Source organism: Zosterops lateralis (genome assembly GCF_965231275.1).
Source record: "Zosterops lateralis genome assembly, chromosome: Z".
Classification (NCBI taxonomy): domain Eukaryota; kingdom Metazoa; phylum Chordata; class Aves; order Passeriformes; family Zosteropidae; genus Zosterops; species Zosterops lateralis.
The window spans coordinates 81,742,883-81,864,778 of NC_139800.1; the positions used below are offsets into that span (position 1 = coordinate 81,742,883).

General features: G+C 43.7%; 2 protein-coding genes across 7 annotated transcripts; one reads left to right on the forward strand and one right to left on the reverse strand.

The window, feature by feature from the left end:
- Positions 1-23,073: 23,073 nt before the first annotated feature.
- LOC310923043 (uncharacterized protein) lies at positions 23,074-109,663 on the reverse strand. 6 transcript variants are annotated; one of them, XR_014592534.1, is made up of 9 exons: positions 108,888-109,655; positions 83,952-84,060; positions 59,166-59,269; positions 57,477-57,566; positions 32,532-32,633; positions 30,723-31,034; positions 29,888-30,617; positions 24,243-24,306; positions 23,074-23,940 (listed from the first exon to the last, which is right to left on the reverse strand). XR_014592534.1 is itself a non-coding variant. In XM_083884103.1 (5 exons), exons 2-5 carry the CDS (start codon positions 84,026-84,028, stop codon positions 33,003-33,005), a joined length of 324 nt encoding a protein of 107 aa, XP_083740229.1. In that variant the 5' UTR covers positions 84,029-84,060; positions 108,888-109,657; the 3' UTR covers positions 32,805-33,002. The 6 variants fall into 6 exon arrangements, 2 of the variants coding, with proteins under 2 accessions (XP_083740229.1, XP_083740228.1); XR_014592535.1 differs by having other exon boundaries at positions 59,156-59,269; positions 108,888-109,653; XR_014592536.1 differs by lacking the exons at positions 23,074-23,940; positions 24,243-24,306 and having other exon boundaries at positions 29,103-30,617; positions 32,532-33,045; positions 57,477-57,562; positions 108,888-109,663.
- A 405-nt stretch (positions 109,664-110,068) lies between these two features.
- On the forward strand, positions 110,069-113,687 carry LOC310923097 (POU domain, class 3, transcription factor 4-like). Its single transcript, XM_083884188.1, has one exon. The coding sequence runs from the start codon at positions 110,134-110,136 to the stop codon at positions 111,256-111,258; it is 1,125 nt and encodes a 374-aa protein (XP_083740314.1). The 5' UTR covers positions 110,069-110,133; the 3' UTR covers positions 111,259-113,687.
- Positions 113,688-121,896: the final 8,209 nt, after the last annotated feature.

Below are 121,896 nucleotides of genomic sequence, written 5' to 3' on the forward strand. Positions count from 1 at the left end.
AAATTAAATGCCATCAAGTTTAGCCACAGAGTTCTGAATTTCATCAAAGCATTTCTAACCAAGTCACCCAGAAATATTTGGGGAGTTCCAAACCTGTCCTATTCCATGTGCCCCACCTTTAACAGGTGCCCAATACTCAGGTGAGTAACTGCTTGAAACATCATTTTTATAACAATTTTCCAAAAGTATTTTCCTTATTGAAATAAACAGAGACTTCAGTGGCTCCTTTCTGCCTTTCTTCCCAGCCTCCACACCTCCCAAAGCCCAGGGAGTGGGAAGGAAACATTTCTTTCAGCGAGATGCTTATTTCCCCTCGCTCGCCTTTGAATTCTTAAAAGGAGAATATTGTTTCATACTCTTCCAAATCTGCTCTGCCTCCCCCGACTCTCACCTTACCTTCTCTTCCTCCCTCTTCTTGATGACTATTTTCTTTCTTCCTCACTGTTTTTCTTTCCTCTCGTCCTCTCCTGCCTCTGCTGCTCTGGTTTCACCATCTGGTTCTGTTCTCCTTATCGCTCTCCTTCCCTCTGCCACAACCCGCGTCTTCCCCATCCTTGTTTCTCCTCTCCTTTCCACTCAACTCCTTTCCTGTCTTATTTCCCCCAAGGTTTTCAAAGGGAAGCCCAGCCAGGGCCAGCTTTCCCTTTCCTGCCTGCTGCTAATTGAGCAGTTCATGAATTCCCACTTCTGGTGACGGCTTTGCAACTTTCCAGTTCGCCATTCAACGAGACGGGGACGGCACCAGGCAAATCCCAACCAGAAAATTATCCTGGAGGCTGAAAGTCACAGTTCCCACTTGGGTTTTATTTTATTTAATCTTACCACTTACTTTTAAAAATTTCTTTAGCATTTTCTCTGTTTCTTAAACAGGCAAGCTGGACTTTAATATACAGTTAAAGAATTCTTATCAAGAACCTTTATACGTTTTCAATGGTGAAGCAACAAGTAACTAAATTGGGAGCCTTTTTGTTTCCTTATCGAGCAAATCTATTCCTGAATGCTAACAAGCAGCTCTTTATATACTTTGTCCACTTGATAATAGACTAATAATCTTATCATGATGTTTTCTTGAACTTGAACTAGGTGTACAAAGTTAAGGCTGGAAATATGGGAAATTACTAAATTATATAACGTGGCAGAGATATTACGAGGAATTTCTTATATTGCGCAGTGAAATATTGCCAATTATTGTAGCTGTCAATTTAACAATAGGCTTATTCACTATGGTGTTTGATTAATGTGAAATTATTCAGTTGGCTACCTTGTAGTTGGCCTATTTTTGTGTCCAATTAGTATGCTAATAATGGTAATTATGTTCTATACTGCATGTCTCATCACCTAGAGGGTTTTTAAAATGATAAAATAATGAGAATAAACAAGCTGATGCTGACATTCACTGGGCCATTCTAATTACTTACTGAGAGCACACTGGGGAATCAACACTCAACCAAAGAAAATGATTCTTGCTTACTTTGTTAAAACTACTCTTTTCAAAGAGCATCAATAGTTTGCTGCTGTTTTCTTTATTACAAGGGACTGCACTATTTTCCCTTTTATTTGCCCTGTTAATATACAGTACCAGGAAAAAGGAAAAAAAAAAGATAATTTGATTATGTTTGACTGAAGCGATAACTGTTTGCAGGGGGGTGTCAGAAAAAACAAATAACTGTAATTGCTGAATTATACACCTTTGTAATGGCTCCCATTTATTTCTTGGCTGTGTGATAAACATACCATCACCTTTCTCACCACAGGAACGGGGCGTTTTTCCAGGGCTGGGCTTGCTGTAGGATGGAGAGCTGCCACGGATGTACCCCAGGGTGGGATTCCCGCGGCAGCCGGACCCGCCGGCTCCACTTCCCCTCCATCCTCTTCCCCACACTTACAGACCTCTCAGGGTCTGGGGGTTTTGGCTGTTTGTAAAGATCATACCCTACAATTTTTTATTTTTTTCTGATAAAAGCTTTCATGTCGTATGAGGGACGTTATCAATATAAAATAAATAATAGCGCATATTCTTGATTATAGGCTCAGCTTTAAAAAAAAGCCTGGCACCTCGTGGACAAATACCCTGACATTTCTTAGTCCTCCCTTATCCTGCAGTATTAACATCCTTACTCACTGGCAGCTCCAGAAACCCCGGCCGAGGATGGGACCCAGACATCTGTTGCACTGACACCGGAATAAAGAGTCAGGATTTTCCAGCTTCAGCACAAAAGAAAACAGAGCCAGGCACAGAGGGTAAAGCTGGGCAGAGCGTGTGGGAATTCTGAATCCTTTATAGAGCAATTTGGGATTCATGCACAGCTCTATTTGTTATTTGTTTTTTGTTGTTTTCTTTTTTTTTTTTTTTTTTTTAATGGAATTCAGGTGATAAATGATATAAAAGAAACAAATATGATAAAAAGAAAAATATTATTTGAAGATTCACTGTACCAGGTACAAGGGAAGCTGTACAAAAACTTAGGATACTGGGCAAAATTAAAGGAAGCTGCAAACCTGAGGCAGACAGCTGGTCAGGTATGCCTTAACCCTCAGATTAATTGATTGTGCAGAAGGGAGATGCTGAAATACCTCCAAGCTTTGCAATCCTGGCTGCCTTGGGAAGCCTATTTAAAACTATGAGCTGTGATTAAAAAGACTGTTTGAATGGAAATCCCTACAAAGACAATATAAAGGAAAAGACTCTCCATTACAACAACCTTGTGTGTTTATATGGATGCTAATATTTTACTCCACACACAACCAAGCTGCAGGACAATCCATCATAAAGCTGTGCTGGGGGATGGCTGGAAATGCTGTTTGCCAACACGGAGCAGGGGCTGGTTTTAATAAAGGATGTAATACGTGACATGTTAACAGGGAGTCATTTGTGCACCGTGTATTGGTTACTCCTGTCCTGTCATTTTGAATTATGTCTCAATATATCTCACTGGCTAAAGGAGCCGACTACCAGCAAACAAAAAAGTTACTATAATCCGGGAAAAACAACCACAAAAAAAATTGAGAATTCCAAAAGACTTTTTCTTTGCACTGTAACATATATCCAGCTTAGAAATAGAGTTGTAGTGCTAAACAGAAAATCCCTGGATGTGCCTGTTCCCCTTTCCCACCTTATCCCAGCCCAGCAGCAAAATCTCACCCTTGTCTCGTGGACTATGATTTTAATTTTTTGTTTGGTGAATAATCCCCGAATTTATATTCCACCCCACTGTAGAGGTGTTTGTGCAGTCAGGGAGGGTTTGAAGAGGCTCAGAAACATTTGGAAAATTGCAGTTTGAATTCCGCAGCGTCCCTGCTTCTGCAGGAAATCTCCCTGACACCTCCTAATTATTTTGGACATGATTTTTTTTTTTTTTTAATTTCACAATGGCAAGCTACTGTAGAAAGGGAGAATTCTAAGAATTTGTCTGAGTTCAGCAGTTATTTGTGCCTTTTGTCTTCCAGGGAGATCATCAGTATCTGTGCTGCAAACTCCTAAAAAAATGATCCCTTTAATAATTCTGGAGACAAATTCCGAGCAACAGCTTCACTCCGAGGTGTGTTGAGAGAGCTCAGTGTGGAGTTTGAGTCACCAGTGCCCAAGATAAATTCAGCAGCCTCGTGGCAAATATAATTTTCAACTGTTTTTAGAAGCAAGAGTGAAGGAGCAAGGAGGTAATTTAGAAGTGAAAGCTGGTAGTGCAGGAGCTAATAATTAACTGCTGTACAAAGGTGATCTGGATCAACTCGTCTGTAAATCCTGGAACTTTTAGTAAGAGTTGTTATAACTAATAAATTATGCCAAACTGCAGATACCTTCTACTTGATAACCTCAGCAATTACCACCTCACAGTAAATTCTAGGCTGATATCTTTGATTTAGCATGGAATTTAGCATTATATACATCATTAGCTTTGTAAGTTTTCCCCAAATTAATTAGTCATTAGCAAGAACAAATAAGTACAGCCAACTAATAATAAACATGTGTGCATTTGTATATAATGCTTATATAGACATTATTTATTTAAACATTCTTACAGTATTTTCATCTTTGAGGAACAGGAGGAAGATCAGAAGTAAGGAAAAATCTTGCTCCAAAATCTTCAGGTTTCAAATCAAATATGAGCCATTAATGATTTGTAGGTACCCTGGATTATGTTGTTCAATAGGCACAGTGTCAGAAAGCTGGGGACTTTTACAGATGGGTTGGAGTCTGATAAAGAAAAATACAGAAAATGTGAACTTGGTAGTTCTGATACTTCAGATCTCAGCAGCTACAGGAGATTGATCTGTAAAATCCAGATTGCTATCTTGGCATCGGCTGCTGCTATAAATTAGAGATTTTCAAATACTGGCTAGCAAGAGCAGCTGATATTTCTCACAACTGCTTTACTGATCACTATTTGCTAAAAATTCATAGATAGAAGAGGAAAACTTCCTGATTTTTTTCTTCTACCCTGAAAGAATTGGAGAGGGGGGGAAAGTGTTTTTCTCTTTGTGTTTGCTGAGCACTGCCTGATGAATTATCTCAGAGCCATATTTTCTTTTGTTACCCAAGGGTGAAGTTCGGAGGGTTTTTATTACTTATTTAAATTTGCATTGCTGTTATCAGTTGAACTTCTGAGTACTTTTACAACTAAGATAAGCCCCTCCATATCTTCCTTCGAGTCTGCTCCTTGTTAACAATTTCCCTAAAGTAAAAATATGGGGGATTTCAAAGGGGAAGGGGAAGAAGGGAAAAAATACTTAGAAAAAGTACAGAAGTATCTGACAGTGAATGCAGCAAACCTTGAGAGGAGAATTTACCTACAGACCATCACTGCCTGCCATGACTGCATTAAACTAGGACATGATTTAACTAATTCTTCTCAAAACAAGGTATCCACATGTCTTTTAAATCCCTCATTCTCTTCAGGAGGCATAATTTGGGTTGAATTGACCTTTTGTGTCGGTAGTAAACATCTCTATTGGAGATACAGGGAAAACACCTGAATTTAACACCCTCTCAGCTTTTCCAAATTGAATAGGGATGTTAAAGCAGAGAAAGTAGGAGACAGGGTTTCCTCTTGGGCTTCTCTGCTCCCCTTCTGCACTAAAAATCAAAGGAGAGATAAACCAGATTTTTTTCTATTCTCATCAGAAATCGAATGGAGCAGGAGAATGAAGCAGAAAAGAAGGGAGGTGATCCCCATCCCCAAAAACCACCACTAGGACCCTGCAGCCAGTCACAGATACATTTATATTTTATGCCATTTTAAGCCTGGCCTCTCATGTATTTTTGCACTCTAACATCTGATTTCCCAGCACATGACATCAGCAAGAAGTGGAATAGATAAGTATCTTCCACCAAAACATAGTTCAGTGACCTAAATTACATATTCAGCAATGGGAACGCTGCGAGTCCTAAATCTCACAACCATCTCTCTGGGATCAAAGGCTGTTTCTGCTGCAGCAGCACTTTTGGGATGAGGAGTGATCCCTTCCTGAGCTCAGTCTCCTCTTTCTGCTTCCCAAGATCAGCCATAGCAGCATAATGGGAAAGGCAGTGCAGATACAAACAAATTACGCAGGATCCATTAATTAACAGGCAAACTTTGGATGTTTTCTTGTGCAAGAGTAATGCAAACATCAGGGCATTATGTTCCTTCTCTGGGTTGGTTCCTTTAGAACTGTAATTAAATCATAAAACACACTTTTGAATATGTATTAACGTATAAATTCACTCCTGATTCATCTGAACCTATACTGCTCACTTCAAAATGTGCAGCATATTATTAGAGTTAATCACTTAATTATTAGCTAGTGTTGGGCTTTTCTCCTTTCAAGTCTGAAGATGTAATGCACTAAAAATAACATTTTCAGTGGACGTGACAGACAAGCTCCTGGCCTCCACTGACACTTCTGATATTAAGATACTGAATTTATCCACCAGGATTTTGGAAACCTTTAGTGCTGTCCCAGCCAAGTCAGGTGGCTTCTCATCTCTGCAACGTGTCAGAGGTACAGGGCGGGTTTGGGGTGGTGTTGGTTAATTCCTGCTGCCCTAGTGATGGGCTTGATGGATGCCCCAGGACAAAAAGCTCCAGACTGACCAAGATGGGCTTTTCCAGCTCAGCTCTGTAGTTTTTGGGCCACCAGGTCCATAAAACAGACCAAGAAATCTTGGTGATTCCCAGCTTTAATCACAGACTGACACCAGCCCATGCTTTACCTGCAGACTCAGGGCAAAAGCCGTTGCAAGGAAACTGGATGGAGCAAATTTGGGTTTATTTTAAAATGTTAGAACATATTTGTTTTTAAGATCTTTCCATCTCTTGGCCTCATTGGTTTCATCTTACAGGAAATACTTGGTCAATTGGACAGTCTCCCATATTTTCACTCAGCCCTGAAGCCCAAATTCTCCCTCCTCTCCCCATCCAAATCTGTGGTAATTAATTACACAGTTAAAACCTCAACTGCTCTTCATTTGCTGGAGCCAGGCAGTGATTCCCACTTCTCAGTGCTGCTCCTAGACACCACTTCAGTGCCAGCAGCTCCAACCTATCCTTGGCTGGGAATTGCTTGGCCAGGGGAAGCTCTGCAGCATCCCATCCTCCCTGCCAAAGTAATTGGGGCCAGGCAGGGAGTACCCAGCACTCAGAAACCTGGGACTGCACATGCCACTGCAAAGAGAGAAAATAAAGTGTTGCAGCCATTAGTGAGTTGTCATTAATTGTTCTCCTGGCAAATGAATGAGGAATCTTGGAGGGAAGAAGAATTCCCATCTTCTCCCAGTAATAATTATTTCTGCCAGCCTGACAAGACATCTCGAACCAGGAAATCCACACAGAAGGGAACAAATCCCTGTTTTATTTTGAGTGCTGTTTAGGCTTGGATGGCACTTCAAGCATGTGCCGTGGGTTCAGTGGGAACTGCCAGGAGTTTTATTCCCTAGCAATTACTTCTCATGCACAGCCTTTCTGACACAGGATAAACAATTGAATAGAGACTCTTCTGCATTATAAAAAAGCCCAATTCTCAGCTATGACAGCTCTCAGATCCCTGCAAACTCCCTGTCCAGTTCAAAACAGTCTCAAACTGAACAAGATACAGCAAAATAAGCAGAAAAACACAGCAGTTTAACTTTTATAACCAACCACAATTCCCTCCCTCCAGTTTAACACAGAAGGATTTATAACCTTCACTTTAGGGACAAGATAAAGAGCCTTTTTTGGGGGTTTGGGAGAACCCTTCTCCCAAAGATTTGCAATTATTGTGGCTTATTGAGAGGAATGGTCCAACTTTTGATAAATTTTCTTGGAAGATGCTAATTGACAGATCAATGCTGTGGCCCCAGCTGATCTCCACAGGAGTTTTCCAAGGGCTTTCCCCATCAGCAAAGCACAAAGGTCTACATATGACATTTCATCTGTTTTTTGCTCCAACAGGAAACACCAACTGCTAATAAATGCCAGCAGTGAAAAAAACCTGTAAAATACTGGGAAAATACCTCTCCACACCTGAATATTTCACACTAAACAAAAAAAAAAATCAAATAGGAGGTGGAACCAATGGGTCAAAAGTGTAAAAAGCTCACCTCTGAGCATCTGCTTGAGCAAACCCTGGGACCAGGCAAGCAGAGAGATGATGTTTTATTATTTGTGGCTTGCTGTAAGTGGTGTTTCAGGGAGCTGCAGGCCCAAGGAAGGGCATCCAGCATCCGTGTGAAGGACGTGTGTTTACAGCTATATTGAATATTGATCTATGCATACTCCACTGGCAATAAACTTCTTAATATGTACTTGAAAATCCCAACTCATACATCCTTCCCCTGAAGGCTCAAGGGCAGGAGGAGGTCTGATTGCTCTGTAGAAGTGAAATTTCTTCGTGTGCCTGTTGAAGGAGTTAAATAGGGCGTGTTACATGATCTGCCCTGAGGAGGGGAAAGCCAAGAGCAATTCTGCAGGTTGGTAAAACCTACAGTAGGAGCCATTGTGCTAAATTTAAAATGGATGCACATTTTTTTTGTTTTTATTTTAATTAAAATTATTTTGCAAACATTTTAACAATTACTGTGAGAATTTTTTTTAAAGTCATGAAACTACCAAACATAAAATCAAAAAAACTCCCCAAAAAACCACAAACAAAAACCAACCAATCAACCAAAGAACCCACCAAAAATAAAAAAGACAAAAGAAAAAAAAGAAAAAAAAAAATCAAGTGTTTTGACTCGCAAGTGCATGAACAGCCCACCACAGCTTTATATTATATTGAGGTACAGGAAGCCTAAAGCAAATCCAAGAGTCTTTAATACCAGCTCTGCCACTCCAGTTCAGAAGTTACTGTATAACCAACTCTCCCTGCCATTCCTTGGCCCTGGGAACCAGCACTAATAAATGTCAATAACAGGACTGACCAGCTTCCATCTCTTATCAAAGGGCAATGGATGTGGGGCCTCAGGTGTCACTTTAGTGTAGTTTTTCATCAAAAATAGTGAATTAGGTAAAATCCTGTGCACGTGCGTTTTACTGCAGGGGGTTTTACACCTGAAAAGGTTGAAGATATCAGGGACTTGCAAGTAAATTCAGACATTTGTTTCCATGCTGACAAGCTCCAATCACATTTTGCACTCTTATCCAGTAAAAGAAAAGGGAAAACAACTTGTTCTCTTTCCAGTTCCCACTGCAGCATCCCTTGTAATTTAATAGCAATTGCATACCTACAAAGAAAAATATCACCCCAGGTATGAGACTAACTGGAAAAAAAGCAATTTGTTGAATTGCTTCTTTTTTCATGTGGATCTTCCAGGAGACAATATAGAACATACCCAAATTGCACACACACAGAGACAATTGCTGATCACCATCTCAAATTGGACATTACCCTCTTAACCACCACTTTATCACTAAGTTGTCACAAAATTCGTTCACATTTGTTTCCTAAAATTACTGTAGGAGTTGGGTCTGGGTGGAGACAAGTCTCTGCAGCCAGAGCCTCCCCTCTGGCAGTGCCCTGTCCTGTCCTCTTCCCAACTAAACCCAGCTCTTACTCCCTGTGCTGCCCCTTTCCTCTCCCCCAAACCAGGCCCCTGCAGCACAGACCAGGAGCTGCACAACCTCCCCAAGCCAGATTTAGCATGAGAGGTGCAACCTCCAAGGCAGTTTCCAAACTTCTGAACAAGAAATGGAAATAGGGAGAAGCCAACACGAACTCTGACGCATCCAGACTGAATCCCACAGACTGAGTAAGCATTTTGATTAAACAAATTTCCTCTGCCACCTCTCCCAAACTCTGCAGGTAGTCATTATTGGGAGTTTGTTTCATCTTTCTTAATCACTTCCTAGAGCATCTCCCCTTGACAAGAGCTGAATCCATGCTCCAAGAAGCAGGATTTGGATGCCTTGGTCCATCATTTGTGGTCAGCATCCCACAAGTCATGGAAATAGGACAGGAAGGGGAGCTGGGACATCCCCAGGAACCACAGGGGCCACTCTGATATCCATGGACATTAACTTTTACAGAGTTAATATTCCCAGTCTTTCCCAATTTTTATGCTTTCACAGTTTTTTCCTGCTTTTGACACCATCCCAGATAGATTTGTTGGTGTTTTGGCTCGTGGGCAGTCACACCTGACACAGCTTGGCACAGTCACAGCAAAGATTGAAGTTTTTGAAGCACAGTGTCAAAAATATGACTTTAGAGGGAACAGAACTCATTCCTGGGAGTTCACACCCTCCTGCCTTTTCTGAGAAACTACGACAACAGGAGAAAACAAATGCTGGGAAAAGCATGGAGAAAAACAGGATGCCTAATTCCTGCCTTAAAGCACTGTGTTTAGGTTGAGGTCAGCTCCAATGGCAGAACACGATGATGAAACAAGTTGACCTTCTCTGGCATAGACATGATTTCTCAAGCAAATTAACCTTTTTCTCACCTACAGACAGAACAACAAAAACAAAACAAACAACCCATAAATCAACCGGTAAACCTGTTATTTTAGAAAAGACAGAGTAGTGAAGTAAAATTCTTCCAAAATGCCCTTACATCATTCATAGAGACAGAAAAACAATTACAAAGCAAATCAGATCCTTTCTTTAATTGATTGCACTCAAGTTCTTTCCTCAAGTAGAAATGTTGCCAAAAAAAATGAAGTAAAAATCAACGAGTATTTCAAATCCAGGCATCAGTGAAAACATAACTGCCTCTGGATTGCTGGATTGCTTTCCAGCAGTTTATACAGTACAGAAAAGATTAAAACAGTCCCTGTTAATCCCCTCCAAAAATGAAGCTTCGAAATGTTGCCTTGGATTATTACACAAACATAAGAGATCATTAAAAATGCAACATGGAGTTTTGGAGAGGGTGTTGTGGGTGTTTGGGGGGGAGTTTAAAACTTCTCTTTTAGCAATGAGAGGAATAGAAGAGTTAGAGGAAAGGTTAAAAAAAAAAAAAAAAAAAAGAAAACCCAACCAAAACCCTCTTGTCACATCTGCCATCAACCCTGGCCATGCCCTACTGACAGAGCTTCAGCAGGAGCTGGAATGGTCCTGTTCCACAATGGTGACAACTCAAACTCAGGTAGACCCAGGTTGAATGAAGCAAAACCAAATTAAAGCCCTGGGAAGCCTGCTTTTTCCACATTTAACACTAAAAGCAAGGTCAATCCATACTGATGCGGAGTGCTGCACTTGTTCAGTTATTAATGATGTATCAGTTCAAAGTTTTTGCCATAAATCTTTAGTTTGGTGACTCCAGGTCCAGCTTTCTGCTGTCACTGTCCCAGCACATCAACCCAAACACCACTGAAAATATTTTTACACACTCCATGAAAAAAAGGTCATACTTGGACCTATACACTGCTCCTCTGATCCTGCTGCAGATATTCCTGCGAAAAACCTTCACTCCTTGATGCAAACAGCACCTGTCACAGCACCTGCCCTGTGCCAGAGAGGCATGAAGATGAATTGCCCTGATTTTGGAGCTTATAACATTGCAGAGCCAACCTTGTCACCTTCTAGGAGTGCCAGAGCTCAGCAATGGGGGAGAAAGAAAATGGATTGAAGTCAGGACTCTTCATTGTTTGAGATTCTAGGAGTGTAAAAAGTTACAGCAACTTGCATCCCTAATTAAGATCCCAAATTAAGCATCCCTAATGCTTCTCTGGGAGGGCTGACATTCCCATCCCTCTGGCTGGGGAATACAGCTCTGGTGCCCAGAACAGCAACTCCTGAGAAAAACCAGAAAAGTCTTCCCCTCATGGCCCTTCACTGCAAGTCAAAATTCTTGTCATGATTTGTCCAGTCTCTTCCCATAACTTCCTCAAAAACTTGTTTTCATTTGCTATTCCCTTTTTTTCTCCCAGGTACAGCTCCTGGCCCCTTGTCTCATATGAAACTTTTCCAACTCTCTTGGCCTCTGCCTTGGATTTCTTGCCCTTATTTTCCAATTAAAACAAGGCAGGGATCTGGATTGAAATCCTATTGACACAAAGTGGTCTAATGCAAAGCACAGCCAAGCCCAGAAATACTTTCATTGTGTCAAGTCTCCAAGTGCAGCTCTCAGGGCACTTTGGCCAAGCTGGGTGTTGAACTAATGACTGAACAAACCCCCCAAGCAAAAGCCACCAGAAAGTGCTAATCCTTCTCCTGGAGAAAGTTTATCATGCTGGGGTTAGGTTACAGCCATGGCAGAGAGACCAGATAAATCCTTTTAAATTATATTCCACTAAATGATTATCCATTAAGTGGAAGAGGTATCTTCTGCACTAAAAGCTTTGCTACTCAATAGAACTAATGACAAATTAAAGCTGACCGTGTAAATAAGCAAGATGGGAGCTGATCTGATTTTGCACTTTACTGAAAAAAGTGACAGATTAATCAATTCAAATTCACTACAGAAATATTTATTGTGAGACCCAACAGTTACAATTAGAGCTTTCTCCCCCCCCAAACAAACACTTATTTGTGAAGAATATTTTCCAGTTTGATCAGAAAGCACAGGTTCTGATTGCAAGTTTCCACTTGAGATTAAATACCAAATAAATAAAAAGATATTTAAGTTGTTTGCATTTAACACAAGAAATATTCCTTATTTTTTTGTCAGCTGCCTTTCTGGGAAAAAAAAAAGGCAGTAGGTGGAAGACAGAAAAAGCAATGAAGGTAAAGACATGTTTTCATGTTGCATTTTATAAAAAATTAACTATATCCAGGTATCTCTTCTACTGTGCTGAAAGAATTTCTGAAAGGCACTTGGCATTTCAGTTTTATTTTCCAAAATACATGCATTCAACTTATGATAAACAAATGTGTGTGATCATTCAATAGAGAGGGAAAAAAAGAACATTACATGATAAAATACTTAATAAGCCATGACATTTATGAGGTCAATTAAAGTCAGCATTAAATGTGTTAATTACATATAATATAAGAACTAGATAAAGATATGGAAGAACAAGACAAACACACTCAGGAAGTTTCCATCCTGATAGAATTTTATATGCATTGGGAATTTATGTGGGTATAAAGAAGCACTTCTAATGGGAATAATCTTCAGGAGTTTTCTGAAAACAGTTTTACAGGTCTAGAAATGTCCAGGGCTCACCCAGAGTGTTTCAGGTCTTCTGCTGATTAACATGAAGACTTTCTGCTTAGCAATCCAAGTTGCTTCTTTCCTAGGGAAATTTGTGGAAGTATCAGAACTGCAGCACTTGAGACCCACCTCCCAGTTGCTCAAAATCAGGCAGATGCTGAAGTTTCAACTGAGACCTTGACAAGGGGAAAGACAAATCTGGAGATGGGGAGAGGATGTGAGCTACACCTGAGGGTCTGGGGGAAAATGATGTCTTTACTGTGCAAGGGGTCTCATCACATATTTTTTCAGTCATCTGAAGTATGTCTGGAAGGAAGATGGCTTTTTGTACGGATTGATTCCTGAGCAAGGCTCCTGCACCAGCAGTTGTGAGTGCAAGCGAGTGTGGGGGAGACTCTGGGCTCAGCCCTTAAGGATTTCACCAGGATTAATGTTCAACCAGAAGTTAGAAAACAAGTAGATTAGATTTTAGCAGAGCAAAGTTGGGAGAGTAAGTGCAGGGTGAAATTCAACATGATAAAGCTGGGGAGAGAAAGGACACAGAGGAAATAGAAAGTGTTCAAAGATAAATTAATGTATGCCCGAGGGTTGTGTGTGCCACCTCCCAGTAATTGCACAGGGAATGTTCAAGTTGTTTTTTCTGTATTTTTTTTCCTGTAAAGCCAGTGTGAAGGAACATCAAAATGTAAAAGTAATCAACAGTGGAAGAAAAGGCAGACACGAGTTATAAAACATCAAATACAGAGCAGGGTTGGAACAATTGCATAATGAAGTTGAGAGCATAAAAAGCGATAAGAAAAGCAAAGGCATCGAATGAAAAGAAACTTTACAGGGAGGTAAAATAAAATTAGAACACTTTTCAGGTCCAGGGAGGAAACAAGAGGTTGGAAAAGCACACCAGGTATCTGCCAGAGTCAGGACAAGGTGTTGTTACCCACAGAAGTGCTAAAAGCCTAAAATATTGCTCTGTGATTTGGAGCACAACTAAAATTTAAACCAACTCACAGAAGTTGGCATGGAGGAGATAAATCCCAGAGTTTTCTGCCCTTAGGAACCTCCCAGGCAGCCTGAGGAGGGCTCCTGGGCAAACACCAGGACAAGCTGAGCTGGTTCTGAGGATCAGGGAACAGGAAAACACAACCCTTGGACAAGGTCTCCCACCCTGGGTGAGCCCAGGCAGCCACCACCATCCCTCAGAGTCCTGCCAGACTTCCTGTGCCATGTCCTCTCCCCAGATACTCCTAACATGGAACAGCTCCCAGAGAAACAGCCCTCAGGAAGGACACAAGAGATATCACTAACTTTTGAAGGAAGAAGCTGGAATTTGGCTGCCTTGACAGTTCTCAATCCCAGCTGAAGGAATAGAGTTTGCTCTTTACTCTCAAGTCACCAAGTCCCTCCCTTCTGTAGGACTTTCCAGTTGCTGAACTAATTCATGTGACCTCCCAGGTCAGGTAGACCTTTCCTACATCCCAAGGATGTAATAATGTCACTACAGATTCTGGCCATATTTTCCTCCTCTGGCCTTCCCAAGGCAGAGCTCTTCACTCCCAGAGCCAAGTGGAGCTTCCCAAGGACACAGGGGACAAGTTTGCACAAGTTCTACCCCCAAATCAGCCAAGGGCACCTCTTCTGCAGCCCCACATCAAAGGGGACCTCAGGCTCACCCCGATCGCATGGGATGAGAGTGTCTTGTGTTTTCTGTTGATAGCAGAAAACATCCTTTGGCTCAACACTATTTTTCAGCACCAGAGCCTGAAGGACACATTCTCCCTGAATTTAAGATGCTGTTTCCACCTTTCCTTCATGTAATCTGTTAAAGTGAGAGTTTACACTGAAATCCTCACCAGAAGCAGGGACTGAGTCATGGGGGCTAAAACACCAGTGACAGACTCAGAAGCCAGCCAGGAACAAATGTTTCCCCCAGGCTCCCCTCATAGATGAGCCTTTCTGCCCATCTAAATCAAGTATTAGTGGTTTTGTGCTCTTCTTGAATAGTTAAAGCACCATCAGGAGATGGAAAGCAGAAATAGGACAGGAGAGGTAGGCTTTATAGAATCCCAGGATGGTTTGGATGGGAAGGGAAAGCTGAAAGCTCATCCCACCCCCTGCCATGTGCAGGGACACTTCCACTATCCCAGGTTTCTCCAAGCCCCATCCAACCTGGCCTTGGACACTTCCAGGGATCCAGGGGCAGCTTCTCTGTGTTCACTGTGCTTATTATTTAACTTACAGGTGATGTTCAGCCTCTCCTGCGTATAGATACAAATGTGTTTTCCTACAGGGGCACAAGGGCAGTCCTTGAGAGCACGTGGGGTTTACATTTTATGTGTCAAATAAACACAGTAGCCCCAGATATGATTCAAACAGTCCCCAAGGCAGTTTTCTGAATACCCTCATCCCCCCCTCTCTGCAGGCTGTCCAGTGCCAGGCATTGCAGGGAGGGATTCTGAACTAATCCCAGAACTTATTCCCAAGTGTCTGCTCCATGGTTCTGCCACCAGGAATTAGCAGGACACCAAACTAACCAGAATTTCTGTTTCTCAAGTTCTGTCTCTTGCACTTTGAGCCTTAAGGTCCTCTTAAAAATTAGAAAAGCACAATTCTGTGTGTCGGTTTTAAAGTATTTCAGTGACTAAAAGAGAACCAGCTGCAGAAATTTTGTGCCATATTCATATTTCTTTGAAGCTGTAAATAAACACCAGCTCGTTCAGCTCATATGATTTCCCAAAGGAGGAAAAGAAAAAAAGGGAAACTACCTGGTCTAAGAGTTCTGCATCTCTCTTTCTGCTGCCACTAGAGGGAGAAGCCTATTCCTGGTATCCGATGGCTTCCAGGCTGTTTTTTGGAACAGAATCGGAATTATTTCCGTTACAGGGAAAGACGTTTGTCCCTCTGTGATAAGCAGGGATGAGGCAAAGGGAGAGCCTCTAAAATGAAGTGGGATAAACATTTCCCCCCCCCACTCCCAAATAAACTCCAATTACGATCCTCAAACCTTGTGAATTTGAACACTGCTGCAATTGTTCTTCTTTGTTGGAACACAAATCCTTGCACTGTGTTTACTCCCGTTGCATCCAGGGCAGAGGAGGCCAAACAGGAAGAAAGGGAATACTGCGTTCCTATCAATATAGGAACAAAGGATGTTTTCTAGTGGCTTGAACTAATTCTGATTGAGAAACCATAAAATTTTCAATTAGCTGTCAGGAACAGTGGAAATTCATTGTGGGCAGGAAAAGATCCTTAAAAGAGCATTTAAATAAACCAGAAATTCTAGAGTTATGTATTTGCACTCCTTTGTCCTGTTCTAATTCAATTGAAAGAATCATACTGGTGAATATTTCTTATGCCACTATATTTTAAACATTTGAACTAATAATGATTGCTTTGGATAAGTGTTTATAGCAGTGGCACAGTTATTTCACTGCTATGGAAGATACTGCAAAACAGCTTCAAATGTGAGTGAAAAAACATTAGCACCTTCCCTAAATATGAAATGTCTCTGACATGCAGAGTAACCCCCAAAATGTGCTTTCAAACACAGGCTGCTGGTGGCCAACAACGTGCAACCAGACCTGGCTTTGTGACACAGAACCTGATGAACACGATAGACTTAGAGGGTAAAAAAGCCATTTTTCCAGATAATGAGGCACTTTGAAGACTCAGGGCTTGACCACATCTCTTCTGGAGTACTCGCTGTCCTTGCTCTATCCAAAAAAGACCAGCAACACTGGTCCCTAAGGTCATCAAAGATGAAACTTTACCAATCTTAGACTTAAACTGCAGGTGCAAACATCACTGTATTCCTAGGATAATCCCAAAGGATTGCCTCTTGTCCTTTAAAGGGCCTGAAAAGTGGCTAAACCCACCTATATATGAAAGCCTTCTCATGGTTCAGCTGTCCCAGTCTCCTGCTGCAGTGGCCAAGTTGTCCCTCCTACAACCCCTGTGTTTTATCCCAAATATATAAAAGCATCCTGCCTATGGTTTTGACTGCAAGAATATCAGTCCCCACCTGCTCTTTTGTTACTGTCCTACAGCCTCAGCACAATTATCTTGGATATTTCTCCTCACCATCACACTCAGCCTAAATTCTGCCTTGTCTCATCGTGCACTAAGCAGGAAAACTAGTTTTTCCAAATGTAATCCACTTCTCTGACAATTAATAATAACATTTTTAAAAAGCAAGATGAAGAAAGCAACAGAAGGCTCCCAGGCTCAGTGCAGGGGCTGCCACATCCTCTCTCATCAGCCGAAAACCTGGGGAGCCAAAGCATCAACTACAACAAGCTTTTCTTTTCCTGGTGCTTTACTTGATGTTTTTTCAGACCAGCTGCAGTACTTTCCTGACTGAATGGGAGGTCACTTCAGCACTGTTCCTGTAAAAGAGGCTGGAATCTCAAATTGGTGTTAAAAGTTCAAACTCATGACCCATCACATCTACAGTATTTTGTTGTCATTGTTGTGAGAGTGACAGGGTTTGGGATTTAAAAACTGCAGCTATATTTGTATGATCCAAGTGATTTTCTTCTTCTGTGATGATTTCATAGCAGAAAGCTTAAGAAAACATTCCAGATTTTCCACCCTTTGGTGTGCATGTGTCTATGTACATGCACACATATATAGAAAATAGAAAACATTCCCCAGTAAGTTTTCCTTTCTGAAAGGATTTTCACCAGCCTTGCAGAGTAACAGCATATGCAATATGTGTGTCACTCAAACATTTCCCTTAACTGCAAAGTTTGTGTCAAAATCTGTTCTGAAACAACTCCACAACGTGCACTTCACATAACCCTGAGCTACAGGTTAGGCTCCACTTTAAGTATGAAATATTAAGTGAGCTCATAATAGCTAAATCACTCCATTGTCATTCCAGCACTAACCCAGGTTGGCAGAGCTCACGCTCCATGATGTCACCATTTATACCTTGCTGCAGTTGCCAGCAGAGCCCAGTTTGCATAAATTAGCTTTGATTGATGAAAAGTGTTAACATCTTTTATTTTTACCTTGGAGCACACTTGGAGTGATCCTTTTCACTGTTTTAAAAAAATGCATACAGGTGGCTTAAGCGCCAGGTTAAAAATCTATTGCAGTGCCAGCCATAGGAGAATGGTCAGTGCACTGGAAGTTGGAGGGACTGGGGACAACAAACACCCCTGGGCATCAGCAACACCTTGATAACATCCAAAAAGCCACCTTCCAATTTGCAGGTTGGAAAGACTTTCGAAGCCAGCCCTGAAATAGCAAGGACAGCTGTAGGATGGATTTCACCATCCCTCCACACATTAAACCCCATCCCACTTTGCATCAACTCCCACTGAAATAAATAACTCAAGAACCACGCAACATAAATAACAGCAGAATGGTTTTGGGGGGGGGAGAAAAAAAATCATCTCTCCATCTTCTAAAAATAGCTTCCTTTTGGCTACGCTGCTCCTTTATGCCTTTCCTTGAGAAAGCAGGGATGAACAGAATACTGATTGGGATTCACTGGCAGAGGCAGCCTCAGGAGCAGCATTAGAGGCACATTTCCCCCCCAGCCTGCTAGTTTTCAGAAGGAGAGAGTATTTTCCACCTCCTTTTTCCCAAGGTTGGCTCTGTGGCTGCCCATTCCCTGCTCCTCTTCATCCATGTGGCTCTCAAGGCTGTCTCTGCCAAAGATGTGCTGTGAGGTGGCTGAGGTTCTGAGCTCCCACACCAAATCCAGCACAGCCCCAAAACTCCCTCTGGGCTTGCATGGAACTCTCAGAAGGACCGACAGACACACATGGAAGTGCAGATTTATCCACCCAGCCTTCCACAGCCTTTCCCTGGCCAGCTCTTATCATCAATTCCTACATTCACAAATGTGGTTGTTAAACCCTGACCCAGGTTAAGCTGAGGACTCCCGTCCTTACCCTCTCCCATTTCCAAATCCTGATGGATCAAGTGAAATCTCCTTCAAATCAGCAAGTTTAAGCTTTGTCACATTGAGTTCACACAAATCATGGAATCACAGAATGGTTTGGGTTGGAAGGGATCTCAAATACCAACTAATCCACCCCCTGCCATGGGCAGGGACACCTTCCACTATCCCAGGGTGTTCCAAGCCCTGTCCAACCTGGCTTTGGACAATTCCAGGGTGGGGCAGCCACAGCTTCTCTGGGCACCCTGTGCCAGGCCTCACACTCCTAAAATAAGCTCTATTCCACTGCTCAAAGAGCTTTGCCCCAAAGCAGAAGACATTGTAAAGAAAATTTTCATTTTTCCATTTTTGTACCTGATTCCAGAGGTAGTTTGAAGGAGAAATCCTCTCTCTCCCTGGGCTGAAGCCATGGAGACCTGGGATTCTGTTAGGACTTCACCCAGAGGCTGTGAGCAGATGGAAAGTTTGTTTTCCATCCAACCCTTTGAGCTCCAATCCTTTGAGCTTTTCCATCCAACTCTTTGAGCTCCTTGCCCAAACAAGAGCTCAGGCACCCAAAATTCTTTATTTTCCCACATTTCCATGTTTTTGAAATTCCGTGAAACACATTGAAAGGAAAATACCTGTGCTGGTGGTGTCTGAGCTTTACAGGCCGAGGGGAGCCACGGGAGTCAAACACACAGAGCCAAATAAATGGAGAAGAGGTCAAATCAAAGACTATCCCCATCCAAGGTTTATTTCGGGACCCCTTCTCCAGCACTAGAGGGGAGCCCCAGCCCTTTCAGAAACAAGCTGTTCCTGCTATTGCTGGCTTGGGACAAAAAGCACACTGCTGCTAACCTCTTACATAAAGTGAGCAGGCAAACAGCTGAATTGCTGACCCCGCGTGGCCTTTTCCCCAGGATTTGTGGGTTTGCACAAAGAAGCCAACATTTTACATGCAGCCCTTGATGGAGTTTGGAATTGTGCAGAAACCCTGTTTGGAGTGCACACTCTTAACCCAATTGTTTGTGTACAATGTTCCTCCGCTCTCATGCCAAACACTGGAGGTCTCTGGGTTATTTTTTTCTATTTTTATTTTTTTTTTTTAAAAAAAAAGCTGTTTGGTCATACACAACTTGAGTGCCTGGATATACCTCCACTGCTGTTAGTATTGCAATGTAATACAAGCCTGCTGTCAGGCACGATTTTTTTTCCTAAAATCCATCCTTTCTTTCAGCTGAGCACTCAGAGCTCGCTAGATATGAGCTCCAAAATTATTAAACACTTCTTGGCTCAGAATTTTCTGTGCAGGCAGAGATATATATCAGGTTTATTTCATGAGTGGGAGATGCTTAGCAAGAGCAGTTGACTCAGTCTGCGTTTTGAGTAAACAATTCTCTTCGTCTTTACATGCAAATTGATTGATTTAAGATTTTTGGAGTCTTTTGTCAATTGCTAACAGATATAAAACATTCATAAGGAAATGCCACTTCCCTTTGAGTGGGGGGAAAAACCTCAGGCACGAGGTGCCAGCAGCTCCTTTCATTAAGCCAGAGGCTGCACCGACATTCCCTGCCCAGCAAATACCAGTACCTCCTGCTCTGCTCCCATTAGATCCATGAAAACCACTCGAGAGCCTGTGGTGCAGCAGGAGAGCTCAAGGACCACACACTCCCCTTTCCCTCTGCCCTGGGTGTTTAAATCATGCCCAAGGAATCAGGTCTCACACCTCGGAGGAGGAGAAAGCACGAGTGATCCGAGAGCCCCACTGGTGGATTACACAAGGCACGAAACACCACAATGCCTGAATTCAACAGCAACAAAACAGCATTGAGGCATCACAGCACAAAAATCCCCATTGTACGTTTGATTTCCAGCCATCCCAGCCCTGAGCTGCTGAAAACTACAGGATATACCATTCCCTCCTCCCCAGCTATCCCAAATCCAACCTTGGCGTTTTTGTTTTAACTCAAAGACGCATTAATTGTTGTGAAGGCACAAAGTATTACCTGGAATAACACTTCAAATGCAAATTAAGGGCTGTGTAAAATTATTGTAGTGCAAGAGTACCATGGTTTATTAACAGCAGATTTGCAAGGTTAATTTTCAATTATGTATTTCTTATTAGTTTTCTAGCTGTCTTGCTATTATTAAATTTAAAGAGGAAGATACTTTCAATGTGTCCAGCTTCTGTGGCGTTATTACTGATAATTATTCCTATTTTCCAATTTGTGTTACTCTCATGTCTTGCAAAATTCGTAATTAATGAGCAAATAATTACAGCAGCACTTACTAGAGCTGCTTTAGTTAAAGCTGTGTCAGCTTTTGTATTAGGATCCCCATTTTTCAAGGGTTTATAACTCAAGCATAAAAATTCACTCTGGGCAGAGCCTTGTCATAAGAGCTGTCTGCTGAGCATGACTTTTTGTTTTTAAATATTTCTAAGCAGCATTATTTTGTTCTTTTTCCTTAAAGTTATGGGCATTTCAATATAGCTTAAAACTTCCAAGGGCATAGAGTTTACAGCACTGTTTTTCTATGCTCCAACATCTTGAAAGTAAAGACATTTTATTTTAAGGTGAAGGCATTCACCTTTACAAATAGGAAACAAGATGCCTCAGCATCTCCAAAGCCCAGGACGGGGTTTGTAGTGCCTGGTGGTCATTAGCTTTAGAAAACAGACACAGAAGAGAGCTTGACATTCAAGGATGTTTGCACTGATCCCATCCAGCTGAAGCACTCAGGCACTGCCTCAATAAAGGCACACGAGTGGTCCTTAGGAGTCAACAGGGCTGGCCAGGCTCTCTGGGATGCCCAAACCATTCACTGCCCAATTCAGCAGAACAAAGCTAAGCTTTTGAGGGGAGTTTTCAGCTGTCCCCATTCACTCTGTCCCATGCATGCCTGGGAGCACCGCAGGGATCTCTCCTTCAGGATGCTGAGAGCCCTTGAGCAGCTCAGCACCTTCCCAACGAGGTGCTCAGAATCACACAGGGGCCTGGCTGGTGCCAGGTCAAAATTTAGCACAAAATCCGTGGTTCTTTTGTTGTGGGGGAGAGGAAACCAAAAGGGAAAAGCAGCAGACCCCAAACCCACAAGTTTCCTGTGCCACAAAATAAAATTGGAAAGTGACAGCACCACAACAAACATTCTGCAAAATTTAGGCTCTACAGGAGAGCGTGTCACAGCTACTTCCTCCAAGAATTCCATGTGGTCAGTCAGCCAGAAACACTGGACACATCCCTTCATCACCCTTTGTCCTGCAGAGGGCCTTGGAGCAGCCCCCCAGCTCCTGGAGAGCCACTCTTAGAAATCTGGAATCGTCAGGATTGGAAGAGACTTCCAAAATCAAGTGACTCTTGGAGTGTTTGACCTTAATACTGAGCTTAATTAAAGCAAGGCCACCATAACTCAGCAAACAGGTCAGCAGTGCTGTGAAAACCAGATTTAGTGCATTTCACTCAAGCTTTGAAGAGCCTGGTGGGTTTAGACGTTTCCAGAAGCAAACAAACAGAAAAAAAAATCCCAGTTTTACTAGGAGACATAGTCAGATATGAGATGAAACCAGAGAATGATGAGATCTACCTGCATCAGGCTCAGAAAGTCAGACAATTCAAGGTTTGCCTTTTTTAAAAAAAAGTACTTTTAGTACAGGTAACTTATTCCTTAAGCCTCTTCATCAAAAGAAGAGGCTGGGCCTTCTCTGCACCTTTTATTTACCCTTCTATGACTGCCATCAGCTAAGGTTTTTCATGCCCTCATTTGGGATAATTATCTCCTCATGCCTGAGTTAATTGCTGATGAGGGAGACCCAGTTTTTAATCTGTTGGTTAATCCAGATCTGTGGCATTTGGAGCCTTTTACTGACTAAGGATCCCAACATCCCTCCTCCCTGGTGCCATCCTCATAGCTAAACCATATTTTGTAAGTCTGTACATCACTGGCAAACATCCCAATCATTTGCAAACTCCCCTGTGTTACCAGAATTCTGGTATCTTTATTTTGCATACATGCAGAGCCTGGTCCAAATATGGTTGATAAATATATTGTATAAATAATATAATAAATATATAAAAAAGAAACAAACCTGCCATCTAAACCAACTGTTCCTCCTCATTTTAGGGGCCTGTTTATCTTGAAGGTAAATATTTTCCCTTACCAACCTGTGTCATTAGTTTTCCCCAATTCAGATTAGCCTGCAAAATAAAAAGAATCTCTATGTGCTGATATTCCCTGGTTTCTGATGGCCTCCTATTTTGGCTGTAACCATGGTGCTGCTGGATTTATCATGGCTGCATGGCACAGTGTGTATCCCATTATTCTCTCCTGGCAGCTTTGTATGGCTTTTTTTTAGCTGTAAATATAATTTACATTTTTTGAGCATCTGAATTAAAGATAGAGTAGAACTATGACATCAAGAGCTGGAGATTTTATACAAATTTATTTATAAATATAAATCACATTTAGAACACAAAATTACACAAATGTCTTCTACAGATTACCCATTTCCTAAAGAAATTATTTCTTTACTTTTTTAAGGACAATGCCTAAACATGTTATCCATATATTTGCAACAGGAATGGAAAGTGAGGGAATGGAATGAATCTCCCAAGTGAAATTTGGGAACCCAGTGGGATCAGTTGTGTGACAAGGAATCTCTCCAGTTCTGCATCAGTGGAAACTGGATCAGTGACTTGACATCACTCTACATCACCAGCCTGTGTCACACTGGGAGGGAATTCCAGCCCTGTTGAAGTCACCAGCAGATTCCTGGCTGGATTTATCTAGGCCACGATGCTCCAATGTGCCAAGGGATGGCCAGGAAGAGCAGTGCCATCACCAGCCCCTCTCACAGTGCTGCTGTACCCACATCACACCCCCCAGCACCTGTGCCAGGACTTGTGTTACTCAAATATTCCGGAGTAAAATTCCTGGGGAAACCCAGCTACTGGCATCTAAGTCTGATACTCTCAAGCATCATAAATCCAGGTGTTTTCTGTCATTTGGGATTTCAGAATGGAATAGACTGTACCTTTGAAAGTGATGAGGATTTTCTGACTACAGAGCCTCTCCAAGCAAATAATTTGACAGTAGTTCCTTGGACTTAAAAACAACTACTGATTTCATAACAATTATGGATTTTGAGTACAATTAGGACTTCATCAAATTTCTTTTACACATTTTGATACTTTCTCTCTGCTCTGATCTCAGGTTTTCCCTTTTCCCCTCTTTTGGGGCCTGCTTGTTCTCTTCTCCTCTAACACAAAATCTCTGCCCTGGGGAAAAAAAATAGTGGTTGTTTTCTTGACTTTCCAAGAAAATAATCCATGAAGCCTCAGTTTTGATGAACAGTTTCAGCATAACATTCCTTCTACTTGATGGAAGTGACATCCAGACCATCTCAGAGATCTCCACGCTGCCCATCCTTCTGCCACAAGGAATTCTCCACTGAGCACTCCTATTCCCGTTGCACTTCATCTCCTCAAAAACAGGAGAATTGCTTCCTAAGGAAAAAAAAGGCATAAAAATATTAACTGCCAATGCCCTGTTCTTTCCTCAGCTTTGCTTCTACACTGAGGTCAAATACAACTCTGGAATCAAAACTAACATAGAAGATTACTTTTCCCTAAGTCAGAGCAGCTCCATAAGATGTTTACTACCCTGAGCCTCTGTAATTCACATGACAGAATCACAAAATCATTAAGTTTGGAAAAGACCTCCAAGATCATCCATTCCTTCAACCCAATTCCACCATATCCACTAAACCAAATCACCCACATTTCTGAGCCTCTTCTCGTTATTTTACCTATAAAAGCAGCCAGCTGCATCTTCCTGTCATGTGGGTTTGTTTAAATCCACCTTTTGAAAAACTGCAAAGGGAAGAAACTCCAGGATTACAATTGAAAAACTCATAAAATAATCCTCTGAAATTTACCACATTGGAAATTTCCTATCAGTGGTTTTAACCATGCCACAAAACTCCTCAGGAGACACATAAATTTTAGTTCAGTATCATGAAAAACTTTTAACATGAATAAAGTGGATATTCTGCTGGGTGAACACTGAGGATACATTTCTGATTTTATACATTTAGGGTGACAGAAGGAAAATACCTTTTTCTGGCGAATTATTGCTTCATCAACGTACTCAGAATTTGCCAGGGTGTTGTGGGCAGAATAAAGTCCTATTCCTCAAAATCACATTAATCTGGATATTTGGAAGACATCAGCATCTACTGTGAAGAGCAGGAGAGTGATGGCTGTGGATGCTCAGTTTTGCTTCCTGGCTGGTAAAGGACCAAACACATCCAGCAGGGCATCAGACCACTGGAGAAGAGACGAAGAAATTAACAAGGAAAAAAAGAAGGTGTAAGAATGAGAAAAGTTGTAACTAAGAAGAGCCGAGGTAACTGGAGACTGGTTTAACAAATGTAGAAGAGTTTTACACCTCAGGAGGGAATTGTGCTGGTACAACCTCAGGAGCAGCTGATGTGCTCCAGTCCCAACTCAGACAATTGGATCTAAGCACGAGTTTAAGGACAAAGCTGAGCTGGGATAGTTAGCAACATCACTACAAAAGCACAACCTTCCATTCTCCCAAACCATATGGGTTTGACTTCCCATATGGAGTGACAAAATAAAAATGTGGTCTAAAAATAGCTCTCAAAAAACGCACTGGCTGAAGGCTGCTTCCTGTGCCACAATTTGATTAGCCTTGTGGAAGGATTTCCATTTCGATTTCCGTTTATCCCTGATTTGGAGCATGAAAAGCTGCTTTTATAGTTGTAAGCAGAGGAGAAAGAGGCATCCAGGGGGAAAAAAGAAAAAAAAAAAAAAGGAAAGCATAGGGAGAGCTTTTCTGGCTTTACAGGAGCTGCAGGAACAAGGGAAACGATTTTAGGGCAGCACAGAACAAAGTGATGCAGGGGGAGAGGATCTCTCCTGGCAATCTGCAATCCGAAGTTCCCTGTCAGCCCGGCGCAGGGCATTACAAATTCCGTGCAGCTCCGGAGGAACCTAAAGGAGCCAAAAGTTGTCAGAGCAGCAGCAATCCCCGGTGCGGAGGGAGCGGTGCCAGCGCGGCTCTCCCCGCCCGCCCGGCGCGCCGGCCCTGACAGCTCCTTCTGCACACCGGCACAGCCCCGGAGCGCTCCCGCCGTGATGGACGAGAGCACGGAACGCCAACATCCCCTCCCGGGCTCTGATGGAAGGCGCCTTTTCAAAATCAGAAATTTATTTCAGTGGGTTTTTTTTATTATTTATTTATTTTAAATATATTTTTAATTTTTTTTTAATTGGTTGGTTGGTTTGGTTTTTGTTTGGGTTTTGTTTTGGTTTAGTTTGTTTTGTTTTGTTTTTTGGGGGAGGGGTGTTTTGTTTTGTTTTTTTCCAGGGGAAAAAATGTACCGTTCCCTCCTGGGATGCTGTGTTAGGTGTTGGGGCGCTCGCTGCAAGAGAGAACTTGAGGGGCTGGAGCGAGTCTAGAGATGGAGATGGAACTGGGAAGGGTCTGGAGCCCCAGGAAAGGCTGAGGGAGCTGGGAAAGGGGCTCAGCCTGGAGAAAAGGAGGCTCAGGGGGGACCTTGTGGCTCTGCACAACTCCCTGACAGGAGGGGACAGCCTAGAGAGATCAGAGTCTGCTCCCAAGGAAAAGAGACAGGATGGACTGGGAACGGCCTCAAGTTGCACCAGGGGAGGCTTAGATTGGGTTTTAGAGAATCTTTCTTCATGGAAAGGGTGTAAAGCCTTGGAATGGGCTGCCCAACGCAATGATGGAGTCACCGTCCCTGCAAGGGCTCGAAAAACCTGTGGATGTGGCACTTGGGGACATGGTTTAGTGGTGAACGTGGGGGTGGTACTGGGTTGACAACTGGGCTCGATGACTCTAAAGTTTTTCCCCAACCTTAATTATTCCATGATTCTAAATTTTAGATTCCTTCCTGTTTCAGCTGGGGCAGGGAGCAGACCATCATCCAAGCACCTGGAGATCTGTGGGTGGTATCCAGGACCTGAAACCCCTGGCTTTGGAGGAGGAGGAGGGAACATCAGCCTTCGTGGGAGCCTCCTAACATCAAGGAGGACCTGAGTCACCACTTGAAGACAAGAAGAACATGTCCCAGCTGGGCTCCTCAGGGATTGCTTCCCCCATGCTGGACAACCCTGGCTCCAGTGAGGTATTTCTCATTATTTGTGTCTTTTGCCAAAGTAAGTAAAGAAATAAATAGCAGATAACTAAAAGAATTCACATACAACTTTCCAGGATGCTGTAGAAAATAATGTCTTGCTTTTCCATCATGTCAGTTTTCCCACATCCCTGGGTTGGCCTGGGTTTATGCAGGTTTAAGGGTTTCCTGCAGGCTCTGCACACTGTGCACACTCTGGGACAATTTCTGTCCTGTTTCTGCATTAATACTTGTTAACATGGATGCAAAAGTGAAATAAAACGGAGAAAAAAATTGAGTTTGTAAGAAAAAGATGCCCCTCTCCTCAGCACAGAAGGGAGAGAGCAATGGCAGGGTGGGACTGGGGAGGGAGGAGCAAATCCCAGCTCTGGTTCAGCCCAGAAGGAATGAAAGGTCCAAACCCTTCACTCCCCAGGAATCTGGAGTGAGAAAAAGCCAGACTGAAGTCCAGGAGCCTGAACTGGACACTGGGCAGGCTCTGGACCAACATCACACCACAGCCCAATATCTGCCACAGTGCACAATAAAGTTCTTCTATTTGATTTTTTTTCCTCTCTCTCCAGTTTCTTAAAGCTCTAGGAATGATTTTCCCAATCTGAGCAAAAGCTCTGCGCTCCCCCTTGAAAGAGACTACTGTAATATCTAAGAAATACTAAAATCTAAAGAAGGGAAAGGAAATAAATCTAGAGTGGGAAAAGGCTGTGAAAGCATTGGCAGAGAAAGGATTAGAAACCAGCTTTTCTCTAAAGAGTTTACGGAGAGAAAAAAAAAACCCCATCCAACACTTGGGAAACAATTATTCACAAAGTTCAAAGTGCTCGTTACCCTTTGCTTGGGTGAGATAAGGGGCAACAAATAGCACCCACAGCCACGAGGAGTTTTAACCCAATTACTCCTGTCAGCAAAACTAATTCTTACAAAGCACATTTCTGCCAGGAAGAATACCTTCCTTGCTTCCAACTCCTTTTTACATTGCTAATAAGTCTCTTAGCAGTCGATTAGAAGTGCCTCTTCAGCCAGGAGCAGCAGATCGCCCTGAGCGCAGCCAGCGGTCCCTGCTCCGGAAAAATCCTGATTGGAGCCGAGGGGAATTTCGCCTGAGGAGCTTCCCTGCAGGTGTTTGGTGCCGTGGCTGTAACCTGTGTCATTACAGAGGCTGCTGATGGGTATTACACACTGACAGCCTTCAGGAGCGGGGTCTGGGCTTGCTCTGACCCTTTCCCCTCACTGACAGCCAGAAATCAGAGGGTGTTTTTAGGGATACATGACCCGCCTTGCCTGATGACTGGATAAGGCTCACAAACCTTAAAAACTTGTCCCAAATGGCGCAAAATCCATCTGAAACATCCCAAATCCTGTCACCTGCTGAGCCAGGTAAACCCTTGAAGGCAATGTAAGTTCAGAAGAATCTAATTTCAGTAAAAAAATTTAAAAATGGATGGATGAGAGACAAGGATGATCAAGGACAGCCCTCTCCGGGTGGGTACCACTTTCCCCAGCTCCACAGATGGGGAATATTTCCCGAGGAGATGCTGAAAAGCCCCTGGCTGTGCTCTCTGGAAGTGAACAGCAGCAGGAAGATGAGCAGTGGATATGGGAGGCAGAGAATTTTAACTTTTCGACTCAACCCCAGAACAATCTGAAAAAAGATTCAGTCTCTTTGTGGATAAATACAATTTTATCAACTCTGCTGAAGGCAGTGAGAAGCCCCAGGCTGCCCTTGGCACCTCACCTGCACCTGGAAAATTAATGCAGTGACTTAATTCATCCAGAGAAATGCTCACTTATGTAAAGAAATATTTAGGTGATGGAGAAGAGGATCAGCTTTCAGCTTTGGATATTCTGGGCAACTCTGTGATCCCTGTGTAGGAGCCTCACTGAAGAGCAGGGATTGGAGGTGTCCATGTCCATCCCAAGCATTATAAGAAATCATCTGACATCTAAATCCAGCACACAGAAAAGAGGCTAAACTCATTAAGTCAAGTTATTCCATTTTAATTCTCACTTTTCAGTTTTTGTGCCAAAGGTTTTGTGGCAATTCGTGTCAAAGAGCCAAGTAAATATTTTCTTGTGCTATGTGGAAGATGATGTCAGGCAGTGATGGGAGTTAAACACTGACTTTGTTAAACTGTTTGTACCTCTGATAGGATTGACTCATTTTGTGAGATTACAGAAAATGCATTCCATGATTATATACACCCCTAGAGGCCCCGTGGAGGTGAGATTCTGCATCTCACAATGTTATTTAACCAGGAAAAAGTGGACTCGGTAAATAAAAAATCTGCAGGATGTGACTTCATCATGCACTGTTGACACCTGCTTCTATGATTTAAAGGATGTTACTAAGAATATCAGGGTTGCTAATGTAAATGATGAAGAAATCAGAGGTCAATCATATAATAATAAATATTAACATAGGTTTACCCAAGGCCAGAAGTGCCTGCAATGGTAATTGGAAGCATGATTTTACTCTTGAATTATGTGATACTGAAAACACTTTGTTCTCTGCTGCTTTCCTGGAACTGCTCCATTAAAGCCAAGGAGACAAACTCTCTAATTTTATTTCATTCAGGAATTAATGTTCCTTTTTCATGAGGATGCTTTTCCTTTCATGTAGGCACCTCTCTCACCCTGTACATGAAGTTGTTGTGTTAGAGGGATGTCCCTTGTGTTCCTGCTGCTGATCTATGGGTGCAGCACCCTAACCCTGCCATCCCTGTTGGATATTCAGGATAAGTTGGAAAAAGGGGAGAACCCCTTCAAACAGCACTGCAGCCCAAAGGAAACATCAAATCCTTCCTCAGCCACAAGCAACTTCCCTATGGAACACCAGCTTAAAATGCTCTCAAAGTGCATTAATGCAACAGCCAATACATTAAACTTGATGAAAGACTGGTCCCAACAATATGGTTTAAATTGACAGAATACCTGAAGCTCATGGCACTATTTATAACCTCTCGGAATTACTCTGGACACACAGAAAATACACACAAAAAAATATGGCTGCAGCTTCAGAATAATTAATTTTGGAGTTATCCAGCAACACCTTGTGCAGCAAAAAATCAGCTCAGCAGCCCTGCTGGTGATGGGAGGAAATTCCAGAGGGTGAGGGGCTGGCAATGGCTTTAAAGCACTGAGTGTCATCCTTCCCTTCCTCCAGACACCCCTCCCTGCACTGCAGGCTGCTGTCCCAGAGCAGTCTGAAAGTCAGAAGCAGCTGCATGAAAATATTTTCAGTGATGGGAGTGGCTGGGTGCTGCCTGTCTTACCTGGGGAATCCTGCCAGCACCGCAGACAGCTTTGGAAATGCTGCTAAATCTTTTATTTTTGCAGGGCAAAACCCCCTCTAAACTAATCTTCTAATGCTGCCTGAACATTTCTGGGATGTTTTCCTTTCATGCCTGTAACTCCTGGCTGACGGGCAGCTCACAGAAGCCGTGTTGGAGCTGGTGTCAAATGCTGGAACTCTCCGTGTGAAGAAATCGGGATACGCCACGAGTGTTCCAACGCGGTTACACAAAAGTCTAAAATCAGGTCATAAATTATATAATCTTGCAAGGAAACAACAAATTTAATGACTGTGCCAAACCAGAGATAAAAGCTGAGGAAGGGAATAGCATCTTGCTCATTAAATATTAAGGATCAAATCCTTCAAACATTCTCCAGTGATGAACTCTGTGGGAGCCTGGCATCAGTATTTGTGTGTGTTCTATAGAATGTGCTTATACATCATATACAAGTGCTGGGTGTGATTTATGGAGCACACACACATCGTCAGTATATTTATAATGCATAAATACACTCCATCAAGAGCAGAGAAGGTGATTAGTGAGAGTTTCCTAAGAGGTTTAATCAGATATTTTGATGGCTTATTTCCAGTGTTGCTCCAAAAGCATTTTTCATTTCAGGGCACTGGGAGAGAGCAGGTAGAGGCATCTCCTTTTCCCACTTACAGCAGCAGCAGCTTTCACATCACATCCTCTGTGGGGCTGAGGAACCCTGTAAAGGAGGAAAGATTACCAAGATGTAACAATGAATTTGAAAATTCCCTGCAACCTTTGAATCCCTCCCCTAATGCTGCTGTGCCCCAGCCTTTCTTCTCACCTTACAGGAGACAAATCTGGCTTGATCTGTCTGAAACAACGCAGGGGCGAGGTCTTGTGCATATTCCCTTAAAAGTTGGAAGCAATTCCCTCGGGCCCGATGGCTGTGCTGATGTCCTGAGTATGTTAATGAGAGGGAATGGGGATCTCTGATGGAAAAAGGCAGATAGCACTCCCGTCCTTGCTGTTGTCAAAGCCTCTCTGATAACCATGTCCTTTTCTTCAAAGATTTGAGTCATTTGTGGATTGACTACATAATCCTTGTGCTGGAGCCTGGGAAAACTGCTGTTGATGCCCTTGGCAAATTCTTAGCCTAAAAAAGCATGAAAAAGAGGACCAAGTAATTTCAATTCCATAAAATACATTAAATGCAGCACACAGGTATGTAAATGGGGAAACTCCATAACTGTAATTTGCCCATTTAGAGCCTGATCTAAAGGCTATAAAAGTTAATTTGAAATCTTTTCATTGATTTTAATGGCCTTTAGATCAGGGCCATATTATTCACTGCATATCATGTTTGTTTCAGTGCAATAGTGTATTTATGTAAATTGTGAGTTATGTGTATTATAACATGTGTAGATCCACTGCTTATTGTGCCAGGGCAAAGCTTGTGAAATTTACTGGCTTTAGCAACACACATAAAATACAAAAACCAAAATAAAGTCCCAAATAATGATTAGAGTTTTTAAAAGTGAGATTAAAAAAAAATGAGGAGGCTTTATTTCATTATATACTAATACAACCTAAACATATTTTAAGGATCATGAAATCCAAATGGAAATTTGCACAATTCCTCATTTCTGACTGCAGCAGTTCAACAAAAAAAATTACACGTAAATGATTCAAAACCTCTCAAAAGAAAGCACCTTTTTTTTTTCTAATTTGGGAGGAAGAAAAAAAAAAAGGGTTTCAACCCAAGCTCAGCAAGGGATAACAGCATTACAGGCACTGCATGGAGAATTTAGCCACTCATAATTCCAAATCCTTCTCAAATGCTTAATTACTATAAGGTGGCTCAGAGCAGCCTCTACACAACAGGACTCCCATAGCATTAACCATGAGAGATAGGCTTCCAGAAAGAAACTATAGCAAAGTAATTGTAAATCTCTAATGATGCATAAAACCGAGCTGAATTGGTCCTGAATTCTCAGCATAAAAGAAATGAACCATCAGAAGAACCAATTCTGGTGGCAGTATAACACACCCCAGTGTGGAAAGTGTTTATGGTGTTTGCTGCAGTGGAAATATTCCCACTAATATGCAAGGGATAGGAATTCATTAAAAAGGCCTGAATGCTGCAGCTCCTTGGGATGCCACGTGTGACACTAAAAACAAATCGTTAGCCAAAATGAAAACCTCTTCTGGGCCAAACCAGGTCATTGGCTCAGCCAGAGCCAGTTTGCTGTACAATAAATTCAGTGGGATCTGCAGGGTTTTAAACCCACCTTGCAAGACCTCCAGGGAGGTTTTGTGCATCTTGGGGGGTGTTGCAGCACCAGGCTGGGCTTTATTAGAACTTGTGGCCACCAAGATGTCCCCTGGACTGCTTGGACAGACCAGACTGAAAACTTGTCCCTCTCCAAAACATCCCAACAGGATATTTGTGCCCAACCTGACACCTGACCAGTGATGGCCTTCAAGGGGACATGGCTCAGAGAGCTGTCTGTGTTAAAACCCAAACTCACCCTTTTCCTTAGAAAGTTTAGCCAATTCCCACTGGGTAAGCACCCAATAAAATATTTGAAACCATAATTAACGATGCCATTTAATTAATTAACAGTGCAATCCACAAACTCTACCAACATACCCAGCTCATTCCAGAAACATCCATGCACAAGCCTGGACCCTCACCAGTTAATCCATCACTGTCCAGAGGTACCTTGCTCCAGGAACGGATCAGGTGGATTATCTGGGAGAGCAGGAATGCAAGAAAAAGAGGCTGCAGGCATTTACTCACACAGGCTCACCCAGGAGCTCCAGCGTGGCCACAAACATAATTTTTTTTTTTTTTTTTTTTTTTTTTTTTTTTTTTTTTTGAGGTGAGAAACCGTCATGCTTTCGCGTCCAGTAGATCTCTGGCTTTTTTTTTTTTTTTTTTTTTTTTTTTTTTTTTTTTTTTTTTGGCACTGCCAAGAGGTGTGGGATCACGGGATGGAGCTTTTCTGGCACCAGGGCATCTGTCCACTGAGAAGTAGATTGGCAGGGCTGGAATGGTTGGGTTTGTTTGTTTTCTCATTTCGCAAGTCGGAAGAGCCAGACATCTGAGAGCTCGGATGCTTCAGTGCGCAGTGTCAAAACCGGCGGCGGCACAGATTTGAGATCTGCATACGTGGACAAAAAGAGGGCATATTTGAAATTAATTGCAATTTCTAGGCACTACCCAGAGAACAATATTTACCCATAATAAGCGTGCACCAAGGAATGGCACATTTACTGCACGGTTTTTAGTGAAGCTGCAGATTTCCACATTTGCATGTAGGACTCCAAAGCTTTATCAGGAGTTTTCATTTTATAAAAGCATTTTAAAGAATTCTCTTATTAAAAAAAAAAAAATCATTGATTTAAAGTCAAGCTAAAATGTAATGAAATGCAAGTGACCCACTGGGACTTCCTTTGCTTGCAGTTGCATTTATCTGCATCACACACAACACAACAGTTATAAAACATCCCATAACTCTGTATAGGTGTCACAACCTTGCCTATAATCCTCATGGAAATTCTGGGAAAAAAAGGTAAACAATTTTAAAAGACAAAAATATAAAATACAATAATAATAATAAAAACATTGGTCTCACTCTGTTTCAACTGTAAATAAAGAAATAGGTGGAGAAATGAAATTTTCCTAATAAATATCCTTTTTGTACTTAAATATAACAATAAAAGAATGGGAAAAGTGAGAAAAGAAGGTTGACCCAAAGCAGGTGTAATTTAAAAATGTATTCATTCATGCTGCTACAAACTTCCTTCTTATTGGTGAGGTGCTTGGCATTGTGACCATCCTTTTATTTACCTCTGATTTAGGGGTCTTATATATAAGCAACTTATGGGTGCTCATTTTGGAAATAAAAATCCAAACTAGTTCGACCCCTTTCCCTGAGGATCCCACAGCAGGAAGTGCTGCCCAAGATGTTCCACCTGACACCTCTCTACTCCAAGGTACCTCCATTTTTCCCAATCAAATCAGAACAACTCTAATTAAAGGTAAACAAGAAGCTAAAGTGAGATGAATGGTTTATAGGTGCTTCATGCTCCCCTACATTGATTAATAGATAAAGAATTCATCCCTCCACCAAATTAGTTGACAAACCCTGCTGTAATTTCTCCCTCTACACGATGATCTGTAGGCACAGGCAACTCCAGCAGGGGCTGAGCTCCAGCTCCCTCCAAAGATATTTTGTGCTGGTTGGCTGCATCCACCAGGTATTTATGTGCCACAAATCTTGTCTTTATATTCCGAGTTTCTCAATATGGTTTTCATTTGAAATTAAAGCAGGGGTGGTCACTCATTCATGGAAAGCCATTACTTGTGAATCAGGTTTGCAGCATGGGCAGTTGCCTTGGACTCTGTGATTCCTTGGCTTTGGGAGTTTAATTTTTCCCTTTGTTTTCCCTGTTGTCCTGCACATTACCCTGCTCTGTGAGCAGCAAACACAATTTTCTTTCACTTGTGGGTGAAATTTTGTGAAAGTAGAGCATTTGCCACCTCAAAATCAACCCCAAAATTGATCCAGAAGACACATGACCACTCCTAAAGCAGAGCACTGCAAGAGAAAAGGGATGCACCAAATATTGCCTGGCCACCACAGTCCAGGCTGGAGGCATCCAGAGGTTGGGTCCAACTTTTGGAGAATGCATTGATTGAGTTATTTTTAAGAAGTTTGCAATTAAAAGAATTAGTGGTCATTAGGGTAGGAAGCAGGAGCTGGGAAGGAGTGGGTACAGGGATTAGTCTTGTTCTTTGGTTACTTTCCAGTTCAAGTTTTGCAAGGGGGATTCAGCCCTTGAGATGTGGATTCCTGTGCTGGAAAAATGGGAATCAATAAATCTATATGGAAAAACATAATTTCATTTCCCTTCTTAACCAGAAATTGAGATACACATATTTCTCCCTCCCTGCTTTTCCCTGACTTAAATATATCCTGCGTTATGTAAGTAATTGTTTTGAACCCACTCTAGGACACAGCCAGAGACATGACTCCAATAACACATTATCAGTAAAACAAAGCAAAACAGTTTCATGTCCCTGCTGGGTTTGTATATCCACTCTTAAATGAGCAGATTGTCTCATTATTCACCCTGATCTGGTCATTGTATGCTTAGTCACAGCTGTCACAACAGGTGCCCGAGCAGCCTCCCCCTCCGTGGCACTGCCTTTGCTTTCTGGAGTTTGTTGCCACATTCCTCTGGTGGCTTTGCTGTTCCCTCTCCAGCTCCCTCCAGGCTCACATGTATCATTCCTCCTGGGATCACCCAGGGCTGGCTAACTCAGGGTAGGACAAACCCCCATCCTGGCCATCAGTCCTTCACAAGGTGATGCTCCTCATCCCACCACACGAAGCCAATTTATCTATCAACTTTGGCCATGGTTGTCTCACCTGGACTTCCCTTATGTCTCTCAATATCTCCAGTGACCACTTCTCATGGGATTAGATATTCCAGGACAAGGCAGGGCTAGAGGCTGATTCCTCCACTAGACCAGATCATGCCAAGTGACAGCAGGAGTCTCCAGTGAGTTGAGAATTTCCGTGGGCTCTTTTCCAACATCATATTTAACAAGAAAATTCTTTGGAAACAGCTTTTATGCCCCAAGATATCATCTCTTCTCTTTTATTTCTCTTTAACATCCTTTGGTGGTGGTTTGGGGTTCCCAGGGTTGAGTGGAGAGCTGCTCCCCTCCTGTTCCTCTGCTCTCACTGCAGATTTATACATCACATTTCCCCACTGAGCTTAGCACTCACTGGGGATCTTTTACTGCTGAAAATCCTGAGAGTTCTTCAATTATCAGTGCTGTGCCACTGTGCACTAACAAACTTTATCTGATACAGCAGCATATCAAACATTTTTAGTTCTGTAACAAATGTTTTCTTAGCTGGAAGCAAATCTCCTCTGATATTGAAGTACCACCAAATAGAGACAATTTAATATGAATTTTTTTTTCTATTGTCTTTAAGGAATATATTGAAGGTTGAGGGCAAAATATACACAATTCAAGCTCTTTTATATTTTGTAGACATCAGAATTTAGGGCCCAATTTCTGAAATGATGTAATCCATCAGTCCCACTGAATTCCAACTGCTGGTGAGGGAGAAACCAGACTGAAAGCCAGGAATGTAACCTGTATCAATCCCCTGAAGCACTGAAAAGATTTTTATAATTTTCCTTCAATAAAATTACAAAGGAGAAAGGAAAATATCCAGCTCTTTATTTACAGAAAAAATAAATTTAGTGCACTACGACTGCTTCTACTACTACTACCACCATTTGTTTTCTCTCTAAAAATCCAGAGTTAGGGGCTAAAACAGGCATTTCTATCTGAAGTTTCATATATTTGAGATTGAAATCTTCTTTTTCTCTCTAATTTACCCTTCCTGCTCTGCCTTCCCTGTCCTGCAGCTGAGGATATCTCTACAGAAACACATCTCCTTACAGCTGAGAACAAAGTTCTACCAAAATCTTTAATACATTGCCACCATTTTAAATGCAATTTATTGCCTGAAAACCAAAACTAGAGACAATATCATGTTCATCCGGATTTCTCTTGGTCATCTCCACTTTAAATGATTCATCCTCTCTGTTGCTACATTTTACAGCTCTTTTGGAGTATTAATTAACACAGGGAGCTAAATTGACTTGAATTTTTGCTACCTAAAAACTGAGTAGGGAATTCATTCCTCTCTTTTTCTCCCTCTTTCCCCCTGCTACTTAAAAAGCAAAATAATTATTTCTGGTGTTTGTGGCTTGACCTTTTCCAGGATGGGGAGTGCCCCAGGCTGGCACTGGGTCACTGCTAAGCTAAATGGGAGCAGCAGCACCTGAATGCACCTGATTGCAGGTACAGATTGGTAGTCAAGAAAACATAAATCTGGAAAAAAAATGTAAACAAATTTAGGGGGAAGAACAAATCTGAGGGGTGATTTGGTGGGGAACAGAAAGTTGATATCCTACAAAACCAGCAGTGCAAAGGATCTGAAGGAAATGAGCTTGGCCACAGCTTTTTTTATGTTGTTTTTATTGGGGTTTTTTGGTGGTGGTGGTGGTTTGGGGGTGTTTTTCTTTAGCTTGTTTTGGATTCTTCATTTCAAGGCTTGGCTTAACATACATTCTCCAAAAATAAGTGAGCAGGATAAAAGAAATCTCGATTGCTCCAGACATTCTTTCACCAAAGTGAGCAGGACACAGCTCCTCCCACGGGGCAGGAGCTTTGAACCCACCCTCATATTCAGCATTTCTATCCTTATAAAACCTTCATCTTCCATATTATTAAGCTCTTCCTATTCAAAGATCCCCAAAAGGTGGCTGTGTCAACTACCCAGCCTGGAGTTCAAGGCCTTTCTGGGTGAGGAGACATTTCAGAGCGTAATAACAACACAAAACCTTCATCAAAGATTGTTGGAGAGTTGGAATTACCAGTGGCTACCAGTCAATAATTGTTGGAGTAAGTGATGGATAAAGGATAACCCTTCCCAAGCAATTCTGCTGTGGGAATGAGAAAAGCAGCTGGAAGGAATTAATAACTAGAACCTCACAGAGCTCAGAGAAATGTGATGTATAAACAGATTATTATTTCCTGTGGATATTGATGATAAATGAACTGGATTTGGTATGTCTGGGAAATATCACCACCCTCCAAGCCACCTCAGCTCCCTGTGGCTGGAGGCAAAAAAAACTCTCCTGTAACTTATAAGAACTAGGGAAAGAAAAAAAAAAAGGAAAGCACTGAATATCTGGGTTGTTAGAAATACAAAAGTTGCACATTCCTCTTGCACATTTTTCATTTAATTAGTATTTCCTGCGGGCTTTCAGTGTAATGAGTCATTGATTATTGCAAGGAGTGCTTTGTAGGGTAAATTAATTCATTTAAGAGAAACAGTAAGAAGTGTTAAGTAGCTGGATAAATAAATAAAAGGCAAAGTGTTTTGGTCATTTGCTTGCAAGTCAGGCCCAGGGGACCCCCATTTCTCTAAATCAGCTACTCAGTGAGCACACCAGTAGCTTCCCTTAGCTTCCCTCCTCTTTCCTGATCTTTACCTGTACCTACAGCTTTTATAAAATATGAAAAAATTATCCCTATAGATAAAGCAAAAATAAAGAAAACTCTGTTCCTCTGCTGAAAATCAGATTCCCTTTCCTAATCTGATAGCTAATTACATGAGAAAATAGATGCAAAAAAATGGAGTTTCAACCCAATTTAGAGAAGACTTCTATTTGCTGCATGTTCATTTCAAGTAATGAACAGAATTTCTGAAAAAAAAAAAAAAAAAAAGCAGAAAGAGTACATTAACATTTAAGGTCAAAAAGAGAAAAAGGTGACATTTGGAAGAACTGGTTGTACCTGTGAAATTAATCTTAAAATACAGATATGGGACAGGACTAAGGATAGGTAAGGATATATTACCTGGCTTTTCACAGGGCTTCCAAAAAGATATTCTAAGGAAAAAGTCATTGAAACATGAAACCTCTTCAATGCAAACAAGGATGGAAAAAGAGTAATTTTCCTCCTTGGGACATCTCTGATTCTTCTTAGCTGAAGATACATTGGTATTTATCAATATATTTATACAGGATGTGATTTACCAACCTAGTCAGCAACTGGCTTTTGAGAATTCCACACAGGGGAAATAAAGAAACAATATAATTCCTCATGACCTTTTCTTGAGCCCATTCCCACCACAAACGAGCCGGGATCACAAAAGATTTGGCACCACTAAAATGTGGGTTATAGTTTGTGAGGATCCCAAACTCCCTGCAGTTAAACTCCATAAATCCAGGGGAAATGTTGCCTCTTATTTGGAATGAACACAAAGCTACAACATCCACACACATCGTGGTTCCTTTGGTGGTTTTTATTGTTGAGGTTTCCAGTGTGCTGGGAGGAAATTTCTCTCCTTTGGTGTCATTTTGTCTTTACAAAACTTGTCTTTTTCTGCCTTCAGCCTTGGAAACTGAATTTGAGGTGTTGGCCAGAAACACTCCATGAACACTCAAGCACAGAAAGGTAACAATCACCTCAGTTTCCAAATACTTCTTCAATTCACACCACGAAGAAAGAGAGAAAAAAAACCCCTTTACACAGGAAATTATTCACAGAAATCACAATCTAAGCAGGGGAAATGCCAAATTCAAAAAGTAAATTAGTCATTTATAATATGCACTCAGATCTAGCCTGAGATGTGCTATTAACTCATTTTAAGCTGCAAAACTCTGGGGACAGGAGCCACATTTTCCATGTTGGGACTTGCAGAGTCAAATTTAAACCCATTAGTGGAACTCACCGAGCACCAGAGCTCTGAGGTGGCCTCACTGAGCAAGGCAGAGCCCTGACAGAGCAAATTCCATTTATCCAAGGTTCTTCTTCCAGTAAGGAGCAGTCATCAGGCTACATAAAAGCTGAACTAAAACCCCTCAATTTAAAATAGGGTGTGTAAAAAGTAGCAAAGAGTCCTTCCCTCCCTGGAGGTCCCTGATTTCCCAACAAACAGGCGGTTTGTAAGGAGCCATTGTGTATTATTTTCTGCTGGTAAATGACTTAGTTGCCGTGTCTGCAACACTGCAGGGGACACTCCAGCCTGGAGACAGATCTCCAGCTGGACCAAGCCAGCCCTGCTCTCCCTATCCAGGCACGGAGCCTCTCCCAGGGAACACAGGGAGCTCGGGGAGTTTCACTCCTTGGCATGAAAAAGATGGGAAAGAAAAGCACCTTTCCAGCATCAGCAGATGGGTGAGTAGGGATGTATTTACAGACATGGATTTTGGAGTGACCACAGTGACAAAAATTTACTTACTGGGAATTCACAGAGTTGGAGATGTCTCTGAGAAGAATGTAGAGGTGGGGAGGCCCTGGCACAGGTTGCCCGGAGAAATTGTGGCTGCCCCATCCCTGGAATTGTTCATTTGGATGGGGTTTGGAACAACCTGATCTGTTGGAAGGTCCCTGTCCACAGCAGGAGTGAGGTGATCTTTGAGGTCCCTTTTAACCCAAACCATTTTGTGATTCTATGATTTAGATTTTTGACCTGGTACTGATGACGCTGATGTTGAAATGGATGTTAATATCAGGCTTTTTTTTCCCCCAGATCTGTTTGATTACTAAAAATAACATAGAATTGTTCAATAGTTTGGGTTGGAGGGGACCTTAAGGATCACCTAATACCAGTATGCAGTGAGAATGTTCATAAAAAGAGCTGAGTTCTGCCCTATTATTATCTACGTAAAATATTTTTTATTTTCTAGAAATTGCATATGTTGATCCTTGCAATGCCTTACAAATAATGCATTTATCCATCATTTAAACCGTACATTATAATTTATAGGTTAGTTATTTTATTTTGGTGTCAATCAAAGTGGGAAGCTGTATGAAAGAGCTTAGATTAGGAGAAAGAGATTTTTCATGGTAAGCTTTAATAAACTAATGATGACATTATAAGAGCTACCAAATAAAACCTTCCATCTAATAATAAGCTTGTTCCTGTTTATTTAAATGTTCCACTTTGTGTTTGTTTGTAAAAAGATAATCATTACAGCAAAGTTCAACCTGTGGAAGTAGGTGAGTCTGCTCTGGCTAAAACCTGCAGCACTGAGCAGTGAAAAGAGGGTTGGAGATTTCAGCCCTTTTTATTGCAGAATAAAACCTCCTTCTGGAGATGAATTTGCCCAAATAACTCCTGTATGAGGCAGAGTGAGGCTTATCCCTGTCCTAGCACAGCCCTGTGCAACCTGACCTTGAATGTTTCCAGGGACAGGGGATCCACAACCTCCCTGGGCAGCCTGTGCCAGTGTTTTGTAAAGGAATTTCCTCCTAAATCTGTCTTGCCCTTACTCCATCAGGCTGGAAGCTCCACTGGCTCCTAGGGATGGTCCTGCTGGGCAGCCACCTGCTCCCTTGCATTCCACAGACTAAAATGCATTCAAAATTTATTCATCAAAGTTATTCTTGAGGAAGCAGCTCTCCCAAGATCCTGAACCCCAAAATATACCCACATTCTCTTATCCCAGGGGAGCACATTCATCCTGACTGCTCCTCTCCAAAGCTTCCCAGCAGGGACAAAGCAGGATGCCCTGACTCCTGGGGGTTGCTCAAACACTCTGCCATGGAGGTTAAACCCTGACACTCCTGAGTGCATGGCAGAGCTCTGCCAGCTGCTGACAAATGAGATTTCAGAATGGGCCATGTTTAATCACGGATATTTGGACTTGCTACACCCTCTCCTGCTGTGACCCAGCCAACCATGGTCATATGGAGTGGTGGGAGCACCGCTGGACACACGTGCTGGTGGCCTGGGGTCAGCTTGGGCAGCAGCCCTGCCCAGAGCCCCTCCATAAATCACCCACTAAACTCGTGTCTCTGGCCATCTGGAAGGCTCCCAGCAGGACCACGAGCATGGATCTTAAACCTCTTGGAAGTGCAGTGATGGGCAGTGATAGCAGCACGGGATGCTGAATGTTCTCTGTAGGAATGGGATGTTTTCCCTAGGAATGGGATTGGGATGTTCTCCATTGGAATAGGATGTTCTCCATGGGAATGGGATGTTCTCCATGGGAATGGGATGACCTCCATCACAAAGGGATGCTCTCAGAGCAATGCAGGGCACCAGCCCCAATCACTCCAAGGCCTAAACAAACCCTGGTCTTTCCCCCACCCTGCAGAGGAACGAGTCCACCTCACCTGACATCAGCATTCCAGCATGCAGGTGCCTGGAAAGCAACATTTCCTATCTTGATGGAGAAAACCCCTTTTAGCCCCACCTCTTCCACCATTTTTCCTGTCAGGAGCAAGCTGTTGTTGCTGGTGGTGTTGTTTTCCTGCAGAAAGGAGCAGGTTAACCTGTGTCATTTAGAAATACCATTTGCCTTCTTGCCTCCAGATGGAAACTCTTTGGTTTCTGCTATCACTAAACACACAACTAAATCAAGATATGATCTGCTAACATATTCAAAATGATGTTTGGCCTGAATAATTTCTTTTAGCGTCAAACATCAATTTCATTTCATAATGAATACATGCTTCATCTCATAACATTTCATTTTTCATACATTTAGCAAAATTGCTTAACTGATACATTTTTTTCCCAAACAGCTTCATTCCTACACTAAAGACATGCAAATCAAAGACTGGCACTCTTATATAATGCACAGAATTCCCTACTGTTTGTTGGTTCAATTGCTAATTTCTTAAATATTCATAATAACTATATTTTTTTTACAATATTAATTTGGTATCCTGGTTCTTTTATTAAGGAAAAGCACATAAAGATACGCAAACAGAATTTTACAGGAATGATGAAATGATTTTCATTTTTATTTGTTCCCTCTCCAGAGGGGAACCTCCCCAGCACCCAGCACGTGCTCCACATCCCAGGAGCATTATCAGGAATGCCGGCGAGGCACATCCAGCCTCCCTTCCTAAGCCTAATGCCCTTTGCAATTCTTGTCTGAGCAGTTGTTAGCTGAAGACAAGACGACTTATTTCCATTCATTCCCCGCATAATCCACCTTATGAATTTCCACTTCACCTACCCGCGCTGCCGAGGAGCCAGAAATACAAAATATTTCCCACTGTGTTTTAAACCCACATCCTCCTGGATACACGATAAGAGCTTAATAGCTTTGACACTGCACTGTTTTCGTATTCATGCCTAAGTTATGGATACGGCAACAGATCAGCACTTCTTTGTGCTTGGCATTGGCTCTGCTTCGCTGCCTTAAACTGTCTGAGTCAAGGCCACGTTTTAATGCCATAGAGCTCTATTCAAATACCAGTATGACCACATTTTAAAAGCCACCCTGTACCACTTCATTGCCGCAGATGTCCTTTACATCTGGCAAGGGCCGTTTCTCTGCGTGTCAACAGTAATTCAGTTTAACAGCTGTCTCTTTTGACAAGCTTAGTGTCAGACTCTAAAATGACAGGGTGACAGTTTTCCTTTTCTTTAACAGAACATAGTGAAAATTAACTGTTTGAATGCAGGAGCACCAAACGCCTCCCGAATACAGTTTGGAGTCAAGGGAATAGGGTTGGGGATTGTTGGTATTAACAACCCCAACTGGAAGCATGTAAGGTCTGACAAATCCTGGCACTGCCCCGGGAACTGAGGTTTTTTTACCTGAAATCAAAATGTTCAGCATCCCGAAAACCTTAAATTGAGTTGAAGTAGATGTCGGAGGGAAACTCTGGGAATTTTCACACTGGCGTGATGAGTGATTTTCCTGAACTGCATAAAGACACAGGACAATATTCCATGTATTTAGTTAAAGTGCTTCTTAACACAGCAGCTAAAGGTACCCCATGTCTCAGCTGTCCAACATCACTCCACACAGAGAGATTTTCTATGAATTTCAGGCCTCCAAAAACACTTCAGCATAATTTCAGTAGGCCTACAACTGTGCCTGGAATAATACTGTACATCTTCATAATTGAAACCTTTAACAGCAAAACCAGCTTGTGGACAGTAACAAAGTGCCACCATGATTTATGAACCACCAATAAATGCTACCAAGACACCCCTTTAATCTGGTGCAAGAGCGAACTTTATGAGGCTGCTTGTATTTGGCTCACATAAAAGCAAATTAAAAATATATAAACCTTGCACTATGTGTATTTAAACAATGTACTCATGGCAGCTGTACACTGGGTCACCTCCTTGGCAGTGAAGATGGAAAATGCCTCCCCAATTCAGTTCTTGGCCAGCCTTGAAGTTGACTGCAGTGACACTTGATTCCATCTCACACAATTTGTTTTAAATGATTGCAAAAGATTTTCTGTTGTTTGTTCCTGGGAAAGCAGGTACAGCCAAAGCGTAACAGAATAAGCAGTAAAAACCCAACAGGTTGAAAGGATGGAAAAACAAGCATAATATTGAACTCCTTTAGTAATTGCTTTTGTTTGCTTAATGTTGTCATTAAGAGGAATTTTTTTTTACCAAGGTGACAGAACGCTGGCACAGGATGCTCAGAGACGTGGAAGGTGCCCCATCCCTGGAAACATTCAAGATTATTTTGGACAGGGCTCTAAGTAACCTGGTCTAGCTGAAGATGTCCCTTCTCATGTCAGGGGGTTTGTGCTGGTTGGCATTTAGGGGTGCCTTCCGCCCCAAACCGTTTTCTGATTCAACGATAAATATTTGTATGTAATACCCATGATTACAACACGTGGCCACCTCATGATGTTTAGAACAATTCACACCCAAATGCCTACAAATACCTCCAAAAGCCATGCTTTTTTCTCATTTTTATCAGCAGGAAGGGAGATTTCCCATTTCTCAGTCTCATAACATAGCCCAGCTCTTTCTCTTTTATTCAACCCTTTTAAACACAATTGGTCACGACCTGCAGAAGTCACTGATTGTCCTAGCACTCTGTATCCAGGTCTCTCCTACAGGAAAACCTTGTCCCTGTGCTGCAGGGGCTGGGACAGAGATGCTGACAGTGCCACCTCCCTCCCCACTCCTTCCTCACCCACACACCCCGTGTGCTCATTTCCATATCCCAGGAATTCATACTTTCATAGCCAGAGGTGAGTCTCTGCAAAGGGAACACATTGCTGGGGTTTTATTAATATATCATGAAGCTCAGTTAGCTGCAAACACATATTTTTAGCACAACATCAGCCCCATGGGACGTGCAGGTCGCTGCCTTTGGAAGGGTGGGTTGCTATTAGTATTGCACTCAGAGCTCATCTACACAAAACACAGAGAATCACTTTAAATACTTCATCTCCCTAAAACCTCTCACATGCCTGGAACACTAATAATTCTATAACTTAAGCTGAACAGAGTACTATTCAGCTGTAAATTTTATGGCTACCCTCTCCACCTCTTATGAAGTGTGAAAAGAGGCTTCATATCTGTCAGTCTTTGCTCAGAAATGACTTTCGCTGATTACTTAAACTTTCGTTAAATAAGCTTTCCACAAGCTGTAAAAACAGAACACAGTAGGGAAAAAATTGGCTCTCTTTTAAAAGTGCTGTAAAGTCTCTTTTTGAATGAGTAATTAGAAATGTGTAAACTCATTTATGGATATGTGAGAAGCACACACAAAAAATTTGACATTCCATGCAAGCATTTCTGTGTGCTATCAAATTTCATTGTATTTCACAGAGACCCAAACTATACAGACCCAAAATACACATACATTAGTGGACATGGGTTATTTGCCAAGGAGGGATTTACATACAGTACAAGTAAAACATCCTAATTTAAATCTATGACAATGGATACTCACATTCTTAAAGAGAAATCACAGCTGTTTGTCTTTCCTCTCATATTTATACAGATTGCAAAGCTGTTGACAGAGCACGATTTGAGCTGGGCCTTTCCAACTGCTCACTGTTATTTTTATTGCCATTGTCAGCTATCTTTTCCATATCAAGATTAAGCTTAGATGAAGAGGTTCTGATATCCCAAACCCACACAGGAACACCCAGGTGGTCAGGCAGGGAGTGGCAGTGACAGATCCCAAATCCCACTGCTGGTCCTCCTCCCCTTGTATTTCCCAAACTCTTTTAGCTAAGCCAAGTTTCCCCTTCATTTTCCACACACACACACCAGCTGCCCATCCCCAAACCAGACTCTGCAGATGCTCTGCAGCCTCCTTATACCTTCATTTTTTGGGGGGCCCTTTCCCCAAATTATTTGTGTTGAAAACTTTCTCTGCCTTCGAGCCTCACGCTCGGCTCCGCAGCAGGGGGTGAGCATCTCATCTCAAAAGAGGAGAGAGAAAGGCAGAGATGAGGGGAGATGGGTGGTGCCCCTGTGTGATTTCCCACCTCCCTGGGAGAGGGGACAGGGCATCTGGGGGGCACGGAGCTGGAAAGCATCCCACCTCCAAACTGGTAGGATGTTTGCTCGGGGATGTCCCGCTGGGCACACGTACTGTGCACTATAAATAGTAATGTCTTCCACGATCCTCTCAACGGAGAAATCTGCAGGAGGGGAAATAGTCTCAAATCTGTGTCATTTTCAAGGCAAACAGAGCCAGCCTCATTCCCTCCTCGGCAGGGGAGCAGGAGGTAGGGGGTACTCAGCCCCAACCCTGCGGAGCTGGGGAAAAGCGGGGCCCAGCTGATGACTCTGGGAGTGAAGAGCTGCCCCACCAGCCACTGCCAGCCTTTTCATCCCAGTGAGTCCCACAGGTATTTTCCTTCTCCTCCATGAGCAAACCCAGCCCCTCTCCCAGGAAGATGATGGCCAGTGTGAAAGGTTTAGGGGGTGACATGAGGAGGTGGCATGAACTGCTTCCCAAAGCATCCCTGCTGGAGGGGACTGCCAGATGCTGCTCCCCCCCTCAGAATCCCATGGATTTCCAGCATGGAAATGGTGCTGAGGAGAGCAAAGAGCACTGCAGTGCTGTCTCACCAGAAGATATTAGTAAAATACCTCTCCCAGTAAAAGTATTAGGTTTGTTATTATTATTTTAATCCCCCAGAGAGTGATCTGTACCCCACCTGCAAAGTCCAATAATGCTGTTGGTAGCAGAGCAGTGCCCCTGCTCCTGCTTCCCACAACTGCTCCGAGCCAGTTCCCTGGCAAACATCCCCAGGCCCAGTTTCGTGCCAAGTCTGTTATAAAACCAACCACAGTGCAAGTGTTTTCAAGGAGGAGAACAAAAGTATGAGAAAGGAAAAGGCTTCACACATCTTTAGTGTGGAAAATGTATTTAGTGCTCCCAGAACCTATTAGATGGGGCGATCCAGGCAATTTATTGTTTTGTCAATACCTTTTATTTTGATTTAATAACTTACAAACCCCACGGTCTATCTGTAGCGCAGCCTCAACTTTCTTTACACAACCCCACTTAACTTCCAAACACTTTAACTTTCAGGTCAAATCTCTGTCATATTGATAAATGGGTCTATTTAAATTTTTATCACTGAAGAATTCTCCCTGGTGTGTTTTTCACTATCAGATTTCACGCCCAAAATAACAGGATACTTATTATTTTTTGTTATCCACCACACACATGAGAAGAGTCACTACAGAAAGCCCAGATGTGGTGGGGGAACAGCTGTAATTTGTCTGCAATAATCTCGTTCCTACAGACATTTCATACAGAGGGGGGTACAATTTTTGCAAGAGTACTGTGTAAAAAAATGGGAGTAAAGCCCAATATGGAATATATACACTAAATTAGTCTGCCCTGTGCTAACACATAAACAGCTCGGAGTATTTTACCCTCCCAAGGCATTTCTGTGCATGATGTAGAGGCCCTGGGCAAAGTTTAATCTGATTTGGCCATTGCTTCATTAAGCAAATGAAATAAAACTGCTACAAAGTCAACAAGTTTTTAGATATTATTAGAAATAATCACCTGGTTTTCCTGCCAATAATCAGAACCAAAACTACAATCCTTATAGTCTTAAGTAGGCTACAGACGTGTTTAACCTCTCCTTTAAATGGTATTAAAAGCTGAATTCTGTGGCTACTGTAAAGATAATAAAAACAGATACCGCAGGAATAGAGAAGTGTTTAATGACAAGTCACAAAGAGTTCTACTGAAAGGAAAGCAAGAGCAAGAAAGGTTAAATAAACAGAAACCACAGTGCCTCCCATCTTTCTAACATTACCTTTCAAGAACTCTAAGGGAAAATTTCCACTATCCGTGATTTGATTTCCCAGATCTATGCATTAAATATTTACTTCTAACTATAAACTTATAGGAGATGCAAACAAAAACTAATTTGCATTATTAATGATGCAAGAAATGTGATGCTTAGTCCCTTAAGATTCATAATAAAGCAGAAAATGTTAGAGATTTACTTTCTTTTTCATTTTAAAAGGCAAGTTAAAACGATAAAACTTATTTAATTAACAGAGAGTCTATTTATGAATTAGTTGTTTCTGCCAGCAAGAATGTTTTTTTAAAAAAAAACTGTCTGAAATGAGGCTGAGACTACAAAGAGTCCATTTTCAGCTTGGGAGTCTCAAGGGAAAAATCAAAGGGTTTCTTTCTTTCAACAGTTTGGGTGAGATGATATTTTGAGATGTTGACAGCTGCCAAACTGCAGAACCAGTGAAGAACTACCAAATTGAAGCCGTTTTTATCTTTTTGAATTTTCCTCAATATTCAGCTCAACTTCCTTTAACAGCTCACTACTGAAATTCCTGCTTGGTTAAAGGGTTTTTTCTCTTCCTTCAGTGCTCGTGTCAACTGCTCTGGGATAAACATGAACTTTCTCTCTTCTAAAATCAACCATAAATAATAGAGAACCATTATTATTACTTCTAGAAGTGTTTCTCTTTTAGTAATGGATTAATTGGCATCCTCTTCTCCCTTATGTGCCCAGTGTGGAACCAAATTTCAGTGGTTCATCACCTTTATCATCTCTATCTCACTGAATTTTCTCATTCTGTTTACCTACAAGATATTAGCAAAACAGATCTAACAGTCTTTAATAAACAGAGTAGAAGTAAAACTCAATATTTAGAATGTTTTCCCCTCTCTGACAGAGGGTCTTTGTAAGATTCAAGTCAGCTTTTAGTTAATAGAGTAATATTAATAATTATAATAACAGTAATTAATAACAATAAAGAATGCTTTCCATGTGGCTCAGAGTGGTTTTAATTTTCCATTTTCTTGCTAATTTCTGTTTCCATTGCTAAAGCCACCCCTCCTTTTTGAGCCCTTTCATCTCTGTCAGTCCCATGACCAACGTTGTGGTAGTTTCTCCTCTGCCACAGACATGTTTCCTCTGAAAACCTTTTCCCCCTAGATAATCAATCTGTACTTGCTTGTCTTCACCATATATTCATTGACCAAATCAAAGTGGAACAAACCCATTCCTCTCATTGTTCAAGGTTTCAGCCTCAGCTGCAGCCTCTGCTTTGGTTTCTTGAGTGCTTCTGCATTCTTCCCTCTCACTGTCACATCTGTGTCCTGGAGAAAAGCACTTTCATCTTCCTCCAAGCCACCATTTCTTTCTCAACTTGTCCTTTAAGGTCTGTCCCAGGCAGACCTTAAAGGAAAATTTTGTGAGCTTAAAAACATCTGTCCCCTGTCACCTCCTGGTCATCCTTCCTTGACAAGGCTTGGGTGGGTGGCCCCACCTCATTTTGGTTTGTTCCCACCAAAACCAGCTCAGGCAACTCCAGGCTGAGCCAGGAGCAGGACCAGAGTCGTGTTCAAGGAGGTGAAGGGCAGAGCCTCTGGCACTGCTTTAGCACATCCAATTTCTGATGTCTTTTGTCTTTACAGCACCGAGCAGGGATGAGCATCTGCTGAGCCTGATCCCCACTCAGATACAGAGGAATTTCTGGAATCCTGCAGCCAACCAAAGCCCTGCTCTGCCTCCTAAGATCTGAGACAAATGTTATTTGAAACATCAAGAGTGACTTTTGCTGGCACGAACACCTCAGAATAATTTGGCATAACTGCACTTTGGGTCTCTTTCTTATAAGAAAAAAAGCCCTGCACCTTTATATTTAATTTTAAAATGTTTCAAGAATAGAGGTTCAAGTATTGATCACTGCAGGCATCAGATAGCTTTAAAAAGGGAGGGTTTATGAATTATCATAAGAGCTTAATGTCCAGCAAAAGTAGTGGTGTGAGAGAGAATAATATCCCCCAGCTGTACCACAGACCTGTTCCCATCAGTGACCTAAGGACTCATTTACAACTATATGAGGAATTACAATTGATTTATATATATATATATTTTTCACATTTTTTAGTGCAAAAAACAGCACATAACTCATTTGGGACAGCTTCTGTCAACACCAGAGAAAAACATTCTCCCCCTTCCAGGCAACCTTCCCACACCATTGTGCTCCTGAATTGGTAAGACCCAATACACAAAGTCTTCCTTAACTCTGCAAATTAGGAAAGTCATAAATACAAAGATTATTAGTTCAGTGCTTTTAGGATTAATAAACCACATGAAGACTCCCCAAATGATGCCCTAACTCAGCAAACACAGATCCAGCTGGGCAGCCCACACCAGCCAGGTGGGTGTCCAGGGGAGAAGCCAGCCTTGCCCTCTGCACTCATTAATCAATTTTGTTAATATCCTCAGAGGATGACCCTTCTTCAGCACAGATTTGAAGCAGAGCAGTCCTGCATCTCCCCAGGGCCAGGAGAAGCTCCCCATAGCCAGCAGCAGGACAGATCACCACTGGATCCCAACATTCCACACCCACAGTAGTCAAAGTTTTGTTCGCCGCCCCTTCATCCCCCACCCTGCTCTGGACATTTCCATTTGAAATCAGCATCTGTCACTTCCCCAAACCAGGTATTTTTCTTTTCTGTCTGAACCTGAATGAAAAAACCCTGAATCCCCGGGTGTCTGACTTCAAAGTGGCAGAGAAGGGAGCTACTGGGATGGTGTTGTGGCATTAATGCTGCACTAGAAAGGAAGAGCAGATGGGCACCGAGGAAGCAAATCCTGTTGAAATATGATTAAGTGACACTGAAGATAAGGAAAACCATGAAAACTAAAGGGCAGGTAAGGAGATTTTAAGTGCAATATAAAAGGGGATTTGTGGCACATGTAATTCTTCTTTTAAATGTTTATTAAACATAGACTTTTTTTTTTTTTTTTTTTGCCTCTCAATTATAGCTACAGATCATTTTGTTTCTCTCTGTGCTGTCTACAGGGATTAGCCAAAGCTGAAGGTTCTTGATGCTTTCATACCTATTCGATGTTTGTTTTATTCTCTCCCACAAAATACATTTCCAATTACAGATGACAACAGGAGGCAGAAAGGGAAGAACATACCATAAAGTATCTCCAGCATTCCCAGAAAAAAAGTCCATAACTTCTTGGAAGACTATGAAATCTTGATACATCCATCTCCATCTTTGACCAGGGAAATCTGGTTTCTGATTAACTTGTTTCTTACCTGTTGTTTCCCAAATTAGAAAGTATTATGGGATGGAGAACACTGATTTTTTTTTTTTTTTTTTTTTAAATTTAAGTCTATTTTTTAATTATTTGTGCTGATGCAACCAGTCACACCTTTCAATAAATTACTAATTGTGGGCAAATCCTCGTTCTCACCACCAACAGAAATAGGTTTTGTTCTCACATCCCTGTGAATGCCACAGCCACCAAACCCAGCCCTCGCTGTGCCATTTTTCCTGGGAGCTCATTCACAGCCCTAAGTGGCACAGCCTCCAGCTTCCCAATGGGACAACCTGCTCCAGAGGTGGCCTTTCATCACGTGGTGTTTCTTCACCTCAGCATTTCTAAGTTTTCTGCTGCCTCCGAGACAAAGATTTAATTGAGCCTTTAATTCAATAGGATCCCTGGTGGAGGGGGAAGACAGGGAAGGAGCAAGCACAGGAGGGATGGAGGGATGGAAAAAACCCCTCATGCCTTTTTTTTTGGCCAATCCTATATATTTTCCCGTACTTTTCCACAATCATAAATCCAATGGGGTCTTTGAATGCCCTCTCTGAACTGTGCTCTCTCTCTCTGCTCCAACACAAATCTGGGATGAGGAGGGACAGGGAAAGCCAGGTGAGTGCAGACCCAGCACTTGGGAAGAGGAGACCTCCTCACCAACCCTGCCAAACCAGCACTACACTGAGATTAATATGCACCATTCCCTGAATATAAAATCGGCATTTCCTTTTTATTTGCACTGGAAATCCTGGCTCAGGCCTGTGGCTGGCATTGGGGTGGTGTGTGCTCATCTCGTATTGCTTGCGGCCAGTTAGAAAAATCACACAATCCACCACAGGTTTAAAACATAATTTAAACCTGCCAAGTCTCATAACTTCCAAGAAGGCAAATTTACCATAAAAAAAATGGTTTCCACTTACTTGATTTTATATTCAGATCTCTGGCACACGGGCCTGCCACCAAAGAAGCCTTTTATGCAAGCACATAATCAACGGAAGCCCTCATTTTCACTGTGGCTGGATTTAATGTGATAATGAATATTCCAGTGTCAGCTCTGGGTAAAGGGATGGGGTTTCACCTCAGATTCCCTCCTTTGAATATCTCAAGCAGGCACACATGCTGGCTGAGTGGTAAATAATTTAGCAGCACCAGCAGAAGGACACCTGAGATGTGTTCCCAAGGCGGGCGGATCCGCCTGGCTCGTGTCCTGCCCCGTGTTCCTGCTCTTGTAAACAGCAGCCATGGAAAAGCTTTATTACCTATTTATATCTGGCCCTTGCAGAGGAGAGCTCTTGGAAAAAATGCATGGCTTCAGCCAGCTGCCTGTGGAAAAATGTCCCTTGGGTGGCCCATGGGTATCCAGGAGGGTCCAGCACACACTCCTGGGCAGGGAAGTTTGGTGGTGCATCCCAGAGCAGTGCCAGAACCGTGAGGAATGCACATTCCCCAATTAGCAACATCTATTTTTATTGTCATTTGCAGAGCTACAGCTGATATTCCACATTCATTTGAGAGTCTCTCTGCAGTTTGCAAACATTTACCCACCCCATACGAGGAAAAATCTTTCAGGCTCATTTTCCAGACACGGAATGTGGTGAAATTAACGCTACTGTGAAATCCTTCCCTTCCAAATTCTCCTATTTGTCCCCAGATTTAACCGTTATTACCCAACCAGGCCTGCCTGGGGGAGCAGTTTTCCAACATGATTGTTAGGGATCTGCTCTTTCTTTGGGCTTCTCACCTATTTCCCAGTCACTGGCTGATGTTTTTCCTCTCCTTTTTGCCAGTTTCAAGTTTCCATTCCGACACCAAATGTTTCCCTCTTTTCCTACCACTGTTAACATGAGGCAGATCAAACAAACACAAAAGTGTTTTCTCAAAAAATAATCATTAAGCGTATCGTGGAGTTTGGTTCCAGTGACAGCTGAATATTTGTTTCATTAATAAGTCATTTGCAATTAATTCCTGGAGTCATTTCTAAAAGAACATTGTGATGTTTCCACGGTTTTAAAGTGGCAAAACACCAGTCATTCTTTGACAAAATTTCAGTGCAAAGTGCTCAAAGGCATCCGCTGGAAAAATCCAGCCTCCAATGAGGAGTGATGTGGGAATGTGGCTCCCATTAGTGGTGAGGCTTCTCTCACGACATGAAAATACCTGCAGGATTTCAGGTTTGAATTTCAGGTGCATGGGTGCTCCTGCTGCTCCATTCAAATGACTAGTAATGAAATTACTATTGATTACTGTTATATAGTAACTATATAACTATTACAACTATAAGTATTGTTATAGTTAAGGAGGTTTTTTCCATTTAAGGCTCCAAAACAATTTCCCTGTGCTGGAAACACAACAAAAATCTCCAATACAAATGGTTCAATGTCTCTCTTTTCAATCAAAAGCTGGATGAACAAATGATTTTTTTATCTTGCCTTCTGAAACTGAAGATGCTCCAGCTCACAAAGGTTCCTGAAGCTCTAAAATCATACCAGGATGAGCACCTCTCCTTCGAGATCCAGGGGGATCCATCCTCAACCTACCAAAGTCACTTTCTGCTGGGGGTGGAATAGGCACCATTTGCATTGATATTTCATTAAGATTTAAATAACAATTTACCACCCTTCACAGTGTTCTTTCTAACCTTATGAACTGGCACAATTTGGGAATAAATAACATGAGAAAGTGCCTCTAATCCTGGGCATCAGCTCCACTTTCTGTCTAAATCCCAAGTCCTGACATGTGACCAGCAGAGATGAAGGACATTTCTAAGCCATGGAAACAATTACAATTGTTGTCATCTCACCTTGTCAATAACCTTCCCCCAAAATTACAGGTTAGAGAGGTGTCTGTAATCATTAACAGCCTGGAGCAGAAGCACATTACCAAAGCAACAAACCTCTAATCAACAGAGTGGGAGCAGTGCAGAAGAGAAAAATAACTCCTTAACAAGCCAGTTGCAATATTTTTTTTTAAAAAAATAAAGATCTTACTTGGTACATATAGTTACCACCCTACAGTGAACATCATAAATTTCTGCCTACTTGGGAATGTAATTTGCTGGAATTACACTTTTAGAGGGAAGTGCTTGCAGGTTTTCATATTCAGCAGCAAGAGGACTAAATCTGTCCATGAACTGACACAGCTCTGAAGTGGCACACAGAGCTGGAAGAAAAAATCGCCAAATATTCAGTTTGAAATCAAAAATTAAGAAAAAGTATTTTTAAAACATAAAAACACCCGTTCTCAGGCCTCCTAATGGAAATGAACAGATGAACTTGGGGTCTGGAAAGCAAAGTCCTAGACCCACTCACAAAAATCTTCAAGTGGAGAGGTTTTTACTTTGTCATGAAAATCAGGTTAAAATTAATCTTTCAAATGTTATTGCAATGCCATAACTTGTGGGCTAAAAATTTAATAAATTTGGATAAGAGAATCTATAAAATACCCCATAAGAAAAAATAGAAACAATCAATTTTGCACTTTCTATCAATACCCCAGGAGTTGCTACACAACTATTTCTATGATAAGATGTGACTCTGCCTTGAATGCAATTTGCAATCTATTAACTTGATCCAGTTTTCACTGAAGGAAATGAAAAGATTACCATTGACTCCAGTGAAAGCTGGATTAGACTCTGTTCACATTCACAGTGGGGAGGAAAAAGAAAACCCTAATGATTATTTATGTCAGAAATTCCAGTGTAAAAAGCAAAACTGGCGCAAATGTGTTGAAGAATTTGAAGAGAAAAGTGAGCACAGTTGATATAAAATATAATTCCACTAAAAAGTAGAAGATTACTAATTACTCTGAATGCCCTTACAGAGAAGCTAGATGTAATTAAATGGCACAAATATACTTTGAAATCCAATTATAGCAATGGAGCAATGATTGCACAGTTGCATGAAGAGTTAAAATAAAATATGATAGCAGATAAATGGGTATATTAGAAAGGCATTATTAGATTTTCTTGCATTTATCCAGCACTGAGTGCCACCAACCCTTCAAGCCAGGGACAAATAAGAGAAAACAGATAGAGGGGAGAGATTGAGTTTTCCTGCTAAATATAGACAGCAACAACAGAGATATTTCTACTAAAAAAGATAAAGGGAGAGATACCAGCTACCAATACATGGCATACAACAAACCAGAATCCTGAGTGTTATTCACAGCCCTGCAGTTCCACCAGATATATCAACTTTTGTAAACACCAAACTATAAAAGGAGCAAAACTCAAAAAGGATTTACTGCAGGAAGTAGAAAAATCTCCAAGAAAACACAATATACCAATAAAGAGCCAATTATTGCACCATCAATATTCAGCAGTGGACTATCAGGGCAAAGCTATGCAGATTCCATTAGGAAAAAATACAGCCATGCCTATCCTTTGGCAGGAGAACATTACTTAGAGATGGGAAAAGGGACCTGCACTTTATTTGTGGGTTTAAATAATAATTTGATACTTTACCCATTATGTTGAGGAATTAACATTTAGAGGAAAAAAAAGCATGTCCCTTTCTGATTTAAAACTAAGTCAGTTCTTGCTCTGCTTTCTCTTGTCCTTGAAATTCATATTGCCTTAAAATATATGGATATTTATGATATGAAAAAGGTATTTATAGTACATTCAAGGTTTGCCAACTTTTGAAATCCAAGGGAAATATTCACCAATTGCCAGTAACTTGCTCATCTCTCTTAAAACCTTACCTGGTTTTAAAACTGAAACATAAACCAGGCACAACTTGCAAGGAGTTTTTGTGAGAATTTCTCTCTGGTGAATTGGTAAATGTTTCTTTGTGAGTTTCCCCATTAATAAACACCTGCAATCAGACCTATTTCCCAATTTACCCCCATTTTGCAGTCACAGGGAGGGCTCATAAGGGGTTTTATTTTGTGAGGTCACACAGACTGTGTCTGCCCCTCCTCAGGTACAAGTTGGGCTATTAACCAAAGAGGGAGGAAAAGGTGAAAATAACTCCTAAAAATAGCCTCTTATTCTGCTTTTGCTGCAACACTACGAACAGAAACATCCACACGCTCAGCTCTGCCTTGGCTAAGCAAATCTCATAAATGTCTGAATTTCCCATTATGGCCATGATTTCTAGAGGGAGATGAAATCTTTACCTCTCTCTAAATTGATGGGAGTCTCCCTCCTCCCTTCAGATGCCAGAATATGGAAGTAGAAGACTCTCCCTCTGAAGGCTGTATTTTATAATGCTCTGATGAGATGCCTTTTGATTTAGGGTTGGCATGAAGGAAGAAAAAAACCCCGTGGAGTCTGCCAGCTCATCTAACCCAACTTTAATCACTTACTGTGTAGACAGCTATATCTGAGCCACTCATCTAAAATCCCTTTAAAGTCAATGGTGAGAAATAGATGTTTTTAGGATGCAATTAATTGATTGGAAGGAAGAGGGATCTATCACATATGGAAAAGAATTATGGCCCAAAGGGTTCTGCTTTTCCTCATTTGCTTTAGAGGAGTTCACACATCTGCATTTGAACAGTCACCCAGGACAGGTGAGAAGAATATCTCCAACCACTATTAACAAATCTTTCGGTGTTTTATTAATCTGTTTTCCTGTTCTGTTCTCTTCTCTTCTGTTACCACACCCAGTCTCTCCTGAGATATCAGTTCAATTTTTTTGCATTACAAGCCCAAAGAAATGGGTTCATACATCTGATGCTAATGAAAACTTTTGGATCACACACTGGGGCCAGAAGATCCATCAGGTTTAAAAAAGACACTAATGGATATTTTCACGTCAATTGTCACAGAAATATTCAGAATGAAACAAACAACAAAAAACTTCCTACAGCTGTGCCAGTCCCCCCACGGCCCTTCAGCTCCCAGGACCATGGGTGGCCACCTCCAAAATGTGCTAAAAAAATTATGTTGGATACAGGGAGTTTAAGGATCTGGGGCAAGGATTTTCATGGAGACAAAGAAAGATATTCCCTCTCAAGAAGTGGGAATATACATAGCAAACTTCTGGAGGAAGTAAAATTAATAATAATGTATTTCCCTTCATCAAGCAGGACCCAATGGAGCTTGATGAAGGGAAAACAAGTTTTGCCAGAAAAAAAGGAAAACTAGTTTTGATTAAAACAAGTTTTGATTAAAACAAGTTTTGCCAGTCTGAAATATTGTGGAACCCCCCCCCAAACCTTCCTTTTGCTGCTCTACCACCCAAAGCACAGCCCTGCTCTGCAATCCTGCCCTTGCTCTGACAAGCTGGCGAGCCACAGCCCATTTCCTCTCACCCACCAAGGAGCACCATTGTGCTGCAGGTCTTTGAGGAATGTGCTGCTCACCCTGACATAAGGGAGTGAGTTTTGTTTCATGTTCCCCTCGTTCTGGGCATTCATCTTCAAAGCGCCTGGCACGCAACCGGGGAGCCTCAGAAGCCTATCAGGGGCAATTCAAAGAGCTTTGCACAGAGCAGGAGGGGGCTCCTGTTCAAAGCTTCAGCTTTGCATCCGCCAGAGAGGAGCAGATTCAAACCCAAAGAGGTCACTTCACCTACCTGTAGTGGGATCTCATATTCAGAAGCCTCTGACTAAAAATAAGGGGCATTTAGCCAGTGTGATAACTGAAACCCTCGAGGCGATGCTCTTTCTCTCTGCCTCACACTCAGAGAAATGTCTCCTTTAGAGAAAAAACCTCAAAATTCTGGGAGACATAATGGCCTCCAGAAAACTTACTCACGGATCGGCTCCAGCTGTAGCATCCTCCTGGTTTCATCACAAAAGTTTCCAATGAGCTGGACCACCACAGACTTCTGTTCAAACTGCCTGAAACAAGGGAACCACATTAAACATTTGTTCAATACAGCATGGAGTAGCAAAAAACACTGATTTCTTTCAATTACCCAATTTAATGAAATAGAGAGGAAATATTTTTTCTTGGTTCAGAAATTACCACGTTCAGAGCTGGAAGCCCCTGGATGACATAAGGGCTCTGCTTGGATGGGCAGTGTCTAAACACAGAGTAATTTAGAGCTGCTTGCCCCAGAATTTATCATTTTCACAGGAAAGACAGAAAACCACAGGAGAAAACATGGTTGTCTGAAATTTATACATGGAGAGCTGAGACAAGAGGAGATGCAAGTTCAGGTAGAGATGTTTAATATTATTGACAAGGGTAAGAAAAATCTGAATAGGATTAAGAGAAAGAGAAACATAATAGTTTTATGGATTATCTACAGTCTTTGTATCAGGGACTCAATATTTTAAAAAGCAATTTAGATTAAATCATTGTAACACCTGATTTTATGAGATATAGTAAGGGTATCTCCTATTTGCTACTGGGAGAGGACAGTGCCATCTTTGGGATTTAACCGCACTGTCCTGAGGGGTCTCTCTCCCTGCTCCCACTGCCATCACACATCTGATGTGGCCACATCCCTCCTCTTCCAACATCCACACCACAGCCACAAATCCCACTTCTGCACAGTTTCTCCCACCTGTAACAGCTCCTCAGTTTTTGTTGTCTGCAAGGACTTTTTTTCTCTTTTTTAAAAATACTAGATTAACATGCACGGCTTTCTCAGCCTCCTCTGATTCACGCTGTATTTTTATTAAAAGCTGTAAAGCCTTTGGGACAGCCAGTGCCTGAATGGCATTTCACAGATACACTTGCATTACTCCCCATATCAAGTTTTTCTTTTTATTAGAAGTCCCTGGGTTTGTTTTTCTTTTAACCTGTATTTCAACATCCCCTCTATTGCCATGCTTCATTTTGCTGCAGAGCTGACTGTGGTGTTTCAGGTTCAGTGTGCTCCCTCCACGTTTGGGTTATAACAGCAAGACAAGATGGATCATAAACTTTATGCCTGATTCTGCTTCTTACATAACATTTTCAGGGTTTTTTTTCACATTTTTTACTTAGAAAATGCATTATTCCTTTAAAGCATCTGATCAGGTAAACTGGGATCTGTGAGATAAGGCTAAAATTTAATTTAATTGCCAAGTTATTCTTGTGCTGCACATACCCTGGTACAGCCCAGTTTGGACAAGGCATCTGTCCAGAAGAGCTGAGCATTTTGAGGCCCTTTCACACCATAAGGAACACACTCTGTGCTCAAACCTGCTCTCAGAGGGGTTCCTACCTAAGCTTTTGCACCCTGTTCCCTTTTGTCCATGTTTTATCCTCACTCCCATTGCTCTTGCACTGACCTCACCTGGAGCAAGGAGGCTGCAAGTCTTTTGTGGCTCTTTGCTGAAAGAGCAATTGATTTATGCCCCAAATGTTTCCCAGGTTGTAATAAATAAATAAATAAATAAATAAATGGTACAAATGAAGAGCCTGACACTATTTTTCTTCCTGCTGTGTGCAATCGAGCCAGAAAATCTCCCTCAGTCCCAAAGAACCTGCAAATTACCTCAGCATACCTGAGCCACCAGCTGCCACACAGCATTGGGAATATTTTCCCCTACTTGTTCTCCTCCTGCTGAGCTCCTCCACTGGTCTGGGATGCTGCCTGCTTCCACAATGCCTGGTTGGAAACAAAAATCCTGCATGTGAATGAAACACTAAACCTTTGCCACTAATATATGTGAATATTTTTTAAAGAACTTCACATCCCTTCAGATATTGAGGAGTTGACCCCCATCTACCTGTGGAGTCAGAAAGGGAAATAGATTTAACACAGCCAAGAAATAATCACGGGAAAGCATTTTTGGATTCAGCCAAGGATAAAGTAAGGCAGTCTATTTTCTTCAAAGTATGCTGAGGCCACTGCTCACCACATTCAAATACATCAATTACAGAGCTTTAATGGAAAAGGATTAAAAAGTACAAAGGTAAAACAAACAGCATCACTGCAGTGTCCAGGAGGATGAAACAGCTTCCTTCTGTGGTGGGTATGATTACAGAATTGCTAAAAAAAGAGAGGGAGGAGAAATGGGAAGAACATTTTGTGTACCTTGACCAGAAATGCTGTGACAGTGACAGGCTCAGGACAATGCAGCACGTGCATTGTGGAATTCAGTCCCTATGTCCCCAATGTCACTGCCAGTGCTCAGATCTGAACTCCAGTTCTGTATTTCCTCTTTCCTTCTAGCCAGGGAAATACATTATCTCATCAATGCAAAGCTTTAGATAAGGTTGTTTTCCCTTAAGTCTCTTCAAATTGTGTCTGTGCTGTCCCAGGTCATTGCAAACTGTTTCCTCCAGTCCACTTCCACCCACATTCTCATTTCCAAGGTCTGTGCCATTCATCTCCATCTTCCTTAAAAGTTTGGTATTGAGTTTTTCATATGCCTAATTTGGGCTTAATTCGAGCCTGGGGTAAATCGTTACAACCCAGATGAAGTCAATAGGAGCACAGTGACTTACATCAGCTTTGTGTCAGTAAATACTGACAAGATTGATCTCAAACTTTTTCAGAACAAAAGATTTCTGGAGATGGATTAAACAACATAAATGCTGAGCTGTTTTGCCAGACTGCAAATGACATAACACAAGCTTTGTGTGACATCTCTGAATTATCCCTTCGTGGTAATGTTGACATTACATGGTATTGACTCGCGGAAGAAGCTTAAATACCCTTTTAAGTTTTCAAGACTCTTTGACAAAGCACTATTTCATTAACAAAATGTTAATGGAATCCAGGAAGCCTCAGTCTCCAGAAGATCCTGCTGCCTGGCCAGGGGATGGATGTGGCAGCACAGAGCAAAGCAATCCCGATTCTTAGACAACGGTAAAGAAAGCATTTCATGCAAGGCACTCACTGGCTGAGGAAGGAGGACCCGAGGGCACTTCCACAGCCCTTCACTGAAGGACTACCACACCTTCTGCTGGAGAAGGTCAAAATAGCACAAATTGGGAAATGCATCACACAAAGTGAACTGGCAGAGACAGCAGAGTTGGCATCAGCTTGGATGAAAAGCTTCTTGCTTGGGAAAAAGGGAAAAGCCTGGAGAGAATTGCCATGAGGATCACCTGCTCTGGGGTCACCTTTGGGAACAGGGAAGTTAGGTGCCTACAGCTAAAATTACTGGCTCTAAGAGTCCTGCTCATCACAGAACCAGGTAGGTTGAGAAAGGCCTTTAAAACCATCAAGTCCATCTGTTAATGACACAATGGCTCTTAAAGAAGCGCAGGGTTTATATTTGGTGGATTTGCTGCTAGGAGCAGGTCTTGGCTTTCAGGTTCTTGACCCAGTGCAGAGCAGGGGTTTGGTGGGGGGCAGAGGCAGCACAGCTGGCACAGGGGTCCCCTGTCACCCCCAGGACCATGGGGAAGAACCACTGCCCCAGGGAGGAGCACACCAAGAACTGGGTCTCACCCCAGCCAGAATCTCCCACCTGTGAAGAGCAGAGAGCAGTAGATTATTTATAACAGCCAGTCACAATTCTTTTTATCCATAAACTTGGAATTATCTATAATGCTGCTCAGGACAGAACCATGCTCCCAGCACCTTCCCAACACTCATCTCTGAAGAGAAACTCTTCCTAAGTCAAAGGAAAGGTGGCAGACCTTCTTAAGAGCCAAGTTTTCACCCACACTGAGTATTCAGATTTTCAAACTTAAGCTTCTCTTCCATTTTCTAGTCTGCAGTTACTTTATATAACAAGGGAAGTCATTATTAACCAAAAATATTGTAAGGGATGGACACAGAAACTCTAAACCGGTGACCACTTGGCAGCATTTTGCACACCAACAGCACATTTCCTCCCTATGGTTCATTTTATCTGCTCCATGGACTCACATAAAGAAACAAGTGCAAGAGAATAATGTTTAAAAAATAATTAAAAGTTCAGTGAATAATGCAACACTTGACTGAGGCACTCAAGGGCCACCTTGCTGTCTGAAACCACTTCTTTTTAATTGTTTACTTTTCAAGTTGATAAAATTCACAGTGGTAAAGGTAACTTTTCCTGACTTGCAGTAGAAACCACGATGAGAGGATGATGGGAAGGAGGGGAGGTCTCGGAAATGTTTGTGTGAATTTGTGCAACACATTAAAAATAAAGAAATAAACAAAGGAAGAATCACACAGAAATAACAGACTCCATCAAACGTGGCAGAGCTGTGGAACACGGCTGCACTCGTGGCTGGATTAAGGGGGAAGCAACCCAGGTGTTAATGTGGGGGGACCCTCATGGGGCTGCACTCCTTGCCTGTCATCACTTCCAGCATGGACCAAGAATTAAAAAGGAAGATAAAGATCCTCTGGCAAATCTGTATGATGGACAAAAGGCTCATTCTCTGGTTGGAAACAGGCATTTTGGGGCAATAGCAAAAGCTATTGTCCCCAGCTCCTACGTAAACAAGTGTGTAAAGTGATGCTGATGGTCCCTCCTGTCCCCAGGTTAATGCTCCCCTGGACAGCACCTCGCCCTCATGGGTTTGCTGGTTTGAATTCAAGTCAAATGACCTGTGCCTTGAGAGGTGAACAAGCACAACATCAGCAGTCTGACACCCCAACAACAAGACAGAAGCTCCTGCAGCAAGGGAGGAAAGATTTTGTGCCAGGAGATGATTCATTTTTCCAAGTGTCTTGCTGCTCTCCAAAGGAGAGGAGGAAAGCTGCACTGCCTGAAGGCTGCTTGGCTGCACTGCACTGATGCCAAGAAGTCTGTAAATCCTCTGCTCAGGGGATTTGCTCCAGCACAAGGCAATTCCACCTCTCAATTCACCACCAAAACACAAGAGAAAAGTGCCCAGCGCACACCCCTGGCAGGCAAACCAGCTCCCAGTCTGCCCTCCAAAATCCTCCGACTAAGAGACTTTCCTCAAATACTTGATGTAATTAAATAGGAAATAAAAGATTGAGGCTCTTTCAAGGACTAACCAGATCAAGTCCTGGATGGCTGCTTTGGCGATGATGGCCACACCAGAACTCAGCCTCTGCACAGGATGAGCACAGCCCATGAGCAGAGGAGCCAGGTGAACTTGCAGGGCTCCTCATTCCTACCAGTGCAGAAATTCAATAACATGGTAAAAGAAAAAGGGAGAGCACACAGAGCATTCCTCAAAGTTCTCTTGGATAATACTGTAGGTTTCAGTATAAAACAATTGAAGGGACTCTTACAAAAATCAAAATTCAAGGGAATTAGAGGGAGAAAGACATTTTGATCTTGGCTGCAAAGTGTGGCACTTGCTCAAGGACACTGAACTTTGTGATCTCTCTGGGGTCACGAATTTTCCACATGAATTAACAGACGTCCTTTGAGCTGCAGAGACCGAGCAGGATTTTTATCCCGGGTGAAGATCTGCCCCATGATGTTCACATCCCACTGCCAGGAAAGCATCTCCCACCCTCCAGATAGCCTTGGTCAGAGCCCTCTGTGAATAAGCACTTTATAATGTGAGACACTTGCTGTGCAGTGGGTCACTGGCAGCAGGGTTGAGAAAGGGACATTCACATCTGAAGTCACAAATCCCCACAGTCAACGCTGAAAAAATCAGCTCTGTCTCAAAGGCTCTCACAGGCCTGAGAGAATCAACACGCTCAAAGAACACATTGCTGCAGTGTGTTAGCAAAGGTTAGGGAAAGCTGGAAACCCTCAGGTTTTGGAAATCAATCTGTGCATGGCACAAAAGCTTCTCTCCTTCTGAACCTGAGACAAATGCAGGTTGTGCTTGTCATACTCTCAGAAAAACCTGGCATCAAAACCTCTCTCCTTCTCATTTGAACAGGACAACAACACTCCGGAGGCACAGAGACAACTGGAAGGCAGCAGCTCTGCAGAAGGGACATGTTACTTCTAAAACTTGTGATTACACACACTTCTGTCCAGTCTCTACATTTGCAGCCAATATTTTTCTTCAGCTGCCATGTTTAACCATGAGTGCTGTGACCATAAATTAAAAAAAAAAAACAAACCAAAAAAAACCCCAACCTTAAAAGACCCCCAAACGGCAAACTCAACAACATTTACAATTACAATAATAACAAAGCTCACTAGACACAACTGGTGCCACACAGGAGGATTTTTCTTTCCCAGTCCTAAGAAGGAGTTTAGTTGAGCAGAGCTTAATTTAACTGACCTGAGCTGTAGCCCACCCTCCTTCCTGCTACTCAGGTGCCTCTCCTCAGCTGTTCCCCAAGGAAAACATTCATTCCTCCAGAAGGAAAACACCTGTATAGTACTAGGCACTGAAGTGAGAGGGTATTTACTATCTCTGTGGGACAACTCCAGGTATCAGTCCTTTTTTTTTTTTTTATATCTGGATAGGTCTTTAAATCAAAAATTAAAGAAGAGAGAAAAGGTTTATAAAAACTGATAATCCCAGCCCAGACACCTTCCAATCATAAATACTTGTCATTCTTAGCATAATATGCAACCTTCAATATAGTGTTGTTTTAGACACGTTTAGGTACCCTATAGAAATGACTTTATGCTGCTATTATTCCTAAGGAACTTCAGATGGGTTTGGAGCCATCATCATTCATCATGTCAGCCCCTCTACGGGTAGTTACACACACTTTGTCTGCTCGCGTTTATCTAATAGCCAGCCTTGGGTTTTATTAATTTCCACTGGTTTGCAGAAACTACAGAGCTCCTACGCTCTTTTATAAATTATCTCTGAACTTGTAATCATTTTCCATGAAAACCCAGCAGTGCTTTAAAGGTACTTCAGCTCTTCCAGAGCTGCCACTTCCTTAAGAAGGGCATCCCAAATGCCTGATGTGGTTGGGATTTCTGTGCTGTTTGTTTGCTGGGATTTAAGAGTAAGGAGAAGCAGCTATGGGGTGCTGCTGAAAAATGGATTCCCAAGGGCAAAATACTGATTTGTGTGGTGGGTTTTCATCATCTCGAGTGTTCAGCAGCCTAAGCTGAGCTCACACCTTTTGCTTGTCAATTTTGCATCTGTGGGATTATGGAGCATCCCTATGGAAGCAGAGAAAATCTGGATTTCCCCCAGCATGATTACCTTGCCCAGAGAAGCTGTGGCTGCCCCTGGATCCCTGGAAGTGTCCATGGCCAGGCTGGATGGGGCTTGGAGCAACCTGGGACAGTGGAAGGTGTCCCTGCCCATGGCAGGGGATGGAACAAGATAATCTTTCAGCTCCCTTTCAACCCAAACTATTCTATTTTGGTTCTATGGCTGAGGAAATAAATCCCCTTGTGCATTATTGATATATAGATGAAGATATACAAAATACCCGCTTATCTATCAGGCATAAATCACATTTTAGATACCCAGGTGTAAGCACAGGAATGTGTTACATCAATTTTAGTTTCTGTACTTTCAGCTGAAATCCCATCAATTCCAAACATTTAACAGCAGAACTAGTCAAACTAACAATTGCCAAAACCAATTGTTAATTTAACAGTTCTGCTGCAGAGAAAGAAAAGGAAAATAGAACGAATATTTAGTATGTGTGTATATCTATATATTCAGAATATTGTATATCTTTCCTCTAGAATGTTACTTTATTCTGTTTTATAGAGGATTTCTCTGCCTCTCAGTGAGTTTTTGCTCCATAAAGGCTGTGTAGGTCAGGGTGTAGGTCAGGGCAAGGCCTGGTGCAGGGAAGGAAAGTTGCCATGGGGTCCAGAGTCCTGGCCACCATCCCAAGGCCACACAGGTCCCCTGTGGCTTCCACAGCATCAGTCCCATGAGCTCCAAAGGAACAGCTCCTGCCCGAGATGGGGACCCCACAGGGGTGGCCTGGTGTCTGTGGTCCCCACAAGCCTCCCCTGACACGTATCCAGCCCTTGGCCCACCCTGGGGGTCTCTGCTGGAGCCTCTCCCTGCCCTGGTGGCTCCACAGGCACAGAGAGTCCCAGAGGTGTTTCCCATCTTCAAACACTTCCCTTTGGAGCACTCCAGCCACCTGCTCAGCACAGTGAAATATCCAACCCATTTAATGAGGCTCCTGGTAAAACCATCCCTTTGAAGTCCCTCAGACCATGACAGCAATTAACTCCAGACCCATTCTCACTTCTGTTGTTTTACCTCAGATCATTCAAGATCAACAGCATCACCGAGGGTGCAAATTATTTCCCTGCAGAAGCAGTGAGGGAATGTCTCACATCCAGAGGTTCCAGCCAGCTGCCAAAGTGACCTGACTGCAATCACAGCCACAACGTGGGGGTCCTCCAGTGTCCCTGGGCTCATCCAGGATTTTTTAATAATGTCCCTTTTGCAGACTGAAGCCTGTGAGGAAATTAATTCTGTTTAAGACTGGCAGCATTTAGGGATGAATCTACTGCAGGTATAGAGAGGGCAGGTAAGAAAGGCATCACAGGACAACAAAACACAGAAATGGGATCATGAAATGTGGTACCTCTTAACAGAAATGTCTCCAAGCACAACCCACTTCAGCATCACGTGTGCATTTGTATATTCAAAAGATTTTCCCCAAATCTGCACAAAGTGGATTATTTCCACATTGCAACTTGTTTATAACAATCCACATTAAAAGCAAGTATGACATCAAGTGGACTATAAATAACATAATTTTGAAAAGGAAAAAGGATCTAACTGAAATATGAGTTTCTTCTCCGCATTAGAAATGGGAGAAATAATAAATGAGGAAGATAAGGAGCAATAGATACACAACCAGAGGTCATTAGTCTAAAATTACCCTTGGAAGAAACTTCTTCAAGGTTTTCTGTTTGCTTTATTTCTGTTTCTGGTGGGTTTTTTTATGTATTTGCTTTGGATTTTGTTTTTAAAGCGAGCAAGAATAAGGATAAAGGAAACTAATTCCCCTCTAAAGGGCCTCCAGAGCGGGAAGACCTGCTGGCTCCAGGAATCTCTGCCAGGAGAGGGGACACACAACCCCGCAAATGGGGCTCCAGACAATGATCCACACTGGTGGCAACATGGATATCACAGGAAAAGAGCAGAGGGTCCAAATCCTTCCCCTGTTCTGGGGACATTGATCCATTGGCCAAGTCCTTGGCTTTTCCCAAACCCTGGGGGCAGGACACGCCACTCCCCAGTTAAAAAGGCAGGAGAAATGGTCACAGATGGGAATTCTGTGAGAAATCCCACCATTTTCCCAAGTGTAGAAGATTAAATTTTCCTCTAAAGATCTCTGAAAAGGTTCCTAAAATGATTCCAGCAAAGTTGAATTCAGGAAAGGATTTTATGGAAATGTTCTGTTTTAATGAGGTGCAGTGGGAGGCTGAAAATGTTCCAGTTGCCCAATTGGAACACAATATAAGGCAAAGCACTTGGAAACAGGAAAACTACACTACAAATAAATCAACAAATAAACAAAAAAATACAAAAGGGCTGAACAAACTAAAATATTTCAGCATCACCAAAACGAAACACCTCGACAGTGTACCAACAGAGATGAAAGTTAAATGGTGCACTGGAACATGTTTCCTCTCAAAAATCTTTATAATCAATAAAATTCCAATAGGAAATTTCTTTTTTTTTTTTTTTTTTCCAGACTGGGGTTTGGATTCTGAGCTGTTGGAAGAGGCTTTGACTCCTTTTCCCCCAAAGAAAACTGCTGCCATCCCGACCTCCTCAGCAAAGGAGGTGATGCAGGAGAATGGAATTTTTACTCATTCTTGCTGAAGGAAACCTATGTTTTCTATAAAATTGATGCTCTTGGCTGATTTCTCAGCAAAAATGCTTTAAGGAGAGGTAAAGCAAAGCTATTGTTACCCAGACTTTCTTCCTGTAAGGACCCATCCTACAGTGCATTTACTGGTATGCTCTGAAACACCATAAATCATTCTGACAACGTGATACTTGTCAAAATAAAGGCATAAAATACATCTTGGAATAAAATCTCCTCAATCATATTTATTTGTTTGCTCGCTGGTGCCATTTGGCTTTTCTCAGTGGGTTTCCCAGTCATTAGGGGGAATTAGTGAGATTCTGCTGGAAAAACAGCCCCATGTGCATGTTCACACACTGAATTTCTGCATCCAGCACTGTGCACTCATTCAAGAGAACTAAAAATAAAGCTTTCAAAGGACACTTCAGCCTTCCTGCTTTATTTTTTTTTTCCCTTTTCCAGCTTTTTTCCCCATCCCCCTCACCAAATATTCCACTAATGCTCAACGGTGGCGTGGTTTAAGGGAGTCCTGCATGGAAAGCTCCTTCAGCTGCTTAGCCCAACAGCATAAATTTGATCTCGTAATTAGTATTCAGCTCAGCATCTTGGATAGAAACCAATGTTACAGCCAAGAGGTGGTTTAAATCACATAAATCATAGATCAATGACAGAACTCTAAGCACTGGATAGATTACAAAAGTAAGCTTTAGTTAAAAATAGATTAACCATTTCCCTGCAGGAATTCCTTCAAAAAAAAGCCCTGAATATAAAACAAATAAAATTAAATCTGATAATTTTTTTTTCCTAATGTATGCATATACTAGATGAATTGTTCTTTCCCCTGACAGTTACACACTGATTAAAGAAATGTGTTAACATGCTATTTCAATGGAAAATACTGTAAATTGTGGGGACTTTAATTTTTTTAATGAGCCTTTAATAGCCAAAAAGTACAACCCAGCAATATTGTGTACAGCCAGGCTTATAGTACATATCCCATCTAACAGATACTTCTTCAGCTGTTGGTTTTATAAAAGGGGCAAAAATCCTTCCCAAGCCAAGAAAAAAATATATTTAAGGAGTGTTTTTAAAGTATTTTGTGTTTTAAACTTAACTAAGGAAGAACCCAGTCGCAGAAAGCATCACTAACCATCAGCTGTCCTGCTGAAATGCCCATGGGGGTACTCAGCATCTTGCAGGATTGTGCCCAAGTCACCAAATTATCAAAAAGTTCGAAGGAAGAGGAATTATGAGGCTGCATCTCTTTTCCTTGACTAAGGAATTCAGGAGGGTTTGGCTCCTGCAAGGTAATTTTGTCAGTGTAAACCCCAGGCTGAGGTGCTCCAGGACAGAGAGTGTCACCCAGGAATCTGCCCTGCAACCTAGGAACTGCAGATATAAATTAAAAGTGTGTTCCTGCTCCTGTCCATTGCACTGTGCTTGCCTCCCATCAGGTCATACATTATTCAAAAGAAGAAAAAAAAAATAAAGAAAAAGAATTGAAAACAAAAAGACTCTGCAGCATCTGAAGGACAATTTGCGTGCCTGTTTTCTTAGTTGCAGAATTGAAAGCCAGAAATGCTTCAGCAGCACCTCAGCCATTTCTCAGGCCAGAGAATTGCAGAATTCCAACCATCAGGTCAGGAATAACACCCTCAGGTTCCTTCTGGTGACCAGCACAGGGAAAGACCCCGGAAAACCCACACAGTCCGAGGCAGCTCTGGCCACATCAGAGAGGAAAAGCACCCTGAGCATCCTCACCAGTCCTGACACCTTCTGTGCCTTTTCCAGGCTGGAAATACAGCTTCAAATTAGCAAATAAACAAAGGGAAAGAAACTCAACATTTAATATCCCTGGACTAACAAATTATGATCGAATGGATAACAGAAAATACAGAGACTCACCCCAATAAGAAGTTGTGTAATTCTTCAATGAGTAAATAACTTTTTAGCCATGATATAGTGAAGCCAAACTTCCCAATGAATGATACCTGGTTGTATATTTAACTTCCTACAGATGACAAAAATGTGGATGCAATTCATGTTGCCACATCCTGAATTCTAAAAAAATAAGTAATACTGCATTTATAGACATTAACATTTGTTTTCATATACTCCAGCTCCTTCAAAAAGAACATTTTTAAACTTTGAGTGCTTTATGGAAATGACTACTTTCAATTTCCAAGGATTTTTTTTTCAGCGTAAGAAGAAATAATAAAGCGAGCTGCTTGATGGTTATTTGAGGAACAACATTCAGATTTCAAAACTGGCTCCCTGTGTGATAGAGGACTGCAATATATGCAATCAAGACAGAGATTCAAACAATAATAACTAGCAGAGGCTCCAGGGCATTGCAGAACGTGTCATTTACTTCAGCCCCGTTCCTTTAAACATCAGTCCTATGAGTAGTTCAGTGGAAAATAGATGAGGCTGCTCTTGTAAGTATAGACTATTCTTACAGGGAAGTTTTCAAAGGTTCTGCATTTTCCAAAGTGCTGAAAAATGCATATCAAGTTTAGTAAAACTAAAGAAGGGAATAAAAGAAAAAAAAAGAGGGGAAAAAAGGATCTCTTGTAATACGCCAAATTGTCGGAGAGATGTCAGGGTTAATTTTTAAAGGCACATTTCCCTCCAGCAACAATTCTCTTTAATTATTTCAATGTGAAACACATTATCAGACATGTTCCTTGCCTGTTCTCAGCTTGCTGACACAAGATAGGTACAAGATGTTCCGTCTCCTCCGCCGATGCTCACACAGGGTGCTGGGCATTCTGGAGATGCCTGGAGGGGAGTGTGGGCAGCTCCTGCTGCACCTCCAGCCCCCAGCCCCTTCTGCCAAGCCCCTGGGGCCACCTCCCCACAGCCACAGCACCAAAACAGGGAAGGAGAAGGCTGAGGAGAAGCCACAGGGTTTCAGAGTGTGGCCCTGGACGTGTGCACTGGCACCAAGAGCAGCACAAAGCGGCAGCCACAGTGGTTTCAGAGTTATTAAGTAACTATAACACATGGGCCAGCCTTCCAGCAGGTTTGCATGGGGATTTAGCCAGATTTTGGAAGGTTTTTTTTCCCTTTACTTTGGTGTTTAGTAGTCATGCAGAATAGACAACAGGTCAGGCAATTCCCAGTGAGGGTGTTACTGGCCCACTTGAGCACAACAAGCTGCTGCAGGACGTGGTCCTGTTGGATTCCTCTTCAGGAATTTAGGAGAAACACTTCATGTTCCTCCCAAGTGTGAAAGGACACTGCTCAGAGACCCAAAATAAAACACCAGCTCAAAATCACGAGGGACAGTGGTTTCAAATTTAGAGATGCAGAAGGAGCCCTGCTCTAACGCATTGGCTCGGTGCTGCACGGCAGTGTGGTTGGTCAAGTGTTCCAGCTGGGAATGGGGATTTCTGTTTCCCCACATCATTTCAGACTCGAGAGATATGTATTTAAGGTTCTTAAATATGCCAGAATCACATCAATCTATTCAACCCTTGTTCTGGAGCAAGGAGGGTCTAATCCTTTTCTTGGGAGGGAAGAGTCTTCAGACCAACTCTACCAGATCAGCTGCAATCTAACGGCCTTTTTTATCCCAGCTCCAGTAAAACTCACTGTAGAGCCAGTTGTGAGATTAAAAGCTTTTTTAAGTTGCTATCTTGGGAAATTTCTTTCAAGGAAATTACTACAAAGCCTTGTTTTAGTGTGTTCTCCTACTGTGAGTCCTACTGTGTTTTTTTAATAAGGAAAGCCATCCATCCATAGAGGTGTATCCTGTTCTCCATGCTTGAGTGTCTAACAGCAGGCACATACAGTAGACACTCTGATGTTTTGCCTCTTTAATTTTCACTCCATAATGTTGGTGCCTGGTTCTCCTGACTGCACCTTTCAGAGCAGTTTAATTATGGGCGTGCACAGAATTTTGAGAGGGGATTTTCAGTGATAATATTCAGATGTTAGGGACAAGTTTAATACAGAAAGATATCCAGTTTGGTTTTTTTGTTGTGTGTTTTTTTTTTTTGTTTTTTTTTTTTTTTTTAGCCATAAAATAAAATCCTTCTGTGCAGTTATCACAGGTTGGAAAGTGAGATAATATTACCAAGGGAAAAAAATAAAAATACTTCAAGGCTAAACTAGAAAATAATATAGAGATGCTTCATTTAGTCTTTAAAAGATGCTTCATATGGAGATGCTTCATACAGATATAGAGATGCTTCATATAGATATAGAGATGCTTCATTTTAGTCTTTAAGAAGACAACCTTCTGCTAAATATGAAAGTATGGCAGATCCATCACCAAGCTTTCAAGCAAATAGGACACAGCCATAGGTTTCCACACTTAAATTCCCAACCAAATGGAAATAGCTCATGCTACTGAATTTATTAGCCCAAGGATTTTACCCCTGATTTTGATGAATTTTTTTAAATTGAACCAAGCAGCTCCCTGAAAAAGGTTACTGTACCACTCAGATATCAGGCTTGGAAAGTTTTATTTTTTAATAATAACAGGCCAGGTACAGGGTTATAAATGAGCCCTGCTCCATTGACTCCAGACAGGGTATGAAAATTGATTCAATGGAGCACCATCAGTCCTCACCAGCTGAGTATCTGTCCCTCTAATCACAACTAAAAAGATTTTCCGAGTCAATTAAAGGCTGGGAGCCTTTACTCGCTCAGACAAAATCCCTGCTAACAATGCCTTCATTTAAATCCTAACAAACTGAGCACACGCTCTGCCTGCTGCCATGGGTGCTGCTGCTGGAGACTGAAATCCCCCCTCATCCCAAAGGCTCAGGACTTTTCCCTCGTGGCTCTCACATGGGGCAGGATCACACCTGGATGCCCCCAGTCCTGACACCTTCCTTTGGTGTCTGGCACAAAAAAAATCAGCACATCCATTATATTTGCCAAGGGGAGGGAGCACGAGCCACGCCAAGCAAACGTGTACCTTTGCTGCCAGAGTGGGAGTACTTTAATTTCCAAATTACACCCATAAATAAATCAGGGTGCAGAAGCTGATAAATGAAAGATTATGAAAATAGTAATATCCCGCAAAATCTTGAAAGGCATCATAATTCCTCAAACAATTATCTTCTGTCATATTTGCGAGTAGCCCATGTAGTTCAAGAACAGAAAATACAAATGTGCTCCTTTAAAATTCATGAAACCACTCATTCTGTCATAAAAGCAGGCATCTTTCATGGCTACTTATTTCACACAGTCTCATAACTAATACTGACAGATACTTGGAATGCAAAAAAAAAAAAAAAAAGGAGCACTGGACAAAGAGCTCGAGCTGCTCAATTCTTACATTTTTATGCTTGAAATGGAAAATAAAATCATATATTATAGACGGCTGCAGAATTTCTGGTATAATTAAATCAAAATTTGTAGATAAAAATGAGATTGTACAAAGACTGGTGGTGTAGTGCTCCCAGGATTGGGCTGTGCTGCATCCATGACAACAGGATGGAAGGTTGCTTTTAATACTATTATCTTACATACCCACAGCTGAATGCTAATGCAGCTATACTGAGGAAATCAAGTTTCAGATCTGTATCCACTGAACTTACATCCACCAGGCAGGGACTTTAAAAGCCAGGCGAGCACACAAAGACCAATATTATAGCTCTGTCAACTCCCCAAAGGTCACAGATTTCAAAAGGTATATACAAATATTAATTGTCAGGTAGTTCTGTGCCGGGGAGCAGAACTGAGGCAGAAATCAGGTTTTGTGGCCATAATTCCCTGCCAATTCCAGTTTATAAAATGGAGGTGCAGAAGGAAGCAGGGAAGATTAACTGGGATCAGTTCATGTTCCCTGCGCTGACACTCGGTGACGTGTCCCTTGTGTCAGGAAGGCTTTTCCCTCTTTTCCTCACTGAAGGAGATAGAAAATGTGGCAAAGCAGCTGGGCAGCCTTGTTTCCAACACTTCTGTTGACCCAGCTTTTGGCTGTGGACTCCCCATCCCTGGCAGTGTCCAAGCTGGACAGGGTTTGGAACAACCTGGGATGGTGGAAAGTGTCCCTGCCCATGGCAGGGGGTGAGACTGGATGGGCTTTAAGGACCTTCATACTCAAATCATTCCATGATTCCATCCTGGCTGGGGGACAGACAGAGCTCCTGGCCCCTGCCTGCCCTGTGCCTGCACAAGGAATCTCTGCTCTCCCGTGGGAATCTTCATATCTGCCCAAGATCCCTCTACAGTCACCTCCAGCTTCTCAATTCATCTTGTCCTGATTTAGTAATATTTTGCTGTAAGATCACATATCTACATTGAAGATACCTATTTTTGGTTACAAAATCATAAAAACGTTTTAAAAAACCCTGATTTACTTGGGGGCAACTGGATTAATATTCCCAAAATTGCAGAATTTTGAGCTGTCCTGTGAAATCAGGGCATCCTTCCTCCTCGGTGCCAACAAATTAAAAAGGGTTCTGTGAGTTCCCAGGTGAAGAAGTCCTCTCTAAGCCTTGTTCTACCAGAATTGACCCCACAGCACTGATCCATCAATGTTCCAAGGGGGAAAACAGCCCCACCAACACTGGAGCCTCTCCTTAGCACTCAGGTCATTTTCAGACATGTTGCACTACTTTTCCTTCTCCAACTCCCTACACTTCTAGGTGGAGAACTCCAAACTATTTGAGCTACTGAACACTCTCCTAAAATAGGCTGTAACCTGTAGTTATCCAAATCCTTCTTCTTGATAAACTATTGGCTCATACCCTGAGCATTTCATTTTTAGATGCACTACAAAATTCTGATGCACTGCAGGAAATTCTGGATCTCTGGTGCTCTGGCTTTATCTCACACAGTTAAGCATGTGAACAAGTAAAAATGCCCTTTTTTTGTCTGAAAGAATTCTCAGAGTTACTGTACAGAAAATAGACATGGTAAAATAAAGAATATATAAAGAAATCTCTAAAAAAGTAAAGATAATAAAGTAAACTGAGGCAACTGAGCTAAAATATTGAGAAGAGCTGCTTGTGAAGTCCATCAAGACTTGCAGATCAAGCTAATAAAGTGCAAACCCCTGAAGAAGTTCAGTTCCCAAGGGGGTTTTTTCCCTGTTTTTTCCTTTTTCTCCACAAACCCATGGCTTCAGTGGGGCAGCAAAAAGATGCCTCATTTGACAAAAGCAAAGAGGGCCAACAGCAGTCACAGTGATGAAAGCCTTGGCCACCAAGTGGCAGAATGTCAAAAAAAGTTGTAACATTTCATGATACTGTAATTGAAAAAAGTATTAAGTTGTTAGTGGAAGTGTATTTAAGGGAAGCCCCACACGTGGATATAATAGAAAATTAATCCTCAGAGCTTAGAAAGTCCCTGAGGATGTAGAATCCATCATGAAGTTACCTTCTGTCCCAGATTTTCTTGTTGCTTGCCTCTGCTGACAACAGTTGTCTTTTCATTAGAGAATTTGATATCAATTTACTCAGACACCAGGGGCAAGAAGGATTTCACTTCCTTCATCTGAAAGACACTGATGCACAGAATTAGGACTTTGAAGGGATGCCAGAATAAAATACTGACACATTCTCTAAACCCATAACCACAGGTGGTCTCAGCAAACGGTCCAAAACCTCTCAGGGCTGCCCAGGCAGCCATGACCTTCCCAAATTTCTGATGATTTTGATAGGAACAACCTGCCTGATTGCAGAGATCTCCTTCCAGGCAGCTCCTGTTTCCAAACTGACCCCACAGAGAAATGTCCTGGTTGTCAAAGCTCTCCTCCAGACCATCACAGAGTAATGGGTAAGGCTGGAGGCACCACTGGGGTCAACCTCTCTGCTCAGCCATGGTCTTCCTGGAGCACATGGCACAGGGTTGTGTCCAGATGTTCTGGAATCCTGTCCTCCTGCAGCAGAGAATGCAGGGAGGGACTGCTCCCAGTGCCTTTGCAGGGTAAAATCCCTCAGAACTGGTTTGTCTCTATTTTAAGCATTAAATTAACTTCAGATCACACAACAAATAACCTCAGGAAGGGGGTCTACCTCCTCTTATCTGAAAGTGGAGCTGGTTTCCTTCTCACAGGTTCCAGAGCTGCAAGAGCCAGTGGGACAAAGCACCAGGAGAAGTGATGACCCAGCAGCAGGTTGTCATAGAGATTATTCCCACCTGACTGGGCATCTGGTGAAAACTGGGCTTCACCCTGAGCTCACTGTGAAACTTCCCCACCTAGAAATGTTCTCAAAGGCTTTGTTGGCTCCCTCCTTTTTCAAAGCTTGCTTACATTGAAGATTTATCACAGAAACCTTCACAATAAAATGAGCTGCCTCAGCAATAAAATTTCCATGCAATGACTGGTCCTGCTCCCACAAGGGATCTGGTTTGGGTGCTCAGTGGGAATCCAGTGGCCTGGTGGCAGCTCTGGCAGGGGAGCAGCCCTGTCTGAGGTGTGGAGCTGCTCCCACTGTGCTTCCTGCTCACCCAGAGCTGGGCTCAAACGCAAATCTGACTCTGCCACTGAAGAGACTTGCAGCAAACAGGGGTTGTGCTTTGTTACAGCCAGGAGCAACCTAAATTGGACATCTAAAATTAGACAGCATGAATTTTCTCCTGAACATCCCTGCATCTTGATGGTGGAAGGGTGGAAAATGGAGGTGGGAAGCTGAGAGCACCAGAGGCAAACTCTCTGTTTGCCAGCAGCCACCAGAGCCTCTGTACTCAGCACATCCCTGACCTTCCCTGAACCCTCGCAACCAGCACAGCCCTGTCAGGGTTTGGACTCAACCATGCCTCTAATAAGGCACAAAACCATGTTATTTTTATCAAAAGGCTCAGGGATCAAACTGAGACAAGCAATTTTTTCCAACAGAAGCCAAGGCATCACCTGAGAATACTCGCATGGAAGGTTTCTCTCCAAAAACAGGGAGGAAAAGGAAATGCAAAGCCATCAGTTGTTGCTGTTCCTCCATCATATTTTATCATACTCCTTTGATGCTCCAGTGAAGTTCCTCACCCTGAGCCCCCCTCTCAGGCTGGTAATTCGGTACAAGATGTAAAAACCACCCTGAAAATCTGTGAGACACCAGGCAGATCTTCCCCTCAGCTCAGCTGCTTCACAGCCCTCACCTCAGCTTCAGCAGAGACTGAACACAAGACCCCCGTTCTGCCCCCAAGCCCCACTTTCCACCCATGGGGAAACTCTAAGTACTCCTATTTTATTCCACAGTCACTTTGCCACACAGCAAGCACCCAAACCCATCAATCCAGCTACATTCAGATCATAACTTGTTCTCACAAGCAGCCCTGATCCAGGATGGGCTCCATGGGCAGGAGAGGGAGCAATAAAAATGCTCAAACCAACTTGATCTTTGCCGTACTTGAACAATACTTGGGCATGCAGGGGTATAATAGACTGAATATTTTTATAGAGATGTGATCTGGCCCTGATCTTTTAGCGTTGATTTCAGCAAAATTCTGAGGTTGTGTTCTTTGCTAAATAAAAAGAAATCATAGAACAGTTTGGTTTGGAAGACATTAAAGCTCATCCAGTTTCAACTTCCCTGCCATGGGCAGGGGCATCTTCCACTAGACCAGGTGGAAAAATCACATTTCCTCAGTCCAAGAGTTATCCAGTTGTCAGCAGTTAGTGCTCCCTTCAACTCAGGTACTCAGTTTTCATTTTAAATGATCTCTCACACATTTTGTTCTTTTTCTTAAACAGATATTCCTGTTTTGCAAAAAACACACCAAAAATCATGTGGATTTCTGTTGGTAGGACAGAGGTTTTACCAGACAGGGAGTTACAGGGGCAGAACTGGCTGCCTGGGCTGAGGCTGCATTGAAAAATGCCCCCCATAAACCTGACACTGGCATTGCTGCAGCATCAGAAAATCCCAATCAGACCCTGGGAACATGAAAATCCCCGGGTTCCTCATCTCCCTGTGCCCGCAAAACCAGGCACTTGTTGCTGGGAGCTTCTGCACTCCCAGCACCAGAGCCCAGCCTTCCTCACCACATTCCTCTGCCCTTCCCTGGCAGCGAGCTCAGCTCAACTCAACCTTTGCTCAACCACTTCTGATACAGACTTCCCCTTTTCCCCGATTTTTCACGAATTTCCTGACAGGCTTTTTCTCGGCAGCATTTGCAGGGTGGGCAGGGCTTTCCTTCCTCCTCCTCCTCCCTGGCAAAGAGCCCATCTGGCATCCATGTGGCAGCTCTTGCTAAGCGGGATCTGGCGGAAAAGTGCCACATTCCCAGTGGCAATCCCGGCCACAGCAGCACAAGGACACGCAGGGAAATCACTTCCAGACTATTTTATTTTCTTTTATTACCCCCCCCCCGCCCCCCCCCCCCCCCTGCCCCCCCCGAAGTGTGGAGCATCTTGTATCCATAAAATATCATTTTCCTGCTATTCACTGTGGGGACTCTCATTGTATTGGGATGCAGGGATGTGTTTCTTTCTAAACCTCTCCAAAGGCTTAAGGTCTTGCCTAAACTTGGCTCAAGGTCCTGCCTAAGTTCAGTTCCAACTGCATCATTCAAGGGGCTCAGTGCACAACACTGATGAAAAAAGCAGGGAGAGCACATTTGCTTAGTTAAAAACTATTTGGGTTTAATCCATCCCATTTAGGACCCTTTGTGTTACAGGGGAAAAGGACTCCATAAAAACTGAGTTGGAAAAAAAATAAAAATGCATTGCTCACATTTTTTAAAAGTTGCCTTGGGCAGTTATAAGTTACATAAAGTTGCTCCTGTTCCTGTTGTAGTTGTGCCAAAGTTATCTGAGGTGAATGGGCATTAAGTGGCAGCTCCAAACTTGGGACAGAAAAGTTCCCAAACGGGGCCTTTTCACTTACTCAAAATCAGAGTGTAACCAACAGCCTGCAAATTCTGACGTGGCTTCACAATTTCATAGCAATCATGGAGATTATTCTAATATCTTTTACAAAATTATTAAAAAATACTTAGGTTTAAAACCAGAGCAATAACTTGTAGATAACGAGTGTGAAAGAAACTATTCTTGTTTCCAGTAGCTGCAATCATGAACTTCACTTAGCTTGACACTTGTGTAATAATGTGAATATTTAGCTTTTTCTGAGTATTTATCCCCTAAACTCATGACTTCTAGAAATCCTTCAAAATCTATCACTTGAGAAAGAGAAGTTAAAATGAGAGATATTCTGGGGAAAATTACTCCCTTTTCTTAACATTCTTCTTCCCCCCACACACACATTCCCAATTTCCCACACACATCTTTAAGGCACTGCAATGCAAGTTTTCAGGAGCTAAATCTATGAGAGAAATCAAAAAGAAAGGCTATTTTAAAACAATCGAGACAAAAATAAAAGTCATCCTTAACTAAATACAATGGCAAAAAAGTTGGACATCTTTTGTGTCTTTTATGAGCGACAGAGAGAGGAATGATTAAAAATGTACCAAGAGCCCTGAATGCCATTTTACTGTCATTTCCTTTGATTAACCTTCACCCGACCTCAATCCCTAAGGCAATTTCAGTTTCTTTTTGTTCTTCCATTTAAATTCTCCACTCCAGCAGGTGAGTACAGCCCCGTAACTGCAGATTGGTTTGGGGGAGGATTGCACAGAAAATATTGTTGCGGTTTTGGGGTTTTTTTTCTGGAGAATCATTTGCAAAAACCTTAACAAGGACAAAATCGGGTCACATTTACTCCAAAAGTGGGATTTTATTTTTTTTTTTTTACAATCTCTGTGGAATTATAGAATTATTTTTTCAGGTATTGATTAAAACCGAGTTGAACCAGTCACACCAGTTCCCACCAGTGCAGGAACCACATCACGCTGGAAGTTCTCACCAACATCCCCACTGTCCAATATCTGCAATATCTGCTTCCACCTAATTTTACAAACATAGCATTCCCACAGGGATGGGGTGGGGGAGAAAAGTCAGCATGAATAAAAGCTTAAAAAATAGATTATAAACTCTTGGCAGAAGGAATGAACCCAGTGTTTGCACAGGAATCTTACAATGCAATTTTTTCCTGCTTTAAAACTATTTTCCAGCAGGTTTCACGATCTCAGGGGTTGAGTAGAAATCATGGAATGCTGCACACTTAGACTGTTCTTGAAGTGTTAATGGGATAATTTTAGAAAAAGGACAAAGTGGGATTCAGAAAAAAAAAAAAAAAAAAAAAAAAAAAAAGGACTTGATGGTCTTAAAGGTCTTTTCTAACTAAACATTTGCAGGATTCTCTATCTACAGAAATCCTGTAAGTTCTGTAAATTATGCCGAGAGATGGAATGTTGAGGAATTTTCTGACCTATTTACTACATCACAGACTGATTTAAGGGATAAACCATCCTCATCCATAGGAATTGATGTGATGCTGAGGCTTCTGATGCTACATTTTTAATCTCTCAGCAAAAAATATGAGATTTAACAGTCAAATTAAGCCTAGAACCAAAGTGCTTAGTTTCAGCTTGTGCCACTGTACCAGCTTACCTTGGGATGAAGAGATTCTTCACCATACAGCCTCTGTTATCATCCCAAAATATATTTTATTTCATAAGAAGAAGTTATAGATTCAATGTAGGCTCTACTGTTCTCTGCTGTCAGCTCAAAGCGTGATCTGACTGGATTCATAACATCTCAGTCCCACATCATTCTCTCTAGATGAATTGCAGGACAAAAAAATAAAATAAAATTGTCCCAAGCTGACACAAACATCAGCATTTCTTTCAAACCACCAGGCAAAAAAAGCTCAGTTTGGAGCAACTGAAATTTTTGTAGGGACAAATAATTTTGAAATGTTTCATTTCTTCTTGCCTTCCTAATTTTCATTTTCTTGCTACCTGTAGACAAAAATGGAGATTAAAACCAGACGTGTTGGGTTTCAAAATAACAAAATAGATGACCCTGGCAATTTCCAAACTCTGTTGTTGTAAGGAGGCAACTCATTAACTCTGATCCTCTCCTGGTCATGATTTTATTCTCCACAACCTGAGAACAGGAAGAAGTTATGAGAGAAAAGTCCTGTGTATCTCAGTCATTAACATTTTATGATCTTAAATATTTCACAATACTCATAAAACACTTAATAGGCACTCTAAAAATTCAAATTCTTCACCTGCTCTTATCTGAGCTGTGTTTCCTTTTGGACTTCCGGACACATCCAGCTCTGGGCTGTGTAATCCCGGGCAAATTCTGCCCAGTTTTCCATCCCAGGGTGTCCACTGGGTTCTCCAGGAACGTGTCCAGCTCCTGAGTGACAGAGGCACTCACCTGAGAGAGCACCAGGGGCTTAAGTGGAGGAACAAGGGGATGGGGAAGCGCCTCGGGGAGGGAGGTCAGGTGGAGGTTAATCGAAGGAAATGACAGTTTGATGGTATGCACGGCCCTGGAGATCACATGTGGGGCTTTTGTGGGGAAATATTTAACTGTTTTATCTCTGTTTAGGAAGAAAGCAAAGTCAAGTGCACAAAAATTCAGGAGAAGACATGGGTGCCCCTTAGCCTGGCATGGGTGGGATGCAAGAATTGCAGCTGGGAGGCAGAGAGAGCCAAAAGATGCCAGTTCCTCACTTGGTTTCACTTACGTCAAACATTTCGCTCCCATAAAACCCAGCACAGTAGCTGGGGAGGCAGGGAAATTCAATAAACCTCTCATTTGCCTTGCTCCCATATTTATCCCAGTATTTATTACTCTCCCCCCCAAAACAGGTGCTGCAGCTAAGAAGGGAAACTTTGTGGAAGCCTCAAACTTATTTGTGTCCTGTAATAAACTTGGCTTGGCCACATTCCTGCCTTATTTACATTTCCTTTCCAACAGTTTTCGTGCACTTGGATTTTTACTTTCAAGACTTCTTTCCAAACATGATTTTAAGCTTGTGTGCAGGTGGAAAGAGATTTTTAAATACCGTCTCCTCAAATAATTAATCATGAAATTTATTCTAGTATTTGTCCTCAATTAATTGGGGAACTAAACCAATACCACCTGACTGATCAATCACAAATACATAACACAGCCTGAATTCTGATTTCTACTTTTGATTAAATAAAAAAAAAAAACCCAATGAGTCACTAGAAAAATTCTGACAACTGTTTTTTCTCCATTCTTCCTTACAGAATAAGAGGCAAAATTCACTGAGTGAATTATTAATTCTGAGTTATTCATCCAGCCCTAGTAAAAACTAATCTGTTCCCTTTTTTTGAGCATCAAAAAGGTCTTTCAAACAGAGGTTGCAATAATGAAATATGGCAGCAGATCCTGAAACGTGCCCTCAGCCAGGCTGCAGATACGGAAAAGGTTACGGAACCAGAGTTATTAATCCCCATCACTCTGACAATTGATTTTGAACACAGTCTGTTGGAGTCTTTATAATGCAAGATCATAAATGTTCAGGACTAATTTATTGCTCTTTGTTCCACCTGGCAAGAACACACTGTCGGATTGAGTTGTGTTGTTGCAATGACACAGATGAGGATCTAAGTTGCATTTTGATCCACATTTGTAAATTTTTTTTGCCATATCTGTGTGTGGTTAGAAGAAAAAGATTTAGAAACGTTCATGAAGGAGTTAAAAATGTCCACAAAGGAGAAAAACCAGAGGATGAAGCGATGCTGTCTTTCACAAATGGGAAATGTTTGTGCAAATAGTTGTACATATGAAATTTAATGGGAAAAAGTCCCTGTTTGAATTTCTCAGTATTGATATTTTTGGTTTGCACCCTGTTCCCCAGTATCCCCCAGATTTCCATAAGTAAACATGTAAAAACATTTGCTTTATTCACATATTGACTTCCATGCTAGGCAAGGACTCCCCACACACCAAAGAGGGAGACACAAAACCTTTCATCTTACGTGGCTTTTTCCTTTTTTTAATCAGTAATTTTAAAGCTTGAACCAATTCTATTTGTCCTGAAAATTCCTCAGCTTGTCTCTTCTGCTTGCAGTGGTGGCAACCACTCCTGCCCGTGCCAGGGAAGTGCCAACTCCAAAGAGGGACTAGTTAGGAAAGGAGGGGAGAAAGATCCCCTTTACAAGGACATAAAACACTAATTTGTAGAGATTAAGGGTCTTCTAAGGATCAAAAAGAATACATTACAAGAAAGCTTCTTTTAATAATAAAAAATCCTGTCCCACAGACCAAGAATTCTATAAAGGATGAATTACAAGGCTTCCAAAGACCTACGGAAACAGGGAACTGAAATTCAAAAAATAGAGATGGGGAACAAAAACAGAGGCATGTTTCCACATCAAAAATGCTCCTATCCCAATGTCTCCAAAGCATTTTTCCTCAATAGAAAGACAAACTTGTAAAATTACTATTCTTTTCAAAATAACCACACAATACTTCTTTAATAACACTTTTCCCTCTTACGGGTTTTACAGTCCAAGAATATAAACCTCGTCCTTCCATTATCTGGGTGCAGAATCATTTAATTGTCCTGGCAAGTTTATTCCTTTTGAATTCTTATTTTTACCACAATTATGAACTAGGAGAGCTGTGGTTGCATGCTAAAACTGCTGCATTCAGGACTTGTAGGCATCTGTATGATATTGAAATTAATTTCCAGTATAAAACAGTTAACAGAATAACCCTAGATAAAGGCAAATATAATATTAATTCCATTCTTTTTGTTGGCAATGTTGTAAAGTCCATTGCTCAAGTAAAGAGCACTTTGCTGAGCCAGATACAAATTAATTTTAACATTCTTCTTCAAATAGGAATTTTAAAAGTCAAGTAAAGGCTGCAGTGTCTTTGAAACATTTCAGTGATTGTTTTAATTACCTATCATAGAGCTGTGAGACTGCAGAGGGAGGGGTGCAGAGGGAAGGGAGAACAACACCTGGCTTATTAACAATCATTTTTTTCTGACATAACGAAGAAAAAATACTTTCCAAGCCCTCAGACCAACAAAAAGCTCAACGAAGTCAACACAGATTGGGGTTTTGTCAGTGTATTAATGTCGTGATTTTATCCTGGACTACATGTTCTTATTCTGTCAATAACAACTTTCACTGTTAAATAAACCTACCAAATCTCCAAACACGAAATATATGAATTCTGACAGCTTTAAAGCTTGTTTTTCCACCCAAAGCTGATGCACACGATGTGGGGCTCCTTTCCAGGGTCTGGCTCTATAGTAAATAAAAGGTCGCTTCACTTTTACCACAACTACAGACAAAAAACCCCAAAACAAACCTACATTTCTTGTCATTCCGACCCTAAATGGAATTGGAAGCTGGAGGTTATTGGGACTCCTGGTGGCCTTTGACATCCAGCACCTCGGGAATCAGCAGTGCTGGAGGGAAAAAAAGCCCCCTTAGATGCAGAGTTGTCATCCCCACCCTCCATCTGTGTCCGTGCTGGGAGGAAGTGCTGACCCCATCATTCCACCGTAAACACTGCCGGAATCAACAACAACAAATCCAGAAATGAGAAAGGAAACGGGGTGTCAGGAGTCAGGTCAGCCCATTTTATTTGCACATGTGTCAGTAAAGATAGAAGGAATCGCTGAATTAAATTAAATCAAAGCAAACCTGCTAATTAAAACAGCTAAAATTATGTTTGTGAAGATGTGTGACTGGTTTCCTGCTTATCTGCAAATAAGCCTCCCCATAATATAAACATGTTTCTATCTCCACTTCATTTATAATAAGTCTTTAGGCAGATTGTAATTAGTATTTTGAGTTTTTAATAGAAGATCTATTGTGCTGCTGGAGCAATATTTTTCCTGACCATCAAAATACTGATTATTTCTGCATCAGTCTCAAGGGTTCTCACCTGTTCTTCTCGTGCTGGTCAAAGTCTTGCATCCAATTTATCAGAATCAAATTGGGTATTTGTCTGAACACCATCATCTTCAGAACATATTGTTTGCATTCAACTCCACCTACAAGCCAAACCAGAAATTATTACCAGTTCTGCTTGAATTTATCCTGTAGGTGAATTTTCATTCAACGTTTAAAGGGGACCATTATAGGGAATAGAAAAATGGAGGCAAAGAGAAGTTTTTAATGTAAAAAAATGGTACTATTTACAAAATCAACTTTTTTGTTTCTGTTTTACTTATTCCCAAGTTTGCAGTGCATAATTTTATACAAACCCAATTACATAGCTCAGTGATTTACTGGCAAAGCTGGCCAGGAGAAAATTGGCTTTAGCTAATGTGTGTGCCTATTTACAATCAAAACAAACCCAGAGAAAATTGCAAAATGGCCACAGAGAGAAAAAAAAAACCCAGTCACGTCAGAAATGCACCAGAGGTGACACAGTTTGCAAGCTGAAAAAAGTTCACCTTGTATCTATTATTTCACTAGATGAGCAACAAACTGTGGTTATGGTACAGATTCAGTCTCTCAGATCAGGCACAATTTATTTATTCCAGTATTTATCTTGAAGCCTGGCTGGGGTCTCAGTGGTTTGGAAAGTGTGATGTTTTCTTTTTGCCCTTTCCATAATTTTTTTAGGGACTACTTCTCACAATTGTGTGGGCTCTGTTCACCAAGATTGCTCAGCTGTTTACAGCTCTGCTGGCTCTGAAAAGATTTTGGGATGCAGGTTTGGGATGCAGGATGTGGGATGCAGATTTTGGATGAAGCTTTTTTGATGAAGGCTTTGGGAATCAGGTTTGAGGATGCAGGGTTTGGGATGGAGTTTTGGGATGCAGAATTTGCAGAATCAGGCTTGGGAAGAACAGTTTGGGAAACAGAGTTTGGGATTCAGGTTTGGAACATGGGTTTTTTAATGAAGGTTTTGGATGCAGGTTTGGGGATGCAGGGCTCCAAGGCCACAGAGCTGTGGAAATGTAAATCCCTAGTAAACACCATGGGGGAAGGAATCTGTGACTGGACAGAGAATTAATGATTCCATGTCCCAGTAATGGAGGCTGAATAGATTTTGGGAACTTGAAGATGAAAATCATAACCAGTAACACTGCAATAACATCTGGGTGTTATTTGTGTTGACAAATCCTATGGTTTTTGTTGTTGAAACATTTCTAACCCAACACAGAATGCCTTGAGGGAAGCACAGGACCTTTTTTCATTCACAGCAAATCAAACTTCTAATACAAAAATATAAGCCAAACACTTACGGTTTTTTTAATCACACCACAAATTATTTCAGATTATTGTATAATTTTCCCTGGCACTTGGCACAACTCTTCAGTCCAAGATTTTGCTGGATGTGGCCCAGAGTTCATTTACTCACTCACCTCCAAGCAACAGCTTCCTAAAAATACAGTAAATTGCAAATATACTAAACCCCAAATTTTGCTGTAATTGCATGTGCCAGCACTAAGTCCTGCATCAATAAGAAACCCCACTGATGTCAGCAGGACTTGTGACAACACAAGATTTCCCTCCCTCCAGCACAGCTCTGAAACTGGATCCTGGGTGAGCATATTTGTGTAATATGGATTATATGTGATTAAACAGATTTGGATTAAATCACAGCAATGGTTGTCTCCTTGAGAACAGCCTGTCAGGTCCACACTGCCTTGCAGCAATCAAGGTGACCTTACAGACTTTTACAGCCCAGAGCAAACTCTGAGCAACTTCAGTGAAAGGGGATTTTTCTTTTTTAGCTCTGCAAAGATCAGGTTGCAAAATGCAAGGAGTTAAAATGCTGCTGTCCTGATGAAGAGTTTTCACCCTTTAAAATTGTGATTCAGGTGACAGAGAGAAATTTTTCTTGCAGGGGAAGCCAATCTGAGCTCAGCTCCTTGAGCTCTGTTTCGTTCATCAGAATGGAAAACAAGGCTGCCTGTGCCTTGTCCTAACATGCAGGAAAATTTAAAAAAAGGAGAACAATATCTGAACACATAAATCCACCAAAATGCCACCAAATCCTAGCTCACCCTCCACTGGATCACTTTACTACCTCACTTAAGTTTTAAAAAATATCCCTATGAAACATTACTTTTTATTCCTATGGTTAGTCTTCATTTAACCCAAAAATAACATCTCTAATTGCTTATATAAATGCGCAGTAGGATTAACCATGTACAACAGAAACTGATTTCTTCCTCTCTAGAGGACACAGCTGAGAACAGAAGTTGGTGAAATGACTCTCTACAGCAACTTCCAGCCCACCAGAGCTAAAGTTGGACTCCAAATGCTCCACACAATTCCATTATTCTGGAATTCTTCAATACTGCAGCAGCTTGGGAGCATCTGCCCTGTGGATGCTGATACACAGCCTCATATCTAATACAGGGAACTTTTGGCAAATGCAGTCACGGAGGTCATGAGGGAGGGAGGAAAAAAAGGCCTAAAGGATATAAAAAGGCCCAGGTTGCCAAATTCTGAGGGTTTGGCAGAGTAACAGAGATAAAGTAATCAGCAACACAGCTTTCCTGCACCGAGGCTTTCCGAGTTCCATGCAGAACCCCGTGTCTGCCTCCTCTGGATTAGGCAGCCTGGGAGTTCCTGGATCCATAGATAACATTGAAGAGAAAAGAGGAGAACAAGGGAAAAGTAATGGGAATACTTTTCTGAAGTTTGCTTCAAGTTATCCAGCAGCTCAAAAAGGTTTTTAGCCTAAGATACTTTATAAAATTTTCCAAAGGCTTGGAAAGGCTTGGGGGTGGGAAGCTGTTATATAATCCCTTAACACCTCCAAGAGTTTGTGCTGCTTTCCCTCCCACATGGACACTGTAGTAAACATTATGCTCTGAACCTCTGGATTCATATTTGAGCTGGAGGACTTGGCTTGAGCAGCCAAGCTGTGGTGAAGCCACAGGTCTGGAAACTTCCTCCCCTTTAACATCCATCCTCTCCCACCCCGTCCTCTCCTCCACCAAGGACATTTTTAGTAAGATTGCTCTGCAGCTAATTACATTGCCATGGCATCCAAGCACCACACAGTCACGAGACCTTCTTCTTTTAACAGCCCTTGGGTTTGCAGAGAGGAGTTCATGGGGAAACATCCCTATATTTGGAGAGCTGAGGCACCAGGTCAGTGCCTTTGCCCAACACCTCTGCAAGGGAGGGGCTGCCCAGTGCCAGAGTGGCCAGGGTGCCAAAGCAGCTGCCTGGCCACCAGCTTACCCAGCCCTGTGCTCCAGGAGGCAGCTCGGGATTCCAAGAGGAAACCTTGGGTAAATAGAGGCAAATACCAGCACACCACATGGACTCTGCAGCCTCCAGCAGCCCTCAGAGCAGTGCCAAGCTCAGATTCCTCCTGGAGGAGCCCTGGTGCCCTGCTCTGCCCAGGCAGGGAGATGCTGGGGCAGCCTGGCCCCAGGCAGAGCTCACCCTGCACATAGAGAGGGCAATGCCCACGATGAGCATCACAGCCCGTGGCTCTGTTCTCTCTGCACCAGGCACATTCCTGTGGCAAACCTCAGGGAACCTGGACTTTTAACAGGGCCACTCCTCTTGTCCAGTCTGGGGCTGGGGTTGCACCGTGTGTTATCCACATGGTGTTCCCTGACTCCGAGTTTCCTACAGGCAATGGTCTGAACTGCCAGTATTTCCCTCGTGTCCTCACTCCTGTGACCTTGCCTGGAACTTGACTTGCCCCAGACAGCTCCTCTGATCTCTTTCAGCTCTTCAGGAGCAAAGCACTGACTTGAAGATTTATTTTCCCCGTGCTGTTCCTCTACACATAACCAAATCACTCTTTATTTCTAATTTCTCTCACCAGTTTCTCTCATCTGTTTCCATTTGCTTCCTCTAACAGATTCTTTAGTCTCGCCTGTGCTACTGGAGGAGTTTGGTCATTACTTACTGCAGCCTGGTGTTTATTTGCCTGTTACTGCCATTAGACCAGATGAAATCTGCTTGTTATCTTTGGTGTCATCACCTCTCACCACTCTGTTGTTCAAATATTTCTTGCACAGCATTTTCACCAGATAATTACTTGAAAAATGCATATAAATATATAAAATAATATATAAAAGAGCCACAACAAAACCTGGAGCAAGGGGATTAAGCCCCACTCATGGAAAGCACAGTCCCACCTCCAGCCACTCCACCAGCACAAGCTCTATGAGGGAAACAGGCTCAACCACAGCAGTTTGACAGGCTCCTAATTTATTCAATTAACAATAAACTCACAGTACTGCGTCCTGAACCTGTCAGCCAGCTGAACTGAGACAACCAGCTGAATACTAAAATCTGTTCTGCCACTGAACTACCTTGGAGCTGAGGGCTGCCAAAATGGAGAGTAGACCCAAAGCAGCCATGAGAGAAAGAATTTGGCCAAAGGTTTAACTTGCTAGGGAGCTCACAGAGGTGAAAAAACTTGTTCCAACCTTTGCCAAAAAACCGTGGATGTCACATTGTCAGTATGCTCTACATCACTCAACATGCAATACTTGCTGTGGCAGACAGATTAATTAATAGAGATAACAGAAACAGTAGTATATAATCATAAAAGAGAGAGCTGAAACCACAAAGGACTACAGCTTCCCCATGGCACAGCAGTGATTTTTTTTTAAGTGTCCAGTCTCTTTTCAAAAGCATTTTTAGAGGAATAGCAGTCAGCCAGATACAGCCACGGATAATCAGTGTTGGATAAAGAAAACCCTTCTCCTGACAATCAGCATCTGCACTTTAAGCTGCAGAAGAAACAGCTGCCTCGCTGTTCATTAGAGAAGGGATTTGCCAAACACCCTCCCTGGTGCTCTGTTATGCAAGGTAGCACGATGTGTGTTCTCTCCTTCCTCAGAGATGGAGCCTAAAAGCATCCGTATTTAGTCCTCCCATCCCCCTAAATCTTCTCCACAAAGGACACTGTCACCACCAAAGCTCTGCAACAAGGATCGTTTATATATCTGACAACCTTTAAACCCCCAAAGAAAGGGAGAGGGAAGCAGTAAAGCTCTCTGAAGAGCTCTTTGGTGGAACAAGCAGAATTATGAGCAGCAGGAGAAATATGAGTAATTAAGACAACAGTATATCTATATCTTACAGCTGACAGAGTGAAGCTGCAAGTTAGCTCTGGGCAAGATGTTAGCAGAGGAAAGAACTGAGCAGCCTGTTTCTAACGTTAGTGTTGAAAAGCCAGCCCAGGAAAAAGGCTAAAGGGACAATTTCATTAAAAAGAAGGAAGTAGGTTGGATTAAGAGAGCAGTTAGATGCAGACTTGTAACATTAAAGGAGCAGGTCAACAGCTCTCTGTCACAAGACAAGCAATCATTTGGGGAATCAGCCCATGTGCCTCTCTTGCTGTGCTTAAAAGAAAACGCTCTTAAATTATCTATGGGTGGCTTATGCTGAAAATTAATGCTGGGGCATTGCACCACAGCACAAAACAAAGCCCTGGGGTGCACACAGGCTGCAGGAGAGCAAACCACAGCAAGCCAGGATGTTTGCCACCAAACAGCCCGACCTCAGGGGCTGGTTTTAGGCAGTGGGCACTGCCCAGAGCTGGCCTGGTGGCCAGCACACAGCTCTGGCTCCTGCCTGTCCCTGCACTGACTGGGCTGAGCCAGGGCTGGAAGCACCCCAAGGAAAGGCTGGACCTGCTCCCAAACACCATAGCCCCCTCTGACAAGTGCATCCCCTGGATTTGAGTCCTGCCCTGGCCCCCAACGCTCCGCATGCTCCAACGATTCCCAGCTGGCAGGACGGGTCTTTGTGGCTCCAGCAGCTCCCTGGTTTATAGCAGCCCCGGGGCCGTGTTTTCCATCTAGGATATATAAGTGAATTAGTGGAAAATTCGAGCTTACACAAATCACGGAGCCAGGGCACAGTTTGTTGTGGCTAGGCAGCCACAAGGTGCAGAGAAGGAGCTGAGGCTGCATCCATGGATCCTGAGCCATGGCTGGGGTTGGGGCTGGGAAGGGAAGTGCTGGGATGAGAGAATGAAAAAAGACCAAGGGCAGCCCCCCCATCCTCACAGATTCATTGTATGGCTGGTGCAGCCGCCTGGGGCTGGCAGAGCAGGAGGAGGAGATGTTGGGATGTTGGGAAGGAGCCTCCCAGGCTCCATCTGCACTGAGCAGGAGATGGGAATCACCCCAAGTGCAATATTTGTGCTGGAAAAATGGCAGAGGGGCTGCTCCAGATTCCCCTTACTGTAAACATTAAAGAGCAGCCTTTACCCAAATGATAAGGGCTGGGGTGAAGGCAGGGCCAAAGGGCACCAAACGAGAGCCACCAGCTGCAAGTGCTGCTGCCACCCAAGGAGAGGAGCTCCAGTCTGCAGCAGGATGGGGATGGGGGAGCCTGGCAGGTGCCAAAACCTCTCCCTGTGGAGATCAAGGCGCTGTCCTGATGTGTTTCTCCCAACATTTAGGATGTCCCAGCTGGCCAAGCTCCTTCCTGCTGTGACTTTCTTTATTTGCAGCTACAAGGCCCAGCACTTCTCAAGCACTTCCCTATCAGCAAAACTGATTTAGATAAAAATACACCTGGCATAGTGTTTTACAGTGAAGAAGAGCACAGGTATTCCCTATTTTTCTTCCCTATTTTCTCATGGATCATGCCATTCCTGACCATCACATCACTTATTTGGTGCAAAGAGCCTGAGGTGAAGGGTTTTCTTCCTACATACAATTCTCTGCCATTTTTTCTCTTATAAAAAAGTGAATGGTGCTGTACAAGGAGCCCAGGCACCCCTTCCTGCACAAACCTGTGTATTTCAAACCACAAACTCTAATGACTCCATAAAATACACATTTATATTCAGCCCATAAATCAAAACAGAAAGTCAAATCATGCCCAGAGATCGAAATTCTCCCTCCACCATTCCATACCTCAGGTGTCACAGTGCCTGTGGATTTCTGCCTCCTGCCTCAGCCACATCCTCGCACTGATTGAGAGCACCCGAGGATGGAGCCCTTAAAAACCTCACAAATTTCTCACTTTCCCAAGCACTACAATGCAGCTAAAATCAGGGAAAATGGTCTCCTGTCATTTTGTTGACTTGCCAATGAGTTTATTTACCCACTCAGCCCACAGGGCAATTGCTCCTTGGAGATGCAGAAATGGTTAATATCCCACCACAAGGCCAGGAACAGGCACCAAACTTTCTCCCTGAGCCAGGAAAAGATGACTGTGAGGCTGAAACTGCTCATCAGCTCATCTTCCCATAAAGGTGAGCATCCTGAATATTCTTTGGGGTATATTGTTAGAAAGAGAGCTCAGAATTTCGTATTATTACCATATTATAGACGGCATTCCTTTGATAAAGGGTCAGAGATCAGGAAGACAAGAAAAATAAGGAAATAAAGCCCAGCAACAGACAGATCTTTAGCTGGCATAATTGGACACCCAAGTCCAGGGAGCTGTGTCCATTAGCAGGAGTGGGTGATCTGATCCATATGCTTTGCCACTTTTAAGTATAAAGATTAAAACAAGGCACCTAGCAGCAGAAATGGGTTACATTCCATTTCAGAGAGGCTCGGGTTGCCTAAAATTCCGGAGAAATTTCCAGCCTGCCATCATAAAGACTTCAAGGCTGTTTACCCAAACTTCTCAATAGCTCCTTCTAAAAAAGGATGATGAGCAACCATGTTGGGTAGGACAGATTTTTAATGTAATCTGTTTATAGTTTTAGAACAATTTCCAGAATAGAACATTTTTAAAATGTCCTGAGCCTTTTGCATTCTCACTTTGATCATCTCCCATCACGTTATCGTTCAGAGCAGAACGTGATGGAGCCAGGCTAACGAAGCTGCCAGAAATGACATCAGAAAGCCAAGTGACCTGAAAAAAAAGTGCTCAATTTGAGCACCATACTCTTCTCAAATGTTTCTTTTTTTTAAATTTTTTTTAATACATTTTAATTAATGTTTTACTTTCACTGGATTTATCTTACTTGCGTGGAAGCTCAGAGCTTGTTCTCAGAAAAAAGTCCTGTTGAAAACAAAAAGAGCCTTACTTGGCCAAGGAAAGGCTGTAGGAGCTCCTCAGATAACAAGAACCAACAATTCTTTTTGGGGTTGAACAGTTTCAGTAAGGACCACTTTCTGAGGAGGTTAACTCTAAATAATAATTGTGGATTTTGCAGCCCATGGAAGGCAGAGATTGCTCTCTGACAGAGTTTATATTACTAACCTGATGCCAGCAGACAGCTGCAAAAATGAAGTGATATCAGTGATAAAAATATTCTTTCTCTGTGCAGGCAGGAGGAATTGCATGGAAGCAAAGGGCAAATCCCAGTGGCCTCCATGCACACCAGATCCAGCACATGAAGACAGGGCCTGGCTGACGTGGCACGGCTGATCCCTGCATGTCCTGACTCACTGAGTGCTTACTTTAAATATTTTTTAACTCCTCACATTAAGTTTCACAGAGATATCTTGCATTCCTTAGAAAAGCTTTAACTACATAAGATAATTTACTGCCCTTTAATTCAAGCCGTGTCAGAACTCGAAAATAACTTGGTAAAAAAATAAAGTATCATAACGATGCCCACCTCCCCCCACCACCTTCTATCTGACGTAGGAATAGATAATTTCTAGTACTAAAAGTGATTAAATTTGGTGTATTTCCAACTTGTATTTTAACAAAGCATTACCTCCTGAACTGCTGCATAAATATTAATAGACAGCCTGCCATGGAACTTTTGCCCGTGGTGCCCTTGGAGAACCATAATCACAGCGAGGGGAGCAAAGGAGATGAGAGAGAGCCCTGAAGATGGAGGTTCTATCCCCAGCTTCACAGGGCCACCCTGGGTCAGGCACTTTCTGTGCAGTCTCACAGATCAGCACTATCTCAAAGCCCCGACTTTGTCTGGTAGGAGATGAAAATCCTGCAGACATAAATCTGCCCCGTGCTCATCTGAAACGCAACCACAAAATCCCCTCTGATGCCAAGAAGGGCCGTGCCGATTTTTCCCCAAATTAGCCAGACTTTATTTTTGACATAGCCAGTGCTTTTACATTTCATCTGCAGATGTTTGCTCCTCTAATCACCTCCAAAATGGGTGCATGGCATTTATCTACCTGCATTTTCTCCCTCTGATATAATCTCATTAAAAGTCACGCTCGCTCCGGCTGCCATTTGAAAGAGGCCAAGTGCCCACAGATCCCCTGAAGTCATGCTCAGCCTTCATGAAAATTGGCCAATCATTTAGTTCCCTAAATATGGACTTTGGGGGCTGAAATTCAGAATATCCTCTTGGAAAACCTCTCTGGTCTGCCATTGTCTTCTCTTCTCAGAGAAGACAATGCTACTGATTTTTGACACCCTGATACAAGAACACCAATCAAAACCTTAAAATACTGGCAGTAAAAGGCACAAGGAGAAAATATTTCTGTCTGCAAACATCTACTGCCTAGATGTGTTTTGGACACAGGTGGACTGTGTTAAGGGTTAAGTTAATTTAACTTTCACCAAGTTAGAAAGCTCTGAAAGTTTAATCACAAATGAACTCCAGTGGGCAGTTTGGTAGCTCCCAGACAAATGTTCTCATTTTTGTTCTTTATAGGCACTGCTCAAATCCTCGTAAACCATATTTAAGGAGGGAGAAATTTCATGAGAGAAGGGAGCCTGTTTTATATGACAGAATAAGAGAAAAAGCCAACTTACTGTTTTAAAATTTAAATCCGTCCAAATTACCAGAAATGCTGCTGGAAACGGAACGCTGAGAATTCATTATTTTGTTTCAAAGTTAGTTTATCATAAATCTGCCCTCTGACACGTAATAACTAGTAACATTTCGAAGGTTATTTGATAGTAAGTTCAACAGTGTAGGTGACTGAACATGTGAGCTGCATGATAATGAGTCCCAGGGGAAATCAGGCTTTAGGATGCAGGGTGAAGCATCCCTAGGCTTGTATTCAAATGGAAAAAACATATTCAAAAGTTTATTGTTTATCTCCTAAGAACATCAAATAATACACAGGCCTTTGAATCAAATGTATAAAGCACACTGGAGGACTATTTGCTGGGGGAAAAATGCCCGATTTGATCCAAATTCAAAAAAAACTAATAGCTCGTACACTGAAATGCAGAGAGTGGTTTTGATAGAAAAAGTGGAGGGGAGTTTTTGGGTTTGTTCTTTTGCAGAACTGAGAGGCACAGCCAGTCAGTTTTCTCCTGCAGCAGGCTCTAGAAAGAGGAGCTCGACAGCTTTAAACCCGGTTGTTTTCAAATCCTCTGCCTTTTGGTACAATAGAGTCCCTTAAGTGTGACAAATACAAATTGCCCTGCTCGGCCTGAATTTCATCTCCAAAATACGGTTGTGGCAATTGATTAATTTGTAGTGTACAAACTAATTTGGAGCCAATACTGAAAGTGAAAGGGTTTATTTCCCAGCAGGGAGGTGGGGTGCAAACACCCCGCTCTGCCAGGATGACGCAGTCCCACCTCTCAGCTCGTTAAGCTCTTACCTAACGAACCCCGTGCTGCCCTTATCAAAGTCAGGAGTGGTTTGGGCATTGGCAGTGCTGGAAAAACACGTGAGATTAAACTTTTATATTTATAAACCCCCTGCATGGCAAGTGGCGAGGGCAGGGACATTCCAAGCCCGTAACCATGCAGCCACTGGCATTCTGCCACCCCTCTGGGAGCAGGGATGGAGGGATGGGCATGGATCACCCACTTGCTCCTGCCCTCCTGGCATGACCCATCCACAGCAGCTCGTCACTGCTCACCTCCAGCAGTGTTTCCAGGGGTGGGAAAGCTTGTGGAGGGGCCATCGTGTTTAAGGATCACTGAGTTTGGATATCTCAAATGTTGGGTTTTCATCTCCAGAGAGACATCTGCCCCATTAAAAGTGATCAAACAGGACTCCTGCTGCTGAGGTGCACAGCCATACCTGCCAAGGGAACCAGAAAGCTTGGAGAACCACAGAGGGGCTGAGGTTGGGAAAGACCTTTAGGATCATCCCTTTAGAGTTACACAGTACCCTCGGCATCATAGGCTCTTGTTTCATAGTTGGGACATTGAGAACAAAATTAGCCTTTAATTTCAAGGCATCTTTCAATAATAAAATCTATTTTTCCACCCATCTTTTTAGCTTGCCCTCCTTTTTTTAATTCATTGCCTAAATCGTTATATACCGTGTGCTTGAACAGTGAAAAGTTACACAACATCTCTCTTACTCAACATCACCCTATCAGTCCTAACTCTTAATATTATGATTACTTTTTTCAGAGATGCAACTGGCAGAGCTTTACTGACATGCCACAAATCCTAATTATCATCAAAACTCTAAATTCTATGTTAATGAATATCAGGGCTTGAAATGCTCCTACCTTGACAAGTTCTAAAATAACCACTGAATGTTTGTTTATTCACTTCCTATATCAGTATATATTTCCAGACCCTAACACTGGGGAAACAACAGCATTCAAATAATCAAAGATAAATAAAACCAAGCAAGCAGGCAATAAATAAAATGCTTTTTGCTATATTTAAGAAGGAATTGCCACAGAGGAGATGATTGAACCTTAAATTACCACGTCTCAAAGAAAATAGATTTAGACAGAGAACTCTTTTGGTGCATTCCTTGAAATATAATCTTACCCACTGTCCAACTTCTGCTAATGTTTACAAGTGGAAGAGGAAATTGGGGCTGTATTAAAACAAGGCATGAAAAAATGGCCCCGGAGCAGCTAAAAATGAAAATTAAATAAAAACTAGCTGAGCCGCATCAGCCTCGAACTTTTGCTCTCATTCCAGAAAAAGAGTTAAAAAAAAACAAACAACAAAAGTGCTGGAGCTGTAGCAAGCCCTGCCCAGTGGTGGGATATTAAAGTGTGCATAAATCAGGGGGCTCATTTTCCTATCAGGCGCTGGAGCTCCCGGCTCCGTTATCGGAGGCATCCGCGGATCCACACCGAGCGCTCGGCTCGGGCCCCGGCCTCTGTGTGGTCTTTCAGAACTGTCGTTATCAGCTTTCTGTTTATTATTGTGCTCAGTTTAAAGGGAATTTGCCAAGTGATCCCTGGACTCCAATCTTTAGGCCTGTTGTCAGGACAAATTAATTTCTGTGGAAACCCACTGTGCCTCAGATACCATCTAGGAAATGTAGGATTAATGGAGTCCCTGTACAACACGCTTTGTAGTGCGGTGCTGGGGGAGGGGAGCGGGGCTGCCAAGGCAGAAATCACACAGATAAAGCCCCCTGCACTTTGGGGGACTTTGGGGGGACTTCATCTTTCTTTCTTTTTTTTTTTTTTACTCCATCAGCTCGCATCGGTAATATTTAAAATAAAATGCAGTCGTCAAAAGGAACAGGCAACTTTTAACAAAAAGAGCAGTGAATGGAAACTCTCAACAGCCAAAGATGAGGGATCTGAGGTCTAATTATCAATATTTTATATTTTACCTGCTCAAGCCAATCTCATCAGTAGGAAAAACAGGATATTAAAAGAAAGAGTCTCCTGTGAATCTTACTAGAAAATAATGAAACTCCACAGATGATCCTTTGGAAAAGGGGTATTAAAGCTGGATTTCCTACAGAGATGGGTCATTGCTCTGCTAGCTGACATTTGGGGCTGTCTTTAACAAATGTGTATTATTTCATTGTTGAAAATGTTTGTCTGTTCTTGCAATAAATAAACTTAAAAAATTATTTTCCTGGGGGGGAAAAAAATGGAGTGATTATGTTTCTTAGTGATGCAAGAGAGAAGAGAAGAGAAGAGAAGAGAAGAGAAGAGAAGAGAAGAGAAGAGAAGAGAAGAGGAGAACTCCAATACGTTTTTATCAAGCCTTGCTCATTTTCAAGAGGATGACTCTGCCCATGGTGAGATATCCAGGTTTAATATCAAACATACTGCAAATTCTTGCCCTTATTCTTTTCTCCCCAAAGGTAAGTCAGTTGATAACATACAGGACAAAGACAGCAGACCCACAGGTTCACATTCTCTGTGGTTTTACATCTCGTGACTCCTCTGTGGAATCAGGGAGTTAAGTTAGCCCGAAGTGGCACAAAAACACCAATGAGATCACAAAATAAAAATAAAAAATTAAAAAAAAAAAAAAAAAAAGAAAAAGAAGAAAGAGCTACCTCTCCTTTCCAAATGCTAAAGCAAAATCTGACTTTCTAACACGTTGTTCCAATATTACCCTGGTAATAGCAGGGCTAATTTGGCAGCAGAGCATTTTTAGAGCACTCCTAATACCTCCCAAGCCTGGCAGATGCAGAGGCTGCACAGCTCCTCTACCGTGGCTCTCCAGCTCACAAACACCTCGTTGCACACTGTTTTTCCTTCTTAGGGCATTGCAAAAAATCCCTGGCTCCTATGTGACCCCACAGTTTGGAACAACGTTTATAGATAAGGTTCATTTTGGGAGATTATTTTATCAGTCTTAAGCTCACTTGCATATGAGAACTGCTTTCGTTTTATTCAATATTCCAAAAGAGCGTGTTCTTCCCTAACTAAAACATTTAATCTTGAGAGACTTTTATGTGCCCGTTTTTAACTATTGCAGAAATTCAATTAACTCCATAATTATGAACACAATTACCATGGAGTGTTACATGTGATTTGGTGGTAGCAGTTACATGGCACACACATACACTCGGGGTTGTGATTTCAAAACTTACAGCCGTGATAATAAAAGCCAAAAATTCCCAAATATCATTCTTTATTCTTTGGATTGCACACATAAACGGGTTTTTTAAATGTTGTTCATATTTTTTTTTTCCCTTGCCCATGGCAGTGGGGTTGGAACGAGACGATCTTCAAGGTGTTTTCCAGCCCCAACCATTCCAATATTCTATGATTTTGGTGATGAAAAGTTTTATTTTAGAAAGCACATTATTTGCAACCAAATAGGCTGGGCCACCAGCTGATCAAAGTCACTCAAACTGTGACAATTCACCTCAAACCTGGCCCCATTAACTTATTCCACTGCAAACTCCCAGCAAGGGCAGTAAATGGAGCCCTGGCGATTTTTGCGTGGAGGGGGAAAGAGAAACTAAAATAAGCTAGGAAAAAAGAAAGGAAAACACATAAGTGGGAGGATAGGGACTCTAAAAAGTCTTCAAAACTTTCCACAAGGGCACTGCCAAGGAAGGAGCTCAGTGCCCAGCCCAGCGTGGGTGCTCCAGGCGGAGGTGGTGGGTCAGGAGCAGGAGCAGGATGTGCCCAGCTGTGCCAGGGGCTGCCTGGCAGGAGCCATCCCACAGACCCTCTGCAGGTGGCCACAAGCTGGGGCTGTGGCCACGAACAGGGTCTGTGGGCTGGCCACCCTCCAGGCTCAGCCTGAGCCCTTCCCTGCCTTGGAAGAGCTAAAACACACCAGGGTTTCTGTACGGGATGAGGTGCCAGGCAGGGTCAGAAAGGGCTGTGAGGATGTTACATTTTGAGGGCTTTAGGGCTGATGTGGCTGAAAGGAAAGTTCAGGAGGACAGGCATGGTGTGGTTGTAGTCAGGGAAACAGCAAGTTCAGGATGGGTTCAGGCTGAGTACTGACATTCCTGGGTGATGCTCACCATGCCAAAGTCCCCACTTGCCTCTGCTGTCCCAGAGCTGACGATCTGTGGCACCTCCTGGGCACAGGAATCTGCTGGGTCCTCATGGATCCTCCCTGTTCACACCCTCATCACATCAATTTTGCATGTGCTGCACATCCAGGGCATGGTCATTGCCAGGCAATGAACAAGGGGGCCAAGGACCTTGCAGAGGATTTGATTATTTCAGACATTACCCAAAATCATTCTGATGTCACTCGTGCAGCCTTTGGGGACACCACACACATCCTCTGCTCCTGCAACCCAGCCTTGCACCCCAAATTTCAGCACCAGGCTGCCCAGTGATGTCAGCTCAAGGTCCAGCCCCACATTCTCCTCTAACCTTAACCCCATTTCTGCTGACACAGCAATACCTGCAGGGATCCCCGCCTTCCCCCATCCCTTCTGCCAGAGCTTTGCTCCCACCTGCAAGTGCACAGGTGGCAAAGACTCCCTCAAACTGCATCCAAGGTTTCAGCAGGAGATGCCCATGGACCCTGAACACACAAGGAATCAACAGTCTTTTTCCATAATCACTCTTCAAGTAATTGAAAATCAGAATTACCCATGTGGCTTCCCTACATAAAAAGTGATCTGCAACCTCCAAATCTGAATTCCAAACATGTTCCTGTGAAACACTCGAAATACAAAATGCAGTTCCAGCTCAGTCCTTGGTGGATGGCAGGCACGGCTGGAAAACTATTGCAGGTGTTATTTTAAATGAAAAAAAAGTGAAGGGTGTAATAAGAATGGAGGTCAAAGCATTTCCAGGCTTGCCAAGGGTTAGATCTCACCAACAGAGTAAAATATTTAAGCTTTAACAGAAAGCTATAAATGCAAATATATATAAAATGAAGCATAAAATAGGCTTCTTACAGAAATTCATCTCTCCTAACATGAACAGTACAAATATTTCACAACATGTCAAACCCACTGTATCTGTACATTCATGCTTTCCTCACTCCTGGCTCTATAACCACACAGAAATGTAATTTAACAGCACTGGTAACAGTTTTCCCATCTTGGGGCATGGAACCTTTATCCTAAGGACCTGGTTAATAAATGGCAATAAATGTAAACAAAAGGCAAAAGGAGGAGACAGCAGCAGAGGGCTCAAGCCCAGCCCAGCTGCCCTTATCCTCAGCCACCCCCTAAAACCACCCCAAATCCATCCCTGCAGATCGAGCTGCCATGTGGCTGTTTTCTAAAACAACATCTCACTCTGCTGTGGAAGAAATTTAGTCCCTATTCCTTTTTAATATTCATATGGAACAGAGCTACATTAGCGCTAAGTTTTAATTTCAGAAACATTCTGACATTTACCGAGAACAGATTCCAGCCCTGGTTTCACACCAGGGTTTTTTTTCCATTATCACTGTTATTACTGGTATTAGTATCACTGCAGAAGTGATTAAAAGGTCCTGGATGTCTCATTAAAATAGTCTGGATCTACCTCCCTCTCCAGCACCAAGATATAATCTGTTGTTTTATAAATGGGAACCATCTTCCTGGAAATTAAATTTGAAGTATTCCCCGTTCCTCTTTTCCTTGTGAAATACAGGCACTTTTTGCTGTTTAAATTGAACGTAAGAAATATTCTAAATATTTGAAGCAGAGGAAAAAAATAGTTATTACCAAATGCTGAACGTTCCCCAGATCTACTTATAAAATGTGAAAATAATAAAAGAGCAGCAACAAACCAACTCCTCAAAACTCTAAGGGAGGCTGAGGAGAGAGATCCCTCATGGAAGTCAACAGTTTTGGCCCCTACATCTATTTTCAGGTGCTCATTTCAGCACAGGCTTATGATTTTCCGAAAGGGTTGGTTTAGTTGCAATTTTGGGAAAACGCATTTTTGTTTCCCGAGATAGCCCGGCAGTTTAAGTACAAATGTTTGTGTCTCAGGGCTCTTTTCCATATCCTCCACTAAATAGGAATTCAAAGAGTCTTAGGCGCAGATTAAATGCTTTCAAAAATCAATTCTAGGCTGGCATAGAAGTCAACCAGTCTGACCTCGTGATTACAGACTAAACACTTCCTTAGGAAGCAAAGTGGAGCAATATTTCATGTTCCAATGATTATTTCAGATAGCACCACCACAAATAAAAACAAGAATCCATGGCAACATTTTGAAAAGTTTATCTAGGTATAATTGCATGAGGAATTAAAAGAAGCCTCATCAGAGGAGTGGGATATTGTAGCATTAAAATCTATTCACAGAAAGGGAGTATCCAATAAGCAGCTTATCCAAACTCTTAACAGGCACTTTGGATTTCGTGGAGTTTTGAGAAAAAACACAACTCAGTTGCTACCTGCTTTTATTTTTTTTTTTTTTTACTTCTGGTATTTTTTGCTTCTGGAACCTTAATCTCAAGACACAGAATGGCAAAGAAAGCAGCAATGAGATATGTACTTAATGTACTTATTCTAATGGCTAAGGAGCCTCTTCCAAACTACCTTGGGACTGATACAAAAATAGGCTCCTTCAGTTCCATATTCCTGGGGACAGAGCTCAGATTTAATGCCCAAGCACTCCTGTGCCTTGCAACAGCATTTTTATTTTCCTTTTTACCAGTGTCAATAGCAGGGTAACCCCAGAGCTTTCACATAAACGTTTGCCTTGGTTTGATCCTCTAAATGTGCTACCCAGTAATTAAATCCAGTTTGTATTTTTAAAGTGCACATGGAGCACTGCTCCACACAGAGCAAAACTGCCTTGCGTTTGTCCCCAGCATCTCTCAGTTCTGGGAAATCCATAAATTCATTTGTCAAAGGTAAAAATACTCCAGCAAAACTCCTTCTAAATCTCTTGAAATGGTTTGTTCAAACTCTTGACATAGCGTTTTGCTCTAAACAAATTTCTAGACAACCCTGTGATTTTCCATCTCAAAATATACTGTTTCCCTGCCATGAAACTGGAACAGAGGGTCTGAGAGAAAGGAAATTATTAAGCATTCTAGTGGGTTTTTTTCCAACAAAAACTAAGATAGAGGTCAATGAATAAGTATGTGCAGGCTGGAACTTAAATCCTCTGGGGTGACTGTAGGCTAATTAATAATTAATGCCAGAGACATGGTGTTTGAAATGCAGATGTGATAACTGGAGGCCTGGCAAAGCTGTTCAGAGGAAGCAGATTTGGATGCTATAGGGAATAGGCACTCCCTTGCCGGCTGGCTCTGAAAGCAGACCTGGGTGCAAAGCAGGGCCTATGGTTTAGATTATATTCCCCTCAGCTGTTAATTACCTGAACCTACTTTGAAGTTTTTCTCTTTTTATCCTCTGCATGAAAAGAGATTGGTTCAGCCAAGGGACTTGAAAAAATGATCAAATACATGGAGTAGAGGAGGGGAATAGAACTTCAGATATAAAAAAGATAAGGAAGAAAAACACTCAGGGAAACACACAGGAACGTATTAGGAAGTGCCCGAGTGTGGCTCGAGTTGTGCTGCTCTAAGTTATTTCAGCCATTAAGCAGAACCCCCCCGTGTTTTAGGAATAGATTTGTTAAAAGGAATCTCCTGCTGTATGTATAGAGTTTACAGTAATTATTTGATGAAAGTACCATAGGTGATTTCCTATGCTATTTTTAATTCAATAAAGTCATTTAAACCTCCTTGTGTTTGGGGCTATTTAATGAGGTGTGCAACATTAGCAGAATCACCAATGAGCTGTTACTACCAGTATTCAGATTTTGCTTAAAAAACGCTCATTTTTGCCGAGGAGAGAGACGGGCACAGTGGGCTCCTCGCTGCCACGGCAAGGAAAGGGGGCAGGTGCCCTCAGCACCGCGGCTCCTTGGGCCTCCGGGCAGCACCAGAGGGCAAATGAGCCATTTTCACAGCAAGTGGGGAGTGGGGCGGCCCAGCAGGGCCTGGCACAGGCAGGGGTGGGGAGGCAGAGGGGTGGGGATGAAGGCTGGGGAGGCCGGGCTGGTGGGGATGGAGATATGGGGGGATGCGGGGGGTGATGGGGATGCTGGTGGGGAGGCACAGGTGATGGGGATGAAGATGAGGGGGAGGCAGGGGTGATGGGGATGAAGGCAGGGATGGTGGGGATGAAGGAAAGGGTGATGGAGATGAGGGGGAGGAAGCTGCCCACACCCCGCGGGCGGACAGGAAGTGTTTGGGGAACGGGGAAGCCCCCGCTGAGCGCAGGAGAACACCCCGTGGCCGAAGGGGCTGTGGGGCACCTCTTGCGGCACCGCTGTCCCAGGCAAGGAGCCCGCAGGGTGCGCGGGGCGGTTCCCCCCGGTGCCCCGGTCCCGGTCCCGGTCGGGCTCCCCGGGCGCTGCTGGCCCGGAGCCGGCCGGGCCCTTCGGCCGGAGGGCCGCGGAGTCGCCTCTCGCCCTGGCTCGCTTTGCAGGGCACACCGTTCCCTTTTCAAAGCGACTCCAGAGTGGCTTTTTTTGACGCTCTTCCCCGCTCGTTAGAGCCCGCCCGTTCAAAGGCGAAACTTCCCAGCAACTTCACTAAAACCCTTTCAACCAGGGGGAAGACAGTGGTATAATAATTTTTTTTTTCTGGCTCTACCTTTTTTTTTTTTTTTTTTTTTTTTTTTTTTTTTTTTCCTCGGCAGTAGGGTGAAGCAATCTCTGATGAACCCAGGGCTGGCTGTGTTTAAAAATTAATCCGAAAATGCCCGTCTTCAAGGCGCAGGCGTCTCGCATTTACACCTATCACCTTGGCATCGCGGCGCAGCTTCTCCTCCTGCTGATGTGGAGAGCCCACCTCGGCCCAAAACAAGAATTTTTATCCTTTTTTCTCTTTCCCAGCACCGTCTATCACCGTGACGTAAGGAACACGCGGCTGTACTACAGCCTTACGCATAGGTGTACACCTGGGGGATGCTCTGGCTCCTTTGAGGGGTAATTCCCGGCACCGCCGGGTTCTCCAGCCTTGGGACAGTTACCTGCGGCTAAAAGCTCACAGGTGAAGAGGATGAGTCCGTCCCGGGGCGGAAAACGCCTCGATTTCCCCCAAAACGGGCGTGGGAAGCGCCTCGGTGTCCGGCTCTCGGGTGTGGGGCGGCCCGGGAGAGCCACGCCGGGGGGGCAGAGGGGCTTTAATGGAATCACAACAGCCACACGGTTCCCTATTAAATCCTGCTAATTTTCTAGGTGAAGGCTGTGAAGTGAATGTGAGGAAGCATTAAAAGGGAATTGAATTTGCATTCCTTATGCTACAGGCACATGTTTACATGACCTTTAAAACAGAATTAAAGCTGTATCATCAGCAGCTGTAGGCAATTCACATTACTAAGGCAATCAAATCAGAAGGCTAAACTAACTATAAAACATAAATTAAACTGATAGAGAATCATCCTAATTCACTAGGTTTACTTGCAATTTACTTATCCGCTACTAGTAATTTCTAAACAGTTTGGAGAAGAGGCAAATAGGAAATACTTGGATGTGGCACTCCAAGAACGTGTTGTCCGAGGGGGAGAGCCGCCTCTCCCGGGGTTCTCCATCAGGGAGTGCGGGGATAACACGGGCCCCTAGAGCTCCACCAGGGGACTGCAAACCGATACCTGCATGGCTAAACCCCAGCTCTGTGGGTTGGCTCGAGCCCCCCCTCCCCGGAGTCCTTTCCTCTCCGGAGGACCCTCAGAGACGCCGTTGATTTTCTAAAATATGGAATAACTCAATATCCAATACAGCTCGCGTTGCACCGCTGCCTCCTGCCCCCTCCCCCATCCCCAGAGGGACACTTTTCCAATGTCTGAAGCACGGTTAAAAAAAAAAAAATCACCACAAAAAAAAAACACCACAAAAATCGATCCCGCCGGTGATTTCATTAAAAGTTTGCAGAGCGCCTTTCCCCGTCTCCGGCGCTCCCGGGCGGAGCGGGGCGGGCCCCGGGCACCCCCTGCCCCGGGCAGCCCCCACTTTGATTTATTCCCGTTTATTCCTGGCAGCCCGGGGCCGTCTCCCCCGCTCTGATGGGCACTCTCCCGTGCGCGCTGCCCGTGCCCCGGGGCCCGCCGTGATTTATCGCCCGCCCGCCTCCCCCTCGCCTTCTCCCCCGCCACGGGCAGGGCACGGCGGGGAAGGGATGCTGCAGCCTCCACTGGGACTCTGCTGGGCCGGGGGGAGGGAAAAAAGCTGCCAGGAGGTGCCAGGGAACGGCACACGCTGGGGATGGAGCGCATGGAGCTTCTGCAGGGGCTCTAGGAGGTTTTTTTTTGGGGGGGGGGGGCAGGGAGGGCTCGCTGTCTCGGCCACGCGTGACCGAACGACACCCAGCCCGCCTCGCCATCACTAGCCTGCCCTGCCCGAGCTCGGTTCAGGAGGGAAACATCTTTTAGCAACGCAGCCTGGCCTGAAAGTTCATTTTTATAACAGCTCTGGTCGGCGCGACCTGAAGGGAGCGGGGAGGAAACTTTGCACCGAGCCGTAAACACAGGAAAGTCTGTGAGAAAACCAAGAATTAGCAGCGGCATCTACGTATTTATAAACGTAAATCTAGGGATGACGAGGCGCTTCAAAATGCAGGAGGCGTTTCAATCCCTCTGCGAGATCAGGAGCATCGCTGGATGCTTTGCACGCCGGCTGCTACAGCTGGAAAAGCGTACAGTTAAATAAATAATAAATAAATAAATGAAAGGGAAAACACAACACATAAACCCAAACCCCACGCGGAAATGGTTCGGTAAGCTACCAAACAGCAGCGCAGGTATTTGTCATCCAAGGAACAGAGCGATTTGTCTTCGGTGTCTAATTAGTCAACAGAGGTTAACTAGCGAGCCAGTTAGAGCGTGCTCAAATCCAACCCGTTCTCCTTTAAATATGTCTGAGCAGAAACCTGTCCGTTCGGGAATTGTATTTGGATTATTTCTAAGGCACAAGGCGGGATGGCCTCTGGGGTGGCAGGAGCTGGGGGTGCCCATCTCTGGCCGCATCCCCCCTTTGCTGGGAGAAGCTTCACAGGAAAACAACAACAACAACAACAACAACAACATACGACCAACAACCAAAACAAAACCACGGGATTTCGGTCCGGGATGAAACCAGCGCGTTCTTGTGATCACGCCCGTTTGAACGGCAGGGCGAGGAGAGCGCCTACGTAAAAGGGAAGGGATCGGCATTGTTGTGGGGGCTATTAACTCCTGCCGTGACCTCGGAGCCGCCGCGCACCGCCCGAGCAGGAGCGGGAGCGGGAGCGGGGCCGCAGCCCCTGCCCGCCGCCTCTCCCCGTCCACACTCCTCCACCGCACACAACGAAACCCGGCTCGTGGATTTCATAGACGGAGACACCGGTCCCGCAGCAAAAATGTGCGCCTTGGAGAGACTTCCCGGAATATTTATGGGTTTGTTTAGGTTTTTGGGGGTTTTTTGGTCCGTCAACCAAACGTTCGAGACAAGACCTCCTAAACCCGACCCAGCTCGAAAATATCAGTGACCTGAACATGATGGGGTAGTGCAGAAAGAAAGACCTTTTTTTTTTTTTTTTTTTTTTTTTTTTCTTTTCCCCGCAGCAAGTACATTTTTCAAACATCAACAACGTGGAAGGAAAGATATTAACGACAATAAATAAAAATAGCAATAACAGGCGATTCGAGCAGAGGAGCAAGGAGTCGCCCAAACAGCTTCGGAAATCGCAGCAGTTAGAATACAAATACTATTTACCTTGTGATTTTTTCCTGCCCGGGATTGGCTTTATTGTCCCTCCCTGGACCAGCCCAGCCGCAGCCACGCTCCCTCCGTGCCGGGCTCTTTGCTGCCGGGCTGGTGCTGGGAGAGATTTGGGGAGGGGGGGAAGCTGCATTCATTCTTACATTAGGACTAGTTTAATTTGCAATCTGTCAGTCCATCTCCTGGCTGTGGCTCGGAGATGGCAGTGTGGCTCTCTCCCTCCTCTCTCTCCCTGCACAGCCTTTACTCACGTTCAAGAGCAGCCAACAGAGACCGAAAAAAAAAAAAAAAAAAAAAAAAAAAAAAAAAAAAAAAAAAAAAAGAACTAATTGAGCTTGTGTCGGTATTGGCTAATTTCTGCTAATACTCTGTAAATTCCTTTTTTGCTCCTAAGCTTCCCCCACGCTGGTTAGGTGTTCCCAAAGCCTCTCCGGAGCTCCAGGAGCCGCTTTCTCAGCACTGAGGGGCGGCTGGGCTCCAGCAGGAGCCCCAGCGCCTGGATGTACACAATGCAAACCTTAACTCCTGGCTCCAGAAACGGTTAAATTGCCCTTTCCCAGCCCCCACCCCCGTTATGATTGACTCTGTTTTTAAATTTGCACTTGTTCCCACCAAGCGCAATCTAACTCGTCCTGTCTCTAAAGTGAACTTGTGTTGAAGGTGAAGTTTTCAATATAGAGGTCACGACACCGAGACACAGCTTACCGCTCCGAGCTTCATGCTGTATTAAACACAATCAAAACGAACCCCTTTTAGACCTTTTTTTCTTTTTCTTTCTTTTTTTTTTTTTTTTTTTTTTCTCTCTCTCTCCCCTTCCCCTCCTGCGGGTGAACAATGAGAGGAGGGCGGGGGGGGGGAGGAGGAGGAAAAAAAAAAAATCTGTTAAATATAATAAAATCAGGTCTGTCACGATAATAAACGGGCCGGTGGCTTCAGGTCCCAACCTCCAGCCCCGGGAACACAGGCGCATCCCGGCCGGAGCTCTTAAAGGGGCAGGAGTGGGGCCGGAGCGGGGAGAGGCAGCCCTGCCCCACGCGTGGGTGACACCGCCGCGGCCACCGAGGGGACGGTGACGGCCGAGCCACGCCGCCTGTGACCCCGGAGAGCCCCGGTGTCCCCTGTGCCGGGGGGACCCGGCACAACCCCGCACTTCAAAGCGGGGCGCTCTCCATAGCGACTTCTCGCTGCCGCCCCAGGACGGTGGCTGCCTCCAGCTATTGTCAGAGCTTTTTCACGCCAAAGATTTAGCAGAAAAAATAGATATTAAAGCGAGTTATTTGCTGAGGAAACGCGGGTCCCTCCGGGGCGGGGTGACCCAGAGCCAGAGGGCTCAAGTGCACAGTCCGAACCCAAAAACTTTTTAATTTTTTTTTTAATAATTAAAAAAAACCAACTTTAATGGGTTTCGGTCTATGAAAAATAAGTTACAAATTCTTGCAACAGTAGCTTTGCATGTACTTATTTTTCTCCCATGTCCAGACGGGGTCGGCTATTGAATAAGGCTCTTTTATTCTGCATGGGGCAGGGGATTTGTGGCCATGGTCCCCCTTTTATTCCTCTCTCTATGGAAACCCAGATCATGGGGAGAAATATGCGAGGCTGAATAAAGAAAAGCAGCAGAAAGGACCGCTTGAGAGCGGCATCTGTTACACTTGGGAAGTTAGACTGACAGGAAAGAGCTAAAGAAACCCTCTCCAGCAGATTAGTTAGAACAGCAAGAAGATTTAACTATATGCAGATAAAAACACTATAAAATCCACCATACTCTGCTATAGGCGAGGTGAGAGCCGCCTCGGCAGGAGCAGAGCCGGGCTCTGCCTCAGCTACATTTGCAGCAAAGATTAAAATGGGACGTTCGGGTTTTTATTTCCCTGCCAGAGACTCTGCCTTAATTAAACGGCGGACCTGAACATCTATTTTCACGGGCAATGGGATTTGAAAAATTGTTTCGGAAGTTAAAGTGCAAATTAATTTTAAATAATTTAGTTACGTTTTTATACAGCGCGGATTTGATGTTGTTGGGGGGGGGCGGGGTTGGTACTTTCTTTCTTTTTTTATTTTTTTTCCCCCCGCGGGTTGCGATGATGTTTATTTCGAGGAGAGTGTGAAGGCGGAGAGTGGGGAAAAAAAAAAAAAAAAAAAAAAAAAAAAAAAAGGAAGGGGGGGAGAAGGAGGAAAAAAAAAAAAAAAAAAAAAAGAAAAGGAAGGAAAGGGGGGGGAAATTAAAAAAGGCTAAAAAAAAAAAAAAACCACAAAAAAAAAAAACAACGAGAAAGAGGCTGCTGCTGTAACTCGTTGCCCGCCCTCCCCGTGCCCGGGCGGGCTCGGCCGCGGAGCTGCGCGCCCCGCACCGCCCGCACGGTCCCGGCTCCGGGGGGACATTCCCATCTCCCGACCCTCCCGCTGACCGCCCCCCCCCGCACCCCCTCCCCCTCACTGCCGCTCTTCTACCCGCAAATTTCATTTTCCGATTCGCTTTTCCCTATTTTTGGTTTATTTCCCGGGTCCCTTCCCCTCCTCCCCCCGCCCCGCAGCCCCGGCCCGGCGGGACCCGCGGAGCCCCCGATATGTCGCGATTTGCCCCGGCCCGCTCCGCTCCCGCCGCCCAGCCCTGCCTGCGCCCCTCTCGCACGCTGCCCCGGCCAGAAATTATTGCGATTATTATTATTATAATGAGGAAAGCGATGGGACCCGGCTCGGGAGGGAACCGGAGGAGCGCTCACCTTATTTAGATCTATTTTCTCATTTTCCTTGAATTTTCTTCAGATCTGTCTTCTCAGAGAAACTAATGCCTTAATGACTTTCTGGTAGCTGCAAGCCTTCTTTTATTTCTGCTAAATATATGAAAATGTATGCAAATTTAAATCAAGCTTAACCTAGGAGCTCTTGCAATATATTTAATGGAATTTCAAACCAATAAGGGGACTCTGATGCAGTCTTCTGGAAGTGCAAATATAATTACGCAGCTCGGTTACCTCCAAAACGACGCAGGGAAAGGTCATTTTGGGAAGCGGGGAGCGGGCCGGGGGTCCCGGGGCCGGGCGGGTGCGGAGCTGTGCCCGCCGGGCCGGGATAACGGGGGGCTCCTCCCGGGGGGGTCCGGGCACCGCACGCGCCTTTCCCCCGTTATTTTCCTTCTCCTCACTTTCTTTATTTCTTTTTTTTTTTTTTTTTTTTTTTTTTTTTAATAAATTTTCTTTTCTCCCCCCCTTTTTCTCCTTTTTTTTCCCCCGGTTTTGCCCTGCAGGCGTGCACCGGCGGCGCACCGCGCCCGCGCTGCCAACTTTGAGGAGCATCCACCGGGATTTACCGGGACGCTCCTTTTTTTTTTTTTTTTTTTTTTTTTTTTGGGGGGGGGCTGGTTTTTTTTAATTATTTGAGGTTTTTCTCAGGTGTTGTTTTTTCTTCCCTCTCGAGCGGGGCAGGCGGGGAGGCGCGGGCACCGGGGGAGGAGCGGAGCGGAGCGGGCCCCGCGCACCGGGAGCGCGCCCGGGCCGGGGGGCGGGGGGGGCAGCGCCGGGGTGGTCCCGCGGGGCCGCTGCCGGGGCGCCGCCGTTTAACCTCTGCCCGCCGCTAATCGCTCCCCATTTAAGCCGTGCCCCCCGCGCCCCCCCCCCCCCCCGTTCCCAGGCGCTCCCCATTTAAGCCGTGCCCCCCTTTCCCCGGGCCCCGCCGCCCCCCGCCCGGCGCGGAAGGAGTTAAGCGGCGGGGCCGCCTCGCGCCCGGCCCCCGGTGCCGGCGGAGTGATTCACTTCCTGCCTCGCGCCCGCGCGGCCCCTCGGCCCCGCCCCGCAGGGGCTCGCCCCGCCCCCGCACCGCGCCCATTGGCCGGCCCGGCCGGCGGCGCGCCCCTATTGGCGGGCGCGGGTGCCAGTCGCGGCGCGGCCGCCGCCGGGCCGCCGTGCCGGTGGATGTCAAAGGCTGGCGCGGCGGCGGCGGCACAGTATAACTCGTGGGGCTGCCGCGGCCATGGCCACAGCCGCCTCCAACCCCTACGGCCTGCTGGGCGCCGGCGCGCTCGCCCACGCCGAGGGCGCGGGCATGCAGCAGGGCAGCCCGTTCCGCAGCCCGCAGAAGCTGCTGCAGAGCGAGTACCTGCAGGGCGTCCCCGGCAATGGGCACCCGCTGGGGCATCACTGGGTGACCAGCCTGAGCGACGGCGCGCCCTGGCCCGCGGCGCTGGCGGGCGGCCCGCTGGAGCAGCCCGACGTGAAGCCGGGCCGCGAGGACCTGCAGCTGGGCGCCATCATCCACCACCGCTCGCCCCACGTCTCCCACCACTCGCCCCACGCCAACCACCCCAGCGCCTGGGGAGCCAGCCCCGCGCACAGCGCCTCGCTGGCCGCCCCCCCCGCCGCCGCCGCCGCCGCCGCCGCCGCCGGGCAGCCCCTGAGCGTGTACTCGCAGGGCGGGTTCGCGGTGGGCGGCATGCTGGAGCACGGCGGGCTGACCCCGCCGCCCGCCGCCGCCGCCGGGCAGGGCTTGCACCCGGGGCTGCGCGGAGAGGCCGGCGGCGAGCACGGCGAGCTGGGCGGACACCACTGCCAGGACCACTCGGACGAGGAGACGCCGACCTCGGACGAGCTGGAGCAGTTCGCCAAGCAGTTCAAGCAGCGCCGCATCAAGCTGGGCTTCACCCAGGCCGACGTGGGGCTGGCGCTGGGCACCCTGTACGGGAACGTCTTCTCGCAGACCACCATCTGCCGCTTCGAGGCCCTGCAGCTCAGCTTCAAGAACATGTGCAAGCTGAAGCCGCTGCTGAACAAGTGGCTGGAGGAGGCCGACTCCTCCACCGGCAGCCCCACCAGCATCGACAAGATCGCGGCGCAGGGGAGGAAGAGGAAGAAGCGGACCTCCATCGAGGTGAGTGTCAAGGGCGTGCTGGAGACGCACTTCCTCAAGTGCCCCAAGCCGGCCGCCCAGGAGATCTCCTCGCTGGCGGACAGCCTGCAGCTGGAGAAGGAGGTGGTGCGGGTCTGGTTCTGCAACCGGCGGCAGAAGGAGAAGCGCATGACCCCGCCGGGCGAGCAGCCGCAGCACGACGTGTACTCCTCGCACGGCGTGAAAACGGACACGGCCTGCCACGACCTCTGACCGCCGGGCGGGCTCGCCCACCGCCGCGCCGACCGCACCGCACCGCACCGCACCGCACCGGACTGACTGCGGCCACCGACTGCAGGGCTGCCCTGCCCTGCCTGCCCTGCCCTGCCCTGCCCTGCCCTGCCCGCCGGCCTTTAACTTATGGTTTGGGGAGACGCGGCCGCCCGGGGGTCCCGCCGCCGCCTCGGCAATATAGATTTTTTTTTTCCTTTTTTTTTTTTTTTTTTTTTCCTCTCTCTCTCCGACCTTTCCGCTGATCACACACGGTGTTTACTCGCAGACGAGGTTTGTTGTTGTTTTTCTTTTTTTCTCGGTTTCTCCACGCTAGGATGAAGAAAAAAAAAATTAAAAAAAAAAAGGACAAAAAAAAAAAATTGAACCAACCCAACCCCGTTCCCACCGCAGAGCAAAACCCAAACAAAAAGGAAGAAAAAAGAAAGAAAAAAAAACGGGAAAAAACAGGGAAAACCCACGGAAAAATCGAAAATTAAAAAAAAAAAAATTAAAAAAAGAACGAAAAACCCGACAGAAAAGGAAAAAAGGAAAGACAGATGTGTGCCTATGAATAACCTTCCAGCGCCTTGGTTATATCAGCTGTATTTCAGGTGAATCTGTTTTACAATAGACTAGTTTTGCATTTTTAAAGACTTATATAGCGTTTTTAAATGTCTGAGGTGTTTTACTACAAACTGTACACAATATTTGTGGCCTAATTTGTATCGAATTGAGCAGTCCAAACGTTCCTGCCCTTCCCCAGAGCAGCACCGGCAATGTCACCCAGCGGGGCCGGGGCAGGGCGGCCGCAGCCCTCCCTCTGCCCCTGGCCAGGATTTGGGGCTCCCTCCGCGCCCGCGGAGCCCCGCACCGATGTGAACACCGGGCTCGTTTCTTACAGCTTTCTCCTTCCTTTTTCAACAACTTCCCAACACCGTAAAACGGTCGGGTCACAAGCCTGACCTCTCCCCTTCTTCTCCCAAGGGAAAAAAAAAATTATAGATATATATAAAATAATTATTTCTAAGAGATTTACCCGAAATTAAGCATCACAACCAAACCCGTGGCATTTGCCAGTCTTTTTCTTTCCGAAGATGAGTTGGGCTTTTTTGATCAGCGCCAGACTGAGAGGTCTGTAGTAAAACACCTTTATCCTTCTGCGCTTTCGCTTCGGAAATCGGTTTCTCTGTATTTTGTTTCGATAGTGAAGAGGAATGAGGTGTCGGGGGGAGGGAGGGACGGAGGGGAGGGAAGGAAACAGAAAACGCCCGCATTTGGTTCACGCTGAGCTTCTTTCCGCGTCGCAGGGAGATGCTGGATTTGTGGAAAAGCTTTTCTAGGGGTAGGTGGTGGTGGCGGCAGGGAAGGTGGTGGGGGGGGAAGAAAAAAAAAAAATCATCGACAAAACAAAATGGGGATAAAGAAAAGAAAAAAAAAAAAAACCTCAACCACCAAAACGAAGTCAGTGAAAACGCTAAAATCACGCCAGGAGCCGTTCGCCGGGCGCAGGGAAGTGCTGCCCCCGCTGTCCCTCCCAGCCCCGTGGCCGCGTTGTCCCCAAGGGCTGGGGGTTTTTTTTTTGGGGGGGTGCGGTGTCCGCGCACCCGCCCGCGAGGGGTCCGTGTGTCTGTGTGTCTGTCTGTCCGTGTGTGTGTGTGCGCACCCCGAGCCCGCGCTGCTCCCGGGGCCGCCGGGCAGGGCCGGGTCCCCCCGAGCCGCTCCCGGGGCTGCACCCGCGGGTCCCGCACAGCATCCCCACCCTCCCCTCCTCCTCCTGCCCTCTCCTCCCGCCCTCCTTCCCTCTAGAATTTTTCCTTTCGACATTTATATTTTTCAAGTATTTTTCAGTAAGCGCTATTAAGAAAAAAAAAAAAAAAAACCACAAAAAAAAGCAAACTACAAAAGGGGGATACAAAATGAAATTAAGAGTAAGAAAAAACTCGACACTGAGGACCTGCCTATTTCTGCCAACTTTATAACTGTACAGTTTTGTATATTAAACGTTTTTTGGAAGTTATTAATTTAAAGAAAGATCATTTAGTTTATTCATTTAGTAACTGATGTATAATAAACGCTATTTTCATTAAAGGTTGCTTTTTTCAACTATTTTATCCAAAATTGCCTATTGCAGTTGCCAACAATTATTTATTTTCAATAAATTCCGCATTATGTTAAAACAAAAAGAGAAAAAAAAAAACCAACAGAAAACGTTTCAGAAAGAAACGACCAAAAAAAAAAAAAAAAAAAAAAAAAAAAAAAAAAAGAAGCCTAAATGGGTGTCGGATAAAAATAATAATGAAACACACGAGTGGCTGTAACGTTTGGTTGTCGACCAGTTTTAGTCAAGGGGTTTATATCGACGCAATATTTTATTGTTGTAAAAGGAAAAAAAAATTAAAAAAAAAAAAACCCACAAAGGTTTAAATAAACATTTTTACGAAAGCAAACACGGCATAGCTGGAAGGCTGCGGGTGCGTGGTTTGTGCGGGGGCTGCTCGGGGCCCAGCCCGGGCCCGGCCGGGGGCTCCAGGGGCCGGCCCGGCAGTGCCAGACACCTGCCGCGGCTCTGGGGCGGGGGAAAACAAAAACAATGCTCTTTGGGGGTGGGAAAAGGGATCCGTGCGGGTTTTGCGGGGCTGGGCAGCGTGTGGGTGCGTTCCGTGTCGGTGTTATTTATCCGTGCGCGGCCCGGGGTGCGGGTCCGGCCGGCCTGTCCCTGCCCCGGGCGGGCCCCGGGGCACCGGGCAAGTTCCCTTTGTGGAGGCGGCCCCCGCCCGGCCTGCCCGGGCCCGCCCCGGCGGGAACAATGACACCGCCTCACACCCAGCGGCGAGCGGGCCGGGCCGGGCCCGGGGTGCTGAGGGCGGCAGGGGAGCGGCAAAAACTTGACGGGATCGACAGCGAAACGGCCCTTTATTTTTATTTTTTTCCCCCCTCCTTCTTCTTTTTCTGCCCCTTTCTAAAGCCGAACCTCGGAGAAAACAATACCCAACCCTTCTGCCAGCAGTGTGGGGAGGGAGGGGGAATTACCTTTAGGGCTCCTGAGGGGCGGCCCGAGCAGGGGGCGAGCTCTCTCTCCTCTCCTGTAAACAGCAGCGCCCAAGCGGACAGGCGCCTTCCACCGCGCTGCCAGCACACCAACCCTCCTGTACCTGCGAGCCAGAGGCATTTGGGATGTAAACAGCGGGTTTCTGAACTGTAAAACTGATTTATTTCACGGGCAGATCTCCGCGAGCCGCAGCAGCGCGGCCTGTCGGGCCAAACGGGCCTGGGGCCGGGCCGGCGTGGGGCAGCGGGGCCGGGGCTCCACAGCGGGGCCGCCACCTCCAGCCCTGTCCACAGGGATCACGGCAGGAGGAAATGTTACCCCCAAAAACCCGTTTTTTTCAGTCAGCCCCAGGAGCGGGATGAACGTGGCGCGGGGACCAAAGCGGGAGCAAAGAGCCGTGGTGTGTAAACAGCCCCAGCTGAGGACACGGGGGAGAAGCTCTCGGTAAAACCAGCCCTGCTGCTCCCTGAAGGAGCAGGGACCGAGAGAGGCAAAGCTCTGAAAGGCAGCCTTGGTTTGGAGGAGGGACAGAAGGCGTTTCACTGAAATTAGCCCGTTTTAGAGCCCTTTGGCTGCTCTGTAAATACAACCACAGCGAGGGCTGGGTTATGTCTTATTTTAAAACAAATTAGGTTGAGACAAAAGAGATGCGATGAAAGACGAAATCAAGTAAGTTTATAAACAGAAGCGCTTCAAAGGCTGGTGGAAAGCCGGAGAAAATAGGAGAATTTCGTTTAAAGAAAAGAAAACATCTCTGCTGGTTATTGCCCATCGATTTCAGTGTTCCTGCGAGCAAAAGGAAACTCTTTTGTGCCACCTAATGTTAAGTACAGATCACTGTTGTCTTCTTCGCTGCCCATCATCCATGGTGAGCGTGGGGAGGCCCCGGGGTGCTGAGCCCATAGGGGTGGAGCTCAGCATCCCAAAGTCCCACCAAACCAAGGGCAAGGGAGAGAGAAACTTCAGCTTCTCAGTTACCTTCTGAATCTCGGGATTTTTAAATTTTTTTTTAAAAAAAGAACTCAGGAGGGGGTGGAGAGAAGCACGGGGTAGAATCATAAGAATGAGGGACTCCAAATTTGGGCTTTATTATAAAAAAGTATCTGCAGAAGGAGCACACCCAGGGTTTATGTAAGCTGCCCACCCCCAAGCTCCATCTGAGCAGCCTCTGGGCTTGGAGGAGCTTCTCCCTCTGCTCTCCTCAAGAGCCCAAGTGGCCTGGCCTTTGCACACCCGTGTCTCCCAGCTGGAAGAATTTTGGTGTGTACTTAGCAGCCATTCACATTAATTTAGTATGTAAATATCTCACACAGTCCTTTAAAGAAAGGGCTGAAAGCAAGTGTTTCTCCGATTACAACAAATTGCACCATTTTTGTGATTTTGCTGGTGAGTGTTAAACGTCTTCAGCAGTTTTTGAGGCTGAATCTTCCAGCCTTTTCATATTATACAAAAAAAAAAAAAAAAAAAAAAAAAAAAAAAAAAAAAAAAAAAAAAATCAGAGGTTTCCTTTGGGTTAAGTTTTAAGTATTTGTGAGCTGTGCTCTTTGAAGATGGCCAGGATATGGGAGAGGCTTCTCTTGAAACCAAAAAATTAATACAAGCAAGCAGAGGTGTCATTTCACTTTAGGCTGGTCATTATAGATAATTCAAAACATGGTCTAGTCAATCCATACCTAGACTACATTTGACCAAGATGCTTTTAAAATCTCTCAAAATCAAGTATATCGAGTTTTTATTTCTGTATTTTTAGGTATTGATTCCCTAGATTCAGGCAGAACAGATGAGAGCAACCTGGTCCTCTTGAGCTTCATCCATGTACCAAAACCACCACTCATTTTAGGGCAGATCCACATGTGGATGGAGACACATTTAAAACATCAGTCCTTCCCCCTGGAGCACATGGGGCTGAGGGTGGATGCCCTGATCCCAAAACCCAGACAAAAATTCATTGTTTTACTCACCAGAGCACCTTCCCTGTCCTCAGTGAGCTCACCGTGCAAATGGAGTTATTAATTAATCTTGGCACAACTGAATTCCAGGGTTCCATCCTGGAAAAAATAAATAGACAGTATTTCAGGCAGGTGACCAGTCCTGCTCAATATGCCCCCCAAAATACCCACAGACATCAGGGCCTACATTTCTGCTCACTTTCCCCTTTTTCCAGCATCCTGTAACCAATAGACTGGAAAGGCTCCACAGCAATTACATATTTAGGATATGTGATAGCTGCAGTTAAGATCTTTACGACTGATTGCAGGATAAAATTTACTTCAAATGTGCAAGAGCCCATTTTTAAACCTCAATCTTTCAGCTGCTTTGCATTAGAGATATTCCAGAGAATCAAAAGCAATTAGAGCGTACAAAGTCTAAATGGTAAATAATTTCCAAATCAAAACCTTTATTAAAGCAATAAGCATCTATTTTTGTTAACACTGTAAGAGATGGAAAGGGCCAAAGTAAAGAACTTTTTGGTTTAATGTCTTGCAGAGAAATCCAGACTTCTACGCTGAATAGCAGTATAGGAAATCTCACCACAAGTAGGTTTGGGGTTGAGTTTGAAAGACTTGAGACAGCAGGACGAGCAGAAGGATTTAAAACTCCCATTTTCGTGGTGGGGATGGGAGCAGGGATGGTTTGCACACTGAGATGGGATCCGTAGGTGGATCCATGGCTCCAGCAAGCGCCTCGGTGGCTTGCAAATATTTGTAGAATCACGTCCTCAATTAGAGCATTAAAACAGTATTAAATCTTGGAATGGGAGAGAAAGAGGAGAGCGAGGAAGAGCTGTCACTGGCAAGAGCCTGTCAACAAGAAGTTAAAAAGCCAATGGTAAATCTCATTTCTGGGAGCTCTGGGTTTGCAGAGCCATCGACTGGTGGCTCCGGGCTCGGCGGCTCCTGATCGATGCTCTGCTGGCACAGACCACCACACCGAGGAGCTAGGGGCTGATAAAGTAGCTTTGAAAATGGGGATATTTCAAACAGGGACTCCGAAAAGCTGGGCAGCAGCTCTCCTCACCCCTGGTGTTATTTAGACACCCAAAATGCTGCTCCGTTATTCTGTAACTGGATTTTTTTTTTTTTTTTTTTTTTTTAATGATGCCAGTCCTTGACTTCTGCACCTCAAGTACAAATAATATTTACCCAGCATAGAAGCACCATTTCTGGACCCAAGTTGTTTTCCTTTTTGGCCAAAGCATGAAGTTTTGTTTTGCATATTCATCTTCAGACTTCGGGAAGGAAAAATCAGATCAAATCAAATCAGCCCACAGATCTTACCAAAGAACGGCTGGGGGAGATGGGAATGTCTGAGCTCCCCTGCCATCACTGAAGGGCAACTGGAGGTAACACGAGCTGCTCCCCATCCAGGGCTTGTACTTCTGTCCAGATTATGGGATTAGTCTCTGTTACATCTGTCTACAGTTGGGAACTTGTGATCCAGTTAAAGCAGCTTGAAAGGCGCCCAGCAGGTGCTGGGGGTCCGACTCTGTGGCACAAATTCTGTGAGTTACGGGGGCAAAGCAGGGCTGGCCTTGTGCCGGGCTTCCCAAGGCTCCCCACAGCTGGAGGAGACAGGGAAAACATCAAAATCCGGCCAGAAAACACTCCCAGGTGGGGAAAATCAGCCACAGCCTCTTTTTTTTTTTTTTTTTTTTTTTTTCCACCCTTCTTCTTGAAATGGAGTTGCTAATGCTGAAATGCAAACACTGTCAGACGTGAGTTTATGATTCTTTGCTGCTCCACACACATCACACGGACACAGGGGATCTCCTACACCTCAGAAATGCTAATTCAGCTCTGGAATTCTGAGTTTGCAGAAACTGTCCTGTAAATGTCACTGGGGATTACCAAATCTACAAAGATTATGTAGCTCTGCGTATGTTCAGATATTGATTTAAAACTTTATTATCTTGGATATAAATTCTTCACAAAGGAAGCAATTCAGCAGTGGGAATTCTGTCCATGTCAAGCTTTTCCAGGGTTGAATCCTTCTGTACAGTCCTGCTTTTCACTGGAGTGGGCAGATCTCTGTAGGTGATGCTACACAAACCAAACACAGCACCTTATAAACACAACATTCTGCTCTGCTCAGCCCAAACTTCTCCCAACTGCAGCAGACAGGGGATGCAACACACTTCCAGTTATTCAGCCATGAGGAGTTCTTAATGGAAAATGCAATGGTGTGGGGTTTACTCTCGTATGTTCTTCATAGTGTAGTAAAGCTGTAGTAGAGCCTCAGAAAAATCTGCCTTTGTAACAAGATCTCTGCAGAAATGAATACATGGTGATGTGGCTGGCAGTGGTTTGCTCGGAAAAATATGCAGTTGCATAGTAAGATATTTATAACAGGATTAGATTTCAAGTACAAAGCCCAAGTTCAAAGTTTTTTTCAGGATGGTGCACGAGAAAATTACAAACTCTGATTTTTTTTTTTTCGAGTTCACATTTCTCTGTGGTGGAGAACCTTTGTGGTAAAGCATCACTTGGAGCTGTCTCAGCTGGACCTGGGAAAATTGTGGCCCCTTCCCAGCCATCCCAGGATGGGATGCAGATGAGCACAACAGATGCTGGGAAAGGTCCTGGGCTCCCCTCCCTGTGATCTGCTCTCCTGCCTCTGACTCCAGAGGGCTGGGTATCGGGGCACAGCAGCCTGCTCATCTCACATCCTTGCTGGCTCTGAACCTTCTGTGCAGGACTTTTCCTTCCTGGGAACAAGCCCTGTGGAATCTCTCTGAATGTCACTCCTCAGATAGAAACAGTGCTGGAGCAATTCCAACCCAGCCTGGTGAGAGAGAGCACCCCTTACAGCACCTCCATCCTAAATCCAGGTTAAAAACTAAACTCTGCCCAGCTTTATGCCCATTTCCTGTGCTGCACACCAGTTTAGATGATCTCCAATGCTCACTGTGAGCATTCCCTGCTCTGTAACATTCTTCATCCTTGATTATAAAATACTTCTTTGGTGGTTTGTCCAATATAAAGCACATCAAATGAAAGAATACCAAGCAATTCTTTTAGCAGAAAAGACTTGAGGGTTTTTTCCTCATTTCCTACAGAAAACACACCTACCTCTCATCCTGAGTTGTTGCTAATTCGTGTGGGCACAGGAGTGGTAAAAGGGATGAGTTCACTGTTTCAATCCCCATCACCACAACTCTCTTCCCAAGGGATTTATTCTGTGCCATTTCTTCCTCTTGCCCCAACCTAAGCCAGGAAAATGTTCTGTGGGTATTGCAGTGCCTCATATATTCCAGAGGAGAGGATAATGAACCAGGCTGCTCTGACCTTTTTTGGGATTGGTGCTGTTTGATCCCTTGTGTCCACAGTGGTGACCTGGGGGATGCCAGGCAGCAGGGACAGTCCAGCTACAGCACAGTAGGCTAAAGTCAGTGTTTATGGGTCTGTTAAATGTTTATGGATGGTCTTTCACAGGCCATACCAGGCATTAAAATTATGATACCTCATTCCCATAACAAACACTGGAATGAGAAGGGAAAATGGCAGAGCGTGAGGCTGGTTTGAGGTGCTGCTCCGAGGGCAGTGAGGGAGTGTGTTGCATCTTCTCTCTGCTGCATTTGGGAGAAATTTGGTTGGAGCAGGACAAGATCTTGTGTTTATAATGTGCTGTGTTGAGTTTGTGTTGCATCACCTACAGAGATCTGCCCACTCTAGTGAAAAGCAAGATTGTACAGGAGGATTCCAAGCTTGCAAAAGCTTGGTACAAACAGAATTCCCACTGCTGAACCGTTTCCTTTGTGTAGAATTTGCATCAGGGTTGTTGCAATGAGTGCACAAAACCAGCACAATATTCCCTCACTGCTGTGAAACACTAAAAAAGAAAGACAGAGGTGACATCACAAGCCTGCACCATGCCCTCAATGTCATCACAGCAGATCATCCAAGCAGAGGCACCAGCCACCTCCCATCCTCAGCACTGACCAGCTGCAGAAACTGGGAAGCCCAAACAGAGATTAGGCATGCTCATCATCAGTCCTCAGAGGTTTTAAGTTCACACACAGAAAAAGAACCATTTTGGGGGCTGCCAGCACAGAGCTGTGTGCTGGGACACCACTCCTGTCCCAGGGGCTGCTCAGCCCACTGCGAGCTCCTTGCTTGGCTCTCACATCTCACAGTGGGCTGTACAGCCCAAATAAACACTGGGCATATTTTTGCTTTTTATCTGTTCTAAATATGTCACATTTTAATTTTGCTGCATGTCCTAAGATGCCCACGGTACATCAATGAGTGCCCAGGAACAGGGATAATTCACAAACATCCAGACAGCCTCAAAGGTCTCATCCCACCTCTGTAAAACCTCTGGTTGTCACCACAAATCGCTGGATTTACACTGAATTTTACAAAGAAACTTTCTGTCAGCTACAAAGGGTGAAGAAATTCAGTCTGGAGACAAAAGCTCCCGAACAAGCAGCAGCCCAGGGCTACTGAGAGCTACTCAAAGGAGTTACTGAGCTTGAGGTAAGTCCTGTTTAAGAGGAGCTGAGAAAGTAAAATATGCAAAATCATTAAGTGTATTATTTCCTACTATTACCCCAAACAAATTACTCTGGAAAATTACACTGTTTTTTCAAAATCACATCTGATCTGATAGTTGGTAATGAAAATAACAGGTCATTAAAATGGCAGTTATTACAAGTATATGAAAAGTAAAGCCAAAACATCAAATATAATGATGTCATTGATATTTATTTTATTTTCTGCTATATCACTAACATCTTTTTTTTATTTGTTTTGTAATAGAGTATTAAAAAAGAAATATATGTACATAAAATGTTAACAGTTGCAAAGAATTAAGAACATAGGGTATGCATCAAGCCAGGATTAGTATCACATAAATAGAAATACATGATTTAATGTTAACTAATATGTAGTACCCAGCAGGGACTGAGATACCTGGACACAGGAGAAGAGGACAGGAAGAAATGGGCTGATAGGTGAGAAAAGGTGCGTGGTTAAATCAGTTATCCCAAACTTTACATCCCAACTGCTTTATGGAAACCGAAAATTTAAAGAAAGACAGGAAAATTTAAAAAGAAAGTTCCAGCAGGTTTCACAGCCTTTTAAACCTGGTCACAGGGATTCAGTGCTTTTTTTGGGCTTTGTCCATAATTTACCTCCAGTGTTGAAATACACTGAAATTCCCAGTCAGGGCCAGGTGTCCCTGGGGCAGCTCCTTGGGTGACATCCCAGCCCTGCAGTGACAGGTTCCCGTTGTCATCCTGGGCAAGGGAAGTTCCTCCTGTTCTGCAAAACGAGGGGGGAAGAGGAAAGGGGAATGAGAGGGATGGGAAAAGGGGAGCCAAAAAGGCTCACGCAGGAGATGGGAGGGTTTCTGCCTCCCCGTGCCCAGCTGGATGTGCTTTGGCACAGCACAACCTAGGGGAGGTACAAATGAGAAAGAACATTAAAAAGAGAGAAACCATTAATTGGGGTGTGGGCTGAAGCGTGGGGGGTGCTTTGGTGTGTAAGGGCAGTGCTGGGTTCAGACAGCAGATTTTTGGGGCTGTTACTGAGTGCTGCAGTTCCTGAACGTGTGTGGTGCTAACACAGCTCTTTGCACTCCAGAACCAC

Excerpts from the sequence above, each read along its gene's own strand:
- LOC310923043 (XM_083884102.1), bottom strand. The coding sequence starts at position 84,028 with ATGATGGTGTTCAGACAAATACCCAATTTGATTCTGATAAATTGGATG. Across the intron at positions 57,567-59,165 it reads TGTGGCAGCTGGTGGCTCAG|GCAGTTTGAACAGAAGTCTG; the intron begins GTATGCTGAGGT and ends CCCTTGTTTCAG. Across the intron at positions 33,046-57,476 it reads CAGCTGGAGCCGATCCGTGA|ATCTCAAATCTGTGCCGCCG; the intron begins GTAAGTTTTCTG and ends CCACGTATGCAG.
- LOC310923097 (XM_083884188.1), top strand. The coding sequence starts at position 110,134 with ATGGCCACAGCCGCCTCCAACCCCTACGGCCTGCTGGGCGCCGGCGCG.